The sequence below is a fragment of the Fringilla coelebs genome (assembly GCF_963513975.1).
Source record: "Fringilla coelebs genome assembly, chromosome: 2".
Taxonomy (NCBI): domain Eukaryota; kingdom Metazoa; phylum Chordata; class Aves; order Passeriformes; family Fringillidae; genus Fringilla; species Fringilla coelebs.
Genome location: NC_140029.1, coordinates 89,857,288 through 89,979,183, shown reverse-complemented (window position 1 = coordinate 89,979,183; position 121,896 = coordinate 89,857,288). Strand labels below are relative to the sequence as shown.

At 49.7% G+C, this 121,896-nt stretch overlaps 8 protein-coding genes across 19 annotated transcripts; 3 read left to right on the top strand and 5 right to left on the bottom strand.

Annotated features, from left to right (window-relative positions):
• Positions 1-438: 438 nt before the first annotated feature.
• MRPL51 (mitochondrial ribosomal protein L51) lies at positions 439-1,279 on the bottom strand. The gene is made up of 2 exons (XM_084201303.1): positions 917-1,279; positions 439-727 (listed from the first exon to the last, which is right to left on the bottom strand). The coding sequence occupies exons 1-2, from the start codon at positions 1,188-1,190 to the stop codon at positions 531-533; spliced, it is 471 nt and encodes a 156-aa protein (XP_084057429.1). The 5' UTR covers positions 1,191-1,279; the 3' UTR covers positions 439-530.
• Positions 713-25,578, top strand: NCAPD2 (non-SMC condensin I complex subunit D2). Of its 3 annotated transcripts, XM_084201302.1 has the most exons (31): positions 713-842; positions 1,692-1,767; positions 1,865-1,923; positions 2,363-2,544; positions 3,110-3,249; positions 3,570-3,697; positions 3,781-3,904; positions 3,997-4,144; positions 5,035-5,232; positions 5,748-5,882; positions 6,423-6,507; positions 7,109-7,286; positions 7,493-7,614; positions 8,556-8,765; positions 10,710-10,884; positions 12,399-12,483; positions 12,619-12,752; positions 13,744-13,876; positions 15,412-15,496; positions 15,600-15,761; positions 16,003-16,217; positions 17,886-17,997; positions 18,305-18,428; positions 18,631-18,786; positions 18,993-19,170; positions 20,199-20,293; positions 22,313-22,393; positions 24,462-24,648; positions 24,875-25,001; positions 25,134-25,292; positions 25,451-25,578. In XM_084201302.1, exons 2-31 carry the CDS (start codon positions 1,760-1,762, stop codon positions 25,531-25,533), a joined length of 4,008 nt encoding a protein of 1,335 aa, XP_084057428.1. In that variant the 5' UTR covers positions 713-842; positions 1,692-1,759; the 3' UTR covers positions 25,534-25,578. The 3 variants fall into 3 exon arrangements, with proteins under 3 accessions (XP_084057428.1, XP_084057427.1, XP_084057426.1); XM_084201301.1 differs by lacking the exons at positions 713-842; positions 1,692-1,767; positions 1,865-1,923 and adding an exon at positions 2,058-2,257 and having other exon boundaries at positions 7,112-7,286; XM_084201300.1 differs by lacking the exons at positions 713-842; positions 1,692-1,767; positions 1,865-1,923 and adding an exon at positions 2,058-2,257.
• A 5,115-nt stretch (positions 25,579-30,693) lies between these two features.
• LOC311165077 (C-type natriuretic peptide 2-like) lies at positions 30,694-32,435 on the top strand (the record flags this gene model as incomplete). Its single annotated transcript, XM_084224816.1, has 2 exons — positions 30,694-30,792; positions 32,163-32,435. 2 exons carry the CDS (start codon positions 30,694-30,696, stop codon positions 32,433-32,435), a joined length of 372 nt encoding a protein of 123 aa, XP_084080942.1.
• A 2,418-nt stretch (positions 32,436-34,853) lies between these two features.
• Positions 34,854-38,654, top strand: GAPDH (glyceraldehyde-3-phosphate dehydrogenase). The gene is made up of 12 exons (XM_084226677.1): positions 34,854-34,912; positions 35,431-35,474; positions 36,041-36,140; positions 36,276-36,382; positions 36,468-36,558; positions 36,729-36,844; positions 36,960-37,041; positions 37,187-37,338; positions 37,440-37,518; positions 37,749-37,832; positions 37,983-38,080; positions 38,352-38,654. Exons 2-12 carry the CDS (start codon positions 35,452-35,454, stop codon positions 38,419-38,421), a joined length of 1,002 nt encoding a protein of 333 aa, XP_084082803.1. The 5' UTR covers positions 34,854-34,912; positions 35,431-35,451; the 3' UTR covers positions 38,422-38,654.
• Positions 38,655-49,867: 11,213 nt separating this feature from the next.
• Positions 49,868-60,179, bottom strand: IFFO1 (intermediate filament family orphan 1). 7 transcript variants are annotated; one of them, XR_014616982.1, is made up of 10 exons: positions 59,449-60,179; positions 54,556-54,616; positions 54,376-54,471; positions 54,029-54,169; positions 52,933-53,117; positions 52,333-52,453; positions 51,544-51,639; positions 51,223-51,353; positions 50,442-50,642; positions 49,868-50,221 (listed from the first exon to the last, which is right to left on the bottom strand). XR_014616982.1 is itself a non-coding variant. In XM_084226037.1 (9 exons), exons 1-9 carry the CDS (start codon positions 60,129-60,131, stop codon positions 50,534-50,536), a joined length of 1,623 nt encoding a protein of 540 aa, XP_084082163.1. In that variant the 5' UTR covers positions 60,132-60,179; the 3' UTR covers positions 49,868-50,533. The 7 variants fall into 7 exon arrangements, 6 of the variants coding, with proteins under 6 accessions (XP_084082163.1, XP_084082164.1, XP_084082165.1 ...); XM_084226037.1 differs by having other exon boundaries at positions 49,868-50,642; XM_084226038.1 differs by having other exon boundaries at positions 49,868-50,642; positions 51,544-51,636.
• A 6,669-nt stretch (positions 60,180-66,848) lies between these two features.
• NOP2 (NOP2 nucleolar protein) lies at positions 66,849-72,896 on the bottom strand. Its single transcript, XM_084226287.1, has 16 exons — positions 72,736-72,896; positions 72,614-72,659; positions 72,438-72,538; positions 71,061-71,323; positions 70,723-70,766; positions 70,429-70,601; positions 69,475-69,674; positions 69,284-69,373; positions 69,117-69,204; positions 68,881-69,021; positions 68,566-68,705; positions 68,215-68,304; positions 67,823-67,945; positions 67,639-67,736; positions 67,411-67,541; positions 66,849-67,302 (listed from the first exon to the last, which is right to left on the bottom strand). The coding sequence occupies exons 1-16, from the start codon at positions 72,839-72,841 to the stop codon at positions 67,046-67,048; spliced, it is 2,091 nt and encodes a 696-aa protein (XP_084082413.1). The 5' UTR covers positions 72,842-72,896; the 3' UTR covers positions 66,849-67,045.
• Positions 72,897-73,493: 597 nt separating this feature from the next.
• CHD4 (chromodomain helicase DNA binding protein 4) lies at positions 73,494-94,264 on the bottom strand. Of its 4 annotated transcripts, none has more exons than XM_084226211.1 (40): positions 94,203-94,264; positions 93,186-93,351; positions 91,058-91,185; positions 90,683-90,874; positions 90,203-90,321; positions 89,556-89,797; positions 89,345-89,472; positions 89,079-89,214; positions 88,469-88,650; positions 88,107-88,346; positions 87,188-87,391; positions 86,900-87,105; positions 86,539-86,670; positions 86,134-86,230; positions 85,567-85,758; positions 85,279-85,479; positions 84,194-84,331; positions 82,134-82,255; positions 81,850-82,023; positions 81,410-81,551; positions 80,826-80,957; positions 80,596-80,713; positions 80,263-80,387; positions 79,731-79,968; positions 79,428-79,600; positions 79,082-79,262; positions 78,895-79,005; positions 78,637-78,725; positions 78,419-78,552; positions 77,783-77,927; positions 77,449-77,614; positions 76,979-77,088; positions 76,618-76,753; positions 76,392-76,469; positions 76,140-76,277; positions 75,937-76,045; positions 75,486-75,618; positions 74,405-74,600; positions 74,128-74,303; positions 73,494-74,016 (listed from the first exon to the last, which is right to left on the bottom strand). In XM_084226211.1, exons 2-40 carry the CDS (start codon positions 93,280-93,282, stop codon positions 73,999-74,001), a joined length of 5,778 nt encoding a protein of 1,925 aa, XP_084082337.1. In that variant the 5' UTR covers positions 93,283-93,351; positions 94,203-94,264; the 3' UTR covers positions 73,494-73,998. The 4 variants fall into 4 exon arrangements, with proteins under 4 accessions (XP_084082337.1, XP_084082338.1, XP_084082339.1 ...); XM_084226212.1 differs by having other exon boundaries at positions 78,637-78,722; XM_084226213.1 differs by having other exon boundaries at positions 78,895-78,981.
• A 21,296-nt stretch (positions 94,265-115,560) lies between these two features.
• On the bottom strand, positions 115,561-116,764 carry LPAR5 (lysophosphatidic acid receptor 5; the record flags this gene model as incomplete). Its single annotated transcript, XM_084226814.1, has 1 exon — positions 115,561-116,764. One exon carries the CDS (start codon positions 116,762-116,764, stop codon positions 115,634-115,636), a length of 1,131 nt encoding a protein of 376 aa, XP_084082940.1. The 3' UTR covers positions 115,561-115,633.
• Between the last annotated feature and the right edge of the window lie 5,132 nt (positions 116,765-121,896).

Genomic DNA, 121,896 nt, shown 5'->3' with positions numbered 1-121,896 from the left:
AATCCTGCCTAAATTATAAACAAACGACCATTTGGGGATAAAATCATCATGAGTGTGGAATGAGACAAATCCCATTCTAAAGTTTTGATGCAATTCAACTAACATTTGGATCATTCACACTTAACCACAGATGAGTGGAGGGCAATGGGGAAAGCCATGAGCAGAAAGACTTAATTTGGAACATTTGGTTATGAGGAAAAATCTAAGCTGGCAAATACTGGAATTATCATGTTAGATGTGTGAACCTGGGATGTGAAAGAATGCTAGAAGCCTGGCCAAAAAACCAGAGGAGCAGAGGGTCAAGTTCAGGGATGCAGGTTGGAACAGATGCCTGCAAGAAGTATGTCAGAAATGACTGAGGGGGCACAGAGAAGCTCAGGCCTGCAGCAGCAGCAGGACCTTGGGACCTGGCTAGAAATAGGCAGCAGCAGTTGTAGAAAGCACTGGGAACTCAATTGTGTGGAAGCTGGCTTTATTCCGACTGCAATGCCACAAAACTACACTCCACAGGCTGAAGCCACCGCTGTTCCCTAGCGGTGCTTTCCGGTGCGATTGAAGCGCTTGTACAAGTACCGGATCCTCTTGTTGAGTTTGTGATAGTCCTCTGCAAACATCCGATCGCCCACCATCCGCTTCTTGCGGATGCACCTCTGCAGCTCGTTCCCCCGCCAGCCTCGCAGCCAAGTGGGCCCCATGATGAGATTCTTCGGGTGGATCTGGAAGCCGCCTGAGAACAGGAGAGCAGACACAGATGAAGCCAGGCACTGGAGAAGGCTGTTCCTAGGGCGGCCTGCCCCAATCCTCCCCGCTCTGTCACTGCTGGCAGAGGCGCCAGCCCGCAGGTGAGTCCAGCCTCCCTCCCCTCCTGCCCCGGGGCCGCAGCGTCGGGGAGCTGCGGGCGGGCTCTGTGTCTTACCCAGGATCCCCACGTTATCATACACCCCGAACAAGGCCCGCTTCTTCGTCCACCGATCTACCGGCTTGCGCTTGGGCGGCTCCTTGATGCGGATGGGCCGGGAGAGCCCTGCCAGGGGCGAGGACAGCGGCACGGGGAGGCCGGGCCGCGCTGGCGCCCAGCGCGCCCCGCCGCAGTCGCTAAAGCCCCGTTCGGCGCAGGCCAGGGGAGTGGCACGGCCCAGCAGGGCCCGGCCCGCCGCTCGCAGCAGCAGCGTTGCGGCCGCCGCCGCCATGGGGATGCCCCCCGGTGCCCCGGGGAAGGGAAGGGACGGGAAGGGACGGGACGGGACGGGAAGAGCGGCGGCGCTGCCGGGCCGCCCCTTCCGCCGCGGAGTGCAGAGGCGCGCGGGTGACGTCGCGCCAACGGTCGGGAGGGCAGGGGAGCCGTCGATTGGGCGAGGGGCCGGCGGGCGGCGCAGCCGCCGGGCGCTGATAGGCCAGTGGCGGGAAGGGGCGGGGCGAGCGCGGTTCGCGCGCGCTGTTTCGAGCGCCCGGGGCCGTGCGGGGCGGTGGCGGCCATGGCGGCGGCCCCGGAGTTCCACCTGCCCCTCGCTCCCGCCGATCTGCTGCGGGATGGCGGCCCCGGGCGCTACGTGGTGCGGGAGGTGCTGGCCGCCCGCGAGCTGCCGCCCGCTCTCGCAGGTAAGGTGTCCCCACGCCCCCTTCCCGATCGGGCCCGGTCCTGCCGCCGGCTCACGGGCATCCCCCCCGCCTCTCTCCGTGTTTTGCCGTAGATTTCCGGGCCGCCTTCCGTGCGCAGGGCGCGCTGGCCGTGCTGCAGCACTTCGACTGCGTGTTCAGCATGCTGCAGTGAGTACGGGGCAGGAATGGGGCGGGAGGGCGGGCACTCGCCCCTCTGCCAGGCGCTCTTTGCTCGCCGCCCTTACGCCTTGTGTTTGTCCCGCAGCCACTTCCGCACCGTGGGCACGGCTGTCAAGGAGGATGCCCTGGAGCTGATGATGCGCGGTGGGTACCCGCTGTTTCCGGAGAGGTTGTTTTCCCTTGGCAGCTCAATGATGATATAAAGGCTAATGTGACTCGGCCAGCTGGGCTGCACCCTCAGCCCACTCCTGTCATACGGGTCTGTAATCTTGGTGGACGATGCTGAGTTGTGCATGTCCGCTGTAAGGGCAGACCGACAGAAAATCCTTGTGCCCGTGTCCCTGGAAAATACATCTGTGGGATGTATCAGCTCAGAGCAAGTGTTTCTCTGAGCTGATGGAGGGCTGTGGGGATAGGACAAGACAGCATGCCCAAGGTCTGGGTTGCAGGGGGCAGCCCACCTTACAGCTGGTGAGATGTGAGCACACATCTTTGGTAATCTGATGGCTGCTCTAAGCCTCCCAAAGAGAGGATGGCTGAGGGACCTGACAAGGAGTGCTCATGATTTTCTGCTTCTCCTCAGTGGTGTCCCATCATTCCAATGAACTTCCCACTCTCTTGAGCGACTCTGGGCTGAGCCATGCAGACCGTGCTGCTCACCTCAATGCTCTTAAGATGAACTGCTATTTGCTGACTGGCCTGATGGATGCCTTTGAAATGGAAACCTGCAAGAACAGTTGTTTTGAGGCAGATCCTGGTAGGAAGGTAGGTGAAGGGACTGAGGGAAAGATGATAAAAGTCAGAATAAAATTTTAAGTTTGCTGAACTCTGTAGTATCTGTCAGATTTTATAGCTGAACTTGTATAAACATGATGCCAGCAAGAGCAGTGCATAATGTGAAGTACTGGTATTTCTGTGAAACTGTGCATGGAAAACAGCAAAGGGACAATCATCTAAAAATCGTCAAAAGTCTAAATATCAGAAGGAACTTGGATGCCCAGACCTTTCTATTTTATTCTTGAGTTTCTGGCTGGAACTTAGTGTGCTAGTATTTTCTCAAGATTTCCTTTCTGTGATAGCAGTGGATGCAGGTATAATCCTTAAAGCACACAAGGCACTGGTGCTGGCCTGAGCTGTGAGAGGAGAGCTAGGGGGAAAAAAGCCCCCGTGATCTGACATATCTCACTGTGTGTATCTTAATGCTGTAGAATTTAACACACTTCTTATATTTTGAAGGAAGCAGGGTAGTGATGGGATTTTGTCTGTTGTGAAGCTGCTGATTACACAGTATCTTACTGTGTAATCAGCAACTGTGTAATCTCCTTTCTAGAACAGGAAGAACCATGCCAAGACTTCTGGATCCTTGTGGGAAGAGGAGAGGGAACCACTTTTAAGGCTGCTTACACAGCTGCTGCAGCTGGACCTCCGTCAGCTTTGGGGTGGTTTAGCAGTGGAAGAAGAGTTTGTCAGGTATGAGTTGGAGCGGGTGTATTGGTGGAATGAGTGACTGGTTCTGAGGAATAAAAGGTTAAAGGATAGATCTACCAATGAGATGGTATTGCAGCCCTCCGTGGGGTGCAGATAGTTGGGAAACTGAGGAAACAGCTCAAGGCAAAAGCAATGTGTATAGGAACCACTTCCTCTACTCACATAGGCCACAAAAAATTCAAATGCTTGCTGATTTTTAGAGGACACTGGAGAATCTCTCAAACAGAAATGTGTGGTGTGCTAGAATGATGCTTGTGCAAGTTGTGATAGTGAGATTTGCTGTCTGTCTTCTGTGGGTTTAGCCTGATGACAGGGAGCTGCTACCGTATCCTGGAGAATCCAAGTATCGGCCTTCAGAGGTACCGGGTCACGCGCGAGGCTGTGACACATCTGCTTGCTGCAGCTCTGGTTCACTGTGACCACGTGTTCAGTGAGTTCCTGCTCTTCTGCCTTCTTCCTGAAGCCATTCCCTGTTACTCTCCCTGATCTCTTTCTTCCTTCTCACGTGTTAAGGTGCCACTCTGAAGATCACACAGATGCTGCAGCACTTTGAACATGTAGCCCCAGTGTTTGCACAGGCTGTGAGCCTCTGGGCTAAAGAGTACGGTCTGAAAAGCCTGGTGGGTGAACTGCTAAGGTGAGAGAAATACTTGGAGGCTTGTCCTTTTATCCGTAGCAATTTGAGGCTATTCCTTGTTTCCCCATTCTTTGTTTCATCTTTCTGTACAGGGAAATTGGACAGAAATGTCCCCAGGATTTGGCTCGTGAGGCTTCTGGAGTCAAGGGTTATGCTACTTTTATAAGTGAACTGGCTGAACAGATTCCAACTCTCGTGCTCTCCAACATGAGTGTTCTCCTGCCTCACTTGGATGGGGAGGTACATTTCTGCAAAGTCACCTGTCCAGAAGAGTCAAACAGTAGAGATGCTGCTATCCAGTTTTTCTGTCTGAAACAGAGCCTTTTTACAGAGCTCAAGTATCCAAAACCTGCTCTATTGGAATAGATTCTGCCCTTACCTAAAAGATGCAAAGGCAACAGAAACCATGGCATCTCCTGTCTGGTTGTCACTATCAGATGTCAGAGAACAGGAGACTGCCTACTTGCCTGAGGTCCCTGCTGTTGTCTCTTGTTCTTCAGCACTTAATGAGCTTGTCATTGTGTTACCTTTTCTTTATATGCTGTAACTGTTTCTCATGTCACTTCTTGGCTTCTGTGTATCTACCTCCATAGCAGGATTTGGGTTGGAAGGGTCCTTAACACCTCTGCCATGGGCAGGGACACCCTCCACTAGACCAGGTTGCTCAAAGCCCCATCCAACCTGGCCTTGAACAGTTCTGGGGATGGGGCATCCACAGCTTCTCTGGACAACCTGTTCAAGTGTTTCATCACACTCTCAGTAAAGAATTTCTTCCTCATATTTAATCTAAACCTCCCTTCACTTTGAGGCCATTCTCTCTTGCCCTAACACTGAATGCCCTGGTAAAAAGTCCCTCTCCAGCTCTCTCACAGCCCCCTTTAGGTACTCAAAGGTGGCCCCCCCCAGAGCCTTCTCTTCTGCAGACTGAACAAGACCAACTCTCTGCCTGTCTTCATAGCAAAGGTTACTCTGTCTTGCACGCACAGCTATGTTCACCCAAACTTAATACAATATCCATACTGAAAAAATTCACTTAGGGCTGGAGCCTGGCATTTGGAAGGCCCAAACTCTGAGCATATCAAATCATGTCTTTTGGTCTGTCCCTAGTTCAACACCTCCTGTCTTGGCAGAGTTACACCATGCGAAATGCCATTCTGGCAGCCATGGCAGAAGTGCTGGTGCAGGTGCTGAAGGGTGACCAGCTGGAGGAAGCTGCCCGTGGTACTCGGGACAAGTTCCTGGACATGCTGCAGGCCCACGTGTGTGACGTCCATAGCTTTGTTCGCAGCCGCGTGCTGCAGCTCTTCACTCGCATCGTGCAGTGCAAGGCAAGTCTGTGCTGGGCAAATGGTGCTCCTCAGTCATCTCTTCCATCTGGTGTGTTCTGTGGGAATTTCTGCCACCCTGCTTTTTGTTTGCAGAGATTGAGGTTTTAACAGAGAAAGGTGCTGTCCCTCTGTACTGTGGTGTTGCAGTTTCTTCCAAGAGACCAAGGTTCCCAGGGGTGGGGGAAGTGGGGGGGTGGAAATTAGCTGCTGTTCATTCTTACCAGGACAAACTAGAAAAAAGAGCATAGCATACAGCCTCTTTTCACACACACTGGTGTGGGAGAACATCACAATTACCAGATATACTAAGACTCAACTCAGCAGGATCCTGGATAACCTAAATCCTTGCTTTCAGCAGAGGCTGGGCCAGAATATATCTGAAAGTCTTTTGAGCCCTAGATTTTTCTGTAAATCTATAATCTGTGTTTTTTAGTACATGAATATGTCTGCAGTAAACTTCTCCCAAGTCTCTGAGCCTGCTTGATAACTTTATCTGTGCTCTTGTTGTGTTCTAGGCCCTGCCTTTGACTCAGTTTCAGTCCGTGGTGTCGCTGGCTGTTGGGCGGCTCAAAGACAAATCTGTCTTAGTGGTTAAAAATGCGATCCAGCTCCTGGCTGCATTTTTGTCCAATAACCCCTTCTCCAGCAAGGTAATTCCAATTAATATGGTGGATGTGTTAGATGTCTCTTTGCAAGCTAAATATCTGCAGTGTGCTATAGTCAGGGCAAAAGCATTTCTGTGTCTTGTGGGAGGAACGGTGTAGCCTTTGATTCCGCAGGTGGCAGCTTTCTGGTCTTCCCAGGTTCAGATTTTGAGTTCTTGGACTCATCCCTCTCTTGGTGAAATTCATAGCTATGCTGAAGGCCAGGAGGGAAAAACCTGCAGCAGTTTTGAGTCCGCTGTGAGTTTTCTCTCCTTAGGATCAAAATTAGGTTTTTAGAATATTCTTCATGGATCTGCAGCTCTTTGTGTTTTGCTGCACCTTTTCCTGAGTTTCTGAGCCTTAGAAGGCAACTTAGAGCAGTTCTCATTCTAGGACTGGGGCCAGTCTACTCTTCCAGTTTCCCAAAACGGGGTATCCATGGGGATTGACAAGTAAAGCAGGGAGTGGAAGAGAGAGGAGAATTCTGGCATTTCAGGAAAAGGAGGATAACTAATGTATTTCTTCTTCTCTTCCTGACATAATCAGCTAAGCTGGACTGACTTGGATGAGCCACTGAAGAAAGAAGTGCAGAAACTGAAAGAAATGAGGGAACGTAGCAGACCCACAGCAGGTAATTTCCTTTCTTCTTCTTTCCACTTTCTAGGACACTCCAGAATGTATTTTTCCTCATATTAAATTTGCTCTCGGGTTGTGATAGCTTTTGTCTCAGATCTTACCTGTGTGAGATGGTGAGACCAGATAACTGGGATTAAACTCACAACAGTTTTCCTTATGGTGGTGTTATAAAAGGATCATATTAATATCCATGTCTAAATCAACAGTCCTTATAGCTATATATCCTATTTTCAGGGTAAGAACTGAAAATGTCTATGAGCACCCTCCCAGGTTTCTCTTTTCTACCACTCAGGGACTGCTTGAGTCATGATTTTGATCAGATGTTATTTAAACTTGATTTGTGGGCAGCACCAAAGTCGAATGCTAAACAAATGATGGTTCTCTTACCTGTCTTTTTTGTTTTTCTACCTTCAGTGGTTTATTTGTTTTAGTTAGAGTTCTTGTCTTATTCTCACTGCAGTCTGGGTGGGATCAGCAATGGGAAGAGTGCCTGCCTGGGGACGGGGTAGGGGAAGTTCCCAAGTTCCAGATGAGTTTTTCCTTCCCATTAAAGGTGTCACCTGAGTCTGTGTTCTTCAATCCCTCTGGTGTTTAAGTAGCTCCAGTGATCGCCCCAGAGGAAGAGTGGGAAGCGATGCTGCCAGAAGTTAGGGCTGCCGCACAGCAGCTCTTTCAACCACCGCAGGAAGGGGAGGAGGAAGTGCTGGAAGTTGAAGAAACAGTGGAGAGGACAGTGGAGCAAATCACTGGGCTGTTGAAGAAGCTGAATTACAAGTAAGAAGGCTTTGCAGTTTGACTGTGTTTATCCCAAGGGGTGATTTCCAATAACATTACTCTGTAGGAAGAGATTGATGTGGGCACCCAGTACAAGATGCTGATAGGAGCTGCTATCCCAGGTGTTCAGGGCAAAGCTGGATGGTTTCCCTTATGTTCTGCTCTGATGTGTTGCTGATACTCTCTTGGGCAATGTCATTGTCCAGGAGCGCAGCCCGCCTTACGCAGAAGGCCCTGTGTCGCTTCCAGGGACAGGAACCTTTTGTTGGCCCTGGGGAGGAAAACGAGGAGGCAACAATCCTGGGTGTTCTGAAGAGACTTTACACAGGTAACTGTATCACTCTCTGTTCCCCAAGTCCAAGATAATGCCAGAGCCAGACTAAAACCCTCTAGAGTGCTCTGTCCCTCCTTCTGACCTATGGGGCTCAGTCTGTGCGTACCTGACAGCTCCCAGAGCTGCAGCATCTCTGCATTGTTTGTTCATTGTTTGTTCAAGTACCTTGGCATTTTAGCTGGATCATATTGATCTTGATTTTTGGTTGGAACTGTTCCATGGTCCCAGTAGAAGTGCATTTCTGGTGTGTTAACTCACATAATGTCTGAAGGGAGTGGAGCTAGTGTTGCCACTTACACCCTTCTGCCCTGTCTGAATTTGTCAGGAGTTCTGCTTCCTGAAGAGTGGTGGCAGATACTCCTTACCCCTAGCAGCCTTGACCAAGTATCTGGTTCAAGCAGAGTCTTGGTTATCTGGGGCCTGAGGCTCTGGGTGTATTTTCAAGACTTCACACACTTTGGTATTTGTTTCAGCATAAGGTTGCTTAGTCAATCACATTGAGCATATTTCTGTTGGAAGTCTATTGTCTAAAAATCTTAACTTTGTGAACTCTCCACACTTGCACAAACTGCTATAGAGTAGTAGTGTTTGCTTTCTCTTGGTTCCATTTTAGGGCCCTCATCTATCTTTGGGGAATTATCAAGTTCAGATTAACCCCATCAGCATTTTAATGGCGTTTACCCCAGCTGGACCATGCCTTTCTGTACCCTTTTACTAAGCTGGCAGTTCTCTGGAGCATCACACTGTAGTACTGGAACTTGCTCCACAACATGCTGAGATTTTGTAGCTAGGTCTGATTGCAAAATTTGGGTTTTTGTATCCTGGCTGTTGGAAGCTGTCACTGTGAGGTGGAGAGAGGGAGGGTTAAAATGCCCTGAGCTGTGACTGTTTCTCTTGCATCTTCAGTACTGCTTACAAACAAGTGTGCTGTGTAGGTTCATGCCCAGGTGAGAACAGTGAGAATCCTCCACATGACAACAGCAGTGACAAGATTGAAGAAGTTGTACAGGAAGAGCAGCCTCAAACAGAGCTGGTGAAACAGGAGATGTTGGTGCACTACCTGCAAGATGCTTACAACTTCTCAGTGAAAATCACAGAAGCTCTCAACCTGATCAGCAAGATGATGTACGAAAATTCTGTCTCAGGTATGTGAAATAACCTTTTTTCCCCATTCTAGATCTTTCCTTGCTTGAGAGAAAATGTTGGAAGGGTACAGCTCCAGGAGAATGAGAAAAGATTGAAGGAGTTCTTTATTGAGCAGATGTCATAGACACTTCCAGGGTATTGGAAAAGCGAGCACCATATAAATTCGTGTCATGAAGGGGTTGAATAGGGCATGAACAAACTTTTTAGGAATCCATTTTTTTTTAATACCAAGGTTGAAAAAGATTTTTTAAACATGTTTAAAAGTTGTTTTTAAAAACATATTAAATAAAATGTATTTGAGCATTCTGAAATTAAAAAAATAAAAGCTAGCCAGGTGACCAAAATGAATTCACTTGTGGAAGCTACCCTGCCTCCTGTGGGGAGGGATGGATGTTCATTATCTCAGCTGAGGTTCTCCCACAGTAAGCCTGGCCAGTGAAGCTGGGTTTGGTTATGTGTTCAGTGCCCTGACACAGCTTCAGCTGTTATGCTGGCCACAAGAGGGGAACTAAGCAGCTGGTCTCATCTAACTCACCTTTCCTCAAACTTTATTCTCTAGTTAAACATGAGCCTGATCAACAGGTTCTGTGGCCTGGTCCTCTTCAGTGATGTGGAGAAAGGTGGTGATCAGAAGGCTTTTGAGTTTATTCAGCTGTTCATATTTAATATTACAACTACTGTAATCACTTAGACTTTTTTGTAGCATTTATCAGAAAGTGGCATTTCCAAGGAATGAGGTGCACAAGTCCTGCTCCCATCCTCTCCAGCACATCCTCTTGCACAGATCTGGGGTATGGATGGTGTGGGCACTGCAGTGCCCCAGACTTTATGCAAACACTTCTGAGGCTTCATCTCTGTTGAGGGCTCATATTACTTGTGATAAGCATGTGGGCTTCCCCAGCAAGGTTTGGTGTCCTTAGCTATTTGCACACACAAAAACGAACTCCTGGGTTCAGTGTCTTTATCGGTCCTTTGACGTTCAAGGCCAAGAAATTTTCCTACCTGGTAATTAAACACCTGGGGTTTGATTGTGGGGATGTTTTTTTAATGGATGCACAAATTTTAATAACTTTTCATCTCCCTGTTGTCCTGTGCTGTAGTATAAGGAAGGCAAATTTAGTGTCTGAATAGCAGAGGTGCTTTGAGACATTGTCTCCATTTGGAGAGAGTATCCTGCTGGGTTAGGAAGAGACTGGTGTGTGCTAAGGGATGTGCGTGCCCAGATTGAGCCTTTCTTAATTAAAGATTTATTTGAAGTTTTAATTTTTTTCTGTTGCAAATTTATGTATTCTGGTGTGACTGGGGACAGGGAAAACATACCCTGATAGATATTCTTAATTCTGATTTGTAAGGGCTTATACTGGTAAAAGCTCTTACTTAACCGGAGGTCAGACTATGAACTGTCTGTTGCCGCACAACCCCTCTGATTACTGCTGTGGATGTCTTGTGATGCGCTCTAACTTAATGGTTTGGGGTTTTTTTTGTCTTATGAGAAGACTGGGCAGTCTATTTCAGGAGTAGCCAAGCTGGAACCAAACAGAGTATTCCTTACCCCATTTGTACATCAAATAGCTTAGTTCCTCTGGTTATAGCATTGCACTGGGGCTTATATTCAGCTGTCTGCTGCGACTAGGAGATCTTTTTTCCCAAAGCTACTGTTTCCCAGAAGAGAATTTTGTTCTTTCTCAAAAATAGTCTCTGTGCACTTTCCCTAACCATATCACATTTAGCTGTGATATTATTAATTTGTGTCTCTTTTCTGGGGCATCTACATCTTTGTACTAGTGATCCCATTCTGACTTAAGCCCTCTGCAGACAGTAGCAGTGATTCCTAGATGCTTGTAAAGCTTGCTGTGAGACCAGTACTCCTATTAATTTGATTTAATGGCCTCTTTAATGGGAACTGGGGAAGAAATGCACTATCACAACTGTTCTCTCTGCAGTGGTGCAGGAAGCCATTGAGTTCTTCGTGACGGTCTCACAGTTTGGCGTGCCCCAGGCACTGCTCGGAGTCCGCAGGATGCTGCCCCTCATATGGTCAAAGGAGCCTGGAATTAAGGAGGCTGTGCTGAATGCCTACAGACAGCTCTATCTGAGCCCCAGCGAGGATTCCGAGAGGTATGGATCTCCCTGATCAGATTTTTTTTTTTTTATTTCCCTCCCCCCATTCCCTTTCTGCTGTTGGGAATGGGGTATGGACAGGAAGAGAACTGAGTTGCCGTGCTTCATGCTGAGCTGAAATGTAATGTCATTATCTGAGTATTCCACTCTTCCTGCAGGACCTACTGCTGAGCTTCTGTTCTTGGTTTGTCATAGAGCTCACGTGTAAGAAACTCATGCAGCAAAACTCTGAGACCTTGTGAAGCAGATGCTGAGAATTACTTGAAGTTAAACTGTTGTCAGGCACTAATATTTATTCTCATAAATTTCACTTTCATACAAAGCATTGCCTAAATAGTCTGGGTAGGGTACCTATCTGATAGGGAAGAAGAAGAGTTAATTATGAATGTTTCTCTTGTCAGCAGTGTTCTTGATTGGCAACAATGAATTTCAGCCCCTTACGAGTTACCTGTTGATATGGAGTCATCCCATGTCCAGGAGTCTTATGTACTGCATTCTCTGGGCAAAATTGTTGGCCAATGTCAGTTGTCCCATTTTGAGTTTCTTATAACTGTAGTTGTTCATCCTGCTGGGATAATAAGAGAAACAGTGTGGTCTAAAGTTGAAACTATATTTCTGTTACCACACCTCAGGGTTTTTAGCTGACAAGTCATACATGCTGTGGCCTTTGTCATATATAGGCATTCATCTTCTGATGTACACAACACATTCCCCATTTCTTTGTCCTTCACACTATACAAGGTTCATTCTTATTTGGGTGCTTTCACATGTATTTCCATTTGTATTTCAGTCAGAACAATCTTAAATCTTTTTCTAAAAATTTCTACATGCCATAGATGTTAGGGATGTTAAGATGGGAGGATGTTAAAGGGTCTTTGTTGCTTATCCTTCTTGAGGATTTGGTGGTGGGAGCTGGCTACCACTTGCAAGTTTGCTTCTTCCATACTAGAGAAGAGCTGTGTCCCCTCTTTGCTGGGGCACTTGCCCTTTTTTAGTTCAAGCTTACCCACTTGTAAATCCTGTTGGATAATCGTGCAATTAGTGTGATCCCTGGTGAGATGCACTATAACTCACCCTCATTTGTACCATCAGGGCAATAAAGAGCACCTGCTGCTGCTTATCTCTTCCTGATAATATTGCCTGGAAACAGCACTTCTGCAGTTAGTGCTCTCTCCTCATTTGTTCATAGAGAGATTTTCAGTTTCTAGGGAATTGTACTTTGACTTGTGGTTAAGAAGAAACTAGGAAGTGGCTGCTTAGTGCCTCTGATTGGATCTTTAAGCACCAGAAGGAGCACTAGTGCACAAGGCAATGGACTTATAAGCCCACATCATGGTCATTGGCACTTGGGTGACTTCGAGAAGTCATGCTTGTTGTGGGAGTTTTCCTGATCCTGTGGATCATCTCTGTTATCCAACAGATGTTTTCAGCTCTTTCAATAGGGCAGTAATTGTGACAGTTGCTTTTTCTTTACCTTTTAATATTTTCTTGTTATTTTTCCCCTTTTGAAGGGGCAAGGCACAGGCCCTGGTGCACTCTCTCTCTCTCATCATGGTGGATGCATCACTGGGAACAATACAGTGCTTGGAGGAGATAGTGAGTATTTGCCTTGCCTGGGTTTGGGTTGTGCATCTGTTTTATTCAAACGGTAGTCCTTGCAGATTACGTCTTTACTTTGAAGTTCATTCTCCTTTGCCTCTCTCTAATTTTTTAATTGCATTCCTTTTGCAGATCTCAGAGTTTGTGCAGAAAGATGAAATCAAGCCTGCTGTGACCCAGCTGCTTTGGGAGCGATTCACGGAAAAATCTCCATGCTCGTCACTTGAGCGCCGCGCCGCTGTGATGCTGCTGGGGATGATGGCACGGTGAGCCTGGGGCCAGGTCAAAGCCTGGGAGTGGAAGGGTGTACAGGGAGTCAATTTTTATTGAAGAACTGTGGGTGCTGCATCAGCTGACTCTTTGGCTCTAGCTTCAAAAATAGTAACCCTATCATGGGGTAATGAAGCCTGGAACTAAACATAGTTTTGCTGGATCCCACCAACACGGCCTCTGAATGATTATGATGAGATTATTTTCCTTGTGTGAATGCCCATCCCTTCCCAGAGTTTACAGTGTCACAACTCTGCAGCTTTGTCTGTGTTTGGATAAGAACAGTGAGAAGCTGCTGAGTAGAGATGTCTGGAGCCTTTAGCATGAAGAAAAATGAATCTGTTTCACTTTCTGGGGGCAAAAAAGTGAATCTGCACTAAAAGGTTTTCCCTTCCTCAGTTTCCCAGCCCAGTAACCCTTTGGCATTCAACTTACTTGCTCTTCCTGCTGTCCTTACTCCAGTCCTTCATTAGTCAGAAACAGGCCTGCATAATGATGATGCTAAAGTTCTTTCACAGACAGAAAGGGGAACGGGTGGGTGTGGATTTGGGATTGGCTTTTTTTGGATAAATGTTAGTTTGGTTTGTTTTGTTTCCCACTGCAGAGGAAGGAATGGTATATGTCACAAGTCCTGAGCTCCTCTACTCTTTCCTACTTTCCAATGTTTTTGTTTTTCTTACCCCTGTAGGTTTTGGTCCTTTCTGATAGGAAAGAAGAGTCAAGAATGTTCTTTCTTTACAAAGAGGCTGTTGATCACTTTGGAGAAACTCCTCTCCTAGTGGAGAGTGGATTACACTGGCTTCTGTGGAATACTGCTTGCTGCTCCTCTAGCTGTATCTTGAGTTGTTTGGATGGGTTTTATTTTTTCCCCTCTTATTCAAACGACTCCCTTCCACAAGGCACAAGGAGTATTTCTCTTGGTTATCCATACTTCTGTAAACTTTCAGCAGCACCTCATGTGATGTTCCCATCCCTTCCATTCCACAGAGGAAAGCCAGAGATCATAGGTAGCAACCTGGACATCTTGGTGACAGTGGGCCTGTCTGAGAAGGCATGTGAAGACTACAGGCTACCTCAAGAAGTATGCAATGTTATTTCCAAGCTTGCTGTTAACCCTAAGGTAAGGCTATGGGTTTGTTCTTGAGGTCATCCAGAAACAAAGAAAGGGGGGAAATTGTTTGTATGGAAGAAAAGAGAGAGGTAATTAAATTTTTACAGACTTCGAAATTAAGTAGGTTGAGACCATTCAGCAGCACTGTCTGGAAAGCTTAGCACACACCAGTGAACATGTAATAAAAGAATTTTCATTAGGCAACAGGCTGAATTCAATTAGTAAAGAGTTCAGTGCACAAGAAAATATGTTTTCCTTTCAATTCTCTTCTTCAGACTCCCAATTCTAAACTGATTTGTGTTTTCTCAACCATGAAGCCCTTTCCTCTACTGATGTTTTCTGGTGGTGTGATTCTTTTGCCCTCCCTATTAATTGATATTCAGGAGTTGTCAGCTGTACAGCAGAATAAAAAACATGAAAGGCTTTCAAACCTGTCCATGTTGTACTTAGAACAACACGATGGTTGATGGCTTCTTTCCCTGAGAAACAATTTATACTTCTTTTTTTAATACACTTGGAAAAAAAATTTGGTTTTTTTAACTCAGTCATTTGGGGCATTTTGGTTCAGGAGTTCTATCACAAAAACAGTCATCCTTTACAGAGCAGCATCATTCTGTGACAGCCCCTTCCACTGGGGATGATGCTGCATGAACTTCATGAGTTAATGTGTATCACAACATTCTTAAATGTTCTAAATATGGCTGTAATTCAATTTTTGGTTGACTTAAGTCTGCAGTTAAGCTTGTATGTGAAAAGGGACTGAACTTATAATTTATATTTGGCTGACTGACTGGCAGTAGCTCTTCTCCCCCACCCATCCTCCCAACCAGAAATTCAGTATAGAGGACAGGATTGTGGTGAATCAGGAGTTCTTGTTTCAAGCTACTGAAAGCTGGTAAATCCTCAAGTAAATTCTGTTTTGTTCAAGTATATATTCATCAGGCAGACACAGGTGTGCTGGGACACCTCAGGTATTGTCATACTTGGTTTAGTAGTTCTCTTGGTTATCTTATTTCCAACCTCAAAGGTGGTGTGACTGATACAGAATATATGCAACAACCTAAGTGTGAGGTAGTCTTGGATCCAGACCTATCCTGTGTTATTTCCACTGATGATATTTTGCTTTTAAACAAACCCATGTGGTTCTGGAGTACCCCAAGGCTAGTTGACTTACTGTTGATGACTCTAAGATGCTCCAGAGTTTCCCTATTTATTCATTGCAGAGAGTGAGTAAATAATATCAGATTTTTAATGAATCCTTTTGACATTTCAAAAGAGTTTTTTTGATTTAAGGTGAGATGGTGGAACTGACTGGGCTGGCCTGGGATCATCATTTGGTCAAGCTTTAAATCCTCCCAGTGTAGTCACCATGCTGTCACAAGTGACCAATGTCCCTGCTGCATGTTTATCTGCAGAGCAGTACTGGATGTCCCTGGCATGGGTTTGATTAACCTTGTGCACACAGGAAGGTTAAATACTGGGAAGGGCATGGGGGGATCTCGTGTGCTGCTCCCACGGGAGTAACTCACCTCTTGTCTCTGCAGTCAGCACTGAAGAAGAACAGTGCCCCTTTTCGACTGCCACAGAACCACATGCTCTTTGGTTGCCTGAGTGAGACCGTGAGTAAAGGTGAGCCCAGGTCAGCAGGAGGTTTGGAGGAGATGGGGTTGGGCTGCGAGGCCACCTGTGTTATCATTGGTCTGTGTGGGTACGTTGCTCCCTCTTCTCATAGGCTTTGCCCGGCCAAGCAGTCACTGGATCCCCTTCATGGAGGCAGCTGTAACACTCATCTACCAGCTGGCAGAGGGGGCAGAGGAGATCTGTGCTGACATCCTGCATGTGTGCAGTCAGCAAGCTCTGGAGAAGCTGCAGGAGGCTGATGAGCAGAAAGCTGGTGAGGAAAAAAAGCTGATGAAGGAAATCTGTACCTATGGTTTCCAGTGCTGCTTTGGGTGGCCTTGAGTAACTGCAGGAGAGTAGAGCTGAGGGGCTGGTGGAAGTGTTGGCATGGGAGGGCAGGAGTGCTGTGAAGGAGTCTGTGGAGTGTGGAGATGGGTTATACGGTGAGACGTGGCACTAACTGACAGGGAAGAGGTCTAGATCAACACTGAACCGGGGCCATTTTTCTCCTTTAGATGCAGGGGATTCTTCACACAGAGTCTCTGATGGTTCTGGCAGTCTCTCCACATTCCTGCTGCTGCACCTGGTGGCCCTTGTGGGACAGGTGGCACTGCAGCAGGTAGCATATTTGGAAGTGTCAGTGAGTGCAGAGCTACGCAGGCGCCGCCTCCTCAAAGAGGAGAAGACCAAGAAGCAATGTGACACCAGCACAAAGAAGCAGAGACCCCAGGTGAGAGCCAAGGGGTTTTTTCCTGTGGGCAGCTCTTCTAGTCCCAGCTACAGCAAACTTCTGGAGAATGCAATCCTGAGGCTGCATGAGGTACAGGGCAGTGTGTGCTTCAGGAATAGAAACAGACACGTATTGGTCAGGATTGACAGGGAGAGCTGAGGTCCTTGAATGACCCTATTCACTAAAACTCCCACACTGGTCTTGAGTTTTGAAGAGGCAGAGGGGAGGGAGTGAAGGGTGATGTCCTGGCCATGCTTATCCTCATGCTTCAGGCAAATATTCCCCTTTTACTCATCACTTCTTTCTTACCAGTGCAATCTTTTGCAACTGATGCAGTAGTGGGGAAGAAACATCCATTTGTGCCCTGAGCTTTGGAAAAAGGCTTCCTAGAGCCCCAGTCCAGGAGATTTGAGAGTCCTATCCTGTGTTAGGTAGTAATGATGAAGGTTTAACAGTAATCTTTCTAATGTGATTTGGATGCTACAAATGCCCTGTTTGGTTAGGTCTATCTTGGAACACTTTCCAGAGTGTAATGAGGCTAACTTTCCTGGGTAAGAATAGAGAAAAACACTGTGTCCATCTAGGTATCCAGTCTCTATTAGATGCTTATACTACTAAGTCTACAGAGAACTTTGTAGTTCATTTCCTCATCCACCTGCTTATCAGTGTCACTACCATTTTCCACACAGGAGGAGGTTATTATGAGAACAGGAGGAGGTTATTATGAGACTTTCAAAAAAGTAGCAGTTGGATTCAGATTTGGTCCCCATTGCAATGCCCATGTCTCCTTTCTTCCCTTGTGTTGCTTTTTCTTTGCTATAAGGTTTCCCATAATCTTGTTCACAAAACCAGCAATTCAAAGGCTGCTTTGAACTTCTTGTTTTTAGTATTTGAATGTCCCTTAAGTTATGCAGGACTCACACACTGATGCTGGAGTCTCCTAGGTCTGTTTTATCTTAGTAGTGTCAGTAGTTTAAGGTTTCCTTACATTCTGGACTCCTCATTACAAGAGAGACGTGGTGCTCCTGGAGCAGGTCCAGTGCAGGGCAATAAAGATGATTAAGGGACTGGAGTATCTCTTAAAAGGAAAAGTTGAGGGAGCTGGGCCTCTTAAAAGCCTCAAGACTGAGAGGGGACCACATCAATGTCTGTAACTATTTCAAGAGGGGGATACCAAGAGGATGAAACCAGACTGTTCTTGGTGGTCCCAAGCACTAGGACATGAGGCAATGGGCAGAAACTGATGCACAGGAAGTTCCACCTGAACTTCTACTGTGGGGGTGACCAAGCACTAGAACAGGCTGCCTAGAGAGCTTGTGGAGTTTCCCTCACTTGAGATACTCAAGAACTATGTGCACACAATCCTGTGCAATGTGTTCTAGGAAGACCCTGCTGGAGCAGACAATCCACTGTGGTCCCTTCCAACCTAACTGTGTGATCCTGTGATTGGTGTTCTGTAGCACGTGGACTGGTAAATCCCAGACTACCCTTCACAGCTTCATTCAGTTCTTGGGGGAAAGTGGGTTATTACACTCTGTGTCAGTCTGTTCTCCAGTCTGGTTATGCAGCTGGTAACATGCATGTACCTCACACCGGAGAGAAGAGAACCCTGTGAAGAAAGAGATTATTGTTGCCTGACATCTTTCTTACAGTCTCCTCTCTGCACAGAGCACAGGGAACGAGACCACTATGGAGGAGGAGCTGGGCCTTGTGGGAGCCACAGCTGATGACACCGAGGCCGAGCTCATCCGCAGTATTTGTGAGACAGAACTTCTGGATGGTAAGTGTGGCTGCCACCGAGCAATAGTGGCTGTCTGCCTGTGTGAAAGAGCAGGTACAGTGGGTAACAGGTCCTGAAGGAGGAAGGCTTTTTCCTCTGGAAGGAAGCCCTGTCATTTTCCATGGTGTCAGTTTCCACGTAGGCTGTCTGTTTCTTGGCTCTGCCTTTCTGGAGGTGGTTGTTCAGTGGTGAAAGTGAGTCAGCCAGTTACTGTAGTTTGCAGCAGCTCTGAGATAAATGGAGTATTTGTTCTTAAAGCAGGATGCACAGTGCTCTCATGCTCGCTGTCTCTATCCCCACTCTCTAGAGAAACACCTGCTCTCTGCCTTTGTTCCACTGGTGCTGAAGATCTGCAACAACCCTGGACTCTACAATGACCCGGCGCTGTCAGCTGCTGCAGCCCTCACTCTTGGCAAACTCTGCATGATCAGGTACTGCTGAGCCATCCCAGAGTTTCTTTTCCCAGCCTTCCTAGTACTAAAGCACAAGCAAATGTTGCAATTCCTTTCCCAAGGAAAAAACAAACACAGTGTTCATAGATCACTTTTTTTAAACTGTTTTTTTTCCTCTACTCTCTGAGAGATGGAATTTTGCTATCTATTCCTTCTTTCCTGTATCCTGTCTTCTTGTTAGCTCTGAGTTCTGTGACTCCCACTTGCGTCTGCTGTTCACAATGATGGAGAAGTCCACCCTGCCTGATGTGAGATCCAACCTCATCGTTGCAGCAGGAGATCTTGCCATCCGCTTCCCCAACCTGGTGGAGCCTTGGACATCACATCTCTATGCCAGGTAATGCTACACTCTTTGCTGGGAGAGGACATGTGAAGAAAACCCTGTGGAAGAGTGACACTGGGCCTCCAGAAGGTGAGAATGACCCAGGAAAGTAAATTTGAAGATGCTGGTGCAGGGAGACCAGAGATTTGGGCTGTCACAAGTACCAATAACTCAGAGACACTCCCTTGCTGTTTTCTGCAGTAACTGTTTGTTCCTATCAGGTTGCGGGACCCCTGCCCGAGTGTGAGGCAGACAGCTGGGCTGGTGATGACTCACCTCATCCTCAAAGACATGGTAAAGGTGAAGGGCCAAGTGAGTGAAATGGCAACTCTGCTCATAGACCCAGAGGAGGCAATCGTGGGAGTGGCTCAGAACTTCTTTGGTGAACTGGCCAACAAGGCAAGTGGATGTTCAGGGACCTTATTTCACAAGAGCAGGCAAGAGCTGTTGGAGGGTGGCTCAATTACATGCACCCTGGAGAAGGTGTGTTAGTGGTGTAGAGCCATTGGTCTGTCTCTCTGTGGACTAAATGAAGGTAGTTAAAAGAAATTTTGTAATACGTGTTTCGTTCCATCCTTGTTTGATGTTGCTAAATTTGACCTCATCCATTTGTGCTGGAAGGCAGGCTCCAAACCACTGCCTTTTCCCTTTGCTTGCTTGTATATGCCCAGCACATATTAGGAGCAGTTTTCTGTAGCTCACCTTTAGGCCTTACAGAGTTCCCATACATTATGGCTCAGGCAGTGCACCTTCTGTGAAACCTTTCTGAGTTGTTCTTGGCTATGGGACACTGAGATACTTTAATTGTAGCAGTTTCTGCCCAGGCGGGTGAGAACAGGAGCAGTGTTACCCCCACTGTTCATTCCATGTGCAGCCTCACCTGGGCCCTTCAGAGTTTGAGATTTACTGCCTGAGAGGCTGCAGTGACACTGGGGCTTTTCTGTCTTGGCTTGTTTTGTTAAAGCAGAGCTGGCCAACTGACTGCACTGACTTCTATCTCTGCATGACAATACTATGTATAAAGCTATGTAAAAGCAGTGGGAAAGAGAATATGGATTGGACCTTTTCAGGCAAGAAAATGGGAAGCAGTTCCATGAACTGAAGAGCTGTTTCTTTCATCAGGAAGCTCTTTTTTTGTTGGGTTGTGTCAAGGTTGGAAGGCAAAGAAACTGCATCCAAGTCTGCCAAAGAGTAGAGCTGGGGTGCAGTGTTCAGCTTGTTGGTTGGCTGGGCTTTCCCCCCCCCAGCCAAATAGTCCTGGATAGGTTTGGCTGGCTGTGTAAGCTTGTTTCAAAAAGCTGATGCTTTCAGTCAGTAGATTTGGGGTGGAGAAAAAGGAGGTCATTTTAAGTGGGCAGCTTATTTGGCTTGACTCAAATGATCCTTTATAATTCTGTATCTCATGTAGAAACTTGTGTTCTGCACAGGGTAATGCTGTCTATAACCTGCTTCCAGACATCATCAGTCATCTCTCGGATCCTAACAGCGGCATAGAGGAGGGATCCTTCCACACTATTATGAGGTATTCTGAGGTTAAATAAATCTCTTATTGCCAGAACTATGTTTATGCAAAGGGGGTGCCATATCAAGGGAAGAAAAACTACACTGACGTGTACAAAATGCTTTTTCAGTTGTTCGCTTTGATCTGACTTTTTCAGTCTGTACTGGAAATGGAGTCATGCTGAGGGGAATTGATTTTAAAGCCACACAGTTGGGAGTGAGGAGAGACTCTACAAAGAGTAACCACCAACTCAAAATTACTTTCCCTCTGGAAAAGGAAAGTAGTTGGTTTTATGCATGGGAACGTGGATATGTAACATTAGGAAAACACAACAGGTTTTAAAGAGTGCTGCCTTTGTCATTTTGGTGGCTACTGGAGTTTTGTAAGCAGTTTTACTAAAGCTGTAGTTACAGTAACAGGTTTGGGTCTGGGTTGGCTCTCTGGTGGTTTATTTTGTGTGGGGTTTTTCTTGTTTGGTTTCAGTTTTTTTTTTCAAGAAAGCCTGACTCTGGAGTATAGAGATCTTGGAATATTTCAATCTGAGGTTATTGGTTGCTCATAGACAGCACTAATAATGTCTTTATTGGTACAATACATTTTTCTCTCATTTCTGAAACTTAACCACATGAGGGTTTTTCTGAGTCATTTGAATCCCTATGGATTATAGAGGAGGATGTTAGACAAAAGTATTGCTGTTGCTGGAGAGAAGAACAATAAAATCTCCTGTGATTTTTCTAGTCTTTCTGTCTATGAGAATCCAGTGCATTTAGGAAGAGGGATGGGATTTTGGATAGGTAGGAATTGCAAGACACAGAAAAAGTCTATTAGTGAAGGTGTAATTGAAACTAAAATTAATTTATGTGGCAAAAGTAGATGGATGTCTTTGCTTCAGCTTTAATTAAGGAGGGTAATGTGAAATACTGGGAATTATAGCTTGTGGTTCCTGACAGCAGACATAGAAGTGGAGGTTAATGCCTGAGGTGAAACAAACCATCACAGGTAGACAAGAGGCAGCATGTAAAAAAGATCCAAAAAATTTTAAGAGTTTTCAATACTGTTTTTAATTAATATCAAACTGAAGGTGTTACCACAGACATAGAGCATAATTGTAGCAATTGCATTAAGGTGTAATTGATGAGGTTAAGACAGGTGTCAGATGGACTTTTTACTTCCAACAACATACATGGAGAGAACTGGAGGTGTCTGGCAAATAAGAGAAGAGGCAGTGTTGATTTAACAGTGTAGACAGGTATCAAATTAGCATCAGGATAATTAATTTTAAGGACCTGATCTTCAGTTAAAACACCAGATATCCTTTATATAGGAAAAGAAGGGAATTGGTAGTTAAAGATTAATCGATGCTGGAAAAATGCAAAGGGAGGACTCTTGAGAATACTGTCTCTGTTGTATATCTTAGAAAAGCAGCTTGGTGTGGTGGTTGTAGACATAACAAAGACTGAACAAGGAAGTACTTTAGAACAACTATATCAAGGCCAGTGGCAACCTGACTGAGATAAAGTTAACAGAAATGTTGGTACAAGAAATGGGGAGAGCAGCAGGACCTTCTTAATAAATAGAAGTTATTCAGTGATTTCTAAGGGGACATAGTGCAAAATGCACCAGCACTTAAGTGTGCTAAAGTCCAGGTGTCTCTATTCCTCAAGAAGCTGATGGATTAAGTTAGCATTTAAGTCCTGTTAGACTTTGTTCCCATTTTAGTGCAAAGTACTGCTCACTTTTCCATTGATCCAAAATGCAACAACACGCTTTCAGCAAATTAATAGTGAAAAAGTCACAAGCCTGGTTTTGAGGAGGGAAAACGCTGCATGCCACAGTGCTCCCCTCAAGGTTTTCTTGTCAAACTAGTCTGTCAGTGCAACTTGTGAAGTGAGGAGATTGTCTAGAGGTGCTGCTTGCTCTTAAAACTGGATGGAAGGAGCACATAAGAAGTCAGCACTGCTGCCTTTTCAGCATGCCTCCTACCTGAAAAGGGGATTCCTCTGTGGGCTCTAATCTTTTGTGCTTTTTTCCCCCTTGCAGACATCTGTTCTCATATATTACAAAAGACAAACAAACAGAGAGCTTGGTGGAGAAACTTTGTCAGAGATTCCGGACTGCCAGGTGGGTTGTAATCTTAATTTTCCTGACAAGTGTTTCTGCTTTTCAGGATTTTTCAGAAGATTTGAGCTTGTATGTGGTGGTTGTAAAAGGTTCCCATTATATTCTTCACATGACAAATGCAACATAAGTTGATTTAGGTCCTGCCCTTTTTTTTTTTAAACTATCTTCTCCTAAAAATACATGAATCCTTATAAATTTTTTGGTTTTTAGTTTTATTATGCAGTGATTCCCCTCTTCCTTCCTTTTTTAAGGAAAAAGTTTTGTGACAGTCTAGATTTGCATTATAGCTGAGCGAGGAGACATCCCAGATGTGGATTTTACATACCTTTGTGATCCTTCTCCACGGGCTGTTCCCTTGCAGCTCAGCTAGGAAATCAGTGTGTTCAGCTGAGAAGTTGAGATCTTTCCAGCAGTCCTGTCTGGGGTCATCTCAACTATCAAGCTGATATAGCCCTGTCCTTGTTCTGTGTGCATGGGCTGCTCAGTACCAAGTCTATGCCTGGGACTCTGTTCTGGATTTTTATTATTATTATTTTACCTAAGGGCTTATGCCACCATACACTTTGGCTTTTGCTCTGCTCCATCTCCAAGAAGTGCATACCTTGCTTGTGCATTGCTGATTACAGAGTATATAGTTCAGGACCCACGCTGTGAATCTGGGATATCATTTTGCTTTCTGGGTTTTGGGGCTTTTTTGCTGCTTTTCTCTTGCTCCCCAAGCTGTAACTTCACTGACCCAGGCATACACTTTTTGTTTCCTTCCAAGAAGAATAATAATAGAAATTTATCTCCTTCCATTCCAGTGAGATATCTTCATTTTAACTTCCACTGGCTTTGGTGTACCCTGCTTCCCTCCATTCCTGTGGTTTTCCTTCTCCATTGTTGTGGCTTTGCCCTTGAGATTTAAGCTGTCTGCTTATCTTGGCCATTTGTGCACAGTGCCTGAGCATGTGACCTGCTCAGCTGCCTCAGGGAGTTGCATATTTCCCAAAATATTTGGATTTTGTTTCCTGAGCATGAGTGGAGAGTGGTCCCTCTCTCCAAAGTTGCCTCCCAGGAGCACTGGTGAGCTCTTCACACCACATTTGTACTTAACTGTCTGTGTGTATGTTGTGTCTCGCCTTTAGTAGAATGTCCTGATATTTCTGTACCACGAAGATGATCAGCTTGGTGCACACTAGTGGTACTGCCAGAGCAAGACTCTCACTCCAGGCTAAAACAGGAGCTTATCAGAGAAAATTTGCAGCCAACATCACCCTCCTCAGCATTTCTAGAGTTCTATACATAGGAACTTGCCAGGTGTCATTCAGACTGTACAGGTGAAAACACCTGGATGCTGCAGCTTTGTTCTCCATCTGGGTTTGAGCAGAGCATCCTGAGACAGCATGTGCTGGACAGTCTTGAGGCCTCACTTAGTGTATATCAAAAATATGGGCTTTGGCCTTGCTTTTTCCCTTCCCATTCCATCACAGTGGTCAACATTAGGGATGTTTGTGCTTTTGTGTTTTCTTTCCCTTTGGTTTTATTCCAAGCTTTTGCTGGAATTTGAATTTTGTATTTGAATGTAGTCATTCTCTGATACAGCATTTGTTATTTGTTGGCTTTATAACTTAATGAATATGACCTTCTTTATGTAACTAACCAGGAAAGGGAGAGAGAACATCAAATACAGCTTCTGCTTGAGATCATCTCAAACATGCAAAAATGAACAGCCGGGGGGTTTGTTATGTGGTTGAAATAAGGCCCTTCAAGAGGAGTCCTGACCTTGCTGAGTCTTTTCCTCCTGGTCAGCAGTAACTTTTGACACTTTTCAAACAAGTGACTGTGTTCTTCAACAGTGGAACCTTCATCTTTTCCAACAGGCACTAAGTCAGTGTCATGGAATACAGTGGTGGTTATCTGTGGTATGGCACAGCACCCTGTCACTGACCTGTAACAGAACAACCTGAACCTCATGTTGTCCAGGGCAGAAGCACCTGCAGGAAATGCTGGTAGTTCTGGGTGAGATGTGCTCCTCCTCAGACACCTCTTTTTGTAGGAGCTCACAGTGATCTTTTGTCTTTCCCAGGACTGAGCGACAGTATCGGGATCTGTCCCACTGCCTTGCTCTGCTTCCAGTCTCGGAGCGGGGCCTTCACAAGTTGCAGGACAACTATGACTGCTTTGCAGACAAGCTCCACGATCCAGCTGTCTACAATTGTTTCCAAACTGTGCTGGCTCGATTCCGCAGAGCAGGCGTCAAACCTGAGACTAAAGTAAGGGTGTGGGACAAGGGTCCAGGCCACAAAAACAATTGCTTTTTACATACAGGGACTGGAAAGCCCTGCAGTTTTTTTTATTTTAAGTAGACTATTCCTCACCCCTAACAATTTATCAGTTTATGTATTTAACTTGATGGCAATTCTGCTATGGATGTAATACTTCTCTCCCCTCACCTTCTCTTTTTTTTTCCCCTGCACTGCTGTTTTACATCTCCATCAGGCTCTAGCTGAAGAGCTGGAGCAGAAGCTGTCTGCCTCCCATAACCGAGGACTAGATTCCACAGAGGCATGCCAGGATGGTAGTCAGACTCCAATGCCAGCACCAGCCAAGCGGAAACCAATAGGAAGTATGTTCCTTTTTGTGAGATTCCAGCCTTCCCCTGATCCTGCAGTCCAGCAGAAACACCTAAGAACTTCCCTCACCCATACAGACAGAAGTTTGCTGCCTTTCTCTATTTTTTTTTCCTTTTTCTTGACAGGTTCGCGCCGCCAGCCCCTAAGCCCAGCCAACACAGATAATGATTTTGTCACACCCCCATCCCGCACCCTCCGAAATCATAAGCGTGCCCAAAAACGCCCTCCACGCAAAAAAGCCATCATTACCTTCTCCAGCGACGAGGAGAACAACTCTGAGGATGGTAAGGCACTGCACATGTGTGCTCTAAGGGGGGAAGGACCCCAGATTTGGCCAAACAGGGATGTCCCTTTGGTCATGGGCTTCAGACCACGGTGGAGGTTGCCTTTCTCTGCTCAAGGCAGTGGAGTGCTCATTATTGACATGTTTTACTCTCTTTAGACCTACTGGCAGAATTAAGAGAAGAAGAAACCCCCACCAAAACAACTCCCATCACCAGATCTTCAGCCCGACGGCGGCGCTGAAGGAACCATCTGCCACTGCCTCTAACTAAAAATAAAACTCCCTCCCTTTATGCAACTGTCGCCTTCTCGTGTCTGAACTACTCCAGAATACAACAGTGCTTTAAATGAGGACAAAATTAACACCAGGCTAAAAGTTAACACCAGGCTAAAGCAATTCAAAGCCTTTCTTCTGATATCTCCACAAAAAAAGGCAGTGATGATGAACATAGTTGTCACTTGGACTGATTTTGCCCTGACTTCGCAGATGAGAATAAGCTGCTCTTACTAATTTTTTTAAAAAAATTCTTTGGAAGAAAGTCTTTCTAAGAAGAGCCAAACTACCCACAGAGTACAAAATGCTCATTCCTTTCTTATTTTGTATGTGCTTTATACTACACTATTCAGCTTTTATCACAGGACCAATGCAGTGGTGCTGGCTTTAGGCCTTTTTATATTTCATGCTTTTTGAAGCTCTTATCCTGTAAATTCAAGCCAAAGGTTTTGAGGTGAAGGCACCTGCATCTTTTTTTGTGCATATCTCATCAAAGAACTGTTCAGGGAGTAGGATGTGAGGAGAAAGAGAGAAAGGCTAACTTAGACTAGAGCACTTGAATAAACAATAGGTAAAGTCCATTGGAAAAAATACATCTTTTAAAAGCTAAAAAGCTAAAACAAATTCAACACTAAAACTTTAGAAGTAACTTATAATAATATTAAATTTATAAGTTACTAACCATACTGATACCATTGATTGTCTTACTGCTTTCTGGATTGTTTGCTATAATCCAATTCTGTTTCAATTAAAATTGGCACTTGGGTTATTTCATGAATGCCACATCAGTTTTCGAGTCAGTCCTGGCACTCCTTAAACTGCCCTGTGAGCATGAAGTGGCCTAAATTAGATTCTGTGTTAATCACATAAATAACCTTTAACCTTCTGTCTAGAGGCAAGTTGGCATTTGTCCCAGAGCTCTTACTACAGAATTATTTCCTCTTACCTTGTCAGCTGTCTAGAAAGCAGACTAGTCACTAGCTGGGCAGGAATGGGAAGGGTGCTCCTCTCCACTGCTTCCCGCAGATCTGCAGTCTCTGTCTCTGAGGCTCTAACCACCTTCCCACAGTTGTGCTCATGGGTAGAGCATGCTGCTCAGTTCCCTTCTGCTCTGGCTGCAGAACTAGCTGCTGTAGCTTATTTTGGTCCCTATTTTAAAAAAAAACAATCATTAGGAAGTGCATAGCTTTGCACTAACCTGAGCACACCTGAATGGACATAATCATGTTAAATGCTTCCAGAAACAAGTAAAGTGGGGAGTGATGGGGTAACAGGTGTATTTATAAACACCCCACTTCAGTCCCATGACTAAGTGAAAATACTTGCCCACTTGCCACCAGACTAAAATAGCCAAATACCAATATAGATATGCTCCAACTCCAGAGCATTCCAGTAGCCTCAGCACAATCACATGAAATACAAAGATCAGAAAGCTACAGCAATGTTGTCCTTCTCCCCTCCTTCCTGATAAAATATTCAGTGAGGGCTCCAGGAGGCAAAGGTAGCAGCTACAGCATTGACAGTAAATACAACACAGAGTCATGCACACCATACGTGATTCCCTCACCACCCACAGAGTATGACACTCACATACAGGAATTAAAAAAGAAAAGGACAGCATATATGGATGTCTGCCCAGGCTCAAGGTTTTACAAGCAATAAATCTTGTCTCGATGTGAGATAATATGTTGCTAATGATACAGCAGGGGAGATATGAATGGGTGGATGGAGGAAGTGAGGTGGCCATAAAACTCTGAGGCATTGGCTCACCTTCAGGCCATACTTTTCCACTACAAGTGGTTGAAGTTTTTCCTTCAGGAGATCAACACAGTCATCCTTCTGGGAGGAGGATTTGGCAGTCAGTGACTGGACTGACATGCTGGCTCCTTCACTGCTTTGCAGTCTGTCCTTTGCTCAGGACACTTGGACACTGTGCTGCCTGGGCAAGTGAGAGTGAGAAGTCAGTGGTGAGAGCTCAGATTGGTCCCTTTCTGCAGGTTGTTCAGGTAAAGCACCCTCTTCTCCTGATATCAGAAGAATTAGCAGTCCTGTGTCATGGGCAAAGGAAGTCCTGAAGAAAGATGAGGCAAAATCTAAGAGGGGTTTGAGCAGCTACACAGTGTCTACAGTAGATATCTACTTAAGGCTACACACTGCCTTAAGTAGATATTTGCTGCTCTTCTGTTCCTCACAAACATATCTTTTGGTGGCTGCCACAATGACCATAAATCACTGCTGAAGGAGTAATCCCATTCCCCTGCTCCTGAGGCAGTGGGATTACTCAGTCCCGAGGTCAGTGGTGTTTCCATTCTCTAGGGACTCCTGACCATGGTTGCTCTCAACTCCTACAAATAGTAGCAGTGGAATAATGTGAATATTGTACACTTCTAGAGCCTGCAGCAACCATCGTCCCTTTCTATCCCCTTAGGCCAAGGGGTGTTCCCTCAGGGTACTTTGCTCAGTTCCCAGATCTCCCAGTCTCCAGTTGTCCTGCTCCTTTCCTATATGAGCAACTGTTTGTAGAAGGCTGATTGTGATTCAACAGCAGACCACTTTTCTGATCTTGCAAGCTCTAGAGTCACTGCCCTAGCATCCAAGGGGGAAGGGTTTTTATAAAGGAAACTTGTTAGCATCAGAGAGGAAAAAAGGACAATAACCTATTTGAGTCTGAGAAAACTGGGGCAATCAAGGACTTGTCTGCCAAAGCCTTTTCACTTCCCAGTCACTGCCAGGACATGTCAGAGTAGCTATTCAGTTCTACTGCAGTCCCAGCAAGGATCTGGGACGCAGAGCAGCTGCAACATCATGGCACCTGAGTCACTGAGCACCTGCATTTTATCCAGGCTTTGCTGGATTTGCAAGAACTTACAAGAATCTGCAAGAAAATTTGCAAATTTTCTGCAGTCTCTGAAATTTCTTGCTTGATATGCCCCAGCTTGCCAGCCCCAGCTCTTGCTGAACTCAAGGAGGGCACTTGTCATTTGAGTTCTCAGAGCCTGCCCACCCCTGCAGGGCTCAGTCTTTGTACGAGTGGACTGGAATTTTGGAGCAATTGCAAACACATTTCTGGCATTCTTCTTGCAGTATGGGGGCCACCCCATTCAAGGGATGCCAGATCAAACTGCTGCTACATTTCATATCAAAAACCAAAGTGCTGTTGCTTTTGCACTTACCTGTCCCTCAGGAAAGGACTGCCTCTGACTCATGTAACCTGTGTGTTCCAGCAGAGCTGCTCCTGACGGCAGCAGGAGTGCTCGAGCACACTGACTCAGCTCTTTCTGGACAGTCACATGTGACTGGGAAGTACAGAACAGCATCCTCTGGGACACTTTGCATGCAGCATGAACATGTGCTGACTTCCTGTCCTTCCTCTCTTTTCCATCCCTCTGGAACTTTCACACTGCAGGGCTCCTTACACTACTGCATGCAGCACAAGGAGGCGCTGGCTGTGCACACATATCCCATACCCCGTTTGTGCCCAGGCACCCCATCCTAATGCCCACGTGGGGTGCGTGTCCGTGACTGTCCAGCAGTCCCCTGTGCTTTGTAGATTCAAAGTAATGCTGTTTCCCACAAAATGTCTTGGTGGGACCTCGGGAGCCCCTCCATGTGCTGGCCCAGGTGACAGGGTGACAGGAATGCCAGTCAGGATCGCTAGAGCATCACATTGCTCTGGACACAGCACCAACCATAGGTTACAGCCATCAGCTGGAGCTAACAAAATTGGATATCCACAGCTGTGTAAAGCACTGCTTTCAGCATCAGTGCCCCACACTGAAGGGCCATACTCACTTCTTGAGGACTGGATGAAAAAGGTTCATAAAACTTTGTCTCCTTGGGCAGAGAAGAAATGGACCCACAAACCAGCATCTGCAAGTGCAAAATGCCTGGAAGGAAGAAAGAGAGGGAAGGAGGGAAAGAGAGACAGAGCAAATATCTAAACTGTGACTTTTGTTATCTCTGGAGAAGACCTTTTTCTAATTTTCTTCTTTCTTTGAAAAAAATAAACAAAAGCAGGCAGAAGAACGCGTTCTGTCAAGTTCTGGCCTGACTGTTTTGTGCAACAGTACTGAACAATGCGAAGTTTGGGGTGTTAAACTCTCCCAGCACATCCACTGCTAATCCTGTACTGGGGTACAGTCCCCCCATTCCTGTCCCCTGACAAACTTTGCTGATTAGTTTCTGTCTTCATACCCAGGCTGACTTCTGCACCCTGATCTCTAAACAGTGACCTCATTGCCTTGTTCAGCTGGTGAGAAACTACAGTAAAATGGAAGAGGTAAACAAAGTGGGGGGAACTAATGGCCAGAAGATTTAGGAGGTAGGAATCTGCTCCTTGCTATCCTGCTCCCATTGTGTGCCTGAGCTTGACAAAGTGCAAGCTGAGTCTCAACAAGCTCTTTTCTGTGACGGTTCCTCTGGAAACTCAGCCCAGTCCTCCAGATGGTGACTTGGGACAGACAGCCTGCAAATTATATGCTAATAGTACTAGACCCACGCTCCTGTCACTGCTACAAATTCTGTATAGCACTGGAATTCACCCACCTTCTGCAGCTGGAGCTCTTCATTCCCAGCCCAATTGTCTCACCAAGATATAAATATTAAAAACAAAAGCCTGTGTTGTCACAGAGCTGAATTTGCGTCCACTCTGTGCAGCCAGCAGTGCGCCTACCTCTAACTGAGCTGCAGTTCATGCTCACACTGATCAGAGAAATAGCATTAACAGCACTCTGCCTATGAGGAGGATGTTCAATACTCCTACACAATGGAGCCTTCAATATCCTCCTTTTGGGATGTGTTTCAAAGTATCACCCCACCCCTGACCCTGACAGACACCTCCAGGTCCTGGCCAGCAGCAACTCAACTCACATTTGTCTTCCCAGACACTCAGTAAACACCTTTGTGTCTTTTTTCTTTACAGGAAGGGGTCTTGCTGAGCTCACCCTGAAATATATCACGCTGGACAAAAGGGCTGAAAGGTTAAGGAGCTCCAGGGGGTGGTTCAGCAGGGAGCTGGGGCCAGTTGCCTGCCAGAACCAAAGCTATAAAGGCAGAGAGGGGCTAGGGACCACATCCCACACGGATGCTGCAAGTCCTGCCTCGCCTTCCACCAGCCTTGGGCTAAGAAGATGCTGGGGCTTCGGTTGTGGCCTTGCTCATTTTTCCTCTTCTTGGTTCTGCTCTCTGCCAGTGTTCAGACTGTGTCCTTACCAAGACAGAGGCTACAGGTAGGAGGGAGTGGGAGAGAGCTGAGGTTGATTTCAGGAGGGGAAGAGGAGGAGGGAGGTTGTGTTTGAACTTTGAATGAGAGGTGGTCCCAAATTCCAACTACATGAAGGCTGCTGTCTATTCTTGTTGCACTCTCCCCTTCAGCAGCCTCAGCTCTAGGGTGACTTTATAATCCAGCCCCTAAGGAGCATCCGCATTTCAAGACAGGAAATGGACAAAAGCTTTTTAGTGCTCTGCAAAAGCTTTTGACAGTGAAGAGCTCGATCCTTTCTGAGCCCACTCTGTGTCAGCAGCCACCAGATATTACAGTCATGTCTCTCATCATGGTTCTGGTTCTGATTTTCAGAAGGAAGATGCATCCTGTTAGGCCAGTAGTTTTGCTCCTAAGCTCAGTATTACCCCCCTTAAAGACCCTCTTTAAGGCCAAGAGCCCTGTCAGGATGCCAACTAAAGGCTTCTTCGCTTGAGTAAATCTTTATCCTTTGCAATTACAGCAATAATATTTATGACTTCCAATCTAGCCAGCTCCCTCTTACCTAAGCCCTAACCTGAGCCCCAGCACCTTGCCTTTACGTCACCCTGGGAAAGCCACAGGGAAATAGTCAGGACATGAACTAAAATCACAAGACTGATCCTGCTATGACTCACCACTTTCATTCCTCGCTGAGGATGCCTGTGTCCGCTTCAGTTAACTTGCTACCACAAAGAGCTGCACAAAGGCATCCTCAGCCTTAGCTCAGCATCCATGTGAGAGACAGATGTAGAACGGTTCTGTGGGCAGCAATGCCATGCCTCCACCGCACCCAACCCAACCCCCAACCCTTGTCTCCCAGCAGTGCTGAGGGCTTACAGTCAGCACAGCTAACCTAGAGGATTTCCAGCAGATGGGGAGTCCCTCTTCCTCACACCTGCTCTGCTCCTGCCTCTCCCTCATCTTTATCAGATATTTGAGGCAGGACCATTCTTCCCAGCAGCCCTCTGGAAAAATTAAATAGTACACAGCAGCCTGAGCACATAGAGATGCTCAGCATCCACAAAAGGAGCAAGGACTGAAGAGTTACCTTCCAAATCCGGGGCAGGGCAGGACGTGTGTATGGTTTTACAAGAGCAGGGCAATCTGCCCGCAGGCAGAGCTCACAGCAGCTGTCTGCCTGCTGTTTTGGACGACAAAGTCATTTCAGACAGTGGCAGCTGCTGGTCAAGCCCTTCCCTGTGTCTGGATGCAACGTTACAGGCACAGCGCTGTGAGCAGGCATCACTTTAATGTCCTGCCTGATCCCTCAGGAGGGTATGGGTGGTGGGGTACCACAGGGTACAAGGTTTATCACCAGAAGCACAGTCATCACCCTGCTTTCCTCTGTTATCCCAGATGCTCCTTTCACGATTGCTGCCCCTGGAGCCCGAGTCCACACTGACCGAAGAGGACATGAAGGAGGGATCCAGCTTTGGTCCTCAGCTGCTCTCCTCCACTCTCCCCTTCCTCCCATCTGGGGCTAGAGCTGCCCGTCCATCCCTCTGGCGCAAGAACCTTGCCAGTCGCAAGTGGGCACTGCCTGGAGATTGGGCCTGGAAGGCGATGCCCAGGGGTTGCTTCGGGCTGAAACTGGACCGAATCGGGACCTTCAGTGGTTTGGGGTGTTAGCTTTGGAGGGCGTCCGAGGTGAGAGGGCCAAGAGCGTGGGCTCGAGCAAGCAGGCAGGGAAGAAGTTCAGGGCAGAGTTGAGTGCACAGACAGCGAGGGGATGGGGCAGCGGGGCAGGCTGTGGGGCCACCACCTGCCAGCCGCCGGGGCAAAAGCTGGAACCGGAGACACCCCGGTGCTGGGGCCCGGCCGGGGAGAGAGCAGGCGGGCGGGACGCCGCTGGGCGGCTCACCAGGCCCGCTTCTCCGCAGCCGGAGGGCACCCAGCCTCGGGAACCTGCACGGCGCACCGCTGCGCGAAGCCCTGAAGCTCCCGCCCCGAAAACGGGAGGCTGCGGCAGCGAGGACGCGGCGCGGGGGTACGAGGAGGAGCTGCCCGGCTCCGCAGCTGCCCCCCGCGACCGCTGATTCCCCCGCTCCGCCGGCAGCCCCCTCCCTGCTCCCCGTGCCTGAGGACTCGCTCATTAAACAAGCTGTAATAATTTGCCGCGTCCGCGCTCGGCGGTGGCTGCTCCCGGCCGGGGGGCGGGCGGGAGGCGGTGGCAGAGGCCGCCCGGTGCCCCCGGCCCCACGCGCGGGGCCGTGCCGGGCCCTGCCGGCGCCGCCGCCATTCCGCGTGGGGCGTGCGGCACGCGCGGCTGCGGCGCGGTGCGGTCGGGGGGGCGGACACGGGTGAGGTATCGACCGGGCACGGGGCACAAGGGCCGCGCTGCTCACCCCGGCCGCACTCTGCCCCCGCCAGAACAAACACCGGGGCCTCCTGTTTGCGCTGAAGCTTCCCCCGAGAGCCTGCCTCGGTGGGCTGCGGCTGGGGCACCACCGACCCCGGCACGAGCTCCTAGCCCTGCTGCTGTGCCCCGCGAGCCATCACCATGTCCTGGCCTTTAAGAAAAGGTTGTAACCTCAGCTGGGTCTAAACTTAGCCCCTCAGCAGCACCGGGAATAGCAGTGGTTTAAGGAGAGTAGGGTTACGTTTGAAGTGCATGACCCCTCTCTTCCCCCCCACCCCACTACCTGCGTGGTTCCCCCCCACCCCCTCCCTTATCCTCAAAGTCCTGCTCTGCCGAGCAGCCGAAGGCATTCCAGCTCCCACCACCCCCACCCGCCCTGACAGTCGAGATTTGCATTCCCCCTGTTCCCACATCTTCCTCGGGGATGGGAGATTTGGGATTTGTGCGTGCTCTGGGCGTTGTATCTAAGGCGGGTGTGTCCCGCCGCACCTGCCCGCACGGAGCCGAGGGATGGAGGCGGCAGGGCTCGGTGAGGGAGCCCAGCATGGGGGGCGGGGAACCGGGCAGCGGCCATGCCAGGAGCGCTTCCTCCTCGCAGGCAGCCAGGGAAGGCGGGCCGAGGCGGCAGACGAGCAGGATTTCCGCCGTCACGTCCCGCGGGCAGCGGCAGCAGTGCCGCAGTGCCTCATTAAGATGGTGCTCACGCTGCCGCCCGTGGCCTGCTGGGCCAGCGCCCGGCCAGGGGCCCCGTCCAGAGCACGCCTGGATAAACCCACCCAGAGGGGGGTCCCAGCCTGGAGGCGGGAGAACTTCCAGACAGTACCTCCCGTGCCGGGGGGAATAGGGATCCGCTGATCCCTGGGGGTCACCCGAGCGTCCCTGCAGTCCCTTTACCCTTGCAGCCATAGAATCATGGAATGTTAAGGGGTTGGAATGGACCTTAAAGATTATCCAGTTCCAACCCCCGTGCCACGTGCACGAACGCCTCCCGCTAGAGCAGGTTGCTCAAGGCCTTATCCAGCCTGGCTTGGAACACTGCCATGGTTAGGGCATCCACAGCCTCCCTGGGCAACGTGTTACAGTACCTCATCACCCTCACAGTAAAGAACTTCTTCCTAATATCCATCCTAAATTTCCTCCCTTTCAATTTGTAGCCATTACTCCTTTTCCCATCACTACAGCTCCTGACGAAGAGTCCCTCTCCGGCTTCCCTGTAGGTCCCTTCGGATACTGGATACTACTCCATCCAATTGGGCAAAGACTGCAGCCGGGGCGGGTGACTACCTGCCCTTTGTTACCAGGTGAAAGCAGCGCATACCACTCTCCGGAGCAGCAGCGAGCCCGGCGGGACCAGCCCCCGACCTGCTATCACCCTCCCTGTCTCCTCTGGCAGGCGTGCAGCCGCCCATCCCCGCTCTGGGGACACCTCCCCGCAAGGACCGGTGCATTTTTCACCACCGCCACCAACCCCCTTGGGGTGGCTCGACGGGAGGGTGATCGCTACGGAGCCTATGTTCCCAGAGCGGGGCCTTTGTTAACGGGGGGCGGCGGGGCGGGGGAAACAGGGGGGATCTTCGGCAGCCGCACCCGCAGCACGGGCGCACGTAGCCCGGTCCGGCCCTCGCGCTGCCATTCGACGGCGTCGCGGCGGGGCGGGCCCCCGCCCTACCCTCACGCGGCTATAAAGGGCGGCGGAGAGGCGCTGCGCCACCTTCTCACTGCGCGCCGGGCGGTTCGGAGGCAGCAGGTAACGGGCGGGGCGGGGGAGATGCGCGGGGGGAGAGAGCGGCGGCGGGGGGTGGGCGTGTGAGAGCCCTCTCCCCACACACACGCACCGCCCACCGGCAGGGGGTGCGGCAGCCCCCGGGCGGAGCGGGGCCGCGTGGCGGCGGGGCCCACGGGCACAAAGGCGGCGCGGCGCAAAATGGCGGGGCGGCGTGAAGGGGGGCGGCGAGGCGAGGAGGGATAGGGGTGTGAGGGGGGATGGTCGCCGGAGGAGGAGGGGGCGGATAGTTGTCGCGGGGGGGAAGGTGAGTTAATCGCCCGGGGCGGGGGAGTGATCACCGGGGGGGGAGGCGGGGGGAAGGGCTAGCTGGGTGCGCGGGCCCCTGCTTGCAGGCTCTCCTCGCCCCCCCCCCCCCCCCCAAGCGCCCACTCGCCCCTCGGCGCGGGCGAGACGTTAACGGCGCCGCGTGCGGGCGCGACTGCCCGAGGGTGGTTGTTGCCAGTTCCCCTCATGCCCCTACCGGTGGTTTCTGCTTGCAGGAACATCCCGAAGCGGTAAAGATGGTGAAAGTCGGAGTCAATGGGTGAGTGCTGGGGCCGACGGGACCAGCAGGGATTGGGGGGGGGTTGAGGGGGGGGCGGCAAGGTCGCCTCAAGGGCGCGGGGGGAAGATTTGGGGAGAGGGAGAGGTTGAATCCCGCTCCGCCGGCGCCCCCCGGGGCAGAGAGCGGTGCTGCTGACTCATTTCTCCTCGGATTCGGGGTGACTCACTCCGGAAAGGGCTGCCGTTGCTCGGCTGCCCCAGTTTCCCTCCCCATTCCCGGGGATCCCTGCAGCCCCCCACCAAAAGGTCTCTCGGTGGATCGTGTGTCGATGGCGGTCCTGGGGATGTGACCTTCTCATGCCGGGCCGAGGAGTAACCGGATCCCCGGGGCTCTCAGTAAATTTAGCGATTGACCTTTATGGGGCGGGGGTCGCTCTTAATCTTTAACCGGGGTGCCTTGGCCTTTGGACGAGCTGCAGGACTCCCTCCCGCCCTACTGGGCAGGGAGCAGCCAATGATCCCGAGGGAAGGCTGCCAAGGACTGCCTCCCATGCCCAGCTGGGCTGGTTCTCTGTTGCACCTCCTCACCCTTGTCTTTCTCTCCAGATTTGGCCGTATCGGCCGCCTGGTTACCCGGGCTGCCGTCCTCTCTGGCAAAGTCCAAGTGGTGGCCATCAACGATCCCTTCATTGATCTGAACTACATGGTGAGTTGCTTTGCAGTGCCCCCTCTGGGCCTTTCTGAGTAGGGCTCCTCTGGATCTGTTCTGGTAACTTCCCAGGGTGGTAGAGGATGATGGCAGCCTGGGTGCCTGACCTTCCACTCCCCTTCTGTTTATTAGGTTTACATGTTCAAATATGACTCTACTCATGGCCACTTCCGGGGCACTGTCAAGGCTGAGAATGGAAAACTTGTCATCAATGGGAATGCTATCACCATCTTCCAGGAGTGAGTATCTCTTTCCTGATTGCCCCTCTGGACACTGAAAGCAGGTGTCTCATGGAGCAGCCTGTGAAATTTTGTCCCTCCTTAGGCGTGACCCCAGCAACATCAAGTGGGCAGATGCTGGTGCTGAATATGTTGTGGAGTCTACTGGTGTCTTCACCACCATGGAGAAGGCCGGGGTGAGTATGCCACAGAGGCACAGGAGAGGAGGGATAGGGCTGCTTTCTGCCTGTCAGGCATGCCATCGTGTACAGAGCTGCTCAGGATGGGGCTGTGAAGGAGAAGACATCTGAAGAAGCAAGCTTGGAAGGATCCTGATTTATGTAGTCTCTTATCAATCTCTCTCCAGGCTCACTTGAAGGGTGGTGCCAAGCGTGTGATCATCTCTGCCCCCTCTGCTGATGCTCCCATGTTCGTGATGGGTGTCAACCATGAGAAGTATGACAAGTCTCTGAAGATTGTCAGGTATGGAGAAAGGAGCATGTTTCCTGGCCTGGAGCTCTCACAGCTGCCAGGGGTCTCACTTTGCCTCAGTGGAAGTGTTGCCTCTGGCTGATGTGCCTTTATCTCTCTACCCCAGCAATGCTTCCTGCACTACTAACTGCCTGGCGCCCTTGGCCAAGGTCATCCACGACAACTTTGGCATTGTGGAGGGTCTCATGGTAGGTCTGCAGCTTGGTGCTGAGGGGGGTGACCTACCACAGATCCCCTTGTGTGAGAGGGAAAGCATCTGTACTCCCTGTGTCTCCTGGGATGCTCTTTCTGGAGAGTACTGGCGGTGTTCTTACTCCTGTGCTCTTTCTTCAGACCACTGTCCATGCCATCACAGCCACACAGAAGACAGTGGACGGGCCCTCTGGTAAGCTTTGGAGGGATGGCAGAGGTGCTGCTCAGAACATCATCCCAGCATCTACTGGAGCTGCTAAGGCTGTGGGAAAAGTCATTCCTGAGCTCAATGGGTGAGTGTTGTCCCTTCTCAGGTGTCAGGAGGAGGCCAAACATTCTTAGGCTGGCAGTGGAGTGCCAGATGCTGATCCTTACTGACTCATGTCTCTCACAGGAAACTTACTGGAATGGCTTTCCGTGTGCCAACCCCCAATGTCTCTGTTGTGGACCTGACCTGCCGTCTGGAGAAGCCAGTAAGTGTTGTGGATGAGGTCCTAACAACTTCCAGATGTGCCCCTGCTTCCTGTAAGCTCTGTTTTGAGCCTGGAATTGCTTTCTCTGCATCCATCTTGTCCTAAAGATGTGATCTTTGGGAAAAGAGCGCCTGCTGGGGTGTTCCCATGTGTGTCTCCTCCCTCCCCTGTCCCCAGTGGACATTTTGTGTGAGTTGGGATCTGATCATGTTGGATCTGTCTCTCCTCAGGCCAAGTACGATGACATCAAGAGGGTAGTGAAGGCTGCTGCTGATGGCCCCCTGAAGGGCATCCTGGCATACACAGAGGACCAGGTGAGGAACGCCTGCTCGCTCGGCCTGCGGTTATTGGTTCCTGCCTCATTTTTCTACAAGGCTGTTGTCAGCAGCTTTGCCAGGATCCTGCTTTGGGCACTTGGGGTAGAGACTGGGCAGCCATATGCATTACAATTTCTTGTGTTACAGGTTGTCTCCTGTGACTTCAATGGTGATAGCCATTCCTCCACCTTTGATGCGGGTGCTGGCATTGCACTGAACGACCATTTTGTCAAGCTGGTTTCCTGGTGAGTGCAGCCCTGGGGGACCTGGGGGTTGGCACAGACAGGTTACAGACTTGGGTGTCCTGTTGGCTACCACTTGTGATCTGTGACACACAGAGCTCCCATCTCACTGTGGAGTGAGATTGCTTCTTACCTGAAATTACTGTAGCTGCCCTCTTCCCCCCAGAGGGTAGATGGGAGTTCAGTTGTGTGGGCTGGGACAGAGGAGCAGGAAGAGTGGAAGAAGGGGTGCAAGAAATGGATCAGCCCTGACATGCTTGTTTTCTGTCCCCAGGTATGATAATGAATATGGATACAGCAACCGTGTTGTGGACTTGATGGTCCACATGGCATCCCAGGAGTAGCTGAGCACACAGCCCCCCCTGCTGCCTAGGGAAGCAGGACTCTCCTTTGTTGGAGCCCCTGCCCTTGTTCACCACCGCTTAGCTCTGCATCCTGCAGTGAGAGGCCAGTTCTGTTCCCTTGTCTCCCCCACTCCTCCAACTTCTCCCCGAGCCTGGGGGAGGTGGAGAGGCTGATAGAAACTGATCTGTTTGTGTACCACCTTACATCAATAAAAGTGATCACCATCTGAAAAGCCTTGTCTGTCTGTCAGGGGGAGATGGGAGGAGGCAGGGGGGCATGTATGTAATGAGCAGCTGTAGACACCTGCATGGCAGTCTCTCTGCCCAGCCGTGAGAAGCTGGGGGGTGCAGCCTGCCGAACTGCTTGTTCCATATGGGAGAACCCAGAGTCCAGCCTGTGAGCCAAAACAAGGTGTGGGTGGTGCAGGGCTGTGCTCCACAGCAGAGCTCTCTGCGTGGTAGGATGGCAAGCCGCTCCGTGGCTCCATCCACCTAGCTCTGGATTTGCTTGTCTGATGGGCGCATGCAGAATAAAAGTGCTGAGCAGATGACTCATGCATTTGGTTTGGTAAAGGGGCATAAGAAACAAATTAATTCTCCTTCCCTTGCCTCAGCAGGGGACAAGGAAGATATTTCCTGGTGTTAACAAGGCAGGTATTTCACTTGCTTTTACCTTTTACAATGAATTGGCTTTGCCCCAGAGGAAATGGCTGCCGAGGGACGTGTTGGAGGCCATCGTCGGCATGGTGGTGGCCAGTCTTAATTCTGGCTTAATTCTGTGCGTAAGGAGGGGCAGTTGCAGTTAAGCTGCTGAGCAGCAAATCTCTGCAAGGTGAGTGTCAGCCCTCTGCCTCCCTGCATTAGTTGTGGAAGCATGAATGCCGCTGGGCAGCGACAGAGCCTTCCATGACCTGTGAGCACCGGGACAGATAAGCAATGCACTGCACAAAATCACGTGGACCTCCCATTTTTAGCAGCTTAATTTAGCATCTCAGGGCTGATGTGTTCTCTCCCTGGCAGGCACGGTTGGAGCTGTTGTCCAGACCCCAAGTGCTTTAGACCCTGATCTGGATGCTGCAAGGACATAAGCTGGAGGATTTAAACTCTCAGGATCAAGGTATGCTGGACACGGTTTCCCAGAGCTGCTTATCTCCAGCAGTTGGGCTGCGTAAGAATTATATGTTTGCTGGACTAGAAGGCAATGACTCAAAGTTATTTTGCAAAGAGAAGAGGTTGAATAACCTGCCTGTGGATAGGAACTGGGATTCTGAACAGGTTTTTAGCCCTAGGACAGCAGAAATACTTGGATTACACCAGCAATGGCCCTGTCATTGGAGCTTTAGGTAACTCTGGTGTCAAATGGGAGCTGCCTAGTGCTGAAGCTCACTGGGGGCAGCCCTCCCATGGAGCTGGGTTTCTGCCGGGAGGGCTGTGTAGCCTGGAGACCTGAGTCTTGGGTTGGTCCCATCCTGTCCTTGATTGCTGTGCCTGGGTGCTTTGAATGGCTGTGCTGTGTGCCGCTGCCTGCATATTGTGTGCGTGCCAGTCAGCGCCTCGCTTAATAATCTGCAAGTGCAAAGAGGTTACTGAAACATCTAAAGGAGGGGGGGAAGGATAGATGTCCTGTTTTCCCATGTAAAGCATATTTTAAACTGGGTTAAGAGCTGGACCATTTATATAAGTCAAATTTTTCTCCTAAAAAGCCTTATGTTTCCTAAGTGAGATAAGACTACCTGAAAATTCTAAAGCAAAGAATTCTTGTTACTTAACAAGCGTGAGCCCTATCCGACCTGAGATCAAATTGCTCTCGGAATGAGCAAAGTCATACAGCCTCAGGGTGGAGGAAGAGTATGTACTTTCAGACCAACAGCTGCTGGGAATGTCTTGAATAAAGGTTCACTGTTTTCAAAAACTATTTCAACTGCTTTACAATCTCATCTCTCCTAGAAAAATTATATGGTATTGAGGTGAGGAAAGCCAGGAATCACAGCATTTAAAACATGGTTGGTCTTGTATGGAAATAGGGAGAGTGAATGTGGCAAACTAGTCATGCAGCTTTTGGACTGCCTGGAGGGCTTGGTTTCCTCTCTCTAATATAACCTCCCTAAAATGCACAGCTCTTCCAAATCCTTATTTTGCATCCAGACACTGTACCTACAGATGGCACCACAGCAAGGCCCCTCTGGACAAATGGAAAAACTAGCTCAGTGGCCAGCCTGTCTGAGAACTGACCTAAAAAAACTCATGTAATTTTTTTTTTCCCATCAGTTTGCAAAATTGACATGTATTACTGCAGATGGCATTGAGATAAAGATGGGAGATCTGCTGTGGCAGCTGCTTCTGTCTCTGGAGAGGAGTTTTCCCCCAAGTAGGGGAGCTGTAGGTTTGTTCTGTTTGCTCTAGTGTTTTTATGGAAAGCAGACAGAAATGCTTGGTCAGGCAAGGCAGGTGCTCAGGCAGACATAAAGAGGCTCTCATTCAGCAAGGTAGTGAAAAGCAATGGTGCCAGCTGGCTGGGACAAACCAACTCCAAGAGCAGCAGCCACAATCCTGGTTTGTGAGCACCTTGCAAGGGGAAGGTACAGAAAGACACTGATCCTGGCTAAAGGGTTGACTCTGCCTTCCTTGGCTGGCCAGGCACCAGGGCTCACTGTGCACAGCCATTGTGGGAGAGGGATGCACCTGGGAAAGCTCTCTGGCTGACCCAAGAGACAGCTTCTCTGATGGGCAGCCAACCATTTCTAGGGGTGGGAAGCTCTGTGTTTTATTCTCCTGTTTTTAAGACAGCTAAGGATAATTAGCAGTGGTACTACAAAAAATTTAGTTTTATAACTTTCAACGTTTAGAGAAATTATTTTATACTTCCTTGGCATTTGCACAGACTACTACACATGCACTGCTTCCCCAAGAAAGGTCCTCAGACCACCTTCATGTTGAGATGTCAGCATGAAACTTCAGCATTAAGGAAGATGCCACGTAGGGAAAACCAGCTTGAGCAGATGTGGAAAATAGTTAAGTTCAGTTGAAAAATCAATCCAAAACATAACAAAATGGTAACTCTGTAAGCACAGTGAAAAAAGGTCTTGGACATTTAAAACATCCTATATCCACTTCTGAAGTAAATCAGTCTTTAAGCAAAGCAATTGGCAAGACCAGGGCAAGGAAGAGGAGATACAGGTCTCTGAAAGACTTATGACACAGTTACAAAAGACAAACATCTTAAAGGATGATGTTTCAACCTCCTTCATAACTGATGCCATTCACAAAATGCAGGTTTGTGACTTAGGGTAGGCAAATACCCCTGCAGGCTCCAGCAGCGCTCACATTTCATTAAAACCAAGCTGCCTACCTTTGGGCAATCCCAATGTGTTGTACATGCTGCAAAAACAAGTAATTTGTTACTTACTCTTCTGAGCTGAATGTAATCTCTTACTCTAGGACAGCTGACTTACCTCCATAAATTACCTTACTACAGAAGTATCATCTTCTTGAGCGAGTTAATTAAGTGTTCCCTAGAAGGAACAGTAGTGCTGGGTTATGCTTCACAGCCTAAGATTTGAAAAGGCAGCTGTCAAAAAACAGAAGCTGTAGTCAAATGAAAACAAAAGAAAAACTCATAAATACTAGTAAATGAGACTTAGTAACTGTAAAGGGAAAAAAAAATAAAGATATTATGTGACAAATAGAAAAGGAGGGCTGAAAACCTCTTTCAAATGCATCTTGGAGATAAGAAAGCTGCCAAAAAGCCGTAAGATGGCGTGGGAGTGATTAGGGAAGCTTAAGTCCATGAATGAAAAGTAAAGTTGCTGTTTTGCCGTCAGAGGAGCTTTGGGGTGTTGCCAGACAGATTTTCCTCAGCAGCAATGAGATGAAGCCTCCACTGAAAACTGAAGCATCAGGAGTTAAAAACATGTCTGTGACATGAAGGGCAGCAAACCACATGCGAGACTCGGTGGTCTCCAGCATGAAATGGATGAACAGGTAACTGTGCTGCAAGTAACTGACCACTCACCTCAAATCCCCACCATGATGAAAAGGAATGGAATTTGGGAAAAAACAGGCTGGCAAAACCTTTCAAAGAACTGCCTGAGGACAGGGAAGGCCAGCCTCTCCAGGCTGAAAACTTGTGGCAAGGCTGGTGGCAACTGAGAGGTGAGAGTGGCCAGCATCTGAGGCCATTTGCCCCACCAATCAACACTTTCAGAACAATTTGGAGCACGGGGTGCAAGGTGTGTTGATTATGCAAAATGACCCAAAACACTCAGCCCTGAATGAGCCTGTGGAAAGATGCAGAAGGATCTTGTGACTGAGTGACTGGGTTATTAAAATGCTGGATGAAATTCAAGGTTGTTAAGTGAGAAATACTACATGCAGGCCTCAAAGCCCTCTTTTGACATTGCCCAAACCTCCAACAAACAAGTGAGCAACTTTTGTTGACCTTGGTCTGAGTCCTGCAACAGAAGGGGAAAATTTAAAAAAAAAGGTGGTTTGTAATCTCTGCAATTTCCAGTTTTTTAGCTGCCAAGCTGGATACTGGTTTAGGTGCTGGATACCAAGTACCAAATCTCACATGGCCTCCAGCTTCCCCATCTCCTCAGAATCCTTGTATGCCTTTATCAGCCTGACTAAACTGCCATCTACACCAACAGCATGAAGTGACTTTAGGCACTGTACAAAAATGCTCACTTGTCTTTTTTTTTTTTTAGGAGCAAAGTAACTAAACTTTTCACTTTCAAAACATTTTTTTCCAGCCTGGAATCATGGTTGGAAGTCTTTGGTCCATCTATTCCAATTACTGATGCAAAGCAGGACAAAAGGACACCAATGTCACATGTTGATAAAAGATGTTTAAAGACATCTTGTGTCTGGCTGAGAACTTGCACATGATTGCAGGTGAGCCCTGCTCCCTAGGTCTTTCTAACCCTTCTGTTCTCCCAGGCAAGGTCAGTCACTATTTCTTGCTCTTGGATATAGCTGTCTGGCAACAGAACTTCTCTTTTGACCCTATTCAGAAATACTCTGTGATGCTTCTTAGCACTTCTGACCGCGATATTTAGCCCTTTTGAGAGTTTGTATCATTTCTACGTATCAAAAATGGTTATCAGTTTTGTCTGTCAATTCCTTGTCCTTCTATAAATATTACTTAAACTGCAGATTTTTTTCCATTCCTTCATGATTTCTCGCCTCCTCCCCCCTCCACTGGTTTCTCATTGGCTTTTGTCCGTGCCCTGTCAGACTAAGCACTGACGTCATTCGCTTGCCCATCCACCCAGGCTTTTCTTTAAATGTCTTCCCCGATGCTTTTAAAAACTGACCTCAGCAAACTGTGGATTTCAGCAGCCAGTGCTGTTTTCTCAGTGTGGAGGTCAGTGTGCTTTGCAAAGCGCCGTTTGCAGGAAGGCAGCGACAGCGCCGTGCTTCACTTTCAGCATCGCTCACTCCAACTCCCCAGGCAGCCTCAGGCTTGGTGTGGGGGCTTGCTCATCCCTGCAGCACCCCATGCACCCCACAGGTTACTGTGCTCCAGGTCAGCTGTGCCTGGAACTGCAGCAGTGCTCAGCTGGAGATCCTGTCAAGGATCCTCCTTATTGCTCACTGCCTGGAAAGTGCTTCATCATTCTGAGCACATTCTGCATTGTCCATATACAGAGCAGACCTATCTGGTGAGTACTGCTCTTTTTTTGCCTTGTTTTGATTATTTTCCCGATTTCAGCCAATAAAAAGAATATTTTACTGTTAGGATTGATTTTTCTTTAAATGTAACTAGAACAGCATGTTAGTTCCTTAGACATTCAAGTATTGTTATTTTTCTCTGAGGTGATATGAGCAGCTGAAGACCATTTTTCAGACAGCTGAATTATTCTGTTGTCCCTCCATTCCTTTTCTCCTACCATAGTTGCTGTAGTTGTTACAAGGATTATTTTTTGTTAATGTAGGTCAAGCTTTATTATTATTTCTATTAATTATTCTTATTTCTAAGTACTTTTGTCACATGGCCACTTACTCAAGGAAGTTCACTCACTGAAAGTTATCTCATGTTGCTAAATCACAGCCTTTTGAAAAACTGGGAAAATACTGTTTTTTCCACAATCTGCAAGTTCACTTATTTCACTCTAAGGAAAAGTTACAGGACAACACACAGCTCTCAGCTGTGACATTTTGTTCTGGCTGATGTCTCAATTTGTTTCTCAGCTGATCCCTTGTCCTTAGGCAACCATCAATCTTCACCCAATCTTCATCTGTCATAAGGACATCTAAAATCATTGCCTTACTTGGGCATTCCATCACTTGTAAATTGATGAGAAATTCCCCCTGGCACAGCATATTCTTTGGTATCCCAAGCCAAAGTCTCCTATTGACAACACAATTTTTCTTGTCAAGGAAAGCAGGGAGGTACTTAATAAATCAACATGTTTTTTGGGGGGATTCAGAAGTATTTATAGAAGACCCTTCACTGCCTTGATGAAATTGTGCATCAGACAATGTTTGGCTATCAGCTGTAGAGTGAATATCACTTTTAACATCACTTGTAAACCAAATTCACAATGGCTCTTGCCTATTCCTTTATCTAACAGGTTAGACTGATCTAGCAGTTCTACCATATGGCTGTGACCCTTAAAAATATCAGTTGACCACATTTCTTCCAACCCTGATGATTTCTACTTCCTCTTGCACTTTGCCCAGATGCAGTCTGCTTTCGAAGCTGGAAATGCTGCCTCTTCCCATCTGTTGTGACATTTGTCCAGCTTGATCATGACGGCTTTACCATCACTCCTAGCATTAATCACCATGTGCAGCAGCTTGCCAGATATTTTCAGGGACCTGTCCCTGCATCATCCAGCTGTGTTTCCAATGGACAGTACTTCCAACGTGTTCTGCATTAATTCTGACCTCTCCTCTTGAATGTTTCTTCCCTGTAGCCAAAGTACTCGACCTACTTGGTCATCACCTGTGAGTTCTGGGGCACCCTGTGTCACAGGTACCTGAGACACAGCAACCATAAATGTACGAAGAGTATGGCCAAAGGTAAAAGGCTTAGGAAAGTCAAGCTTCCAGATCAAACTGAGAAACAAGAACACCTGTCTATGCAGCTTTGTCCTCTCCTAACTCTTGACCAAGAAACATGATAAATGAAATAACACAACAGGTTAGCTGGAATCCAAAGGTATTCTGGTGAAGGCCGCCAGCATTGCATTTAGGTCCATCCAAGGAATGCTGATATGGGGAAAGCTAACTCACACCACCGCGAGTCATGCGGGATGAGTGACAAATGCCTCCAGCAGAAGGGGGCTGGGTGGAAAATACAGGGCCTTGACTGACTCGACAGACGAGTCAGACTCTCAGTGATATGATCTAAATGAGATGGGATCCAGGAATCAGTGAAGGGAGCGTGCAGGTTCACTTAACACAAGGAAGAAGATGTGGGCTACTTAGTGGTTAGGTTTCCTGAAGCCTCTGAAGCAAGTAAAGCACCATCCCACCCTCATGTGGTCAGGTGCAAGGAAAGTGATGCTCCCCACCCTCCTCTCTGTGGGATCATTTGCTAGTTTTCATCAAGAAATTCAGTGGGCCTGGTCAGAATCCCAGAATGGATGGAAGGGACTACCAGTGGAGCAATCTGGTCTCAACCCCTGTCCTCAAGCAGGGTTGTCCCAGACCACATGGGACAGGATGGCCCCCAGGCAGTTCTGGAATATCTGCAGTGAGGGAGACTCCACAACCTCTCTGGACAATCAGCTCCAGTGCTCAGACACCTGCACAGTAAAGAAGCTCTTCCTTTGTTCACGTGGAGCTTCCCGTGTTCCATTTTCTGCCCATTGTCTCATGTCTTCTTGGCACCACCAAGAACAGGAGCCTGGTTCCTCCCTCTCACACTCAGCCTGCAGATACCCATAGACAATGATGAGGTCCCCTCTCAGACACTCTTACCAAGCCTGAACAGACCAGCTCCTTCAGCCTTTCCTCATGAGGCACTTCCTCACCTAATGATCTTCATTCCCCTTTGCTAGACCTGCTCCAGGAGCTCCATTTCTCTCTTGGATGGAGGAGCCCAGAACGGGACACAGCACTGCAGATTCCCCTCACCAGGACTGAGTGAAGCCTCACTTCCCTTGACCTGATGGCAATGCTCTTCCTAATGCATCCCAGGACACCACTGGCTTCTGGGCCACCAGGACACACTGCTGGCCCATGGGGAGCTTCTTGTCCACCAGGACCCCCAGGTCCTTCTCTGAAGAGCTGCTTCCCAGCTGGTCTGACCCCAGCCTGTGCTGCTGCATGGGAATATTTCTCCACACGTGTAGGGCCCTGCATTTGCCTTTGCTGAATTTCAGAAGGTTCCTCTCTGCCCATCCCTCCAACCTGTCCCTCTGAAGGGGTGCATAACACTCTGGGATATTGGGCACTCCTCCCAGCTTGGTGTCATCAATGAACATGCTGAGAAAGCATCACCCTTCATCCAAGTTATTGATGAGTAAGTTAAACAAGGATGGACTGGTACTGAACCTTGTGGGACACCACTAGTGACAGGCCTTCTGCTAGACCCTGTGCCACTGACTATCACCCTCTGGGATCTGCTGTTCAGCCAGTTCCCAATCCACCTCACTGTCCACTCATCCAGTCCTCACTTCCTAAGTCTGTCTATGAGGATCATGTGAGAGACAGTATTGAAGCCTTGCTGAAGTCGAGGCAGACAATATCCTCTGCTCTGCCCTCATCCATCCAGGCAGTTGTCTCGTGGTGGAAGGGAATCATGTTGGTCAAGCACAATTTGCCCTTAGTGAAGTCAAGCCGACTCCCCTGCTCACCTTCTTGCATTCCACGTGCTTAGAGATAACCTCCAGAGTGAGGTGCTCCATCACCTTGTTGGGACTGAGGTGAGGCTGACTGGTTCCCTGGGTCCTCCTTCTTGGCCTCTTTGAAGAGTGGGGTGACATTTGCTTTCTTCCAGGCCTCAGGCCCCTTTCCTGATGTCAGACCCTTCAAAGATGACCACTATGGTGTTCAGCAGCTCCTCAGCACTGTGGATGCATCCCTACAAGGGCCATGGATTTGTGGATATCCCATTTCCCTAGGTGCTCTCTAACCCAATTCTCCCTGCCCAAGGGGGAGAATCTTCCTTCCAACATTCCTGAGGGGTAAGAAGCTGATGAACCAGTCTGCCTAAATATTCAATGGGAAGACCTTATTGCCCAGTCCAGAGATATGACCCTAAAAGGATGGTCTGGGACAAAGGTTCAAGAGGTCAGCACTCAGCAGCCACAGCCCTGAGCTGACTGCTGGCAGAGGGACTGCCCAGGTGCATCCTGCCATGGAGCCCCAGTCAGTCTGCACAATGTTCTTGGGCATTAAACATTCACATTAATGCACTGAGCCAGACAGGACTTGATACTGCTCCCTGAGCGGGCACTGCTGAGAGGGGTCCTGGAAAAGAGGTGACACTAGGGACTCAAGAAGCAACACAGCACTGTGTAGTTCCTGGACATCACAGTTCCCAGCAGGGAGCATGGTGGAGAAAAGCAGGCTTGATACTCCTCAGAGAATGAAAAGGAGCCCAGAGAGAAGAACTCAGTAGATGGAGGGACCACATCCCATTTCAGCATCGAAGATGTGGGCTCACCACAGCTAGACAGGTAGGTGGCCCAGCTAACACCAGGGGCCTTGGGCTGTGCTTCCCACACTGAGGAATTGCTGAGGCAAAGGATCCACGCTGCATATCCTGCTGGAGAGATCTCGGAGGCTGTCAGACTGGTGGGGGAACAGAGCCTCTTGCTGGTGATACAATTCACCAGGGAACAGCATCTTGCACACGTGGGTGGCAGAGATTTTGGTTTCACTGCAAATGGAGTCCTGGCAAGCAGTGTGGCACCAGGGCCACCACGTGTCCTGGGACATGGGTGTCCAGCACCTGCTGCTCCTCTGGGCAATGACTGCTCGAGGCAGAGATGTCAGTCCTTCCGTGCTTCATTCCTGAAATCTCTCAGGGTATGTATCTCCAGTCTTGTGGGCTCCTTAAGCAGTACCAAGGCAAAGGTTTGCATGTCCTGGATTATGCACGGGGGAAGCCAGAAGCTGTCAGCCACTCACAGAACTCTCCACAGGAGAGAAAAAGAAGAAAACACTGCTAAGATGCCTACAAGAAAGGGGATTTGCATGAAACTGAAGAGCCTCCAGACAGGATAGGAAGTGATCCCTGATCTACTGTGTGTGTGAGGCATCATCACTTGAACGTAGAAAACTGAAATAGCAAAATATTTCCTCTGGCTTTAGCTATCTTAGGTAGAAAAATAAAGAGGGAAGAGGGAAAGAAATGGGAACAGTTGAACAAGGTGGCATAGAGATGAGGGCCGTGGCAGGCACTGAGGCACACACCTCCCATCTACCCTCACACCCACAGGCAGCCAGGGCTTCTGCTGCTTCCCAGCACCCTGCTGCTCCCGTGAAACACTTTCCCACCTTCCTGCAAGAAGTGAAGATGGCAGTCAGGAGCCGCAGCAGACCCCAGGCTGAGGAACTGCCATTCCCCAGCACCAGCAGTGCTCCACCTGTGCCCCCATTTCCTGTTCCTGCTCAATTCTTCTGCCATTTGCAGGGACTTGCCTCCCTGCCTGCTCTAACCAGCTCAGCCCCTGCTGACATGCCAACACATGCCTTAACACGTGGGGCAGGCACGGGCAGAGCACCTCACCCTGCCCAAACACAGACACAGACACTGTGCTGCGGTGCATGGATGCCACAGAGCTCCCAGCTCAAGCACCCAGCAGCATCAGCCACCAGGCCACATCTAGAGAGAAACTCTTGCATCCCTCAGCCCCCGTTTTATCTTCCATACCTAATCCTAGAGATGTTCCAAAAACTCTACTGCCATGTGCTTTCTCTTCCCTTCAGTACCTTCAGTGGGAAGCATATTTTTCTCCAGAGCTTCACCTGCCCTGGCTGTGCAGGCTGTGTCCACTTCTCAGTGATCACACTCCCTCTCTGGAGGCTGCTCGCTCCCTCCTGACACCCTGCCAAGCCCCAGGCTCCCATCACTGGGAGGAGCCAGCCAGGAAAATGCCACAGGAGATGGTGGGACAGGGGCTCCCCCACTGCGGTTACACTGAGGAGGGATACGGGACTGAGGGCAGGCAGGAAGGTGCTCTGGGATGGCCTGGTGTGGCAGAAGAGGCAGGACAAAGGAAGAGGTTCACAAACCAGGGTCATTCCGTTTTCAATCCTGCAGCCTCTGCATGGATGATGCTCCAGGTTAAAAACAAGGCAGCCCATGCAGCACCAGTGCCTGTTGAGGGCCAGTGGCTCTCAGAACAGGGATGTCACCACTGTCCCGTCTGCCAGTCCCACCTGGGACTCCCACGGGGAGACCCAGTGACGCGGGCTGGGGGTCTGAGGGACACAGCCCCGCCTCAAGCCCCGCGGCAGCGCAGGGAGAGCCCACACCCAGCCAAGCTGTAGAAAAGGAAATCGTCCCATTTAATGACCTCGCCCCCGTAACACAGACGTGAGCGCGTCGCCGACGGGGGCAAAGCAAAGTGCACAGTGAGCGGGACTCAGCCCCCGCCCGGAGAAGGCCTGGGGGGCTCGGGGCGCCCGGCACGGCGTGGGCAGTGCCAGCCAGGGGCCCGGCCAGCAGCAAGGACGGGGAGAGCCCCGGGCTCGGTCCAGTTGGCACCAGTGTCAGGTCCAGTTTGCAGGGAGGTTCGGCTCTCGTTTGGCTCCGTGCAGCGCAGGGAGGGCGGGGGCAGGTCAGGTGTACCAGGACGGAGGCCAGAGGAGGTGGGTCTGGGGCGCCCGGGAACACGTCCTGCAGAACGCCACCATGGCAGGTTTGGAGCCTCCCTGCCCGATCCACGGCTTAACCAAAGCAGGGAAAGGGAATAGAGAAGGGGCTGAAGGCAGAGCAGCCCGGGCAAGGGCCCTCAGGTCTATCTAGCTATTCCCATTTGCAAGGTATCCGGTGAGGGGGTGTGTGGGATCTGCCAAGCACCCCAAAACGGGAGTGAGCCTGGGCGACAGACGTTTACCAGCAGTTCCACGTCCCTGACAGTCTCTCCCAGGTGTGACTCAGGCAACCCCGTGCCAGGAAGGGGGTCCGAGGGAGCCGGGCCTCCCCTCATTATCTGATGGAAGCATCGCTGGGGGGATCGCGCTCGCTGAGAGATTCCTCGCTCTCCTCGTTCGGGGCTGACTCGCTGTTGGAGGTGGGGGTGAAGGCAGGAGACTTTCTGCAGAGAACAGTAAAGGGCAGCAGTCAGAGCATCGCCCAGGGGGAGGGAAAGGACCCAGTCTGGTGCGGGCAGGGGTCACCAGAGAAAGAAGGACGAAGCAGAAGCGCCCCTTTGGGCATGTGTGTGTCTGCAGGAATCCCTGGGTGCTGGGACGGTGTTCCAGAGCATGAAGCAGAGCTGGGGGAGATGCTGGAGGGGCCTGCCCAGAGCAGGACCTTGACAAGGTATGTAAGGCTAGGGGGCTGTGGAAGTTCACCAGAGGGGTCCCCAGCCTGGAGCCACCCTGGCTCCACAGGCCTTTGGGGACTTACACCATGTCCCTGCACATGGCAGCTCCTCTCTCCACAGGGAGGGTCTGGCTTCATGTGTCAAAAGTGACTCCTGTGTGTCTCCTGCAGTCTGCAGAGGCAGCACCATGAGCTGTGTGGAGGCCAGCCAGGAGTCCAACAACCTCTGGGAACTGCCCTCTCTCCACACCACATGAGGGCAGGGCAGGAGCTCTACCCTGTCCTTCAGCTGCCTCTCACCACCATCCTGGCTCCAGACCCAGAGCACAGGTGTCCCTGCTGGAGCTCACCTGTCCCCAGACTGGGTGATGAGCCGCCGGCAAGTCTCCATCTGCACATCCAAGCCTCGCTTCATGCTGCACATCTCCATGTACTCGTGGAGGTGCCGATTCATGTCATTTTTGGCTGTGGCCAGCTCCAGCTGCTCAAGGGAAACGGTGCAGAGATGATCCCAGGGTATGTGGTGCAAGGCAGAGGGCATGGCCAGACCAAGGGCTGTCACCCACATTACCAGTGACCTGCTCCTGCATTGTGTCTCCCTCCCCCAGGGACCCACTCCCCCATTTCACACCCTTCTGTGCCGTGGCTCCCCCACTTCCTCCTTCTCCCACCTCTATTTGGTCGATGGTTTCCTGGTACTCCTTCTCACGGCTCTTGAACAGCGACTCCGTGTCCTTGATCACCTTCTCCAGGCTGTCATCCTGCTGCTGAGGAGAGCAGACAGCAGGTTTAGAGGCAGGGAAGCATCCAACATGAGGAACCAAAGGCAAGAGAGAGACAAATCAGAGAAAGAACTGGCAGCACTGGGAAAAGAGGAAAAAATACATACAGTGTAGTGCAAATAAGACAGGAGTCAATCCCGTCAACATGGACTTGAGAGACTCAGGACTCGCCACACTGGGCAGTGATCACATCGACCCAAACAAGCCCAGCATTGCGCTGAAAATTTGGAGATCATTCCCGAGCATGAGCCATCCCCAGAGGACTGCCAAGGGCCAAAGATTTGGGATGACAAGGGCTTTGGCCAGACACCAAGGCCTCTCTTTGGGCAGTTTTGCTGCACAGTGGGTAGGTGGGCTGGAGAACATGAGCAAGGATCACCAGAGACCAGTCCAGACAGAGGAAGTGTTCTGTTCTGGATGGGCTGTGGCTCTCCCCACATGCGTGCACCCCACCCTCAGCACACCCCTCAGGCTACAGGTCCCTGTCCCATCTCTAAAAAGGAGACCTCGACAGGGATGCCGTAATGTATTCATGCAGAAAAGGCAGGAAAGCATCTTGTACAGGCCTGCAAAGGGAAAGGGGCTGAAATCTGGTCTTTGAGAGAGCATCTTCCCAGGCTCAGGCAGGATCGAGCGTGCCAACCCAAGGAGACCTCAGGGCCCTGGCACCACCGTTACCTCCCCCTGCACCTCTGCGGCTGCGATGGCGTATCCGGAGAAGTCCTCCCAGAGGAGCAGCGTTTCTTCTGTCTCCTCCCACGTGAGGCTGTCACAGTCGTCCTCAAAGTCATATTCCCTCCTGGGCACAAGGGAACAGCACGTCAGCACCCAGCAGGAGAGCACGGCAGGCAGGGGGCTGTGTCGGTGCCAAAGCCTCGCACCCGCTCACGGGCAGGGCTGCAGCTCTTGGGGGTCTGGCCAGGGTGAACTCAGGTGTGCCCAAAGCCAACAGCTGATGGGGAAGGGGCTGGTTTTATGATCAGGAGCCCCAGCAAATCCAGGCACTGATTCCCAAAAGGCAGGAAGGGGGGCAGAGGAGAGGAGCTGGACCAGCTCCCACTCCTGGCACAGGTGGGCTCATGTCTCCCAGGGGGTCAGTCCCACAGTGCCACAGAGCACAGGGTGACCATTCTCCACGGCAGCATCTCTCATCTCACCCTCACCGGGGAAGGGAAGCCACAGACCACCCTTGCCCTCCCCATCCCAGGACCAGCAGGGAGCCTGGCGCTGGAGCCTGGCGGGACACCACGGGCAGAGGTGCGCAGCAGCCGCACTCACAGCTGGTTCAGCATCCTCTGCATTTCCTCATTGATACTCATGGCCGTGGTCTCGTCCTCCTCCTCCTCGTCGGGCTTCCGGGAGGCATCGCTCTCTGACAGCGAGGTGTCCTCGTCGCTGACCTGCCTGCGCTCCCGCTTCCGCCCCACCGAGGCTGGGACCTTAACGGGAGACAAGTGCAGAGACTACAGAAACGAGGCCGGGTCCGAGGTCAGGAGCAGGGAGTGGGCAGGAGATGGAGGGGAAAGGAATGGCGGAGGGACAGAAAGGCAGGGAAAGAGAGAAAGACAGAAAGAAAGGAAGGAAGGAAGAAAAAAGAGAGAGAGAGAGAGAGAGAGATGGGCTCGTTATGATCAGGTTAAAGATGGGTGCAATGGATAAAACAATGTTTTAGCATTTTCTGAAATTAAAACTAAGCAACTAAAGATGGAATCTATGAATTTGATGAGAAAAAAACAATGTGGTTTTACTGCAGAAAAACTCAAATCCCCACCACCCCAGTCCAGAGACAGGGAAACACAGTGACAGAAACAGGAAAAAAGAGACAGTCTGAAAAAGGTGAAATATGTCAATATTTATAGGCCAACCTTTTTTAAAGAAAGTTTAAAATTTTTTAAATTTCTCAACTGAATGGAACTAACCAGTTGCTTCTGTAGGGACAAAGAGCGAGACAGAAAAGCAGCAACATCCAGAAAGAGAAAAGAGACAGAGACAGAGAAGAGAGACAGAGAGAAGATGACGGAGAGGGGAAGGGAAAGGAGAGAGATGGAGTTAGAGACAGACACTCAAGCAACTTGTCTCCCTCCTGCAGCTGCTCCCCTAGCACTGTGGGATCCCCGGGCCCAACACAACAGGTCAGCAAGAGGTTGAGGGGACTCTTGATGTCCAAAGCAACATCTGGAGCATTCCACCTCCACTCTGTGCCCTTTTGCCTGGTCCTCCCAAGAGAGACAGAAAGTGAGGGACCAGAAGGAGCAAGGGTGACCAAGCACCTCCCCTAGCAGGGGCCTGGTGTTGTCTCTTCTACCTCCTCCTTTGGGATCTCTCCTCCCCAGAGCTGGTGGCTGAGTCGGGAGCAGCAGTGGGCGCTTCTCACCTGAAACATCTTGATCATGTCCTCGCAGTTCCGCTGCTGTGCCACATCACACAGCTTGGCAGTGATGTCGATGCGACGGCAGATGTCCATGTCCACCTTCATGGCCTTCTCCTGGATCTTGGTGTCCAGCTCCGTGATGTTCTGAACCCACGGCACCGCAGGAAGGGGACAAGGGAGGAATATTAGGCAAGACAGATGGCAATCGGTACCCCCATGTTCCCCCTCATCCCTGCTTTGCTCGCTGTGCCCCAGACCAACCCTGGATGCTGGATGGAACTGCTTTTCTACACAGCCACACCACGTGGGTAGGACACTGCTGTGGGGTTGGAGAGGGTTTAGGGACTCACATTGCTCATCAGTCCCTTGAAGACAACAAGCTCTGCCTTGAGCTGCTCCACCTTCATGGCCAGCTCCTCCTGGCAAGCTTCAGCCTCCTGGGCTTCCTGCGCCAGGGAGAGAGAGATGTGCAAATCGGCACCAGCGTGGGGCAGCTGGGGCGCAGGGGCAGGGGGAACAGCAAGACTCACCTCCTGCAGCTCAGTCACCCGGTCCTGAAGCTGGACACGCACCGTGTACTCCTCTTCCCATCTAGGGAGACAAACGCCGGTCAGATCCCATCGGCCTCGCCTCGCTGGCTGCCAAAGGGAGAGGACGCAGCGGCAGCTGCTCACCCCACAGCTATCCGAGAGGGGGGACGGCAGCACCGGGCCGGGAAGGAGAACGTGCCCAGGAATGCATGGCCTCTTGTTTTCGGGCCATGGCAGCTGCCAAGCCCATCGGGCCCCCCGGCCACAAGCGCTGCCCCACCCACCAGGGCCGCCCACCCTGTGCTGGGGGGAGCTGGGGACACCGACCACAGGCTCTGCAGCTGGGTTGCACGCCCTGCCGCAGCGGGGCTGGCCCAGGGCCCCTCACAGCCCTCTGCCCCGAGCCCCACAGCCCTGGGTCACAGCAGCTCCAGCCCTCACAACAGCTCTGCAGATGTATTGTGGAGCTGTCCCCATCTGCATCACTTCTGCGACCACCTTTGCGTGTCTGCGGTGCCGCAGTTCAGGCTGTCCAGGAGCACAAACCCTGCTCCTGACACCAAACCACCTCACAGTGTGAGCGACCACGACGTGCACCAAGGGCTGCTCCTCTGCCTGTCCCGGTGCAGGATGTGCCCAGGGCTGCCCTGGGCAGGGGCACAAGGCTCCTTGGCTCTACTGCTGAGTAACAGGCTGGATTAAAGGACACCGTGTCATCCCACGAGGGAGCAGGATGGATTGTGCCACTTCATGCTGGGCTGTCTGGTGGGTATTGGGCTCTGCAGCTTTGCAAAAAGCAGAGCTGCAAAGCGCCCAGCCTTGCTGTGCAAAGACACATCCCCTAGCAATTATTATATTACATTTCACTGCATGAGCTCAACCTCTTGGGTCTCACTGCAGTGCTGGCCCAGCCCACGGTCTGTTGGGAGGCCATCAAGCTGTACTGCCCTTGGCTAAATGATGATCCCATAGAGCAGGGGGTTGGCATGTGCTGCAGTGTGGCGTGGGGCACGGCTGCTGCATTCTTACCCAGCTCCTGGCTCTTCTGGGACAGCCAGATTTTTCTGAGAAAGCGAGATCACTCTGGGATAGCAACCAGAGCTGGGCTCTTCCTGGTGCTGTGAGGTCTGGTTTCTATTTAATGCCTGTAAGCACCAACACAGACACTCTGACTCTGCACAAGGATGTGAAAAATCTCTCCTCTCACTTACCCACACCAAGTTTGAACAATAAATCCTAAGGTCTAGAAGGCCAGAAAGCATATGAAAAGCCCTCACATTTGTTATCTCGGGGTATCTGGACAATCTGACGACGTGGGAGAGCCCTGTCTTGTGAATTTCTGAGCTCTTAAAGCTAGCAATGCTGCTCCTTACTTAAACAAGGACAAAAGTGTGCACTCCTCGTGTTGGTGTTGGATCCATACCACAGCTTCAGAAGGGAAATCAAAGGGTGTTTCCATCCCTTTGGGGAAAGAGAGATGAAGGGAAAAGAAAGGAGAAAGTTAAAAGGTAGAATTGCCCTTATATGGGAACTGCTCAAACAAAGCCTCCCTCCCCAGGGACAAAAACGCCTTCCACCAGAATAAAAAAAATTTCAGCATCTTTCTTGGTGTGGCACTGCCTCTTTTTTGGTCCCCGCCTCCCTCTGGGTCCCTATATAGCCCAGACTCACTGGGGACGTAGAGCAGAGCTGCAAATCCTGGTAACAGTTCATTTCACACCAATGCTGTGGAAGACGAGTGCAGGTCACATACACGCCGGCTTAGAAGGCAGGAGAAAGCAGCGATTCACCCCACCAGGGACAAATCCGTGCACCCATCCATTGCAAACCTCTCTCCCTCATCTCCTGCCTGGCTCCCTCTCCCCTGCTCCCTCCTGCAATGCACCACTCCTAATAATAACCTGCCTGCAGCACTGCGCCCGCAGCCGCCGCCAGGTCGCTGCCAGCTGGAAGCAAGGCTGCCCCGCACAGCCCCAGGGCCCCCGCTGTGCCAAGGGGCAGGGGAGCTCCTTCCTGCACTGCTGCAAAGCAACAACTGCCCAAAGGCAGCCAGCGAGGGCAGGAGGGTCCCAGGTGCACGCACACCTGACCAGCTCCTTGCCAGCTAGGGGACAGCTCTCCCAAAGCCAGGGATGCGGAAAGATGCAGCCCTGTCCCTGCCAGGCGTGTCCCTTCAACAAGTCCACTGAGAAAAATCAACAATTCCCCCATCCTTAAAATCCTGCTCACTGCCACAGGCACTGGGGTGCTTTACTCCATCCTGCAGGGTCAGTGCACACCGGGGCTTTGGGCTGCTCGGGGCCTGAGGCTCCACTTATCCCCCCTCTTGCCACACCTGAACTACATTGGAGCTCACTTCAACAGGGATGGCCCTGCAGCCTGGCACAGCTCCTCAGAGGGCATTTACAACGACAAAAAACCTTCTTGAAGCACTTTACAAGCAAGGGGGCTTGTAAGAATGATGGAGAGACTTTGTACCAGACGTTTTGCCTGCAGTGACAAGAGGTGAAGGTTTTAAGCTGAAAGAAAGTAGGTTTAGATTGGACATAAGGAACAATTTTTTGTGATGGTGGTGACACCGGAGCAGGCTGCCCAGAGAAGTTGTGGATGACCTATCACTGGAAATGTTCAAGGTCAGCACTTTGATCTAGTGAAACCTCACAGCAGGGAGATAGGACTGGGTAACCCCTAAAGGTCTTCTCCAACCCAAATCATTCTGTGACTCTAACACACCATGCTGTAGCACTGCTCACTCCACACCTCCAGGGTGTCCTTGCCACATCTAGGATTAGAACTACTTTTGAATACAAGTAGTAGGTGTAGCAGACAGCACAAACCTGATGAGACTCCCAGATCCCCAGCACTTAGCAGGTCTGTGTGATACTCACAGGCACCCTTTGCCCCTATCCAGGCCACCTTATTTCAGTCTGCTCCTCCCAAGTGCAGTTCCTCTCTCCTGCTGCTGCAACTATTCTCATCCCTCCCTACAGCCCCCACAGCCCTCCTGGATCCCTGACTTGAATTTCAGGCCCTGTGTATCCAGAGAGAAGCTCCTGCTGCACTGCTCCAAGTGCTGTGGGGCACACGGCAGCAACGCTGTCCTGATAAAAGCACAAGCTCTGGCACCCAAGCCACGGGTAAGAGAACTGGGAAGTCCTGTGTTAACATGGCCTCTTCCATCTGTCTCCAGGCAGGTGGCAAAGGCATGACACCAGCTGCACTGTCCCCATGGCAGAGCACAGTCCACCGTGGCAGGGAACTCTCATCTCCCCACGGGATGTTGGTGTCAGCCCCCAGCACGGAGAAGGGTGTGGAAATGGAATCCTTCTGTCCCATTCCCCTGTTTGGGACCTGGCTGTACCCGTCACAAAGTTCCCAGTGCTGGATAGGGTCTGGGGGTGGGGTCTGCTTTCCCCCAGCTCCTGGTAACACACTCCAAAAATAGATCCCACCAATAACATTGGCTCACAGCAGCTTGTGGTGCCCCCCCATCTCACCCTTAGCAGTCCCTCTGTCACCCCCTCTGCAGCCTTCCCTGAAGCTCACTTGCCAGAGCAGGACAATCCTGCTCAGCTCTCCATACTCCCAAAGTTTCAGCAGCACCAACAAACCCAACCTGGTCCCCCCTCTGGCTGACCCACTTTGAGGGTCAAGCTTTCCTGGCCAAAAAACTGGCTCCAGCTTCCCACTCTCTGATCTGAAAAATGAGTGCTGCTTCCCTCTGGAGAAGGAGCCTGACCACTGCCTTAATAATAAAAGGGCTTAGATACAAGCAGCACTTGGTGGGAAAGAAGAGATGCCAACTCCTCCTTTCCACGTGCCTTGCTCAGTGCCTTTGGAGCATCTGACAGGCAAGTTTGCTCAGCCTAAGCCTTATAAAGCCAAAAGCGTAAGGTGTCATCTTGGACCCCAGCCTCGATCTTGGTGCTGGAGCCCGTGGCCGTGCAGAACTGGGGGGTGGCACAGCTCCCGTGGGGAGCTGGCTGTGGAATCACAAACTTTCTAACTGCTTCTAAAGCGTCACCACGTCACTTCTGAAGAAGCCCCAGACCAGTGGCTCGGGCGGCATCAGTCACCGGGGCCGCTCTCGCTCTGACCCCGCCACGCCAGCCCAGCCTGAGCTCATCCTACGTGCGGATCCGGGAACCGGCCTGACACAAAGCAAGAGGCGAGAGCAGCGGCCACCCTGCACGGGAAAGAAGAACCGGCCAAGAGATTAGCTTTGCATTCTGCGTCACCCTTCTCCAAGGCACATGCCAAGCCACAGCTATTTTGGGTCGGGAGGAAAGCCCCCGAGGAGTGGGGTGTCCTGCCTCGGCTCTCTGCTGCTGAGGGGCCAGCTGGAGAGCACTGGCAAGGGAAAGGGCCTAGGAGAGGCCAGCCACCCTGATGAGGGGCTTCTCAACACCTTCCGATACATCCAGAGAACGCTTTCCTTCCCAGCAGCCTGCTCCAATCCAAACCCGCTTACTGTTGCATGTCCACCTTCCTCACCTACTTTCACGCTGCTCCTCCTCCCTGAGCATTTCCAGATCCCCTTGGCTTTAAAACACAGCTCCTGGAGTTATTCCTTCCCTGCCTGGAAAAGCATTTCTAGTTCCTCACGCCAGGCAGGTAAGATGGAAAAAGGCTCAACGAACATCCCGAGAGGGTTCGCACACCAGGTGGCAAGGGAGGACACCCAGGCACAAACAAAAGCTTTCAAGAGTCCACATTCTTCCTCACGCTGCCTGCAGCCCGTGCTCTCGAGAAGTCCGGCCAGGACTGTCGCCTTCCCTCCCTGCTTCCCCCTCACATCGTCCCCCGGGCAGACCCCTGCAGCCTCCCCGGCGATAGTTTCGGTCCCGCGGGGAATTGCCGCCGGCGCCCCTCGCTCCCGCCGCCCCTTCTCACCTGCGCTTGTACTCGTCGCGCTCCCTCTTCACCTTGGCCAGCACGTTGTAGAGGGCTCGGATCTCGGGGGTGATGGTGTCGATCTGCACACCCACCCCGTCGGGGTGGACCCAGGAGACGCCGGGTCCCTGCACCAGGGTGGTCTCGGGCCCCGGGCCGAGCCGCCGCGCTTGCGAGAAGGACCAGATGGTGCCGGGCATGAAGCGGGAGCCGGCGGAGTAGGCGGAGGGCTGGCCGGGACCACCGGGGCGGGAGCCGGGGGACCCCAGCGCCCGGGCCGAGCCCAGCCCCAGCCCCAGCCCCGGCCCCAGCCCCAGGGTGCGGATGGGACCCACGAAGCCGGTCTGCACCGCCTGGTCCCGGCGCGGGGGTCCCCGGCCGCGGCCGCCCGCCCCTTCCTCCAGCGCCTGCTGCAGCTGCTTCTCCAGCTGCCGGTTGCGCCGCTCCAGCTCGTGGACCTTGGCCAGGAAGCAGCGGAACCGCAGGTTCAGCGTCTTGAGGACGCTGATGTTGGAGCCCAGGTCGTTGCGGAGGGCCATGGCGGCGGGCGGCGCGGGGAAGGGGCCGGCGGGCGGCTCCCCGCCCAGGGGCTCGGCGGCGGGCGGCGGCGGCAGCTCGGGGCCCGCCAGCCCCTGCTGCTCCTGCGGCAGGAGGAAGAGGTTGGGGCCGAAGAGCGGGTTCATGGCGGCGGCGGGACGGGGCGGGGAGCGCCGGGCGGGGGGATGCGCCCGCCCGGGGCCGGCGGCGGGGGCGCGGCTTCCGCTGCGGCGGGGATGCGGCGGCGGCGGGCGCCGAGAGCCGCCCCCGCTCCCGCCCGCTCCCCGCCGCCGGCCCCGGGCGGAGCGAGCAGACGCGGCAGAACCTCCCTTTCCTCTGCCGCCCCCGTCTGTCCCCCCGCCGAGGGGCGGCTCGGCCTCCCCGGAGGGTTTCGGGGCGCCCCGGGGCGAAGGGCCCGGTCCAGCAGAATTCCCGGAGGGAAGTCCCTCTCCGGCACCGCTAGCTGAAGCCCCGCCTGTTACCGATTTCCGTAACTAGCCCAGCCGCAACACAGTGTGTTTCTGTCTCCTTTTAAATATTTTATTCTTTTCTTCTTTTTTTTTTTCCCCCGTAGAATTTAGTGCTTTCCCAGAGCTGCCCCCCTGAAGAAGGCATAACTTCGCCTCTACACCCCATAGCCTCTCGTTATGCTATCTGGAGCCTCCCAAGACAGCCCTGTCCGTGCTGTGCCAGCAGCCCGCCTACGGGCAGCTGCCGCTGGACAATGGCGAGCCAGCGGGCAGAGGAGGCTGAGTGGATGGAGGCAGGCTCTCAGATATCATGCTTGGCTTGCTACCGGCTTCCTCCTTCCTTGTTCGCAAAGCAGCCTCGGCTCTTGTTTCATGTCCCTTATTTCAGCCTACTTTAGGTCATTCCGTCTTACCCCCTGAGCCCGAACCCAGGTGAATTTTGCAGGAAGCGCTGGCATCGCCCCTCACCCCATTATCCGGTGGGAGGAGACTGCGCACAAATCGATCACTACATAAATATTTTATGGACGTGGACACCTGTGTTCTCTTGCTGTCTGTGTGCTCCTGGCCCGTTCCCCCAGGATTTGAGGAGCTGAGCCGAGCATGGCGCTCACACAAAGCGGCCTCTGATGTATCGGCTGAGCCATCAGCGAGGGGTGAGCGGGCAGTGGGTTGGAATTCAGAGATGCCCAGCACCACACTATGCTGAGCTCTGTGGAAGGAGCTGGGCATGCTCCAGTGGGGCAGTCTGCTACAGCCCTTCCTTTGGGATCAAAGGTATGGCTCAATCCACACTGCCTGGAACTTCCTGGCTCCACTGAGGATGGCCAGCTTTGTGAGTCTTCACTGAGAGTCTGCCTGCTGCATGCTCCCTGCTGCTTCTCCTCCATCCCTCCTCCATCCCTCCATTACTATTCTGCCATCTTGACCTGAGAGCAGTCCAAATCAAATTTCTCCTGCCTTGCTGTGTCCAGCAGCAGCTATATCCTGTGGCCTGCCGATCTCCCCTGTCCTGCCTATGATTCAAGGTTCCCCACAGCAGCCCCCAAGTGCATTTAAAATACTTCCTCTCCCACCAGTAACCATCTGCATCCTCCCTGGCACACCCATGACCACTGGAGCCCAACTGGATTTCAGTCCCTCTGAGATGAGCTTGGGTTGGGAAAGAAGTGAGCTTTCCTCTTCTGTCACCTCCTTTTTAACACTTCTCAAGCCGATGTTCCTTTGCTCTGCCTCTGACTAGAGAGGCTGAGCAGTGGCAAGCAGTGCTTTTGTCCAGGGAGAGGAGGGCAGGAAGGCTTTCCTCATGGGCAGGCAGAAGAGATCCCCATCTTCCAAAAACCAGCGCTGCAGCAGCAGCTGGTAGGGAGCAATGTGCCTGGCAACACTGCTACCAAATAAACACCCAGGGAAAAGAGAAGGACAGACAGACAAGAGGGATCCCAGTCAAGAAGCTTGTTTTGAAGCAGCAGTGACAGTTCCAGCTCGGAAACCTCCCAGCATGTGACTTTCAGCCACCAGTGACTCCCTCCTTCCTGCTGCCACGTCCTGTCACCCGCCCCCCACGCTGCCACAGCCTGCCTGTGTGCCTGGCAGCCCGTGCTTTCTGCCAGCATCCTCCTGCTCACCACTCTGCTTTTATACCCTTCCACACCCTTGCACCTGGGTGAGCAAGGTCAGATGGGGGGATCTGCTGCTGCTGTGTGCAGCCAGTGAAGAGCACGGGCGAGAGCAGCACCACAAACTGCGCAGCGAGTGCCTTCCCAAGCTCTGCTTGTCCTGCTCCTGGCTAGCTGGGGAAACCCAGCAAGTGGAGCTGATTAATGAAATGCCAGTGGAGGAAGGCATTGCCATCCATCAGGAAAAGCTTTTATTACCAGCAGGTCAGCACAGCACTGGAGCAGGTGGTGGGATCTCTGTCTGTGGTGGTTCTTGGGGCTCAGCTGTGCAAATCCAGTGATGTGACCTAGTGCTGGGACAGCCTCACTTACAGCAGGGACTGGGCTACAGACCTCCAGCACCTCTTCCCACCAACACTCCTGCTGCCTCCTGGACAGGAGGTAGTGTGGAGCCTCCTTTTTTCTCTAACTTTGTTTTCTTAGGATACCTGCTGGGGTGGTAAAGGATTCCTACTGATGCAGAAGATGACTGGGGCAAAGGGCCAACTTGTTCTAGTTGTTCCTGCAGAAGCCCAGAAATTAGAGACAATCCTGCTACCCAGGGGACCACAGCACTCCTCTGGGCCTCAATCTCATTGCAGCACAACAGCTCCTTCTCCTCATCTTCCCCTCTTGGTTCACCTAACGCCTGGCACTTCTCCAGACCTTCCTACTGCTCCTGCTCCCACTTTATCAGCTCAGGGTCGACAGTGGCACTGCTGGGCTGCAGCTGCTGACATGCAGAGCTGCTTGTTACAGCTCTTAAAATCCTTCTTGTAGCCAATGTGAAAAAAGACACTTGCAAACGTGGTGATATTTACCTTCCACAGATTTTAAGGCCAAGGAAGAAGCACTGCATTTTCTGACCCTGTGCAAAACAGACAGTGGAAATTCCTGTAGTTCAGATCAGGTACTCGTGTGGGACTCTGTTTCTAATTGCTGACAGCACAATAAAAAGAGATGAAGCCACCGTCCTCCATGGGCAAATCAAGGCAGGTTTCCCAGCTGCAAACCCCTGTTAAAATCACCTGTCTCCTTTGCCTTTGCCTAGCTGTAACATCCATTACCAGGCTGAGATGCTCCTCCTCTCTCAGATCTCAGAAGCTCTCGGTAGCTAACACATCCTCCTTGCAAAGGTACTTCATAGGTGAACCCTGTCCAAATCAGCTGCACAGCTTTCACAGAGGCTCCTTTTGGAAGGCACAGGTCTCCTTGGTGTGTCTGTACCCCATCTCCCTGCTCCCCTTTCTCTCCAAGTACCTCAGTGGTACCTTCTCCCTTGCACAACACTGCTGAAGTATTTCTGTGTAAACTCTCAAGTTTTCCAACTTCCAAGATTCTTCACTAAAACTGACCCATAAAATTGCTTCTCTCCACAACCAGAGGGAGGTGTTGCAATGCACACATGACTTTTGGGCCTAGCAAAGTCATCAGCCCAGTCAGCTGCCTGGATTTGGGTGCAAATGTGGAGAAATTGGTGCAGAGGAGCAGTTGCCAGCAGCGGCTGGGTGATGGCCACACGTAACACACAGAAATGTTCCTGTCTAACAGCAAAGGAGGGAATGCATTTTCTTCTAAAAATACACAAACACCAGTCCAGGAGGGAGTTTTGGAGCCAGGTCTTCATGAGAAGGCAGTTCTAGGCAGTGCTAGAGCCCAGGACCCAAGTGACTTTACTTTCTCAGCAGTTCGCCCCTGGCTCCATCAGGCAGGTGGGACTAGCAGACATCTTCCACAGGAGCTCTCCACATCCTCCCCAGCAGGGATGGACAGCCTGGGGGAGCAAGACCCACTGGTGGGACTTTGGCCATTTGTGGATTCAGCCCCTACAAAAGTGTCTGTATCCCTGTATTCATGCAGTGTGTGCATGAAGATCCAGATTTCATACCCAAGTCCCTGAAATGTGCAGGGCAGGATTTCAGCCCTTTCCTCAGGATACAGGCAGATATGAGGCAATGCAGCCAGAGGCAGCACGCCCAGAACAGACATTACAGCACATGACATCACTGGAGTAAGTGACTGACCCTGTCACTACTGGAGTCTCTTCCCTTTCCATTACACACTCTCATCCCCAGAAGTCTTCATTTTCCTTCCTGCACCAGCCCAAGGGTGCTGCAGTGCAGGGGCTGCCTCCCTCCCAGCGTGCAGAGGGGAGCTGCTGGAGCCTGCCAGGCAAGAGCTGCCAGCTTGCTGTCTTCTTTGTGCCCTGATAAGGCTTCTCCAACAGACTCCAGTTTGGGGAGAAGGACAGCATGCAGCACAGTGGAACAGATATCACGACTTCTCTCAAAAACCTTTTAATCTGTGACAGCATTTTTACCCCTCAGATCTGCTTTCAATCCTTGCTCTGCCTCAGTTCTTGCTTTGCCATGTCTCAGCTCCTGCAAGCCTCATTATCAGCAGCTTTCAGATATTAAAACACATTAAAGGAAGGTACTGAAAGATGATCCAGCAGTCACATTCTCCAGAAATCTCAGCTTTCAGGTAACAAAAGATTCCCAGAGTAACGAGGTGGCTGCAAGCAGAAGCCTAATGTGACTATAGCCTTATAGCAGGATGCAGAGGAAACCACCAAGCTTTGTCCCCAGCTGCTGCATCCCCAGTACTGCCTCTGAAGCTCAATGGTGGCATTTCAATGTCACACTCAACATTATCTCTCTGAGCAGTGGTAACTGGAACAGCTGAAATCAAGAGCAGATCAAACCACCAAAGAGAGAGGAAAATTTATCCCATCTCTTTCCAGCTATAACAAAAGGTTTGCAGGCATGCCAAGTGATTGGAACAACGCTCAGCAAGAGAGAAGTTTTCTTGACACAGTTAAAGCAGCAGCTATTCCTGCATTTCAGGGCTGGAATTCCACCATAATTTGGACATTTGCTGGAAAACAGACAGTTACCTTGGGATCCCATCCCTGCTGATGGGGTTATCAGAATAAACTGGTTCTCAAGCTGAGGCTGCACACTCACATGGTTACCTCAGGAGGCGGCAGCAAGAACACGGGTCAGATCTGCATTGCTCCAAAAGGACTGGCCCAGGGCTGAAAGAGGCTCTTACTGCTTTTCTCACCAAAACTTAGGGTGCATTCGTCTTCTCTGAACATTTCCCAGTTTTACAGCCTTTGTGCAGATGGGGGGTACTAGAAATGCAATATTGAAGCAGTAATTCTTTCCCTTGGGTGCTGTTGCACCTAGCATTAATTTAATTATTCTGAAAGACGCCGAAAATCTTCCCTTGGGTCACCTGTATCCAACAATCCAGACTCAACACACAAACCAAAGTGAGACAGTTGCATTCAGAGGCTCCTCCCTGACCTAATTCACATGGGGAAGCATGGGGAAAAAGTTATTTTCAACTATGAAGATATTTGTTTTAATATATATTTGTCTATTCAACAAAAATTATAAAGTCACTTCCCCACTCCAAATAGGGTTATAGTAAATAAAACACTCAGATAGATAAGCCCTAAAAAGCAGAAGATAACAAGGTCTGTAACAAAGACCAGGGCTCCTGAGACACTGAGAGACTGAACCATTACAGCAATCACTCAAGTGAAACCTTGAAGGGCTTCAGCCAGAAACTTCACAACTGATAAAAAAGCAGCATTATCATGGGCTTTGTGGGAAAGAGCAGATCTGTGGTGGGATATTTGAGGGAAACTGCAGGAGCGTGTAAAGTTTATTTTGCAATGTTTTAAGGAAGACTATGGGAGCAAAACTTACTATGGGATGTTGAGGGGAAGGATTGAAGGAGGCAAAAGGGAGGCATCAAGCTAAATCAGGGAGATTTGAGCATGGGAAATGGAGAGAGGAATAAATAGGAGCCAGTCACACGGAGACTGGCTGGTGTGCCTGTGTGGCTGAGCCCTGCTCCCAGTTACCACCATCTGTCCTGGCCTGGCATTAAGCTAATCCCAGCACGCATGCACGCTGCTGGCCCGTTAGCTAACTGCAAGCTGGGCTAGCCTGCAAGCAGGAAAGGAGGCTGAAAGCCAGGCAGCAGACAGATCACAAGCCTCAGGACCAGCTGCCAGCGACCCAGCAAAGTGTGGGCAGACAATCCACCAGCATAGTGCAGGTTTGATGGGCCCAGGAGCAAGAACAGGATTAGGCCTTTTTTGCTGTTCATGTTTTTAAGTGCTGTTTTGTGCTTCCCTGGGCACCCATCACAGCAGGTTCCCTCAGTTTCTGCTATCACTCTGTGCCTGCTGGCATCCCTAGTGAGTGGAAAGCTGCAGCCTCACATGTAGCAGACCAGGACATTTAAATAGAAACAGCCCAGACCACTGCTCGCTGTGTCTTAAGGAGACGCAGCTGCAGCTGGGCGAACATAAAGGCAAAAAGAACTTCCCTGTACAGCTCCACAAACCAAAAGCAATCCCTGCTCAAGTCTGGGAGGCCAAGAAGTGAGAGACTGCTGGGGATGAGAAAAATGGTGAAATGGGGACAGTCACAAGAGTGAACTAAGTGACAATAGGGAACTAGGGAAGCACTGGGCTAGAGCCTTGCCTAGACAAAGCACTCAGCTGACAGCTCCACACAATACAGCCTTCATGCAGGCAGCACAGATTTCAGCTCCTACTGCTTCTTCACAAACATGCCCGTTGTAGGGAATAAGGACAGACACCAGAAATGCCAGAGCATCAGCTGGGACTAAGAGGGGTTTCTGCTGCAGAGGAATAAGGAGACACAGCAAAATTCTGTATTTCATTTTCCAATGAAAATGAACAAGACTTGAGCAAGAGTATAAAACTTTTAATGGGTCAGTGCCCCAGTCCATGATGCAAAGGGAAAGGAGCAAAGGGGGCTATCATTGTCCCAGGTGCTCAGAGCTGCAGAGTAGATCTGCACAGAGCAGCAAAGTGGGGGTACACACAGAGCTGCAGCAGCCTTTGCTCTCCAAGGAAGGAACCAACACGTGGAAAAGCAGCTCCTCTCACTGTCCATTCGTTTTCACTCTATGCTTCTTCCTGGTAGGGACTTTAGGCCGCATCATTTTGGGAGAAGGCTTCACAGCCTTCAAGGGTCTCCTCTGCGCTTGCAATGAATGTTTCTTCTTCAAAGCAGGCTGGGGCAGCTTCTGCTCTTTGTCAGCTTTTGAGCCCTCAAGTTTCTTCTTTTTTGGTGGAGGCTCCGTGATGATGGTATCAGGGACAGGGGATGGAGCTGCCTCTTCCACAGCAGGCTCTTCACCTGCAAGGAGAGAAAGGCGCTGTGAGAAGAACCAGCATGGCTTCTGCAGGGGAAGCAGCCAGCGAGGGCAGGCCCAGCCAGCTCAGCTGAGCTCCAGCACTACATCACCTTTCTGTGCCTGCGGGATGGCATTGGAGAACTTCTTGAACTTGGCGATGAAGAACCCATCCATATTGTGCGTGTGGGGGTAGAAACGCCGCGTAGACTTGAGGGACGGGTGGAAGCGACGGTCCTTGAACCTGGAGGAGGAAGTGGCGTGAGGAGTGATAGGACACCTCTGCTCAAGCCTGACCACCAAGGAGCTGTCACACGTGCAGCTTGTGACCTGGCACGCACCTGGTGAAGCCTTCCTTGCCGAAGTCCAGGCCTGTGGCCACCAAACGGACATTGCGTTTCTTCAGGGCATAATCCACAACCCACTCGTTCTCCTCCACCTGCCAGAAGCCAAGCGTTAGGATCCAAGACCCACCATCTCCTGAGGAGGAGGTGACCTGAGCAGATGATGGTAGAAGGCACTTACCATGATGGAGCAAGTGCAGTAGACAATGTAGCCCCCCGTCTCTGAGGCAGCATTGACCGAATCTATGGCGCTAAGAATCAGCTCCTTCTGCAGGTGGGCACAACGCAGGATATCCTTCTCATCCTGAGGGAGAAACAAAGCTTAGGATGCCACAGGCAAAGGGAAGCACCCCAGGCCTCTGCTGTGGATGAGGGAATGACAGGAGAACAAAGCACATATAATGTATAAGAGTCTGGAGTCTTCTGCAGAAGTAATACCAAAAGACAGCCTTGGTACAACACACCGAATAAGAAAGAAAAGGAAAAATATATTGTAGGTATCTCGAAAGAACAAAGCTGCCCCCAAAGGCCTTCCTCTCATGACTCATACTTGAGTCTGCACTTGCCACTCACCTTGTTGGTTTTGACAGCAGGATCCTTGGAAATGACGCCTGTTCCGCTACAAGGAGCATCAAGCAGGACACGGTCGAACCCTCCAAGAACCTACAGGCAGATGTAGATTTGGAATTACACTCACAGGTGGGGACTCAAAACAAGGCCAAGACTAGAAGGGGAACCAGAAGACTGAGAAGGCAGGAAACTCTCCTCCCTTTTCCCTGTCCACCTTCCTGCCTCTGTATCAAGTAACAACCACACTCCCCAGCAGCTCTGCTCATCCTCCTGCGACAGGTGACTCTGGAGAGCAGAGCTCCACTGAAGGGACAGCTCAGCAGCTCTGGGTAAGCACTGTAACCAGGAACATACCTTGGGGAACTGGCGTCCATCGCAGTTACTCACAACAGCGTTGGTGACTCCCAGGCGGTGCAAATTCCCTACCACGCTACGGAGCCGCTCAGCACTGCTGTCATTAGCCAGGATCATCCCTGTGTTCTTCATAAGCTGAGCTGCCAGAGGGCAAAACACACCAGCAAGGGGCTGAAAACCTCATGTGCCTTTGGCTCCAGTGACAGCCACCCCCCTCCTTTCCTTGAGTTCAGTCCCCCTCTATTCCCTTTCTGTGTGGACCAGTGGAAACTCCCCACTTGACAGAGCAAGCCTCCCAAGGCTCCAGGGTGGTACCTATGTAGCTGGTCTTGCCTCCTGGGGCACAGCACATATCCAGGATGCGCTCATTCTCCTGTGGAGCCAGCGCCATCACAGGGAGAAGACTGGAGGCTCCTTGCAGCATGTAGTGTCCGGCCAGATACTCTGGGGTGGCACCTGGGCAGGGAAGGCAGAACAGAAGAAGATGAGACGTGAGAGAAAGGGAAGCAGGAGCGGGTGAGCTCAGCCCTGTACAGTAAAGGCGATCTCACCGATGGGCACAGTGGAGTCATAAATAACAAGTCCCGTTTTGGACCACTTCCCCAGCGGGTCAAGATTCACGCCGCGGTTGATGAGAGCCTGCAAGGCAAGGAGAAGGGACTGAGACGCCGCTCTGGGGGACAGGCAGTTCGGGGCACAGCCACTGGCTCCTGCTCACCTGTGCCAGGTCCCGCCGCCGCGTCTTCAGCGTGTTGGTGCGAATGGTGACAGGGCGCGGAACCTCGTTAGCCTCCAGGAAGTTTACCAGCTGGATGAAGAAGGGACAGAGAACAGAGGCAGAAATGAATTCTCCGGGAGGCAGCCAAAACCCCGTCAGTCAGCACAGCTACGGGCGGGGCAGGATCCCACCTCAGGGAGCGGGAAGATGTCCATGAGCTTGGTGAGCAGGAAGTCGCTGTAGGAGTAGTAGGCGGCCATGTCGCGGCGCAGCAGTGCGAGGTATTCCTGCCGGGAGCGCCCCTCCTCCCGCTTCGCCCTAAAGTCCTGCAGCACCTCCATGTTGCCCTGGATGCGCTGGTGAATGACGTGCAGGTCGGGGGGCTCAGCAGGTGGGAACACTGTCAAGGAATCACCAACAGCCAAGGAACTCGCACAGGGGCTCTTTCCAAGTACAACTGGCCGCGTGCACCACAACAGAGCCTGCGCCAGAAAGGCTCTGCTGGAATATTGCTTCCATCAGAGCTCAGCAGATGCAGGGTTCAAAGGACTAAACCAGACAAAAAAAGTTCACAAGGCAGAACTATCGAGTGTTTAAAAGAATTGCTTTAGATAAATGGAAAAAAAAAAAAAAAAACAACAAAAGAAGTGTTTTAATACTGAAAGCATTACCTGCAGCAGAAAAAGAGACCAGAAATTCTCCAAGGGCAACCAAATGGTACAGAGGAGAGTAACAAGGGAGGCAGGAAATGAAAATCACCAAAGTCCAGCAGTAAGCACTTTGGATGCTAGAACTGCTGTCATTAGAAACTCTGGGAATGGGTTGCACAAACACCCACCAGGAAAATCAGGGTAGAGAGGAACAAACCACATAATAAGTCATCCATATGTATTTAGGACTATAAAGGAAATTAGGGCAGGTTCCAAGCCCCATACAGGGCGTCACAGATTTCCTAACTGTGCTATAGAGAAGCACAGCATTATACACTATCTATTAGGACAGCTCAGCTAAAAATACCTTGTCATACACAGACACTTTTGCTAAGCAATATGCATGATAAAGTCCAAGTGAAGCTCTTTGGTTGTATCCAAGCCCCGTGCTGCATCATGCACATGGCTTATGGATGTCACAGATAAAAAGGATATCCTCCTTCTCAATCTCTTCACTAGTTGGCAGTTTAAACTGTTCATCTATATCGAGGTTGAGCTGCAGATCTGGGCCCTCTTCTTCCTTCTGTCCCATTTTCTGCTTGCTTGCCTCCTCTGCTTCCTCTTCCTCCTCCTCTTCCTCTTCACTGTCATCTTCACTGAGGCCTTCCCTAAGGACAAAGAACAGGATCACAGAGATGCTTCTCAGCTACCATTTCTTAGATGGCACAAAAGACAGAGGAATAACAACACAGGCTCCTCATCTACCCAGGAAAGGCTCTATACACTCACCTGTCAGGCTTCTGTTTCAGGGCAGCTTTTTCAATAGGCAGCAGCTAAATAGAGACAAGAGATTGATCAAAAAAACATCCACAGTCATCCCCTTACTTCCCACTATCTGTGAAATTTACTTGCTCTGTTTAAAAGGGACAACAAACAAAAGCACTGAATGTTATGCTGGAATCAGCTGCTAAACTTGAAATCATTCTTGTGAAGGAAAGAAGGGGAAAGTTCTCAATCCCCTCTCCAACCCCTGCCACTAAAGCCATCCTTTTCCCCAGGCCCAAGGGGTCCTTTCAGCCAAAAACACCCAAATATTTCCTGTGTAATTAAGGGCAACAAGTTCCTACCTCTTCTTCCTCTGATGATGAGGCACCATAATCATCCACCATCTCCTCGCTGCTCCCATCATCCTCCTCCTCCATCTCCCAGCCCTCTTCCACCTCACCATCACTGGATAATTCCACATGGTTTCCTTTTGGTTGGGTTTTCTTGGCTTTAGCTGGAGCCAGCCACTTGGAATTGCCATCACTGAAGCCAGAACGGCCACGGGCAGTTTGTCCTGCTGCCTTTACAGCACGTTTCTCCTTCTGTGAGGGCAGCTGCTCTTCAGCTAGAGGCAGAAAAAGCAGTGAAAAGTTAAGCATTATTTCCAAAATCAGCTGCTCTGCTTTTCCAGTTTTTACACAAAAAGGCCTTAGTCCAAATCCTGAACTGCCTGTCCAGAGGGAGGCAGTGCTTGCTCTCTACATCTTATAAAGTACCAGGCATATTCTCACCTCTCCCCAGTGGACCTTTCAGGAGACCTTACTAGAATTACCAAATTAAAACACTGCCACAAATCTCTTATGGTGTTTGCTCTGACATATTGCAGTGCCCTCTGCCCTGAATCTTTGTCTCTCCTTCCTTCTTTCTACTTGCAGAGTTTCCTGGGCTACACAAGATGTAACACAAAAACTTAAAAGCCTCAGCTGTAAAAGCAGCCTACAACAACCTTGCTGTGAATGAAGGTTAAGTAAAAAATGGATTTAACAAGCAGAAGAGAGACCTTTGACTAGTTCTTGAGACAACACTGCCTCCTGACACGGCAGCCACCAGAAATCAGACAGAATTCATTGTTATTATCTATGAGAGAGAGCCCAAAAGAGGCCCGAGATGATGAAGGGTCTGGAGGGGAGCTGTATGAGGAGCAGCTGAGGTCACTTGGTCTGTTCAGCCTGGAGGAGAGGAGACTGAGCAGAGACCTCATTGCAGTCTGCAACCTTCTCATGAGGGGAAGAGGAGGGGCAGGCACTGATCTCTTCTCTGTGGTGACCCGTGACAGGACCAGAGGGTACGGCAATCAAAGTTGTGTCAGGAGAAGTTTAGGCTGGATATCAGAAAAATATTCTCCACCCAGAGGGTGGCTGGGCACTGGAACAAGTTCCTAAGGAGGTGATCACAGCACCAGGTCCGTCAGAGTTCAAGAAGCGTTTGGACAACATTTTCAGGAACATGATGGGACTCTTGGGGTGGTCCTGTGCAGGGCCCAGGAGCTCACTCAACTATCTTTGTGGGTCCCTTCCAATTCAAGAAACTCTAGGAGTCTGTGATTCAAAATAATGAAATTCCACGTGTCCTTTGCCTCGAAAACGACGCGAGAGAAGGACGGTGGCGGCAGCGCCCGGGGGGAAGCAGGACTGAGGACCGCCGGCCCGTCAGCCGGGTTCGGACCCGCTCCCACTCACCTGTCGGTTCCGGCTCTCCCTCTCCTCCTCCTCTTCCTCCTCCTCCGAGCGGCCTCCTCCCGCCCGGGCCGCTGCCCGCTCCCAGCCGCCTCTTCGCAGCCCTGCATCGCGAGGGGAAGCGGCGATCAGCCCCGGCCCGGCCCGCACGCCCCGACCCGCCGAACCGCCCCCCTCACCTCCTTCTGCCGTGACTGGAGAGCTTCTTCCTGCCGGTCTCGGGCTCTGCGGGAAGACACGCGGGGGTCAGACGGCGGCGGGCGCCACGGGGCGGCGGCGGGCCGGCGCAGGCCGCACTTACCTGGCGGCAGGAAGCGGGCCAGCTCCACCTCGGCCCCGCGCTGCTTGCGGGCCTTGCGCCCGGGCCCGCGCTTCTCCTTCCTGCTGGGGTCGAGCTTCCGCCCCATGGCCGCGCCGCGAGACCCCCGCGAGCCGCCACACGTGCCGCGCTCCCCGCCGCCCCGGCGCACGCGCCCGCCGTGGGCCCGCCCCCGCGCCGCCCACCGCGATCGCTGATTGGCTCTGCCGGCAACGTCAGCGGCGCGGGCCGCCCGCCCCCGGGACGCGTGGGGCCGCGGGCCCGCCCCGCCGCGGGAACGGCCGTACCGCGAAGGGGCCTGCCGGGCCCGGGAGTGAGTGAGGCAGGGCCCCGGCAGCCCGGCTCCTGCCGCAGGCACTCACAGGCGGGTCCTACAGCCGCGTCAGGGTAAACAGCCAAAGGCAGGCAGCAGAGAAAGGAGTTACAGAACCAAGACTGTTAAGGTGGGGGCGCAGAGGGTTAAAACATCATCTCACCCAACACCCATAGTAGGGGCAGGGATACCACTCTTAAGACCAGGTTCCTCAAGGCCGTATGGAGCCTGGCCTTAAACACTGCCAGGGCTGGAGCATCTACTGCCCTTCTCAGAGGTGTAGAATACCCCAAAAGCTGCTCTGATACAGCAGAAAGACATGACTTCTTTCACTGCTTAGACCACATACTTACCCCAGTACACTCATACTAGAGACAACAAAATAAAATACAAGGAAACTTTATTTTTCAGTTTTATCAACGTTTTGCTCTGTTTTTTGTTGGTTTTTCATTGTTGTTTGCTTTTGTCTTCAAGCTGCTTATTAGTTGACAAGTCCGGTCAGTTTTTGTATTAAAAAGGATTTTGATGGAGGTAGCTTTGTCTCTGTCCTGGCTTTTGCTTGGTCTTGCCTGCACACTTGTCTCAGTAAACAAACTCAAAATAAAATTAAGAACGAAAACTGGAATTCCAGGCGGAGGCAACGAGCAATGCAGCCAGGTTCTCCATGTAACAGACATGGCGCTGGGGCCTCCAGTCACTATGTACAGAGTCCATCATACATCCATCCCCCTCTCTCCTAAACACACTCCTTGCTCCAACGGGCTGGCTGCAGAGGAAGGAGTTTCTTCTCCTTCCAGAGACCTGAGCAGCAGCTTCCATGGAGGGAAACAGCACCCAGTCAGGAATGTCAGGCAGAGGGGTAGAGTGTGAAGGGGTGGGCAAGGGGAGTCACTTCAGCTTGGCCGAAAGGTCAACAGCACTGGGCCAGGAACTCACTGCTGCTGGGCCACCTGCAGGGCGAGAGAGGAGCTGAGACTCACGGGCTGGTCTCGGGAGCCCAGCCTGGCCCTCGGAGGGCGCCTCCCCCCAGAGCTCCCTTACTGACCAGAGCGGGTACGTACTTGTTGGGGAGGGGGCGGCGGCGGGGGCTCACTGCTGCGGTTGGCCAGGCGGCTGAGGATGTTGCGCTCCGACATCTGAAGGCGCACTGCCACGGGTGGGATGCGGGCAATCGTGGCAGGCAGACGGGTCACATCCGCCTTCATGTCACTCAAAAGCTCCTCCAGCTGCTTCAGAACTACAAGAGAAAGGGACATCTGTTCGGACGGGAAAGGGACCCCCCAGAGGGGACAGCGCTGCTGAACACCTATCCCGCCCCTGTTTAACACACCGCATTACCTTTGTGCAGCACAGCATTGGCTGGTTTATTCCCAGCCATTGATTCCTTGGATAGGTGCTGGTGGCTCTCAGCCAGGCATTCCACCTCTGCAAAACGTGTGTTCAAAGCCATGGATGGGTGAGATGGGTCTTCGGACATGTTCAGATAGGCAGCTCGCCGCAACTGCTCCTCGATCACCAGCGCTTGCTCCAGGAGCTGCAAGGTGGGGCACCAGTGAGTCTTTCAGCAGCTGCCTGAGAGGGAGCCTTGTCTAATACCCACAGTCTCTCCTGATCCAATTCCCCAGCATCTCATAAGGTGAGATCGTGTAGCTGAATCTCTTTTCACCAGCCAGTTTTACTGAGTAGCCCAAAACAATAAGGGCTTCATGAAGCAAAGTCAGATACACAAGAAAAGCAGGGTACATTTGGTTTAATAGACTACTACAACTCCTCTACTATCTTCATTCCTCTTCTGATTCTTTTTACACATTCTTTATGAGGCTAATGGGATGGAGATTACTCTTTGAACCCAAGGGAAAAGTATTCCATCCTATTTATAGAAAGAGTGTAAAATCTTGTAAGCACTTTGAGAAACCAGCTGCAATCCTGTCAGTGAAGAACTTATCATTCAGTCTATAGTTAATCAATGTTTTGCCCCAAGACTGAGACCTACATGGCATTTACCTAATCATAAATCACTCCCAGAACTAAGCTATGTTCACTTCTAAAGAGGATGAAGGAGAGACTGAAAGCAGCCCTCTCAGCAACCAGAGTTCTGTTCAGGTACATGGAGTGGGTTGTAGCCGACCAAGCAGAAGCTCTGACAAAAACAAGCACTTGAACCTTAAGTCTCTTGCTTACCAGCTGTTCAATAAACATTTGGATAGACAGCACTGAACCAAGCTCCCCAATACCATTTCCAGAAAAAAGGGAGCTCTTATCATGGAGCAACTGCATAATCCTGAGATACACTGCTTTTTTATCACCCCTAAAACAAAAGGCATTGCATACATCTTTCGCTTTCTTGGTAGAAACTCAGAACTGCAAGAACCTGTTCTTAGAGATCCAGGCAGTTATCACACTAAAGAGAAATCCTTACCTTAAATCTCCTTGCCAAAAACTTATTCTTTATTTCCAGGAAGTTACCCCTGTTCATCTCACCCTTGAAGGGTTCATTGAGGATGGCGTAACGTGGATCATTCTGAATATCCTGCCAACGGGCATAGCCATGACTGAGATGGGATGAGCTCAGGCAAACAAAGGCAGTGAAAACAAGGGAATACACAGCCCAGGCAGTACTGTTCTCCAGAGGGAGTGGGGAAAGGGGGTACAGAGAGGGGACAAACAGGAGCCAAGGAAGGGGAATGAGAACTATGTCCTGCTAAGTCTTAACTATGCTGCAGGAAGCTCCCCCTCCCGCCATCACTTTCACTCTCGTGAAGATAAGGCACTCTCTCACTTAACCTATGCCAGTCAGATCCAGAACAGTCACTTTCACCGTGACAAGTTATGTACAAGGTGGGAGAATGTGTCTGTCATGGCAAGGATACTTGATAATCCCAGCTAGGAGCCAGTAGTCGTGACGCCGATGCCAGATCTCATAGGTCTTCTTGGTGACAGTGGCAGCCCGCTCTTCATTCTGCCAGAGGGAGTGTAGTTCTGCAAAGGCAAGAGACACCAGAACAGGTGGAAGTTATTTCACAAACATAAGCAGGAGCTTATAAACAAGTTCAAGTAGATAAAGATCACATACCAGTGAAACCACCATCTGCTATGTTGAACATGAAGCGCTGCTTTACTGCCTTCTTGTGCCTTTCATCTACTGACTCTTTCAGCATCTCTCCGTTCTGCAGCATCACCACATCTCTCTTATCATCGTCCTTTTTCTCATCTGTACATACAGGAAATTTTTAAAACAAACATGGCAGATACTGCAACAAGTTGGACCCACAATGAATCCTTGTAGAAGAAGGGTTAAGGAGAGAAGGGAGTCATCGTGCCTCACCTTTCTCATCCAGAGTGATTATAGGAGGGTCAGGGGGATTCTCTGTAGCTGCTCTGTCTTCCACTTTCTCCACATCAGCTGCAGGAAAGAAGGGGAACATGAGATGCACAGGAACATAGCAAGTCTACAGTTTTGTTCTTCAACCAGTGAAACCCAATACTATACTCTAACTTCCCACTGATTCTCTACATTCGAGCCTATTTCTTTAGGATTAAGTGCTTTGTACCTTTGCTTTCTACTTCCATTGGTTCATCTGGTCTTTCCTTCACTTCTGTTTCCTCTGCTTTTTTTTCATCTGCTTCTGTGGAGTTCACTGGGGATTTTGCTTCCTGGGGTGGTGTCTCCACAGGCTGAGCACACTGCTGAGGACAGTGATCAGTGAGACACAAGGTATAGCAGTGCATGACAACCAAACACAGTCACAGTCGTTTGAAAAGCAAAGACACACAAAACTGTGAGGCCAGTTCTGAGGACCAGAGAGTTATCTTCAAGTATCACTCTAAAAACTCATCTCTGCCTCAACTAAAATGAAGGGAAGGCAGAAGTAGAGAAATTCACAATTACAAGGCAAAAAAGCCAAAACTCACCTCCATAGGGGCCTCTGTTTCAGTAGCAGAGGCACTGAGCTCCTTCTCTGGTTCAGAAGGCTCTCCTTGCTCCTTAGCACTAGCTCCTTCTTCTACTTTTACTCCATCTTCTGTGTATTCCCCATGCCAGAGCAGCACAGGAGACAAGAGAGAAGCATATCAGTAAGGACTTCCCTACTACCAAGACCACTTCTTTGCTCCCAGAAATCAGGCCCATCAAAATGGAACTAATGTGACCCACCCCTTTTCCTGCCCACTACAAATGCTGGGCTTCTCACTGATGTCAGCTCATCCCAGGAAAGCCAGTGTCCTCTCTTGCCTTTAAGGGCTTGCACATGTCTTTGGCAGCCCTCCTAACATGAGAGTAAGTTGATCTACGTCCACCCCCAGACCCCAGCACCACAGTTCCGGTGAGGGGAACAGCCAGGCTAAGGTCAGGACGCAGGGTTGTACAAGAGGGGAGCCCTCACCAGGTGGAGGAACAGGGGCCGGTGTATTCGGCTGTGTATCCCCTGGTGTCGAAGGAGTTGGAGTTTTGGGAGAGGGCGAGCTGGGCTGTGAAAGTTTCTTGTTTTCCTCTATCTCTGCCAGTTCTGGCATACTCCAGCGGCCGTTCACATGCTCAAATTCCTGCACCTGCACAAGAGGGAGAGAAAAACGTATCACGAGAGGAGTCATACAAAACTCATCCTTACACCTGCAGAGGCAGACCACTGAGCACACAACAAAAGTAGGTGTGAAAGAAGAGGTAACTCTCCAACTCAAGACGCCAGCAAAGGCCACATTGCTCTGCCAGGCGCTTACCTTTTTGCGTATAAGTGACATGACCCCAATGCGAGTAAGGACGTGCTGTCGAGAAAGACCTTCCCGTGGAACCCCATCTGCAAAGGTCTCTGCACCATCAGCTCCAGGCTCACATAAATGGCGCATGAACAGCGAGACATAGGCCCTGCAGCGATTGAGAGAAAAACAATTAGTCCATAAACTGCATTATCTGGAGACATGCATTGTCAGACCCCTTCCAGCACATAAGGGAAATTACCCCGAGACTCTTAACTCATGGTAAGAAGTTCTGGAGCTCCAGGCTCCTTCAAAGGAGAATTTCCTAACAGAATCACTATGTACATAGAGGACACACAACTCACTCAAGAATCTTGAGCCAGAAACAATCATAAACCCAAGAAAGACTCTGTGAGAGTATTCCCTACATGCTTGTAGAGCCATGCTATAGCACTCCTATAAAAGCATTTACTTTTGGTGACTGAAGAGTCAGATCCAAGTAAGAGAGTTAGCAACAATCCCAGCTTATACTTCATTCTCCCACAAAGAATGAACCAATACGTTAAGGAAATGTAGTCTCCAAGAAAAGGCCCAATTCTCACTCTTCCCAGACAGGTCTAGCTGCTGTCAGTCTTCCATTCCTGCCTACTGCAAACTCACTTGAACTCTTTCTCTGACTTGCCACGGAGGTCCCGAACAAGCCACTGAGTGGTGAAGGCATCCTGAGGAGGCATTCCATAGCGCATGATAGCATTGAGGAAGGCTTTCCGCTGGCGAGCATTGAAACCCAGCACCTAGAATGAAGGAGCAGACAGACAGATATGGCAAGAGGAACACAGGAACAGTGGAATGCAAATGCCTTCCCTGGTACAACTTACCTCGATGTTCCCTCCCACACGGGCCAGTAATGGAGGCAGAGGCTTATCCTTGTCATTTCTCAGGCCCTTGCGGCTAGGCCGACGAGCTGCTGAAGAGAGAAATGCAGTTAAGTAAAGTGCCAATGCACAGCATATTGTTGTGGGAATACTGCCCCAGCAGGAGAGCACAAAAAAAATGTATAAATTGCCCGTATCAAGTCCCAGCTGTTCCCACACTCAATCAGCAACCCAGGAACTCTTGTCTCCAGTAGAACTTACCTTCAGATCTCTCATCGAAGTCCTCATCTCCTTCTTCAGAAGCAACTGAATAGTCTGACTGATTATCTGACTGGTCATCCTGCCAGTCTGAAAGAAAAACAGCACGTGAGCCTGAGACGCTACTCCGTTACTTCCCAGCAACATATACTTACACCCGTTTTTCCCTCAGGGTCCTGTGGATTTGTACCTCTATCCTCCTGTGAGCCATCGTTGTAGTTAACTTGCTTGCGAATACGTTTGCCCTTGCCCAGGTTCCTGGCCAGATCCTCCTGTTGTTGCTCATAATGGTGACGGAGCAGTTTCTCCCAGTAATCGGGATCTACCGATTCCTCCTGCTTAATAATTTCCCGTTCAACCTCCTCTTCCTCCTGCCAGAGAGGGAACAAACTTAGGGCCCTATGATCCAAGTCCCAGCCTGTCATAGCAGATATATGCCTCCGTGCTTAGCCTTAAAAGCTTCAGAGCTCAATTAATTTAATTGATCCTCCATCACTCAGGAGAATGTATTTAGCTGACATCCACCTCATACTCACCCCCATCTCCTCCTCACGAACCACATACTGGGCCACCTTGAAGGAGCTGAGATATTCATTCATGCCCTGAAGTTCTGTATCTTCTGTTTCATCCTGGTTCCGATCCAACAGACGCTCAATTGCTTTGTCATCATAGTGGATGACACTACTGTCCTCACCTTCTTTGTTATCCCCTGAAGGAAGAATACAGGCACTGTTGCTGGATGGATCTCAATGGACTATGAAAGGGAATGCCACCCAGTCTCTCACTAAATAAGGAGCCACATCTTGCTACCCCCTTCACTTCTACTCCCAGGTACTCACCGCCCTCAGTAGCTTCATCCTTGAAGAGCTCTTCAGTGCCAAATTTGAGAATGTCATCAAGCTCCTGCTTGGACATGGAGCCTGTCTTGGAGCCCAACCCTGGTCTCACTACCAGGTGAGTTAGCATCATTTTCTTCTTGGCCACCTGAGTGATACGCTCCTCCACTGAGGCCCTTGTCACAAAGCGGTATATCATCACCTTCTTGTTCTGTCCAATTCTGTGTGCACGGCTGAAAGCCTAGAAAGAGACGTGCTCAGAACAATCTAGAGCTGCACAAGCAGCAGGTCTGATATACCCCACGCACCTCCTCAAGCTCCCCAATGTGCCTTCACGTTTGCTCTTAGCAATAGTGAAGGCTGTGCCCTAGAAGATTCTTCCACTATTTCATTTCTCATCTCTACCCATCCTCATTGCTCTAATTTCACATATCTCTAGAGGGGAAATCTCAGACTCCTTCACAGTCTTTCTGATGATTTACTGTCTCATGTTCCTCAGGATTACTCCATAATGAGTGATCCCATTCAGACTCACCTGGATATCATTGTGGGGGTTCCAGTCTGAATCGTAGATAATCACAGTATCTGCTGTGGCCAAGTTAATACCAAGACCCCCAGCTCGAGTTGAAAGCAGAAAGCAGAACTGCTGAGCTCCAGGAGCTTAGATTAAAAAAAAAAAATAAAAGTAATCAAGAGAGTGCAGTACTCAACGAAGGATTTGTAATTGACCAACATCACCTGACAGGGAATTGCTATTAATTTAAGATTCCAGGAAAGCAATAGAAGACTTGGGGCACAACAATCCCATGAGTATTAAGCACATACAAGGCAAGCTTTCATTCTACAGAAAAAGTAGATGACTATATACCATTGAAGCGATCAATAGCCTCCTGACGCATATTCCCTGTGATTCCTCCATCAATCCGCTCATATTTGTATCCTTCGTGTTCCAAAAAATCTTCCAGAAGGTCCAACATTTTAGTCATCTGCACATAAGAAAAACACCACCACAGAAGAGTGAGGGACAGGTAGATATCAGATCGACAGACTTCTTTCTCAGAAAAAGTACTCCAGGCCTAAAGGTTTTTCTCTATATACCTGAGAGAATATGAGCACTCTGTGACCTCCTTCCTTCAGGTTTTTTAACATCTTCTGGAGCAGCAACAGCTTTCCAGAGGCTCGAATAAGTGCACTACCATCATACATGCCATTTGGCATTTTTGGAGCTTCCTAAAAAGAAAAAGAGAAGAGGGAATAAAGTGCAAAGGACAAAAACAGCTTGAAGGGATGTAACTTTGCCTCAGTCCCCAGCTGATGCTGGCTCCACTGACCTTGGCACAACCACAAGGTATAGCACTGCCTGTACGAAACATCAGTGCTACCCTGTCCCTGTTCTCTTGCAATTTGACTCCTACATACTCTCCTCTTTTCTTAGTCCCTACTCTTACAGCGTTCACCACCTCACATGAGTCAAAAGATAGCTCCTACCTATAATACAAATGTGCTAGAAAAGAAACGGCCTTCCAGCATGTTGGGTCCAAATAAAGACAGGATGAAAAAAACCACATAGAAGCAAAAGGAGAGAAATGGGAACCCCTCTATGTCTCACCTAGGGAGCTAACTGGCTTCCTGGTAACAGCCAGCGGGGAATTAGCTTAAACAGAATAAGTGACTGGACATACCATAGCAGCCACAGGAAAGAGGTAGGGGTGGTTACAGCACTTCTTCAGATCCATAACAACATTGAGCAATGAGACTTGGTTACCACCACCCCGTGCATTCAGTGCCTCAAAGTTTCTTGTCAAAATGTATTTATAATATTTCCTGAAAACAAAAAAGAAAATAAAACAACTTAGCCAGTTGTCATGAGAATGACTAACCTACTCTTCTCTTGCTAAACTCTGCACAGCTTCTGGCATTACTACCTAAGCTCTGCCAGTGGCACTCACTATCTCTATTCCTTACATCAGAGCACAGGATTAGTCCTTCCTCTGCTCTAGTGGCAGCCCACTACACAGAAAACCCTGCAGAGTAAGGATAAGGCTGCTTCAGCACCCTCTCAAACTCCAGAGCAGAGAAACAGTAGCTCAACAGCAGGGGCTCTCTTCATCCCCACACTCACTTCTGCATGGGACTCAGCTCCACTCTGACAATGAGTTCAGTCTTAGATGGCATATTCTTGAAAACATCAGCCTTGAGACGCCTCAGCATATGCGGGCCCAGCATGTCATGCAGCTTCTTGATCTGATCTTCCTTGGCAATATCCGCAAACTCCTCTAGGAAGCCCTCCAAGTTACTGCAGGGAAACAGACACTCAGCAAATGGCACAAAGGAAAAAGAGCAAAAGAGCAAGTGAGGGGAAAGGAGTGACAAGACAGGCAGGCTGACTGGCACTGCAAGACATACTGGAATCTCTCAGGCGTCAGGAAGTTCAGCAGGTGGAACAGTTCCTCCAGGTTGTTCTGCAGGGGAGTTCCTGTAAGCAGCAGCTTGTGCTGGAGGGAGTAACCATTCAGCACACGGAAGAACTGGAAAGGAGAGAGCAGGGAAGAAAGTGGGAAAATAAACCAAAACACACACACAAATACATCAAAGGCTTATTAAGTCATAGGCTTACCAAAAAAAAATCTAGAAAGTTGACACCAATCTAGAGTTCAATTTAGATCACATCAGCTGTTTGGACAAGAGTTCCAAGTAGTTCACATTCCAGCCAGGGTTACTAGACTGATCTTATTTGGATCATTGTTCTGCATAGCTAAACCATGACTGCAGCAAATCCTCTGAGCCATCAGGTGCGAGTAGGTTTCTTTTACTCTTAGAAGTTACAATCTCTTTCAGACCACATATCATTTCTAGACTGCTGTACTATGTATTTTTTCTTGCTAAATTAGTGTTCCACATTCCTACAACTACTCTGCCTTGAGAATTCTAGAAATAACTAAGTCACTCTTCCTATTCATATCACTCCTGGCAGTGCTCCAGAGCCCTGAACAAGCAGAGGAGAAAAAGAGCTAAGGGCTTGCCAACGTGTCTTGAAGGTAATTTGCACTGGTTTTCACAAAAATGAAGTAATTCCAGACAGATGTAGTGAGCAGTTAAAAGTACTGCACTGAAAAGCACAAGTGTACCCTGTTCACCTGCACAAATTGACAGCAAAGCAGCAGTTTATTAATCAGTTTGGCCATTTCTTTGCTTATCTTACACTTAGCATGATACAAGGTCAAACTTAATGAAAGCAGCTGTACTAGATGGCAAAGAACAAATCACTTGTGTTTTGGTTATTCCACTAGAAGAGTACTTTAGTGGCCTCCACAGGGATTTATCTATGTAGTTATAGTTAAAATATTTTTATTTTGGAATCAAATGTGGAAGTTACTAATTTTATCTGCAAAACTTGAGGAGATGACCCAAATTTGTCAAGAAGCACCTGACCTCTCTATCTTGCAGCCAAACACCTATAAGCTGTTCTTGTAGGACAGGAAACTGCTGTAGAAAAAGATTTCAGGGTTCTGCATAGTGTCATAGTGTGACCTTGAGCCTTTACATCCTCTTTCAATAATGAATATTAATAGTAAGCATTCATTCCCACTTCTAATGGTTTCAATGCTAAGCACAGAATGGCATCCAGTCTTAGTGCCTACAATAAAATAAGATCTAGAAACTGAACTGCATGCACAGCTGTGATGTCTCAGGAAGATACCTCATGCCAAGACCCAAAACACTAAAGCCATTTAAACAAAACAAACAAAAAAAGAAATCAAGCAGCAATTTTCTCTTACAGTCTCCAAGAACCTCTATAACCAGCTTTCCAATAATAATTGGTTTTGGCGCACTTGAGCACTGGAATCCAGCTGAAGACAGGCAAATCAATACCAGAATTAAGGCACAAGGCCTACCTAGGGAGGGGCTGTATTAACAAAATACAGCCAAGTCTACTCAATTCAAACAAGTTTAGTTAAGGTGCAGGCTCATATTAAAGCTGCTATATGGCTTTCAGCACCTACCTTAGCATTTTTAAACACCTCTGCCCACCTTCAGTTTCTGTAACACCTAATTAGTTCTGCTACAAAGCTAGATAAACACAGAGAGCAAGTCTACTCTGGAAGCAGGGTAATTCTGCTCATGGAGCATATTTTACACTCAGCATGGTAAACCTTTACAAAATAGAGGTGGTGCAGGTATGCGATGCTTCCAGAAAAATCATTTTGTATTTGAAAGCAACAACCACATCCAGGTTTTTCTGGTTTTCAGTCTAGACTAACTGCCCATTCATCTGGAAAGAAAGCTGTTTTAACCAGTGATCTGTGTAAGTAAAGTTGTTGCCAATGATGACTGATCTCCAAATGCAGGCTGTTGATTTTTCTTTTTATTAACACATCAAATTTACTACTGAACAAATGACTAAGAGCTGTCTCTCTCCCCTGCAACATATGCCATGCCCATGAACCACCTATGCTTCTCTGTACCTTAGACTGGTTGTTCTTCAGTCTGTGAGCTTCATCCACAATGAGACAGGCCCAGTCAATAGAGCCTAGTATGGCCATATCAATTGTAATCAATTCATAGGACGTGAGAAGCACGTGAAACTTGACAGCAGCCTCCTTCTGCAAAGGAAAAGGATGAACATGTAATGGGATAGAGAATGTAGTGTTCCTCCATAAAGTCACCCTGATGCGCCATGGTCAACAGCACATAAACTTTCATACCCGCAGTCTCCTGTCACAAAACTCAAAATGCTGCCCAAACCATTTTAGCCTTTTAATTCCCTATTGCTCTCAACACATGTAAATCTCCTCAACCCCCTCAGTACCTGCTATTTTTGGACACATGCCAAACACTAACAATGATGTTTAAGAAGTAAGTAGTGAGTAGAGGCATGTTAGAGAACTGAGATTTGGAGAAGAGTGGCTCATCAGAAAGCTAAGACTTCAAAAGATAAACAGTGCACCATGGAACTTTAAATGACTATTAGTACTTAAGGCTGTTCCATTTCAAATGAAGGAAATTAGCCTATCTGCCTCTGCCACTGAAAATGCAAGGCTTTAGCTGCCATCTTGGTTTTACTAGGAAGACTTCAGTTCTACAAGTAGTAGCCACCTAGATCAGAGACTTCCTTCCTGCCTGGGCACAAAATGCAATTTCTCACATGTCTGGGTATGGCCTGTCAGCCAATTCCTCAGGATGAAAAGGTTCATACCTTTTTTGTCTGTGTTTTACACACAGCAGCAATTCTCACATCAACTTAGATCTGTAGAACTAAAGATGCACAACTTCACAGCTTAAGTAGGGAAGACAGAGGGACTTGCCTAGGGTCAGTATTACCTTAGTCAACTATCTTTCTCCAGTACTAAATTAGTTCAGACTAGTAGGAGTATTAAAACAGTCTATAGCAAGAGTTTGAATGTCCACTTGTCGTCAATTTGCAGTTATTTCCTATTGGAAACTACAAGCACAATCAGTTCTCAGGGACAGCAGAGTATCTGAATCTCAGCTGCCCAAAGTCAGTTGACTGCATCTCAATTCAGGCTTGTGTTAAAGCAGAGTTCTGTACCTTCATTCTGGATGCTTTTTTGCCTCCACGTATGGCATTATCCTCAAAAGTGAACTCATTCTCACGGATGATGGCCCGGCTGTCTTTGTCCCCGACGTAGGTCACTACATACATATCTGGGGCCCACATCTCAAATTCTCGTTCCCAGTTGATGATTGTAGACAGTGGTGCACTCACCAAGAAGGGACCCTTTGAATGGCCCTACAAATAGAGTCAGTAAGAGCATTAGATGACTGCAATCACTAATACAGGCAGACTCTCCCTGGGCAGTGACCTCCCAGTTCTCACCTCTTTGTATAGGGAATACAGGAACACTGCTGTCTGCACAGTCTTTCCCAGACCCATCTCATCAGCCAAGATTGTATCTGTGCCCTGGGCCCAAGAGAAGCGCAGCCAATTCAGCCCTTCCAGTTGGTAGGGATGCAAGGTCCCCCCTGTTACATCGAGGTACTCTGGCTGCCGGTCATATTTCACTGTCGGCTGTAGTGGAAAGAAGGAAGAGTTGGAATCCTTTCACTCACTTAGATAACTAACAAGAGTCCTTTCTTAGCCACCCTTATATTCACTAGTACAAATGAGGCTTCACAGATGACAACCAGAGTAGCATCAAAGCCAATTTTCAAATGGCCACAGGCATCCAAAAAGAAGCCATTTTTCTTTCACCAAGAGCTAGGGAGTCTGACCCAATGGACACAGTGGACCTTTGTCTGAAGGCTCCCAAATGCCACTTATTCTTTGGGCTATGAGAGAGCTCCAAACCATATGCTGTTCACCCTTCAGTTTCCTATTTATCTACAGGCACCCCAAAACAAACAGCTCTAGGAGATGGCTCCAAAGCAAAAAGCAGTAACTCACATCTACTGTGGGAGTCTCTGGGGGTCTCTCCAGTTTCCGCATCTTCACTTTCTTTAACTTCTTGCCAGGCCTGCCCTCTTCACCTCGCATCAGCTCCCTATGCAGACACAGTCCCAAGTACACGTAAGTTTAATGGCTTTTTATTAACAGATGGAACAAAAATTATTGCAGAGAACAGGAGGGCAATCACCCAATTCAAAAAGGCTCAAGAGAATAGGGCTGGAACCTTCATGAACTGGTAGGAGAGAAACAAGGTCCCTGACCAAAGGCATAAGGAGTCATCAAGAAGAAGATGCTTCTTGTCCATTTCCATCTATTAATCCAGCCAGTGCTGGAGGCTGACATACTGAAGTACTTTCTCTTGAAGGAAGGGAAAGGAAAACAACCTCTTGATACTTCTCCTACCTGTGATTCCAGTAGGCTTGCTTATAGAGGTCATAATCTTGAATATCCACATCTTCACTTTCCCAGGATGCCTGGTCATAGGGCAGGTCTCTCCATTTAATCAAATAGTGGACATTCCCCTTCTTATCCACACTGCAGAAGAAACCAGTAAGTCTCAAGCACAGTGAGATGGCAGTATTCCCCCAATCCATTCAAATGGAAGGGAAGAACTCTTAGTGAAGCAGCAGAAACAGAACAACGTCTGTCATACCAACAAAGAACTCCCACTGTTTCTCCCAGTCATACTGCAGTTTAGCTCATCCCCTCTCCCTTAGCCCCGCTTAAGGTCTTTGTTGAAAATCCTCTTTGTTACACCCCCTACCTATGATTAAGGATCCTGTGGATCATCATCCACTCTGGCTTGATCCCATATCGATAGAAACGCTCTTCCATCTCAGCGTATTTGGGGTCTTTGTTTTTTCTCTTTCGGCTTTTCTCTTCTTCCCCTCCAAAGTCTCCCGAGGGTGGCTCATCCATATCATTTTTGCGTTGGTAGTTACGAAACATGACCTGGCAGTGCAACTCCAGCTGCAGTCAGGACACAAGCAGTCAGTAGGTGTTTTAGCCTCAACTGTCCACCCTTATGCCATGGTTAGGTTCCTCCACTCACCTGCAACTCTGACACCCAGGAGCAGTGCCAGTAGGACATGCCCTGCCATTTGACAAAGAACTGCCTTTCAGGCCGACCCTCCAGAGGCTTCGGTGGTGGGGCATTAGGGTCTGCATCAGGTGGACGTGGTGGTGCAGGACCCACAGGGGGCTGACCCCATTTCCAGATCAAGATCTTCTGCACCTTTCCTTTCAAAGCTGGGCACTGGGAAATTAAACAAAGCTTGATGCATCACAGTGTATGCACTCTAATATGTAAGCACTGAAGAGCAGAAACAGTCGTTTTTATGGTTTCACTACACAGTTAGCTAGGTTTGTCGAGCCCAGCAGTCTGTCCAACTACAACTTCATTGAAAGTCCGTGCAAAAAAATTCTGCTGTAAAACTAAGGGCCCAACATAAGCAGGTTTTTTTTGTTCATCACCTTATGAAAGCAATTAGCATCATTTATACTACCTATTTCCAGAAATTTCTGGGAAAGCATAGTATTTCTCCTAACCAACTGCTAAGAAAGGTCTTAGCATTACAAAGCTTGCAACAGTGCAAAACCAGTTTGTCTCAGCATCAGTTTAAATTACTTCAAGCACTGAATTTGCTCGCACTTGATCTCCTGCCTCTACACACATACAGGAGCCCAAAAAAGTGATGCATGGCATGCTGAATCAAAAACTGCCCAAGTACCCTGCTTGTGGACAAATCTCTTGAGACCCAAAGGCTGTAGCCTGGTTCTTCCCACTGTCTGGAGAAAGCAATCAAGGCACTATACAGCTACAAAAAGTCAGGCCTTTAAGCTTTTGTCATAAAGTGTGCGAGGAGACAGTCTTCAAAGGACCATGTATTTCAACAGAAATATGATGATCCAAAGGGATTAGATCAATCACCTCTTGTAGCAATAGGACAATGGTACTAGCAGAAACTCACAGTGCAGCGAGGACACAGCCATTCTCCATTGGGAATCTCAGGCAGTGGGGGATTCAGACAGTGGATGTGATAGGATGAAGGACAGGCATCACAGCACAGCAGCTCTCCTCCATCCTTGCAGACTCTACAGAACTCCATATGGTGGTCATCCTCTTCCTCAGCATCCCCTACTACATCCTCCAGGATTTCCTCACCTTCAGAGTTATCCTCCTTTGCTTCCCACTGAATGCCTTCTTTTTCCTATGGGAGAGGGAAATCAGAAAAACAAAGTGATTATTTCATTACCACAGAAACAGCCCCAAGCCACATGACATGCCCCTCATACATGATCTCTTGCACCATTTGGGGAATCCAATACTCACACAGTGTGGGCAGCTCCATTTGCCCTCTGGAGCTTTCTCCATGTCTGGGTCCAGGCAAACCATGTGGTAGGCACGAGGGCAGGTATCACACAATATAATTTCTCCTCCCTGCTGGCACACCTCACAGTAGTCCTGGTGATCAGTCTCATAGCCATCCACAGCCACTGTGGAGTCCTCCTCACCTGCAGAGGGTGATGAGGAGTTACTGCAGTACAATCCACAGGTAGACGTTTCCTACAGCCAGGGAAGATATTCTCCCAAAAGCCAACATAGCCATCTAGAGATCCAGAATACAAAACTCTTACTCCATATAAGTAAACAGGGCGAGAAGGAAGACCTGGAAACAGGAGCAAAACAAGTCCCTTTGTGCCCCCTTCCACCCATGAAATAAAAGGTACAGTTAAGGCCAGGAAAACTCAGTACTGCATCTCTTTTCCTAACAAAGAACTCCTGAAAACCTTTTCCTTATTCAAAATAATATCAGGTTGTTCCTTCACAATCAATTCTCCCTCAAGTATGCTAATAAATATCAAAACTCCACACAGACTTCCCTCTTATCTTTTTACACACTTAGCTGTGCTTGTCTCCAACTGGTGGCAAGCATCTTTACCTTTCTTTTTCTTCTTCCCAGCCTTGAGTTTTTTGCGACTGCGGCTACTACGGCTTGTAGATCCATCTGACACAGAGTAGCTGTTGATGCTGGCATCATCAAAGTCTGACTCCACATCCAGATCATCATCTTCACTCTGAGGCACGCAAGAGAAAAGCTTTGCTACTCAGACACACATGCTGGGGAACAGCAATCAGACACAGCCCCAGGATCACTATCACATTATGACCTCATCCTCACAAGGTCAAGAAAGGAGCATCACTTACTGATGATCTTTTACGCTTGGAACCAAATCCTCCCAGTTTGATTTTCAGTGGTGCCACCTTCTTTGTTTTAGGTTTCTTGATATCAGGAATACGAGGACTGGCCTTTGGCTTACGCCGGGCATTGGGTCCTGGGAACACAGGAGGTGAGTCAGAAGGGCTATGGCCTTGACACCAGTCACACTTTATCCTCCTGCCAGACTCTTCACCTCACCTTTGCCCTCCTTTGTCTTGGCTTTCCTCAGTGGCACATCTACAGGGGGCTGCGGCAGGACAGCATCCACATTTGTCACCATACTCTCGACTACTGCAACAGCTGCAGCTGCAGCAGCTGCCACAGATGCACCTGAACTTCCCTTGAAGGGGTTGTTGGTGCTAAACTCCCTCCATTTGGCTCCCAGTACCATCATCATCTTCGACACTGCTATTTTAGGGTTCTTGGCTGCGATAAGTGGCCTGTGTACAGTTAAGGAATGAAGGAAAGGTTACTGAACCACCCTGAAATCTAGATTATTCCTCCCCACTGCCATCCCCATCAGCACCTTTATCTCAACTACACTCCTTTCTAATCTCTGATCCCAAGAGCCAATAAATCTCCCCACTCTCACCCTTCACTATGTGAAAGATGGAAATGTTTGGGTGCAAAAAAATGGAATTTAGCATAGTAGGGAAGAAAGAGGACTTGCACCATCTCGATGAATAAAAGCAAAAAAGTTAGCAATCGATTATTTTACTGTTGCTTCAGTTTTCCCTCTCGGTACTACACTAGTGGGCACTGAGGTTCCAAAATCAAGGAATCTAGTATTTGCCCCATCTCTTTTTTTGTTCCCAAGTCATTTCAAGTGTAGGCTTGCAGCTCACCTGACAAACTGGCTGAAAGCTTTGTAGTTGGTGAGTGTACGGTAATCCTCCTCTGTGAAGATGTGATCAATATCCTCCATGCCCCAATCTTCCAGGAGCTGAGCAGATGACTTTGGCTCCTATGAAAAGAGAATCACGGCAACTCTGAGCAGAGCTTCCACACATCTTCCACATTCCACAGATGACCCAGGGAATTTTTTTCCCCCACATCCATTTATCATTACCATAGGACACAGCTGCAATAGCAGATCAGTAGAAATGGGAAAAGTATTTGGATTCAATATAAATTCCATGTGTGCTTAAAGTAGTAGAGAGGGAAGAATGCAAGGTGGGAAAAAGGCGAAGTCAAGAGGGTCTAGTGGAAGAAGAGACTACACAATGCCAACTCCCTGTCCAATCACTAAGGGAGAGCACAGTGATCCCCCAGATCAGATACAACATGGGAATGAGAAGCAAGCATGCAGCAGGATAGCTTGTTACCTTTGAGTCATCATCTTCTTCCTCCTCTTCCTCCTCCTCCTTGCGCTTGGCTTTGTTTTTCTTTTCCTTCTTGGGTCCTAATTTCTTCTTTTTCTTCTTCCCAGGGGTATAATCACTGCCTTCACTGTCAGAGCGCAGAACCTCTTCTTCTTCCTCCACAAACTCATTCCCTTCACCAGAGCTGTCCCCCAGCTGGAGAGGGAGGGAGACATTAGGCATGAGAGAATACCCTGGATAAACACTAAACACTGTTCTCTCCCCAAGCTCTACAGGATTCATTCAAAAGATTGCTGCTATCAGCCAACAACAAAAATAAGCACCCTCACCCTATACATCCATATGTTAGAGTGTGACCTTAGGCATCCTTTTTCTTACCTCCTTCTTCTGACGCTTGCTGAGCTTGGGAACTTTGGGTTCCTTCAGTTTCTTGGGCTTCTTCTTCTTCTTGATTTTGGGAGTATCAGCCTCTGACAGAAGCTCTTCTTCTGGCTCTTCTTCAGGTTCTGGATGCGAAAAGGTGACAGCCTCATTCAACCCCCTCCTGCGCAGTACAGTACAGCCCCCCTTCACCGAGATCAACTTGTCTGCTTCTTGCTACGTACTTACAAACAGAGGTGGTTACAACTCTTACTGTTCACAACAGATACTCAAAAACTGTATCCTAAGGTACCACCAACATGGTTTATCCCCCTCCCAACACCACCTATTTCCACAGTCTTGCTTCTCCAAGCAGAACCACACTCAGAACTTGGGGACAAGAAGTTTGCCATAACCCAGCAAGAAGAGGAAAGCGCATAAAACAGATGGCCATATCTATAAGGGGCAAAACAGTGAATTCATTTGAGAACCTGAGTAGGATACTGTTTCAGTCCATGGCTCTCCAGGAAAAAAACATCTAGCCTCTTCAGCAGTACAGAACATCCTACAGCTGCATGCAAAATACGGGCCAGTAAGCCACTACTTTTCCTTCTCCATAGGAAAGTTGTTACTCAGCAACTCTATTCTGATCCAGATTAGACAGAACCTTCCCCCAGCCCCAGCAGCTAGCAAGCTGCCTGCCTGGCCAGATTACAAGCCAGTTCCCCAGCACCAGTGCACACTTCCATCTGTGTGCCCTCGTTCCTGGCTGCCCTTGGCCCGAGGGGGCAGAGGCAGCTAGACAGCCCTTCCTTCTCTTTGTGGCAGCCTGCGGGAGCAGCGCGGCCACCCGCCCTCCCCTGCCGCCCCGCCCACTGCACACAGCCAGAGTCACTCCTTCTCCCTCCAAGGGAAAATGGCCTCCTGACCACCCGAGCTGGGCAGGATGGAGGAAGCCACAGGTCAGAGGGCCTACTGCAGCCGGGGTTGAAACACCACAGATAGAGGTCTCAGAACCTGGAGTCCCATGCCTGGCTCCTGCCACATTCCCAGCCAATGAATGTCTCTTTGCTCCCATGGTGCTGCAATACCAAGTCCTTCAAGGATCATGCATCTTCTCCCCCAAGTTCTGATTCAGAGCCTCTAATGACCTACCTTTTCCAAGGTATCACTTAAACCTCTCCATTTTGCAGTGATTTTACCAGGCTTTTTGCAAATAGATTTTCATTAATGATAGTCCCATACTGCCCAAGATCTCAGAGGTGCCAGAAAACTCCAGAGACAAGGCTTAAGAAAAAAATGCCAAACAAACAAAAATCCAAAACTTCACAACATCATCTTCCCTCCTCCAGTTATGTTTCTCATATACGACACAACACTCCAGCATGAGTTAGTAAGAAATCCCACACTTGTCCTACAGTTGACTATATGCATCATTCCTTTTTCACAAGGAATTGAAGAATCCAGATGCATGTCCACAGAGCAGGTCGTCAACAGCAGCAGCAGCAACAACAAAAAAAAGGCAAACCAGAAGAAATCCCAGGGCTCTAACTCAAGCCTCATATTGATGATGAGGATGCAAATACAAGGGAAAAAGCAAGATACAAAGACTAAAAAAAAAGCAAAGGTGAGCGAGCAGCACAGAGTAAGAATCCTCAATAAATTGGGTGTGGTGATGAAGGAAAGTGGGTCACGCAACAGCCCAGGGCAGTTTTCTCTGGACGTCAGCCGGTCTTAGCTCCCAGATGAAAGCAAGCCAGGCAACCTGCCCTTTCACATACTACCTCCTCTTCCCCCTCCCCATTCATGAAAATTGAAATTAACAAACATTTTGGTCAGAATTGGACGCTCTGCCTCCACCCCTCTACACCTCCTCCAAGCACAGGCCCTGACAACCTGCAATGGCTTGGAACAAAGTCAGCTCCACCTGACACAAAGCCTCCAGCCTCTCACTTCAAAGTAACCCTGGGACTTGGATATCAAAAACATACAAGTGACGTGCAGCAAAAAAAACCCAAAACAAAACAAAAAACAAACCGAAAAACCAAAACCAAAAACATTCCCCAACACATCATGCACTTCACATATTCAGCTTGAAACCAATATTATCCCCACTCCACATGCATGCCCTGCAGGCTCCCCATACCTGGATGCTGGGGGATAGCATTGTTCAACAGGATCTCCATGTCATCATCATCACTGCCCCCTGAGCACGGTGATGGAGATCCAATGCCCGAAGCCATGTCCTCCACACCGGGGGAGGCCTGGGCTTACACAGGCTGTCTGTCGTCTCCTTGCCAGTCTGGCCAGTACTTCATTGAAAAGAAAAAGAGAAAGTTACAGCAAACCTGAACTCCGTTCTCCCAAGCAATAGTGCTGCTAATAGGATCTGCGAGAAAGCTTAGACTGCAACTTTACTGGCTTTGGAGCCTACGGATAATAGAACCACTGGCAGCAAGTATCAGTTTAGAGTTGTGATAAAGGAGGCTTTGGAGACACTAGATATTAAACTGAGTCAGCAACTCATCGCTGGCGAGGAAGCCAAAACAGCTGTCCTAAAGGAAAACTCTCCCGTCCTCTGCAGCCGGGTGCCCTCGGTTATTTCTGCCTTGGGCCGGGAGAAGGCAGCGGGGCAAGCAAGGCAGCCGGGCTTCCAAGGGAGCCCCGGGGCCAGCGGGGCGGCTGTCAGCGCGGCGCCCTGGCCAGCAGCCCCAGCCCGCCCCGGGCTGGCACTGCAGCGCTGGCCCAGCCCCTGCCCGGCCGCCGGCCGCACACAAAAGGCCGGGCGGGCTCAGCGGCCCCGCTCCGCCGCCCCCGCCCGGAGCGGAGCTGCGCGGCGCAGGGCGGGGGCGGGGGGCACCGTCTCCCGGGCGGGGGCGCGGGGCGGGGCCGGGGAAGTCCGGCGGGCGTGCGGCGAGGGGCCGCCGTTCCCCGGGGGCCGGCGCAGGCCTGGGCTGCGGGCACCGGCGAGGCGGTTGCGGGGCGGGGGAAGAGGGGCCGGACCCGTCCTGCGGCCGCCCGGGCAGAGGGACGGCGCGTCCCCGGAGGAGCTGCGGCCGGGGCCGACGGGGCGTCCGGCGGCGAGACGCGTCTGCTGGCCCGGACACCCCAGGAGGCGGCAGATGATGGCCTTGCCCGCCCTCGTTCCCTCCCAGCTCCTCACCCGGCTCCGGACCCCGGCTCCTCTCTCGCCGCTGCCGCCGCGGAAGGGAAAATGGCTCCGGCCGCGGCACCGCCTCTTAAAGGGGAAAAAAACCCGGCTAGGCCCCGCCCTCTCCCGCCTACATCCCATAATATGCCCCCGGACCCCGGCAACAGGCCCCGCCCCCGTCTCCCCGGCAAACACACACCCCCTTCCCCCCCCCGACATCCCATAATACTCACCCTCCCCTCAGAACTTCCCACTCACTGCCCGGCCCGGCATCCCATAATAATAACCACCCCTCCCGCCGGTAACATCCCATAATACTGCCCCCCCCCCCTCCGCCCGCACCTTCACCCCGAGAAACATCCCATAATACTCCCCCACGCTCGCACCCCTTCGCTCCGGCATCCCATAATACTGACCCCCACCAAGAAACATCCCATAATACTGCCCCCCCCACCCCGCGCGGGACCCCGCGCGCCGGGGCAGGGCGCCCCCCCGCGCCTCCCGGGGCTGCCATCCCATAATAGGCACGTCCCCCTCCCGCGGGGAGAGCGCGGTGGGGGGGGAAGGGCGCACTGTGAGGACCCCCCCCCAACATCCCATAATAGTCACACCCCGAGCGCGCACATCCCATAATAGTCACACCTCCCCCCCCCGCCTCGCGCCCAGGCAGGCATCCCATAATAGTCGCCGGGAGCCACCGTCCAGCCCGGCATCCCATAATACTCGCGGCCGCCCGCCCCGCACCCGCACCCGCGGGGCTCCGCCGCCGCCCCCCCGCCCGTCCTGCCCGAAGGCGCGGGGTCCGCACCGGCCCAGCCCCCCCTCCGGCACGGGGCAGGGGGCCGACCCCTGGCACCGCGCGGCCTCCGCGCACCTCCCGCCCTCCTGCGCGCTGGCACCGGCCCCGGGCACAGGCTCCGGGCACCGCCCTCCCACCGCCGACCGCCCCCGACCTCGGGGCTGAGCGCCCCGCTCGCTTCCCTGCCCCGTCCTGCCGTGCCCATCCCGCACGCTCCGCCCGCGGGGCCGCAGGACCCCTCCAAGGCTGTCCATGCCCGGCGCGCTCACTGCCACCGCCAGCCTGTGTGCGGGGAGCCCGCAGCGACTTTGGTGTCTCCCCTGCACCTCGAGGCTTCCTGGCTGCCGGTACCTGCAGATGTACCTACCCCACAGATACGCATTCTCCCAGGCAACTAGAGACAGGACCAGAGCATGTAGTCTCAAGCAGTGCCAGGAGAGGCTTAGGCTGGGCATCAGGAGGAATTTCTTCATGGAAAGGGGGATCAGGCATTGGAATGAACTGCCAGGGAAATGGTGGAGTCACCATCCCCAGAGCTGTTTAAGGAAAGGCTGGATGTGGCACTTAGTGCCATGGTGGTGTGCGGTCAAAGGTTGGACTTGATGATCTCAGAGGTCTTTTCCAACCTAACTGATTCTGTGATACACGGTGTGTCCACGTACTCCATTCCTCCCTGTCACCCAGCACCCTGCTCCCTGCTGCAGCCTCCACCAGGAAACTCATCATCGATTTACACAGACGGGAACGGTCTGCAGGTATAAGTATACTCCAATTATGCACGTGCAACTGTATCATTAATTTCCCATTAAACAAAATCACATCCCATAATGCCACCTTATCCTCTGTTGAGCATTTTCATAACGCCATTAATCTCAACAAAGAGGCGCAGTCCTGTCCGTCTCTCCCAGTGAATGTGTGGGTGTCAACAAACTGCGCTCCTCGCCTCCGCTGTCCCACGCCTGGTGGTGCGTGTGCACGTTTCGTCCCGCCACAGTGAAACACGCCGCAACACATGTGGAGGATTGGCTGTTTACAGACTGCAACAGGTCTCTTACAGATCCTGTAACACAAGCCCGGCTTTGTCTCCTAAAGCTCACTGAAAATACATCCACGGACACAGTGGGCACGCAGGTGTTCCATAACACCATCCCATCACCTCGCCCGTACGCCAAAGTGGCTCTGGCTACTGGCAAGCTCTCCCTTACCTGTGGATGCAGGCTGCCACCACCGCCTCACACCGACAACTCTGCTGAGATACCAGCAGGCTGCACCACCACATCCGCATGCCCATCTCCACTGCGTGCTCCCACAGAGTTCCACAATGCACAACACGCATGAGTGCAGCCACTCCGCAGCACGAGTTGCACCTTCCGCGACCTCGTTCCCACCTTGCCAGCAAAGACTAGACCAATACATCCCAACAGGCTGCTGTGCAATCCATGTTCCCGAACATATAAAAATCCCACCTACTTCTCCAGCCATCAGCAGCATGCACCCTGTACTGTCCCTGTACATACCTTTGCCTACGTGACAATTATGCTCTCATTTATCTCAGCTTCATGGAGGAAAAGTGGTAGGAAAGAGCACACTGCTCTTCCACAGATGTTATCCATCCTTCGCAAGGATCAAGCAGACCATCCAGCGCTACAGAAATGTGGTGGATGACACCACCACCACCAAACTCACATGGACCTCTGCAGGACTTCTCATTCCTTCTTGTGTGTGTCGACAGCCGCAATCCCCTCTTAACAGGAGCCTGGTGTGCAGCCACACCAAATCCTCGAGCTGAGCAGCCCAGCACCCACCAGTGCCCACCAACTCTACCATAGCTGCCTCTTTCCCCCAGTGGCTTGGCTACAAGGGGAGAGGCGTGATGCAGATGAAGATCCCGCAAAGGAAGTTAGGTGCTGGGGCTCTCTCTGTAGGTGATTCCCAATGCTCCTGCCAGCACGGTTATGGTCTGAAGAAGGCTGCTTGCTACTGGTTAGGCGATGTGTGCCCCGGTGCCTCTGATGCTAAGGCATGAAGCTTCCCAATGAGCCACCACGTCCCTGAAATCTTTCTCTGCATGACAAATGAACACATTTTTATCATGAATGTGCCCAAGGTTCCCTACCTCAGCTCCAAGTCCCTTTTTCCTTTGTAACTTGAAGTTTCTTAGTCAGCAGAAATCTTAATTTTCCCTCAAGACAATGAACTCCATATGGGATATACATTATTATGATGATTAAGGTGTTTTTACTCCTTGTGAGGGACAAGTAGATTAAATGGATTAAAAAATATATATATTTCTAAATATTTTCCTTTGATGAGGAAAGGATAGATTTCTATGAGATAGATTTCCAGTTATTTGGCTGCTTTAAACTTGGAAGCTTCCGTACTGTGGTTCAATTACTTACCCAGTTTAATTGAATCTTTTGAGTTTATAGCGCTGGGCTTGGAAACAATTACAGCAAGATCCTTATAATAGAATCTTCCCTACCTGTGCTGATGGGTGTCAACACCCTGAACAAGCCCACAGCACACTTTCCATGGGGAAAATGCCTGCAATATCTTGCTTTGGTGCTGCACCCGTGTTGGGAAATCCAAACTGGCCAGAGGACCTTCAACACACCCTCGCCCAGCTCTGCTTCCAAGAACAACTGGGTGAAGTGGACTCTGTACTCCCACAGCAACAAACTGGGGTGACCTCTAAATAATTTCTGCAGTTTTGTGCATGGTCTAAGTTAGTCAGGGTTGAGGTCCCTGCGTGGGACCCAGGAGAGTCCTGCCCCATCTTCCTCCACCTCATGGGCAGCTGCCCCTGTCCAGGCTTTTATCAGGCCCACTTTTAATTTATGTTCACTTTTAAACGTATTTCCCCAAGGTAACAAGAAGAACAAAGCTTTTGACATTGTTTCACCCTGGAACTCAGGGTTGCAGGCTGGAAACCTCTGTCCTGTGTGTTTCAGTGCTGCCCAGTGTGGAACGTGAGGGTGGGAGGAAGGAACTCCAGAGCCTTTTGGAAAGAGGGGAGACTCTCCAGCCTAGCATGGACCGTTCGTATGTGGGACACAGATAACAGACTACAAGCCTGACATGCTGGTGCTGCAGACAATGTGATCTGAAAGATCGGTTTATGGTCTTTCAGGCTATTTTTTGTCAGCTCCTCTAGCGTTCTGTAACAATACAGAGGGGCCGATGGGTTTGGACACTGGGCACTGCAATGCTGCCACTGTATTGCTTCATTTGTGGGCTGGGACACAGCCATACTTCTGTTCTCCTCATTTTTGCTGTTTCCCAGACTGAGCGTTGCTCCAGCCAGTCTGTAATATCTGTTCTGTCAGGTTACGTACAACCAGTAACATGAAAAATATCTTTCAGTGTCTGCGTAAAACTGGCAGCCGGCGATGTACCTGTGAATGTGATGCTGTCCGTCAAGGGCTACATTTCACCTCTTCCTTTAACCTAGTTTTGACTGTTTGTAACTAATGTGGATGGACTTACTCCTGGTGTTTGCCATTCAGCAGCCCTGTAGGCTCTCCAGATCGTACTGAGGCTTGCCATGACTGAGCTAAGGTTTTGCCACTTCTGCGAAGGAACCCTGAAGATGCCAGGATTTCTGAGAAGCCTTGCCCTTTTGTTTTTTCTTTGGTAAAGCAGAGAATTTTGCCCTAGATCATTTTTTGAGCAGAGAGGGGGTATCAGACTCTGAGATAGGTAATTTTTACTGTGGAATTAGCAAGAAAATGGTTCAAACTTTCACTCGATATCTGGTTATTGTCCCAGAGACTGTGTCTCTTCAACACCCAAGGCCCCCTGCCCCCATTTTAAACTATCTTGTGAGAATTCTGCATCCCCAGCCCTAGCCAAAGTAACTGTTCTGGATTCCGCAAGTCTCCCCCACCACTACAAAAGTTTTTTCCTCTGCCCAGGATACACTTCTCCACCTCCAGCTGTCTACAAAGTCTCCATAGCAAGCTAAGGAAATCTAAATGACCAATTTTTATTGTTGTTTTCTTCATCATGCACCCCGCTTCTATTTTTTTTTTCTTATTTAGTTTTTGAGTGGGTTTTTTTTCAAAGAAAAGCGCCAGCTTACTTGTTTAGCCCACCGGAAGTATCTTTACTTTGGCGTCAGACATGGCAGAAAATGACACAGGAAAGTCTCCTCGTTTTGTGGAGAAAAGACAGCCCTTCCTGTCATGTCCAAGCAGCTGCTCCTGCAGCAGACAAATGCCACTGGAACAAGAGGCAGAAAGAGACTTGCACAGGGACGATTTTGGAGCGTACAACCAGAATAAGGTCAAGAACATGTGCTCCTTTTTTGAGAACATCCTACTGTCAGTGGAGGATCGAGTCACTCTCTAACGGCCACCTAGGTGAGGGCTGCCCATATGCCAGCGTGACTCTGCATCTACTTCCCGTTAGGGGAAGAGCATTTCAGACTTCGCTCAGCGCTCGTCATGAGCTTCGTCTCCTGTTTTTGCCAGGAGAAGGAGGGGGCAGGGAGAGCGGCGTGGCCGCGCAGCCGGAGCCGCACCGTGTCAGCCAGACGTGCGCGGTGCAGCAGGCAGTGCCGGCTGCACAGAGCTAGGCGGGGGAGAGACAGAGAAGATTGGGGGGTGCTCAGCCCCCTGGAAATCAGAACGGCTGATCTCTATCTCTGTGTGCTTCGCTGGTTTGTTTGCTTTAAAAAACATCACATACTTGGTACTGACACCTATAGCTAAGGTTACTCGATATTTTCCATCACAAGTCTGTTTTCAGTTACTTAGAACTTTGCCAGACATCAGATACTCAGATTCGAATTTTCCATGTTTATTTTCACTTTCTTTTTTCCTGAAGATGGAGGCACTTAGTAAGGCGCAAAAAACAAATGCTATTTTGCAATTATAAAAATTTGACTTTGACACCAGTCTTTTAACATAGAATTATGTATATAATGAATAACAAAAGCTGCAAGCAACGCACGAAAGTTAAGAATGCTTATTAGTTACCATTTTTAGGTTCTCATTTCCCTAAACTGCCTTAGAGATGCCCTGATCCCTTCCCCTCTTCATGAAACAAATAGTTGGATCTAGCCAGGGAAGGAGCCAGCAGTCTCAAAGGGGCTGCAACAACAACCCACTGGTTTGAGCTGCCTGGACTGCAGTTCTGCCATACCTATTTTTGCCTCCTGTATCAAAGCTGGTGCATGCTGGCAAAAAATCACTAACACCGACTCACATCTCTTGAGCTCATTTAGCAGAAATACTGAAAAAACAGGCTGGGACAGAACTCTCCTTCATCTCCTCCCTCCAGCTGGATCTGGGAGAGGTGTTTCCAGCGCTGCACCCAGCAACAACTGTGCTCCAGGGAACACTGCTAATTAGCCTGGAGGTTGCGTTCCCCATTTGGCTGGGTGAGAACACCACTGCTGCTGAGCAGAGCTGATGGACTCGGGCTGGCTGGAGAGGAGGGGAGTCAAATCTCAGTGGTGATACCTAAGTCACCATGGGCTCCAAACCGGGCAGGGGATTGCAGAGCTGCCACAGGCACACGTCTGGAGGAGGTTTTCCCTCATCTCGGGCAAGAACCAGACCAGGTATTCTGGGGCTGTGCCCCCGGTGCAGAAAGCAAGGATCACATGTGCTCTGGGATGGACTGTGCAGGGACCTGTCTTGCTTTGTGCCATCCTTGTGCTCGTTTCTCGAACTTAGAAGTCAGAGCTTTGTGACACTTGGACTTAGACGGCAAATTTCTTCCTAAAAACGATACACTTGGGACTAATGTACAAATGAGACGCTGACATGCTCCACAGCCCCAGTTTGAATGGCTGTGGGTTTTTTCCCTCCCTCAGCTAGGCTGGGGTGAGAATTTGCTTGCGAGGGCAAGCAGGAGCCCGCAGCCTGGCCATGCTGGGGACCCGGCCGAGGGTTCCTACGGAGCCCACGTGCAGCTGGCAGCCACGAGCCCGCCCCGGCTTGTGCCCCGTGCCCGGCGCATCCCGGCGCTCCCATCCTCCCGCCGCGCTGCCCCGGGGGGCGGCGGGGCCCGCGCGGCCCCACCCCGCATCCCATAATAGTTCACAAAGGCGACTCCATCCCATAATAGCCACCCACGGGAAACACACCATGGCAACCACCCCCCCCACCCCACCCCCGCGCCATCCCATAATACCCTGCCGGCTTTATTGGTCCCGACTGAGGAGGGCAGGGGGGGCTGGGGCCGGGGCCGGACGGGGGCACCGCGGGGAGGTCCCGGCGGGCACCGCCAGGAAGCCTGGTTGGGGCTGCAGCCTCCCCCCGGCATCCCGCAGCACCCCCTCCTCCTTCCTGCTGCATCCCATAATACTGCCCAGGGAGGCAGCCCCGCTCTAAGGTAGAGCCATCCCATAATAGTGGCCCGGTCACACCGCGCTGGGAATGGTGCCATCCCATAATACTCTCGCCCCACGCCGGCTGCGGCGGGCCCTGCCATCCCATAATAGCCGCCCGCTTCCCCCCCCCCCTCGCTCCTTGTGGGGCATCCTCCCCATCCCATAATACTCCCCCCTGGCGGCACGAGCGCCCGCCATCCCATAATATGCCCTGCCACCCACCTGCCCCCCTCCGGTCGCGGGAGGCCTCGCCATCCCATAATAGTCGCGGCTCGCCCTTCCCCCCCCCTTCCCGCAGAAGGGCTCGCCATCCCATAATACTCGCCGCCCGCCATCCCATAAAGCCGCGGCTGAGGCCTGACCCCGTGGGCCAGAGCTCGCCTGCCCGGCCCGGCCCCCCCTGCCCCCCGCACCTCCCCTCTCCTGTCTGCCCCCGCTGCCGCCACCGGCTCAGCTGCTTCACCCCAGCCTCGCCGCTGTGCTCCTCTTTGGCTTCCCCCTCACCTGGCAGCCCAGCAGCCGCTGCTGCCCCAGCTGCCGCCTTGGCCACGCACCTTCCCAGAGCCTTATCCCGGTGCTCCCAGCCCGCGCTGGGCCCCTCGCCGCGGTGCCTTCTCTCAGCCCTCGGTGTCCACCCCCAGCCCAGGCACTGCCCGCCGGCCCGGCCACCATCGAGTCAGCAGAAAAGCACAAAGCTGGAGCAAGTGCCGTGCTGTGCGGTGCTGTGCCGTGCCATGACGCCCGTGACATAGCGGGTGTGTGTCTGGTTCGGACAGAGCCCCTGCTGCTGGGGGGCCCGGGGCCGCGCTGGCATGGCCTGTGTGACCACTGAGCCCTGACCTAGTTTGCCGGGTGCTGTGCTGCCGTTGGAAAGGCCTCCCGCTCCTTGCCCGTGGCCACCGTGTGCTGCGTTGGGGTCAGCTTGCTATCCACTCACATCCGCATTATCACGCGCCTGGTACGGAAGATAACTCCACATCTTGCCATCCGCTCATATTGAGTGTATTTGTTTTACTTCTGAAGGCAGTTTTTACCTCTGTCTTTGGGTTTTGCTTTCAGCCCCATCCCTGCTTTTGTGCCCCAGCTGGATTTAGGGTTATGGGCTGCAGGGAGTGTTTCGGAGCTGCTCCATTCAGAAGAATGGGTTCTTTCACTACCTGCCGTTACAAGTACAGCTCAGCACTTGCAACGTTTACTTCTTGTTAAAGCCAGCATATGTGTCCTGATAGCTAAGAGAAGAAAAGGAAGTGTAAGCCCCAGAAGCTGAAATAATGGCATGTAAAAGGCTGATACACAGAAAAGAACCAAAAAACTGTCATTGCCCATACTCTGAACAGAAGCCACAAATTATAGACTTCGTGGATTAAAAGGTGGGCTGGGAAATAGTAATGCACAGTGACAAGAGAGTGAGGTGTTTCCTTGTTGGATGAGATGCAGTAAAGATGCCTGCATCCCTTCAGTCAGATCCTGGCAGAATATTCAAAGGGATGAGGTCGCAGAGCAGCAGTAGCAAGTTCAGATGCCGCTGCACAGAAAGGCAGGAAGCCTTCTCTTTTCCCTGTGAGAAACCCACGGCTGCTGCTACTCTATTGGGGAAGCTGCTGCTTCCATTGGGGAAGGTGCTCCATCGGGCCTCACCCCTTGAAGCCAGAGAAGGGGTCTGCCAGGAGCGTGCCTGTGGCTGTGTGCCCACCGGCGGCCCCAGCGGTGGCCACCAGCACCGGCAGTACTGCTGAGGTGTGGTCCCTTTGTCTGTTGGCTTTCCGGCAGCAAATGCAGGAGCCCCCTCTGCAAACTCTGTGTTTTACAGGCAGTCCCCCTGTGGCAGATCTGTTTTACAGGGAAAGCGTCTGCAGGGGAGCATGAGGCGGTTGAGGATGGAGTCTGCAAATTGCTGCCTGTTTTAGTCTGCCTGTCATACATTTTGTTTGCAGATGATCCTCTGGCATCTGTGAGAAACAAGCGAGCAAACACACGCAGCCTTGGAGAGGGAGCTCTGGACTCAGAGAATGGAAGCTGAGTCCTTCTGACAATTCTTCCCACTCGCTGTTTTTAAGGTTTCTGTGCACTTGGGCACCTACTAAGCCGGTCTCCAGCCTGCCTCTTTGGGAAGATACCTGTTTTTTCCTTCTTTTACCTAGAGAGTAGCTGAAGGGCCAAGTGAGGTTGTGACAGTTTGAGCTTTAGTTTGCAGTGTATGGTCCGTACCACACCATTTGCATGTGATGTATTTAAAGCAACTTCACATCTGTTTAGTAAAACATCAGGAATGCCTAATGCAGAAGACAAACTGCTCCAAGCCTAGCTTTTAATTGGATAAATCTGTCGTTGGGGCACACACTTGCTTAGTAGAAATCCGTCACACTTTGGGTGCTCCTGTCCCCTGGCTGTTCACTACTGACCTCCTGCAGTAGATGTTGCTCCTCTCTTGGCTCTGGCAACAGAGCAGATGTGCCTGCTGCAGTGGGAAGTCCAGCTTTTCATGGCACAACAGCTGCAGGAGGAGGGCTGTTCTGACTGCAGCGGCCGTGTACAGACCCTGCTGGAACATCCCACTTGTCAGGGCCTGCCTGTCCTGCCAGCAGCCATTTCCTCCTCTCCTCCTGTTCTTCTCAGCCACCATGTCAGGTCCTGTACCGTGCAGCCTTTCCCGTCTTGCACCTCTCACAGGCAGCCAGGGTGAGTGCTGCAGCCCGGCTGTTGCCCCGGGGAGCAGGAGCCGCATTACTGCAGGAGCCAGAGTTGCCACCCAGCGTCTGTGAGCTGCAGGCGGGCACAGGAACGGCATCGGCGTCCCGGGCAGCGAGCCATGCCAGCCTGCAGGCTCTCAGTTTGATTGCACTCAGGGAACAGGTGCCTCATCCTTTAAGAATACACCAGATTTAATTATACCACTTCAAAATGTTCTGTCTTAGGTGAGGCTTTGAACATGTCCACATTAGCTGTTTATGGAGGTGTGACAAGATTGTTTTTAAATGGATTGATTTGCACTGGTGACATTGCTAACAGATCAACCACGTTAGGAAAAGCTCCAGCTTTTGCCTTTGACCTTCTCTCTTTCCACGGAAATATTTTAGGCTTTGTGTGTGAATTTGTTTCCAGCTATCAGGCCTCATTTCCCCATCTGCCTCACAATTCAGACAAAGCTTCTGAGAAGCCCTGATCTATGGCAAAGCAAGTCCTGTATTCCTGCCTTATTCTGAAGCAGCTAGGGACAGCAATGTGATTGATCCCTGAGTGGCAAGTTCAAAGTGCAGGTTTTAGCAAGGAGAAATTTACCAGCAGAATGGAATTAGACAGACTGGGCATTCCCACTGTAAACCATTCAGTTGCTTGTAATTTTTATGATTGGAGCTGAAATGTTCCATTCTGGCTGTCTGCCTACATCTGATTTTTTTACAATTTTTGTTTTCTTTTCAAATATGGCTTCAGCCTGTACATTAAATCTACTCAGGGAGAAATAAAAAAAGGCAGAGCAAAACATTTTGGATTTGAGTGTTAAAGTGTACATTAAAAAGAGCAGTCTTTTGCCCAACTGCTTTGGAGGAGGAGGCTGAAACCTATGAAGGAGAGCTGTCCTTACGTCAGAGCTACACTACTCACTATCCCCATAAAAATCCATGCCAAATTTTGATCAATGATAAGCTTAAAAAAAAAAAATCCATTTCACACAAGATCTGTAGGGACATTTGAGATTTTCCCTGTGTAGTTTTTCCAAGATCTGCTGTCAACACTGTGTCACAAAGGTGGGATAGGGTTGTGTGAGTGCCAGCCATCTTGTGTAGGGACCCAGGCACTGGTGACTGCTCTGGGCCAGGCAGGGGGAAGGAGGAGCAGCTGAGTGAAAGGAGAACAGCAAGTCCCTTGGGGAAGGGAAACATGGAGAATAGATGAGGGCCAGGAGGCTTATGATACTGTCTGTTGTGAGGATAAAGACAGAAGGAGTTACTAGAAAACAAAGGAATGGAAGTGGGAGAAAAGAACCTTGACTGGCTGAATAATGTGACTAGATGGAAAATTAGAGTACATGGGATTATAAAAGTCAAGAATGATTGGTGTAGTGGAGGCAGGGCCTAGAGAGAGGGAAGACTATTTGAAAAAGCAAGCAGCTAGTCTTGGGAGATGTGGAGAGAGCAGCAGTATGGAGCCAGTGAAACGAGGAGAAAAAGAGGAGCTAAAAATGGTAGGAGGGGTGTAACAACAGTGGATGTGGAGATAGGAAAGAACAAGCTGTGCCAGACTCATTAAGGAACCAAAGAGCAGGAAGAGCATTCAGATAACCGAAAAAGGAGACTTGAGGCAGGGGGGTGGGCAAGGAGCTGGCCAAACAAGCACTATTGTCCATCTTGTTCTGGGGGCACAAGCAAACCTTTAGGTTCCTTCGTCTCCTCATTGTTGAGTCATGATTCAGGAATCCTGGGGCTGGCAGCACTTCTATCCTGAAATCTTAAAGGAGAGAAAGAAAAGGAATAAAAAGACAGAGAGGATTCTACAACAGTTTTCAAGCTGTCATTCTCCACATGACAAAACACAAATCAGTTAGCCCTAAAAAAGATCTGATTCCTTCACCAGCCCATACATGCTATCCTGAGACTATCTTAGGGCCAAAAGAGCATCCTTCCTGGTCCCCACATCCTCATTTGCTCCCTTTCCAGCCTCCTTGGTAATGTCACAGGGACTGGACCAAATGAATGAGGACTGTCTGTGCCTCTAACAAATCCTGGCTTTTCTTTTTTTGGGGGGGGGATGGGAGGCATTGAGTTAGTAGACCTGATAGAAAGCTCTTTATATGTAAAAATGTAAAATGGATAAGGTACTCCCAGCATCTGTGCTCTACCTTTTCCTAATTCCTATGTGCTCTGCTCCCTTCCACTTAAAGTTTCCATACCTGCCCTTCACATTTGCTTGCTGCCCAGGCTGTTGGGGGTTTCACCAAGGTTGCTGATGGGCAGGAGACAGGGATGCCAGATCTGGATGTGGTCCATCCAAAATTTGTTGAAGGCTGAGTGATTCTTCTCCTTTACCCATCTTTTTCAAAATCTGTGAAGCCACAGAGGGTGAAGTGGGACAGGCTGAGAGTGACTGAGCCCTATGAGTGTGCCATTCCCAGAGGTTTGTCTGTCTCTACAACACCTGGTATGTTTGCTGACAGATGCAGTCACCTAGATTTGAAGCAGAAACAAAAAAGACATTAAGAAACTTCCCAGAGCAGCACATAGGGACAATGTTGGATATTAAATTTGGTCTTCAAGTCTTGTGCTACTTTATTTTTAAAAACAATTCTTTAGTCAACAGCCAAATATACTCCATCAGATACCCAAAACACGGACATTGCACCTCACCAACAAAGTTTCCAGTTTACCCTGCCCTAGTTGCATGTGCAGGCAAGTGGAATCTCTCTTTTTGTAATTTGACCCCTTTTATGGATGCTCAAGCTTTTTTCTTTCCCTTTCCCTGTCCCTCCCCTCCCCCTCCCCCCCCCACCTTCTCTCCCTCAGAGAAGCTGTGGGAGCAACAAAATATAAGAAAGAGATGACTGACTTTCCTTGACTAGCTCTCTCTTCAAAATTATACCCTGGAAATAATTCCCTAATCTGTCTGGGAAAAGAATTTGAGATGGATTTGATGTAGCCTTGGTGCAGGACAAGGAGTATCTGCTGCACCCAGGAGCTACACAAGATCAGCAGGCTGTAAGCTCCAAATGGCTGCAGGTTCAGACACAAGCAAGGCCCATCAGCTTCCAAAAGCATCCATCACTGTGGCATGAATCCAAGGAGATGAGACAAAAGGCCATTCTGGACCTTTGCCGTGGCATCCAAGCACAGAGCCCGTGCTGTGAAGATCCTGTGTTCTTGGTAGGGTCACTGTGCTGTTGATTTCTCAAAATACTCCTCTGGTAAAGAGCACAAGCGTCTTCTCAGAGCCTTTCCCATTTCTTTTAGGCTTTGTTGCAGCCTGATGTCTCATAGACAGCCTTGGCAATTTGAAACATAAAGCAGGACAACTACCCTCTGCAGCGCTCTGCTGCTTCCAGGAGCTTGGCATGGAGAAGAGCTGTCTGTCAGACGCTGAGATCCACACCCACCACCCTGCTCACCCTGACAGGCAGGAAAAGCAGTACAAAACTCAGACAGATCAAACCATCAGCGCTGAGGAAGTTGTTTCTCAGGATCACTACTACCACCCCTGTGCTAAACACAAGCCGGTAGGAAACACATTTCTTTATTAAATTATTTTTTTATTTCCTTAAGTTGGTGAAGGCTACCCCCTATAGAGGGCTACGGAAGTCAACCCAAGGACAGAAATAAGGCAGGCACAATCAGCTTCATCCCGTGTTTTGGTGTCCTTGGGAAATTGCTCTCCCAGCTGAATGACATTTTTGGTGGAGAGTCCCTCAGGTTTTTGCAAGAGTAGTTTTTCTTAGTACTTTCAGACTGCATGTCCAGAAAATGGCACGAGGAAGGACAGCATGGAGGGAACAGAGAGCACAGGGTCAGGTTGGAAGAAAGTGAAACAGAGAATTGTATCTATGACAGGGCCCTCCAAAGCTTCAAAAATAGCTCGAGTGATGAGCCTGACCATTTCCCTTTGAAGCACTGATGTCACCCTGCCTGTGGCAATGATCCACTTACCAGACTGACGATATATTGCTACTGGCAGTTACTCTGAAACTAAAGTCAATAAATACCATTTCTAAATTAAGTAGCCAGAGAATTTTCCTATTGCTTCTCCTATATTTAATTCTTCCTTGTCCAGTAAGTCACGGTGTCTCACCCATTGCCATAACTTTCTCTCACCATTTAGAAAACCATATGAATACCAGTGATAGGACTGCAGCATCACCCAGTGACAATCTAAATGAGGCATTCTTATAGGAAAGCAGACATTATCCTGCCCTGGTACATAACTACAACCATTAGAAAGTACAAAGTGCAGAATGACAGAATGGCCTACGCTACTTTTTGCCCGCCTTACCCCTTTACTTTCTAAATTTTTCAATCACATTACCTCTGATTAAGATGGCATTTTCCCTTTGATTACAGCTGTGGGCTCTTTCACTAGGTAATAAACTTCATGTAACCAGCCACCAGATCCACTGATGTTTTTCTCTCACTATGTTTCTTCCTGAATGATTCCCCACATGATTTCCCTCCTCTGGAGGCAGGTCCTTTTGGAGCACCAAGTGTGCTCCTTGGTGGTTCAGGTTACATTCCAGATGTGCAAATAAGGTGACCCGGTGTAGAAGACAACCTCCACTTCCCAGGCCAACAACAAACGCCTTGCCACCTTTTGCAACATGACCCCAAGCAAGCTGGCTTGTGGCAGCGCAGGTCCTTTTCCTGCCTACAAATTGTCACCAATAATTTTGGCAAGTGCTAATGAAGCATTGTTACTGCAAAATATCTCCCACATGTTTTCCAGTTGCAGGTCTCCCATAGCATGTGTGTCACCCCCTAGCCCTGTATCCTGGCTGCACAGTGCTGCTTTCACCAGCTGTACTGCAGGGACTGCTGTCCCTCAGCTGTAGCAGCATGTTTCCCCAACACTTCTCTCTCTCTCTTTTTTTTTTTTTTTAACCTCCCTGTTGCCTCTGAACAGCTGTAACTGGGGACTCAAGCACGCTGAAATTATGCAAATCGTCCCACCGGGTTTTTTGTAATGCTAATTATATCAAATGCATGCTCATCAATGAGAATGTCTAATTCCCCTTGCTCATTATCTAGATGTCGCACCCTGATATAGAAGCATCTGAAAAAATTAATCTCCTCATAACAGAGTATTTGTGAACCCCTTGCCACCACCTTCACAGCTCCTGCCTTTGCCCCAGGACCCCCAGGTGATACTGGGCACGAGCACATGCACCAAATTGTCCCCAAAATCACCACTCCTTTACTCCTTCCTATAGAGGAAAGAAGCCTTATCATGAGGCCTTGGTGTTTGATTCACAGAATCGCTTAGGTCTTGTATTTGTGACTTAAATCAACAGGAGTGACACGATGGATATGTGTTATATAGCCCTCCAGAAAGCGGCAGCTGAAGTAGTTCAGAACATACATTTTAGCTCCTAAGTTTCCTGCCTATAAAATTGTAATAATACCTTATCAGCTAATGGGCCTCCTGAGAACGACGTTGATTCAAATTTATAAAGCCATTGGAAGCGGGGATGGTAAACACTACAGAAAAGCAGAAGATCAGGAGCTCTGTTTGCAGAATGGAGTTCACATATGTGTGGTAGACAGCTGATGGGTTTGTATACAGCATAGAAAAAACCAAAAAACAGGAAAAATGTAAAACGCCACTTTTTTTTCTCTCTGTGACTTTCTTTCCTCTCTTTTTTTTTTCATCTGTCTTGATGTTCTTCCTACATGGTAACTGAAGAAGGGACTTTGAGAGGAAAACGATCTGTCATTGTGTAACAAAGGACAACTGTGGCACCTATGCACAAAGAGTCCGGGAGGGGAAAAGTCAGTCTGGCATTTCTTGACTCAAAGCGCAGGGCTGCGTCACCTTCTGTGGAGCTGTGCTTTCATTCATCAAAGTGCTCCTTAAAAGTGTGAGTTCAACATTTGCCAGGTTCTGATCAGGTAAAAACCTTCAGGAAGACACTCATCCGTGCCACGGGCTAGTTTACTTCCAGAAGTTTTTTTTCATTGTGTTCTTAACACCTTACGGAGATGTTATTATCGTGACAACAAAATTAAGTCCTTTTCTCCCCTTGCTCCCAGCGAAGAAGCACTCACACACTTACTTCAGTTTTACAGCTTCTTGCCTTTATTAATTTTTTTTTCTTTACAAATTGCTTTGCTTCCAAAAGCTGAGAGGAGCTGCTTTGCCCCGGTGCATCTCGGAGGGGGCCGGTGCTGAGGGAGCGGGCGCCCCGGCCCGTCCCGGAGGCGCCAGGGGCCGTGTGCCCGGAGCCCTTCGGGGGTCCCGCCGCTCCGGCCCGAGGCACCGCCGGGGGCCGCTGTTGGCCGCGGAGAGCGCGGGGCGGGCGGGCAGCGGGGCGGGAGCGGAGCCTCCTCCGGCCGGCTCAGCACCGCCTACCGTCCCCTCCCCCCCGCCCTCCCCCTTTCTCTTTCTTCTTTTTTTTTTTTCCCTCCCCCCCCCCCCTTTTTTTTTTTCTCTTTCCTCCCATTTTTTCTTTTTTCTTTTTTTCACATGGTGTTAGAAAACCTCTTTTATCAGCACCTGGAGGTGAAAAGTTTGATCCTCTACCTCCACCCCTTGCCCTCCTTGGGAGAAAAGTTCTTCCTTGTTCCTTTGTGTTTCAGGGGCTCAAGTGGAGGGTTGACTGCCCGTGCTTCAGGGAACAGCGTATGCAGTGCAGGGAGGTTTTACAGCTACCGTGGGAGCCTTGTCACTGCCACTGTCTGAAACAGGTAAAAGCAGTGACAGCTATGCCTGACTTTAGTACTTGCAGACTCCTAGATAACCTCAAACAAAATCACCAGCATAGCAGGTACTTTGGTGATATTACATTATTTCTTCTTATTTTGCTTGGGAGCACTCACTGATCGTGATCTCGCCGCTCAAGATGCTGTGCAAACCAACCAAACAAAAAAAACCCAATCCATGCCTAAAGATCTCTCCGAGTGTAAGAGCAGAGAGAGTGGAAATGTGGGAAACAATAAGGAAACCCTGAGCCGGTTTTGGTCAGCAGGATGTACAGCAGCATCGGCGCAGCGGCAGCCTGGCCTCTGCCGAGATGCTGTTAGCGCTGCAGAACACACGAGTTTTCAATAAAGGCTTCAAAAGCAACGCACAAAATGTGAAGCTTTCACTGCACTCAGCCACAGGATCAAGGACTCTGCAGCTGAAAGGCAAGCAGGGTATGCAAAGTGTAATCCGAGCAAGAACTCCGGGAGGGAAAGGTAATGAAAAAATGCCTGGGATGACAGATCAGCATCTAAAACACAAGGTCAGGGAACCATACAATTATTTAGGTTGGAAGGACCTCTGGAGGACATCCGTTTCAACTCCCAGCAATAGCGGGGGGAGTGGAAGGCAGGGGGTACCTCCCAAGCTCAAAGCAGGCACAGCTGAATTTGCTCAGGGCATTTGTTATACAAAATACATGTTTTGTTGTGGGGATACATCTAGTGGTGGAAGGCACACAGCCAGTACACAGTGGAAGGAATAAAAACAGTAATAAAAGCAATTTGAAGATAAGGTCTGGCTTGTTCTGGGACTTCTGAAACATCTTTTCAAGTTGACTCACAGAACTCAGAGTATCAGAAGGTTTCTAGAAAGTATAAAATGCATTTTAATATTAATAATAATGATTAATAGTCATAACAATTCTTTTATATATCATCCAAGTAGGGAACCATTTCCAGAAGCATAGGACATATCCATTCTGGAAGTCAAAGGAGTTTAAATCCTAATGTATTTGTCCATTTTTGCAGATACTGTCTGATCCATTCAGAATAAGTGTTCTGTGTGCCTTTGCCATCTCTCTGACCTTTCACTTGTTTAGTCTTACTTGATCAGGAGACATTTGTTTAATGTTCACATCTGCCAATGGCATGAAGTACAGGGAAGTAGTGAATGGCACCTTTTACCTCTGACATACTTAACAAGAATTCAAGAACTATCACAGTAGGATGTAGAGGGTCACCTGTACAGGTTGAAAAGACTTTGCCAAGCTTATATTCCCGTTTAACTCTCCCTTCTTGAATATCATTGCTTCATGTAGCTCCTGTTGTTCTAAACACAAGCTTTCAAGTGGTTCTGTTTTGTATTGTTGGACACCGTCATCCCCTAGAACTTTCAGATTTGTTTGTCTGTGTTCTTTTATACACTGACTAAAAAAGAAGCCATAAAGCAAGATAAGAGTGAATGACTCATTTCACTAAAAGACAGCACATACATGTGCTATTCCTTATCACCATGTGAGGGAACAAAAAACTCCTGAAGCTTACAAAGCAAAAATGCGGAAGCAGAAACTTAGCTAACACCAATTCTCTCTGTCAAACATGAAAAATATCCCAAATCCCCTCTAAAATCCAAAACAATTACATTTGACTAGAATCCTCAAAACCAAAATAAAACTAATGCAAGCTGAAAAAGACTGAATACCCGAAGGACAAAACACAACAGCCCACACTGGGCCCACAACTATCTATATGTAACAAGCAAAGCCTTCTGAACCCCAAAGTCAGAAACTTTTCTGCTGCGTGTAACATGACCAGCAGCCCTCTTTATTGTTAAACTGGTTGATGAGATTCATTAGGAGATCAGCTTTGCAGTTATTTATAATTTAGTCAAAATATTTGAGCTAAAATTTCCTCTGCTGGAGGTGGAATATTTATGAAATGTTCCAGGTAAAAATAGTTCCACTATTTTCAGGAATGAAGCTACAAGAAAAGATCATGTTTTCTGATATGCTTTTTGAGAAGTTGTGTGCTGTGGAGGATACTGTAACTTCAGCAGAGGAGCGGCCTCTTCCGAAGGAGTGGCATCTGCCAGCTGACATTTCATTCATACTTGGCAAGCTTGCCAAGAGAGGCAGAGCCAGACTCTGCTTGTGGTGGCCTTGAGAAAGCACAACAGCCATGACTTGCAACAATCCTGGTGAGCATTAGGAAAAGCCTCTCCCCAGGGCATGTTTCAGCACTGGTTTGGGTACCTCAGCCAGCTGAGGAATCGCCATCCTTGGAGGTGCTCAGAAGACACCTGGACAAGGCTCTGAGAAACATGAACTGCCTTGGGGTCCCACATTCTCTCTGCTCCTGGGTTTGGCTGTATGACCTTGGGGACAGGTCAGAGGCAGTGGAGCTGAGGGCAGCCTCTTCCCTCTGAGGACTGGGGAGAGTTTCCAGAAAGCTCTGCTGGAGCCTCAGCCAGGACTCACCCCCTGCCCCAGGAGATGCTGTTAGGCTGGTGCACTTGCCCTTGGCTCCTGTCTAAGGAGTCTGGCCTGTGCCTGACCGTGCAATCTGTGGATCTAGACCTGTGGATAGGCTTCCTGGCCTGACCCAAGACCTGCCCTGTCATGATGGACTTGTCAGACAATCTCTGGACTGTGGCTCACCTTGGTTCCTGCCTCCAGACCTGATCCTGATGCTGACTTGACTTCTTACTTTGACCTTGGACCTGCCTCATCACCACAAGCTTGTGTGATGATCTGATTCTCAGCTGAACCCGGCTATCTGCCTATTCCTGACTTTGTCCCCTTGCTCAGATACTTTCCATTGCTGGCTAAGCCTCTTCCTCTGCCTGCCTTGTTACATGCCTGGATTTCAGCTCTTATATTCCTTTAGGGAGCTGCCAACCCTCACAGCCCACAGCAACATGCTGTGAACAGGCAGTCTTGGTAGAGACCTCCAGAGGTCCCTTCCCACCCAAATCTTTCTGTGAACTTATAACAGCACTCTAGCCAAGTTAAAACAAAGGAAAAAAGTAACTTCTCTGGGCAGGGAAGAAAAGATAACGATGAAGGCATTGTGTTGATGCTTAGGTGCATGATGCATTAGACTATTGAAAGCAGAAAGGACCAGAGAGACAGGGACAAGGAAAGGGGTCTAGAAAGGATGAAGGTGGTAGAAGGTTTGAAAATGGGCAGCAGTGCATCTGCTGTAATACCACTCCATTATCCCATAAATCCCAGGACAAAAGGGTAGCAGAAGAGATGCACACAGCTCTGTTTCCTCTCCAGCTACACTGTGTCACTGTGTCATATTCATGGCAGTCCTGAGTCTTTAAAATAGGAATACCTACTGCACTACAAGCCCTCTTCCACCTTATTTCTCTGCATCTCTTGGGCACCATTAAATGTTCTTCATCTGCAAATGGATTTCAAGGCTGCTCTCCTGGTGATGCATGGCCTGAGCAAGGGGACAGAGCTGGCTCATGCAAGGCATATGTCTCACAGGCAGGTGGGGGCACAAGGGTGTCTGTGGAGAGGCTCATCATCTTCTACAGGTCTTCTTGAAGACCTGCTTCTGCAGTCATCTCTCATAAAAGAGAGAGTCTTCAGGGGAGACTGCAAAAATGGATTTAAAACATTGTATCTCCTAACACCAACCCGTGATGTATTACAATACATTTATTCCCACAGCAGTCATGAGGTAGGAACTTAAAACCAGATTTATTGCTTATTGAGAAGTCTAAAAACTGAAAACCCTAGCACTCTGGACTACATTTCTTGTCACTTTGCCTGACCTTTCCTTTAACATTAAGAAAAACAAAACCAAACTGCTGTAATGGATCCACTCCAGAATAGCCTGAGACCTGCTGGAAGCCACAGAGAGGCTGTTTTGCAGTGCAATTGGAAAGGCAACCCTTGGCCATCAGCAGGAGTGAAAAACTGGGGCTTCTGGCACTGCCTGTGTACAGCTGGACCTCGCTTCTGGGGAGATTTATAGGGCTTTCACATACAGTGCAGCCTGCAAAAGCATGTACAAACAGTGCAAGCAAATACATTTCACCGCAGCCTCATTCTGTGACATCATTCCTTTTCAACAGTGAAAATCACTCAGCCCCAAAATCAACCATCCTATATAGGGGCCAGCAACAAGAGAGTGTAAAGCACTAACATCAGCATGAGCTTCTGATATGATGACAATATTGGTATCCTCTCTTTTTTTCTGAGGCCATTGGGAATGTAGTTTTTAAAAGTATGCTAGTGTTTCCCAAGCCATTTTGCTTTAGGTAAATGTGTAGGCATTGTGCCACATGTGTGTGTGTACAGCTGCAGATTTGACATACCTCCTGAAGATTATTTTGCTAAGGTCTGTGATTTTCTATATAATTAGGAACCTATTTTCTGCAAGATTACTGAAAACTCAGCTATTCTCCTTGACCTCAACAAAGCTTGCTAAACGCCTCAGTTCTTTTGGAAAATTAAGATACTCATCTAGGTGTCCTGTGCTGGACCTATGACTCAGTTTGAAACATCTGGTCAAAGGTTTTCCTCAGCGACTGCTAGTAAATTCACTTTGTCAGCAGTGAGTTCCGTATCTGTGTTCTGTCGCTCCCCAGAACTGCCTTGGGCTACAGTGCAGTCAGGAGCTACTCAGTCAGGATGGACTTGCTACAGGAATTCATGCTGGCCAGACCTAGACACACTAAGTTGGTTTCAAATCCTTGTTCCCCACTGTGTTTCCTGTACCAAAAGAGTCAGGTATGACCATGTCACGAGGGCACCTCTGTTTATTCAAAACAACCTTTCATCCTTCAGCTTTGCATCATCACGTTCACCCACAGACAGTCTGCTGTGCTCCCTCAAACAGTTTGCTGTATCCCACAGGCTTGCTGTCATTATTTCATGTGTGACTCTGCAATGGTATGGCTTTCCCAGGCTTAAATTTCCGAGTCCTCAATAGGGCCATTCAGGAATACTGCAGTAGGAAGTGATGGTGAGGATTCATTGGGACGGCTAAAGTTTTCAGATGGGATCAGTTTTACTTTAGACACAGCGTGGTCCCGGGTTGACTTATTCTCCACAATCTGATGCTTAAGCGTTCCTATCTCTGAGTCCCAGGCTTGTCCCCGCCGCAGTTTCTTGAAGGTGTTACGGAAACCCTCAGTGCTGAAGTAGTAGATCAGTGGGTCCAGCATGCAGTTCATGCTGGCAAACATCATTGTTATAATTAACGCTTGACGCACCGAGGCCTGGGTTTGTGCCTCAACCTTCATCACCCGGGCCTTTATCATCCCATAAACGGCCAGGGTAGTGTTGTAGGGCACGAAGCAGATGATGAAGATGACCAGATTGACCAAGAGGAGACGGACGGTCTTCCGCTGTCGCAGGGTCTTTGTCTGGCTGGGCTGGCAGAGCTCCTGAAAGATGCGAATTGAGCAGTACACCACAGAGCTGAGAGGCAGGAGAAACCCCAAGATTTCAGCCAGGATTACCAGGGGGAAGAGGTTATTCTGCCACATGTTGTCGCTAAAGCTTTCAAAGCACAGATAAATGGTCTGGTTTTTTACTTTACAGTGGTTTTGCTTGTGGACTATGGCTGTGGGGATGGAGCCCATGAAGATCACAACCCAGACGATGAAGCAGAGGAGCTTGGCCACCTTGGGGCGCCGCAGATGCCGCCAGCGAAGTGGGTGAACAATGGCAACGTAGCGATCCAGGTTGACGCACATGAGGAAGAGGCAGCTGCCGTACATGTTGATCTGGAAGACTGAGCCAGAGACCTGGCACAGGAAGCTACCAAAGGGCCAGTGGTGGTTGGAATAGTAGTAGAGTCGCATGGGCAGAGAAAGTGTGAAGCTGAGGTCACTTATGGCCAGGTTCAACATGTAGATCATCACTACAGACTTCAGGCGCAGGTATCGGACAAATATCCACAGGGCTACCACATTGAGTATCAAACCTGTGATGAATATCAGGGTGTAGCCAGGCAGGAGGAGGTGGTGGTTGAAGGTGTAATCCTTGCATGTCTGAGATGTATTGGATGTATTGGACGCTGACATGCCCAGCATGGGTCAGGGAATGCTCTCACTGAGATGGCTGAGCCTGGTGATGGGCTAAGGAGGCACAAAGAAGAGCACTGAGGGAAGTCGTTCCCCTTTGAGGAGCCACAGGCAGGTCATTCCTGTCATCTGCTGCTGGGAGGTAGATGGGCAATATCTCTCTTGGCTGGCACTGCTTTGGATTGCTGGTCTGTGGTCATCTGGCACGGATGGTAATGTGGAGTCTGCTTCTGCCCCCAGTTCACAATTCTTTCCAGTGGTTATGAGTTGACAAGGCGATGGAGGATCATTGCTAGCTGTCAGTACAATTCCTGGTTAGTGTGGAAGACCAAAACGAAAGAGTTTCAGTTAGAGGAGGAAATCTCTTGAAATGTTAAAATCCCACCATGGCGGCTTCTGCAGCAAGAACTCACAAAGAAACCAAAAGACAAGGGAAAATGGACACCAGAAAAGTGAGTAATTACATGGCAGAAGAAGACAGAGTACAGAGAAAGTGGTTGTTGTACAGAATCATTTATCACTCAGCCCCAGAGAATGCATTTTGCTTTGATCTGCTGAGAGCACATGAATACAAGAAAGGGATACCACAAACACACACGGAAAGTAGTTGAGGCAGCTCCAGAGAAAGAGAAAGAAGAAGAGAGCAGCATTTTGAAGGAAAAATGCTGACTGGGAGGAACTTAAAATAAAAATGGCACAGTACTGTTTTATATCAGAGAAAAAGGACTTTGTACATCCACTTCAGATAAAAAAAATTACAGTACAGTTAGACCTGACTCCACCCAAGCTCCTTTACTTACGTAAAACAACACGCACAGACCTCAGTTCCAGTGACTGAGTTCCTTATGTTTCTTACATTCATATACTTCCTTTTGGTGTCCTTACTTGCATGGGACCAGTGGTGCTTATTTGGATTGTATGTCCTCATTCTGCTGCTTGAAGCAGCCCACATCCCAGAAACACTGAGCAGCACAGCTATGGAGGGGAACACAAAAAAGGAAGTGCCATGGGATTCATATGGACAAACATGACTTCAAAGCAGTGTGAGGCTAGTGACCACTCTAGGTACTAACTAGCAGCATGGTCCAAACACTGATCAGCTGGAGTGAGCCCAGTGGAAGGCCACCAAAATGGTCTGGGAGCTGGAGCACTTGTGCCAGGAGGGGTTGCTGAGGGAACTGGTCTTGTTCAGCTGGACAAGAGAAGGCTCCAGGTGATATAACAGCAGCACTGGGGTTTGCATGGCAAGGTTTTGGCAGCTGGGAGGGCTATAGGTGTGGTTCTGTGAGAGTGTGCCAGGAAATTTCCTCTGTGTCTGATATAGCTAGTGCCAGGAGGGACCTGCCACTGGCCAAGGCTGAGCCCGTCAGTGATGGTGGTAGCACCTCTGGGATAATTAAAGGGAAAAAGTTACTGTGAGACCGCAATTGCAGTCAGGGAAGGGAAGGGAAGTGATGAGGTGCTCCAGGCACTGGAGCAAAGATTCCCTTGTTGCCCCTGGAGAAGGCCATGGTGAACCCATGTTGGAGCGCTCTGTTCCTGAAGGACTGCACTCTGTGGAAGGGACTCACACTGGAGCAGGGATTGGGTTACACAGTCCCCCACAGTTGTTTGCAGGGATCAAGCAGGGACTCCCTCATAAGAGTCCATGTAGATTGTGATTTACTTCAGAAGGAAAGTAGAATTTTCTGTCTAGAGAATATCTTTACATGAGGTTGATATTACTCAGCAACTTGACAGGCATGTCAAGCATGTCAGACCTTCTGGACGGCATTGTGTGGCAAAGCACAGATCAAGAGAGAATTTGCTGCAGACAGAAGCATGTGCTGATCTCACAGAGAGGAAGAGAATCATTCTGGTGACAACATGTTAAACAATGGAAGTGGAAACCTAATACAAGAGTGTAGACAGCTACCAACTTGCCCATCCTTTTGTGTTGTTGTGCAGGTCCATCACCAAAACGGGTTTCTTAGAGTAACTTCTACTGGTTTATCAAACTATATCTGAGTGGATTCTACCCTTCCTGGTGGATGAATACTTTGCATGAATTCTCGTGCAAGTTTGGAGTATAAGTTGACAAGGCAAAAGTGCAAGAATGTTGTTGGTTTCAAGAGAAATGTTTCATGCTTCAAAAAATCTCAAGGAGAAGCATCGCCAGTGCTCAAAGGAGGTGACTGTCCTGCTCTGCTTTGCAGTGCTGCAGCCTCACCTTGAGTCCTGTGTGCAGTTTTGGGCACTATAAAAAAGACATTGAGCTATTAGAGAGTGTGCAGAGGGCCATGAGGATGGTGAAGGGCCTTGAGGGGAAACATTGTGAGGAGCGGCTGAGGTCACTTGGTCTGTTCAGCCTGGAGAGGAGGAGACTGAGGAGAGAGCTCATTGCCAGCTGCGACTTCCTCATAAGGGGAAGAGGAGGGGCAGGCACTGATCTCTTCTCTGTGGTGACCACGGACAGGACCTGAGGGAATGACCTGAAGTTGTGTCAGGGGAGGTTTGGGTTGGATATTAGAAAAGGTTTTTCATCCAGAGGGTGGCTGGGCACCGGAACAGCTCCCCAGGGCCGTGGTCACAGCACCAAGCCTGACAGAGTTCAAGAAGTGTTTGGAGAACACTCTCAGGCACAGGGTATGATTCTTGGGATGTCCTGTGCAGGGCCAGGAGTTGGACTTGATGATCCTGATGGACCCCTTCCAACTCAGTATATTCTGTGAATCTATAATTCTAGGAGAATATGTCACCTTTTGCTAGAGCCAATCGCCTGAAATGAATTGCAGACTGAACAGACTGGTCAGACCTTTATCTCGATGGAAACAAAGTTACTGAGACTGTGACTTAGTGAGTGACCATGACCTGCTGTAACACATGTACTCAGACCAGCCAGATGCCAGGTGAAAAGAACTTATCTCTACAGACAATGTGTTTTTTCAAGCTTTCCTGAGGTATTCAATTAGAAGATCTAGAGATTATAATATGTAAGCACAGTCTGTGCTGTGTCAGGCTTTCTACCACTAATATTCCATCTCAAATGGTGGATGGTGAAGGGATTATGTTAAGAACAGAACAATCATGTAGTTACACTGCCTTAAGTCATCTTCCTGTTTCCAGCACAAATTGTAGCCCAGGAATTTCTTGAGCCACAGGTAACCCAGTTGTACTCAGTAGTCCTCGGGGAATTTCTATTTCATTGTGGTTTTTCAGTCCTTTTCTGAGTTGATGTAAAATTTACCATCTACATTATCCAGTGCCAGGAGTGCCAAGGAGTTCCACAGCTTACTTGTGCCTCAGGTGAAGAATCACTTCCATATACCCATCTTTGAGTCATCATCTGCTAGATTCAATTCTTAGCTTTAGTGCTGGAACAGACAGGGCAAAACCCATCCCTATCCATGTTCACTTTGTGGCTGATAATATTATAAACATCTACCATATTCCCACTCAGCAACTTTTTTTGTTTTGTTTTGTTTTTAGGCTAAAGGGTGATTGTCTTCATAGTTTTTCCTTGCAGAGAAGCTGTTTTGTACTTTTGAACATACTTGTTGCCCTTCTCAGCACTTTTCCACTTCTGCTACAGCCTTTGTGAGCCCTGTGCTGGGGTGCTGAAAACACACAGTGCTGATAATGTGGATGCACTGAGCTGCGTAGGTGTAGATCTCATTTGCAAGTGGTAATGGCCAGTTCAGTTTGCTTTTTCCCATCACTTCACTAGATAAAATTTCAGCTGTTAGTTTAAGTCCAGCCACTCACACTTCTCTTAAGCTCTGCAGTTCTTCGCAGCCAAACCTCATCTTTTTAAACTTGAATAATTTTATGTCTCCAACAGATTTGTTATTTTATTATTCATCCCTCATGAATAAGTCAAACAGTCCAAGCCCCAGCACAGGTGTCTGACAACTCCACTGAGAAAAACAACCATCTACCTTTCATTCTCTGTCCCTTCTTTTAGGCACTTTTTATCCAGGTAGGAACATTTTCTTTAAATTTTTTTTAAGTGCCATTGGTGAGACCGCCTTTGAAAGTCCTCTGGAAATCCACATGGATCACTGTTCACATGCTTATTGAGCCCTTTAAGGAAGAACTGTGGGAACAGCATCTCTTTATAAAAGCCATCATGACTTTTCCCCAGTAATTAGATGTGACCGCATGCCAATTGATTTTTTCTTTATTATAGCTTCTACTAATTTGTTCAGCAAAACTATCAAGCTCCCTGGTCTGAAACCCCCCAAGAGCCTTTTCTTAAATTGAGTCTGCCTTTAAGAGCTGTTTTAAGCAAAGGTTTCTATGGCACAATTAGTCAGGTCTTCCACCCTTCAGTTATTTTCCAACCTCTGGGGTAGGAGCTGTGTGGTTTTAGACACTGTTTAGTTCATCTTGCTGCTCCGTGGTTGATCCTGCTACTGTTTTGACCAGAGACAGTCCTTTTATGAACTTCCCAAAAAGAAAGTTTCTGCTGTGGAAACCTCCCAAGTTTCATGACATAAATACCAATGAAAGAAACCTCTTCGCCCACCATCAGGTTTTCTTTCTTCTCTGAATACTCTTTCCTTACATATTCTAGCCTTTCAGCTTTCAGCCTTCAAGATGCTGCACAGCACAGTTCTGAACTGGCAGCAAAGATTGCTGAGAGCAGAAAATAGATTGGGGTTTTTGAGGGGATTTTTTTTTGTGGGTAGATGGAAACACAGAAGAAAGAGTCTGCTATGGTGTTGGTATGGAAGCTAAGCTGGTAGTCTCAGACTTGCCATAACAGATACAGAGGCCAAGACACGTGAGAAACGAGATGTATGCAGACACAGTCATTGCAAAGATAAAGTTGTGGGTGCGGAGAGTTTCTCCAGCTTTGGAGGTCCTGCTTTGACTGTCCCTCTCTAAAAGGGAAGGCTTTGGGCAGGTAAAGCAGGCTGGCAGCAGGGAGACCAATTATCCATTCTGGTTAATGTCAGAGAGTCAAAAGGCATGTTCCTCATGGCTGCCTCTAAAAGAAGCCCAAGTACTCATTGCTCTGCACAAAAGCTGCCAAGAGATCTCAAGCCACCAGCTGTGTAAGGAGGCAGTGGTACCACAGCTGAATAATCCCCCTCCTCACAACAAAATGCTCTCTTTAAATCCTGAAGAAACTTTCTCTTTGGTCACTGACCTTATGT

Bases quoted from the DNA above. Each gene is read 5' to 3' on its own strand.
- MRPL51 (XM_084201303.1), bottom strand. From the start codon at position 1,190: ATGGCGGCGGCGGCCGCAACGCTGCTGCTGCGAGCGGCGGGCCGGGCC. The intron at 728-916 runs GTAAGACACAGA...TCCTGTTCTCAG, and splicing joins TGATAACGTGGGGATCCTGG to GCGGCTTCCAGATCCACCCG.
- NCAPD2 (XM_084201300.1), top strand. From the start codon at position 2,176: ATGGAGGGCTGTGGGGATAGGACAAGACAGCATGCCCAAGGTCTGGGT. The intron at 18,429-18,630 runs GTACTGCTGAGC...TCTTCTTGTTAG, and splicing joins GGCAAACTCTGCATGATCAG to CTCTGAGTTCTGTGACTCCC. The intron at 18,787-18,992 runs GTAATGCTACAC...TGTTCCTATCAG, and splicing joins ACATCACATCTCTATGCCAG to GTTGCGGGACCCCTGCCCGA.
- GAPDH (XM_084226677.1), top strand. From the start codon at position 35,452: ATGGTGAAAGTCGGAGTCAATGG. The intron at 35,475-36,040 runs GTGAGTGCTGGG...CTTTCTCTCCAG, and splicing joins GTGAAAGTCGGAGTCAATGG to ATTTGGCCGTATCGGCCGCC. The intron at 37,833-37,982 runs GTGAGGAACGCC...CTTGTGTTACAG, and splicing joins TGGCATACACAGAGGACCAG to GTTGTCTCCTGTGACTTCAA.
- IFFO1 (XM_084226037.1), bottom strand. From the start codon at position 60,131: ATGAACCCGCTCTTCGGCCCCAACCTCTTCCTCCTGCCGCAGGAGCAG. The intron at 54,472-54,555 runs GTGAGTCTTGCT...TCCCTGGCGCAG, and splicing joins GGGTGACTGAGCTGCAGGAG to GAAGCCCAGGAGGCTGAAGC. The intron at 54,170-54,375 runs GTGAGTCCCTAA...CCGTGGGTTCAG, and splicing joins TCAAGGGACTGATGAGCAAT to AACATCACGGAGCTGGACAC.
- NOP2 (XM_084226287.1), bottom strand. From the start codon at position 72,841: ATGGGGCGGAAGCTCGACCCCAGCAGGAAGGAGAAGCGCGGGCCCGGG. The intron at 72,539-72,613 runs GTGAGGGGGGCG...CTCGCGATGCAG, and splicing joins TCCAGTCACGGCAGAAGGAG to GGCTGCGAAGAGGCGGCTGG. The intron at 67,303-67,410 runs GTGATGTAGTGC...CTCTCCTTGCAG, and splicing joins CATCCCGCAGGCACAGAAAG to GTGAAGAGCCTGCTGTGGAA.
- CHD4 (XM_084226211.1), bottom strand. From the start codon at position 93,282: ATGGCTTCGGGCATTGGATCTCCATCACCGTGCTCAGGGGGCAGTGAT. The intron at 90,322-90,682 runs GTAACAAGCTAT...CTCTTTTCATAG, and splicing joins AAGAAGATGATGACTCAAAG to GAGCCAAAGTCATCTGCTCA. The intron at 86,231-86,538 runs GTAGGAGAAGTA...GTGTCTGCATAG, and splicing joins CAAGCCTACTGGAATCACAG to GGAGCTGATGCGAGGTGAAG.